The sequence below is a fragment of the Mercenaria mercenaria genome, chromosome 6 (assembly GCF_021730395.1).
Source record: "Mercenaria mercenaria strain notata chromosome 6, MADL_Memer_1, whole genome shotgun sequence".
Lineage (NCBI taxonomy): Eukaryota > Metazoa > Mollusca > Bivalvia > Venerida > Veneridae > Mercenaria > Mercenaria mercenaria.
The window spans coordinates 37887669-38031847 of NC_069366.1; the positions used below are offsets into that span (position 1 = coordinate 37887669).

General features: G+C 36.4%; 4 protein-coding genes across 6 annotated transcripts in view; 2 read left to right on the forward strand and 2 right to left on the reverse strand.

Moving 5' to 3' along the window:
- Nucleotides 1-2039: 2039 nt before the first annotated feature.
- LOC123549098 (polyadenylate-binding protein 2-B-like) lies at nt 2040-13972 on the forward strand. The gene is made up of 6 exons (XM_053545649.1): nt 2040-2365; nt 6279-6390; nt 6853-7024; nt 11773-11860; nt 12224-12345; nt 13815-13972. The coding sequence occupies exons 1-6, from the start codon at nt 2213-2215 to the stop codon at nt 13852-13854; spliced, it is 687 nt and encodes a 228-aa protein (XP_053401624.1). The 5' UTR covers nt 2040-2212; the 3' UTR covers nt 13855-13972.
- A 13234-nt stretch (nt 13973-27206) lies between these two features.
- LOC128558018 (meckelin-like) lies at nt 27207-60920 on the reverse strand. The gene is made up of 12 exons (XM_053546763.1): nt 60917-60920; nt 59029-59100; nt 55937-56091; nt 54889-55143; nt 54454-54657; nt 52832-53075; nt 52316-52524; nt 51588-51707; nt 50768-50890; nt 45459-45561; nt 42021-42163; nt 27207-27649 (listed from the first exon to the last, which is right to left on the reverse strand). The coding sequence occupies exons 1-12, from the start codon at nt 60918-60920 to the stop codon at nt 27569-27571; spliced, it is 1713 nt and encodes a 570-aa protein (XP_053402738.1). The 3' UTR covers nt 27207-27568.
- A 17328-nt stretch (nt 60921-78248) lies between these two features.
- LOC128557689 (polyadenylate-binding protein 2-B-like) lies at nt 78249-82303 on the forward strand. The gene is made up of 3 exons (XM_053545650.1): nt 78249-78404; nt 78756-78877; nt 80831-82303. Exons 1-3 carry the CDS (start codon nt 78303-78305, stop codon nt 80868-80870), a joined length of 264 nt encoding a protein of 87 aa, XP_053401625.1. The 5' UTR covers nt 78249-78302; the 3' UTR covers nt 80871-82303.
- A 1650-nt stretch (nt 82304-83953) lies between these two features.
- The window catches only part of LOC123550531 (meckelin-like), a 73163-nt gene continuing 12937 nt past the window's right edge, over nt 83954-144179 (reverse strand). The window contains exons 2-22 of one of the 3 annotated variants that reach the window (XM_053545646.1): nt 142282-142367; nt 140985-141075; nt 139189-139306; nt 135603-135678; nt 134197-134274; nt 130564-130760; nt 126489-126765; nt 122840-122903; nt 120127-120228; nt 111464-111535; nt 109856-110010; nt 108503-108757; nt 108069-108272; nt 107172-107415; nt 106324-106532; nt 105476-105595; nt 104658-104780; nt 98723-98825; nt 93267-93409; nt 87487-87589; nt 83954-86000 (exon numbers count right to left, since the gene is read on the reverse strand). In XM_053545646.1, coding sequence (XP_053401621.1) covers nt 87509-87589; nt 93267-93409; nt 98723-98825; nt 104658-104780; nt 105476-105595; nt 106324-106532; nt 107172-107415; nt 108069-108272; nt 108503-108757; nt 109856-110010; nt 111464-111535; nt 120127-120228; nt 122840-122903; nt 126489-126765; nt 130564-130760; nt 134197-134274; nt 135603-135678; nt 139189-139306; nt 140985-141075; nt 142282-142367 — 2798 coding nt within the window. In that variant the 3' untranslated portion in view covers nt 83954-86000; nt 87487-87508. Of the gene's footprint in view, nt 86001-87469; nt 87590-93266; nt 93410-98722; nt 98826-104657; nt 104781-105475; nt 105596-106323; nt 106533-107171; nt 107416-108068; nt 108273-108502; nt 108758-109855; nt 110011-111463; nt 111536-120126; nt 120229-122839; nt 122904-126488; nt 126766-130563; nt 130761-134196; nt 134275-135602; nt 135679-139188; nt 139307-140984; nt 141076-142281; nt 142368-144179 lie in introns of all 3 variants that reach the window. The other 2 variants (XM_053545647.1, XM_053545645.1) reach the window with 2 other exon arrangements.

Sequence of the window (144179 nt, forward strand, 5' to 3'; positions counted from 1 at the left end):
ATATCAACTACTTATGAAAGTTTGATAACATTGATAAAACATTTTCCATATTTCATAGACTTTGCGTTTACCGTTTTAATTTGTTGTTATTTTTGACAAAGACATAAAAGTCGGAACTAGTAAAGAGTGTGATGTCTTGGTAATTTTAAATCCTTTTGCTCTACTAAACAGATTTAGTAAATAAATATTGCGGTCATTTCATTGCTTATGTTTGAACACATCAATGCTGTGGTGAAAAAAAAAATACATAATATACATTACGTCTCTATATATTACTTTACATTTTCAGCCTATAATTACTCGGCAAATAATATTTATGATTTGATCCTAAAACTAGAAACAAGAAAATGTAAAACTAATTCAGTATATATTCAAGCATGTTATGAATTACAACTAAGGAATTTATAAAATTGTCTAACTACAAAGAAGTATCAACAGACACATTCTCATCCATCAGAGGTTCGTCAAAATCCCGAAACGGGGAACCACGGTAGACCTCTGGTATGCGAGAATGCAACAGACACGAAGAAGGGCTGTTTTAAGGCAATGAAAAGTTATTTATAAACAGCATTTTTTTGCGATTTTGTTAATTTCTTTAAAAGTCTTATTCAGGATCATTTTCTATATATTATAAAGTCATTAAATGCCTTTATATTTTCAAAGGATACCGCGGATCAAATTCTTAAAAACCATTATCATATTTGATTAAATCAAAATTATATCGCACTATCGAGGAATGTTTGTTAATAAAGCGCAGGAACGATAACGTGCTACTACAGTGTATATCACACATATCTTCTTTAATCAACTACCGTGTATGACACACGTGTCATATTTGATTGACAAAAATATGTCGGTTTAAAACAACATTGAAATTATTAAAAGACCTCACCAATTAGGATCTCAATTAACACGAAAGGTATTTTAAGTCAAAATTGTCCTATGTTCAAGAAAATGTTCAAATTATGACTTTCACATTAGTAATAGTGTAACTTTTAGGAATTTAAGTTGATATTAATATAATTTTAGTTGATCAAGTATAACCTTATATATATATTTTAAATATCTAATATCAATTTACCATAGATTTTTTTGTACTCCATAAAACTTTTCACTCAGCGAGTATTTTAGCCTTTGGTATAAAATTTATACATACATTACACCTCTACAAGCTTTACTGGTGATCATTACTTAGCTCCGAGAGCGATCTATATAATGTGTTTAGCCGCATATAAAATAATATTTCTCATTAATTTATGAATAATAATGGTTAATATTCCATGAAAGATGTCATTGTGCAAGTATTTTATCACTGGTTTTAAATTTACACCTACATTACGCTTCTACCAGTCTTACCGGGCATCATTACGCCGATCTGAGCTTTGAGTGCTATCTAGATAATGTATTTTACTATTTACAAAATAATATTTTTGATCATTTTATGAAAGATAGTGATTTATATTCCGTAAAAGATGTCACTATGCCAGTATTTTACCACTGTTATTAATTTTATACATACATTACGCTTCTACCAGTCTTACGGGGCATCATTACGCCGATCCGAGCTTTGAATGCTATATAAATAATATGTTTTACCATTTACAAAATAATATTTTTCATCATTTTATGAAAGATAATGATTTATATTCCATAAAAAGATGTCATTGTGCAAGAATTTTACCACTGGTATTAAATTTATATAATACATTACGCTTCTACCAGACTTACGGGGCATCATTACGCCGACCCGAGCTTTGAATACTATCTAAAAATGTGTTTTACAATTTATACATTTTTTTTCTCTCAGTTTATGATATAAAATGTTTTATATGCAATAAAACATGCCACTATTCAAGTATTTTAGCTCTGGTATTAAATTCATATATACATTACGCCCCATTTTGCACCATTACGCATCATTTTGCTACATTACTGTACATTACTGTATTAAGGCAGACCCTCTTTTGTGTATTCTCTTTTCGGTAATTATACTACTTTGCCGCAATTTATTTCTTCAAGTTTTATGGACGCTTATTCAGTTGCATGCAAGCGTTCAATTACAAAGCTGATGGACGCGTAGAAATAAGAAATAAATACGGCGTTAAATCCTACATTATCTGTGCAATCTGTCCATAATATTACAAGAATTTTTAAGATAAACCTCCCTGACATTTTATCTTTTTACCGTGGTCATATTTTAAACTGAAAGAAAATGGGTGATGTTGAAAATGGGCAAGAAATCGACCCGTTACAAGATGATCAAGATGATGGTGTTGGCGAATTTGACGCTGATGCGGAAGTTTCACTAGATGAAACGGGAGAAACTGAAGCTGCAGCTGGACAAGATGCAGGCATCGAAGATCCAGTATGTTCTATCGTTGCGATTTTTTTCCACTGGCACTAAACCAGGAAGGAAATTCAAGAATTCTTTCATAATGGGCTATGTGAAATTTTTAATATGGAAGTGTCTAGCCGTCCAGTAACTGGGTGACTAGCCTGTCCTTAAGGGGTTTCCTAGCCATCTGGTAATCAGATATTAATATTTACATATAATGAAATGATAGACTTGAGTTCAGACATTAATCAGGTCTAGGAAAGTGGAATATTTACAGATTATCTGTAAATTTACAGATAATCTATAAATTTACAGATTGTGTGTATGATAACTGATAAAATTACACCTATTCTCAAAACCGCAGCTTGAAATTAATTGGTTTATTTAAAGTATGCATAAATTAAGGTCATTTGTGAGTTTCAGCCATTTTTGTTGACTTGCAGTTTCTGGCATTTTCGGAAAAATCAAAGTCAACAAAATTGACTGTAAGTTACGAGTGACCCTTATATATGCATACCATAAGTAAATAAAGTGATTTCAAGCTGTGATTTTGAGTCTTAATATGATTTAAGCAGTTTTCAAACACTTGATCTGTAAATTTACAGATTGAAAAATCTGTAAAATTACAGTCTGTAAATTTACAGACAATCTGTAAATATACCACTTTTCTAGACCTGTTAACTGTGTAACTGGCGATGATCGATGAGTAAAAATGGAAGTGTGACAAACTTTATAATTGAGACATGAATTTATAAACGAAAAAATTAAATGCCTGTGTTAGTCCAACTCATTTTACTTGATCCTAGAAAATAGAGTTATATGTACTTCTTAAGAGGAATTTCTGACATTTCATAATTACTTCCTGTGTGGTTACTAGGAAAACATAAACAATGATTTAAATACACCAAAATATAAAAAAGGGCATGTTAAACCTATCATAACACATTCTGTATACATCTTCAAAATTTGAAATGTATAAACGTGTAACCAGTGAAATGCGCGGAATGTTTAACAGGGTTTAAAAATAAACCAATCAGTACACACAGAGCTTTACATTACTGAGCCTGAGGTAGAAATTTAACGGTGTAAGTGAGAAACACACTGATATACATGGAGTTTAAAAAGTGTTTTGCCTACAAAATGGAGATTTCTCATTAGTTAGGACATATAATGATTGTATTTGGAATGAGCTTTCCAGACATGTAATTTTTAGTGTGACATAATGGAAGCCTCCAAAGTTAGCGACGAAATTTGCGTCGCTGGTTATATACAATTTCCGCATTGTTTTTAATCATAAGTGGGTTGTACATGGAGGAGAGATATTGACCTGTGCCAAAATTATCACATCGCGAATACCTAAACGCACTATGAACTTCTTAGTGCATTTAGCTATTCGCGATGTGATAATTTTTCATAGTATGAAGTAACGTTCCGTACCCAAACACACTATGAATTAACGTTCAAGGGTTGATAATATAGGGTGAACGTAACAAATCTTGATTTCCTTGCAAAAGTTGATAACAAAATAATAAATATATGAATATAACTTTTAGATACCTATCTCAGCATGCCCAGTCACGCAGAATCCTGCGTTTTTCACGCAGAAAACACAATGTGCATGCAAATTTTTCGATGGCCGTGCGTGCAGGAACGCATATTTGTTGTGGCCGGCAAATAAACGAATTCGGCTCAAAAATTGGTGGTCGCTAACCTAAAACCCGGGAAACGCTTGCTTTTGAACAGAAAACCAATAAGCTTCCAGCGGCAAACATCTGCGCGATCTAGATTACTCCAAATACATCACTAACAAAAATGGCAGACGAGCATGAAAAACTTCATTCTGGGTGGAAATATTAAATTGACCTCAGTGCCATATGAAAGGCCGGGTTTTCACTACAAAATAGGCATCATACAGCATTAGTTCCTGCAGGCGTACTGTTGATAATGTGCAGAACAGAATGGTCATCGAGTACTACTGTAAGCAAATGCCTAAGCCAGAGAAAAAGCTGCTGAAGCATTTAGGCCTTAGACATTCGTAATAGTTAAATACTGTTCTTTATGCCTTAGCAGCATATAGTAAACAGGCTAGGCCTATATAAATACAGTATGACTGAGTTTACTGAATAAATACTGTAAACATTATCTAATATCTGTTGCTTTTAGTTTTCATACCAGTACATATGTTCATGTTTTGGGAAAATTCAGTGTACCCAGATTTTTTAAGCCTGTACCCACTTTTTCCAAAAGTAGTGGGTACAGGTACCCACTTTTTAAAAATCCTGTGGGCATGCTGTATCTTTTTACACCTGTATATTCATATTCAATCGTTAAACATTTTGATTCACAAAGTATTAAATTCAAAATTAAGGGGAAAAAATTCACAATTTTGAGAAATACGATGCTAATTTTCACAATTTTTCTGGTACTGGACCCACTCACAATTTTTAAAAAAAAAATCACTGCTCTATGAAACCTCGGATGAGTTTTTATCTTGGTTGTGTGGGGTCAAAAACTAGGTCACCAGATCAAATCAAAGAAAAAGCTTGTTTACACTCTAGGGGACACATTTTTGATTCAGTCTTCATAAGATTTGGTCAGGATGTTTGTTATTATGAAGTCTTGGATGATTTTGAATCTGGGTCACTTCAAAAACTAGGTCAAATCAAAGAAAATGCTTGTTGACACTTAAGAGACTACATTTTTGGTCCAATCTTAATGAAAATTAGTTAGAATATTTGTCTTCATGAAATCAGACAAGTCAAAAATTTGGTCAGGTCACATTGTAGGTAAAAAACTAGGTCACAATGCCAAATTGAAGAAAAATCTTGTTTTTACTTTAAAGGCAACATTTTTGCTCCAGTCTCTATGAAACTTGGTCAGAATGTTTATCTCCTTGCAAACTCGGACGAGTTTAAGACTTGGTCATGTGGTGTCAAAAACTGGGTCACTAGGTCAAACATGATTACACTGTTAAGGTGTGTTACTCAGGTGAACGATCTAGAGCTACATCTTTGCCATCTTGATTATTGATAATTTTTTCCGAATTGGCTAATTTTATGACTCAAAATTCACAATTTTCTTGGGGTAATTTTTCCCAAAATGGGCAGAAAAAGACCTGTTTGAAACTTTATCTTTCATTGTGCTTGTATCGTATTTGTGCCATCAGAATTTTTTGAGGCTCACTTAGGGTTTCCCTTGTCTGTACGTCGTCATCAAACCTCAAAGGGATGTTATTCTGCATGTGAAGTTGTGCACCTAGGGCTTTGGTTTACATTTCACCCTGCCAGACTTATGGTCCTTTAGTCAAAAATGTGCTTAAAATTGAGTTGTATGTGTCTCATTTAAAAAGTATCTTGCCTTGGGTCATGGAACATTTATAATAATGTTATACAGCATGTTAAGTTGTATCCTTGGGTTCTGGGAAGATCTGTGTATGAAAAGAATTAGAACCACTGCCTTACCCTTGCATGATCGTAAGAGGCGACTAATAGGGTCTTAACACTTGGTTTTGCAGTAACTCTGTGATTCCAGCAGGTACCGGTATGCAAATTTTGATTCCATACCTCATGTTTTTATTTCGATGTAAATGAGATGTGGAACCAAAATTTGTAGTCCTGTTTGGCGCCATATAACCTATACTGTGTTGGTGCGCCGTAAAACCCAAATAAATAAATAAAAGTATCCTTGGGATTTTCTTTGGGATTTCTCTTTGCCATACTAGTTCTGACTTGAGCCCCAGCCAAAGGTAATTAAAAATGTTTACTTAGTCCTGCATGTCAAGAGGTGACCTTATAAAAGTGATAGGAAGTGGGGGCACTGGTGAACACACATCTATCGAATTTGGAAAAAGTAATCATTATTTGTGATTGGATACAGGAAAGTTTATTGGTACCAGATGTATTTGTGGAAAAAATGTCTGAAAATTGTTGTAAATATATTTCAGGAACTTGAAGCTATTAAGGCACGGGTCAAAGAAATGGAAGAAGAAGCTGAGAAATTGAAAGAAATGCAAAATGCTGTTGATCTCAAAATGAACATGTCGTCACCAACATTATGTAAGTTAGTATACTTGGAAACAATTATTAAGAATATTTCAGTTTTGTTCAATTTATATCTTTAAGAATTTCTAAGGACTTGGGCTTACAGAAGTTATATCTATAAATTAACAGTTCTGAACATAGCTCTCACTGAACAGAAAGACAATTGCATTTAAGCTACTTAAGCTCTGATCATTTGTGTAATTTGAAAGATGATGAGGGGAACAGACTATGTTTTTCTTTGTTACTTCACCTGAGGTTTTTAAAGGTTCTTTCAACTTAAGGGTGGGAAGTCTGGGTGAAAGTTAAAGGGCCAAATATTGATGAAACTTAATAATAGTTTACACTTTCAGTGCATATAACGTTTATAATAAAGTCAGTTAGAATTGTCAAATTAAATTTACTGAATCTGGTTCTTTTATAATGGTTTTGAATACTATAATCTTAAAACATAGACCTTACCAATATGTTTCATGACAGCGTCAGCATTTCCGTCAATGGAAGAGAAGATTGAGACAGACACGCGGTCAATCTACGTTGGTAATGTGGACTATGGTGCAACAGCAGAGGAGCTAGAACAACATTTCCACGGTTGTGGCTCAATAAACAGAGTAACCATACAATGTGATAAATTTACAGGACATCCAAAGGGGTAAGGAAATTTGAACTGTTGTCGCCTGTTCTTGATCTTGATCAGTTCATTGTAGAAGGAGAGATGGTATATGTTTTACTCTGCATGCCTGTCTATCCATTTGTAGACCATTTGATTTGGTTTCCAATCCATGACATGTATTATTGAGCCTGCAACCCCACACAGGTGACCGCTATTATTCAATGTCTCAAGAATGATTACAGTTTCTTATTAGTAACTGTGGAATGCTTGTGTCAGTGGCCATCTGGATTAATGAGATGATCATTAGATGACCCCTATTGTTTTTTAGGGTCAGTAGGTCAAAGGTAAAGTTCACAGTAACCTGGAGACTGAAATGGTATCAGCTCAGACACAGTAGATTAGATCTACTACTGCCAGTCTTCTTAGGTTGATTGTCTTTGGTTAGTAGATGACCCATCAGTTTTGTGTGACTGAATAAAAGCCCTCTTGTTTGTTTTCATGCCTTCCAGGAAATGATGTTTTGTACATGTTAGACTACTGACAGCCATGATGACTAACTTCAGCTGATCCTGGGCATTTTGTTATTGCTGGTCATGACTATTTAGCTCTCCTACGCACAAAGTGCTGAAGTGGAGCTATTGTAATCGCCCTGTGTCTGTCGTCGTGTTTCATCATCAAAAAGTTTTCTGACAACAGTTAGAGGTCACAATTTCAGCCAACCTTCATGAAACTGGTCATAATGTTTTCCTCAGTAAAATCTTGGTATGTTTTGTAAATTGGTTATTCATGTCAAGTTTGCTAATGAAAGTTGTGTAACGAGGTTTATATTTAAAAAGGGTTAAATGGAAAGTCTGGTTCAGGAAATGATGTTTTATACATGTTAGACTACTGACATAACATGATTACAGACCTTACACTGATCTTGAATTAAATAGTCGGTTGTGATTGATCACACTCTAACCCTTCTTTCATTCTTCATATTATTTAATCACTGACATTATTTCTTAATAAGACATGCACTACAACTGGTTGTCGCTAAATTTTACTCATGAAGAAATGTGTGAATTACGCAACCTGGCAATTGATTTCTGGGAAAATACCCCTTCTTGTTGAAGAGATACATGCTAATTGTCAGAAACTCTCCCGTCATTGTAGAACCACTTTATGCTTTGCTTGCAGTGGACATGTTTCGTGGGATTATGATTTCCTAATTACTAGATGGCCCCTTTGAGTATGTTTTAGGGTGGAGAGGGGTAGACAATGCTAATAATTTTATTAGTCTAATGTATTTGTGCTCTTTTGTCAGTAAGATGTTAAAACTTTTTACGAGATAGATAATTACCTGAAACATGGAGGTAAGAGATAATTGAAACCACTCAAAACCAATGTATTTGTGTTCAAGAAATGATGTTGTTTACATGTTAGACTACTGAATGGTAATGATTACTTACTTGTGCTGATCTTGGGCAAACTATTCCATTACATTTTCAGTGATCATAGTATGGTTACATAGATCTTACTCAAGTTACTGTTAGTAACTATATATGGTATTTAATAATTTTGCAGGTTTGCCTATGTTGAGTTTGCAGATAAAGATTCCACGGCAGCAAGCTTAGCATTAAATGATCGCCTCCCGCCCCTTTTAGGTGCCGCTAGGGCTTGAAATAGAAGCACCATTAAATGACTTGATCTCATGAACCTCATGAAGTCTTGATAGATCTTTATCAAATTTGGTCTTAGCATCTTTTTAAGTTCCACCCTAAATTTTTGTTTAAATAGGGGTACTAAGCCCCTTTTTAAACCTTAAACAACTTCTCATGAATTGATTGATGGATCATCATGAATGTTATTGTAAGGCCCTCTCCAGAATAAAATAGAAGTACCTTTAACCAACTTCTTTTCATAAACTTTCTCTGATACTCATTAAACATTGTTTGCAGGATTATTATAAGGTCCTCTTCCATTTTGTTCAAATGGGGGTGTTTGACCTTCATTGGGGGCTACTAGAGCTAAAAGTAGAAATATCTTTAACCATCTCTTTTTATGAACTGCTTTATTGTAACTTCACTTTTTCAGTGTGTCATCAGTTTGATTTGAAAGTAACTTATTCTTTCCTTCAGAGTCGCACATCCTAAAAGTAACTTTGATTTCAGCTCACCTGGGCAGAAAGTGATCGGTTGAGCTATTGTGACTACTGTCCGTCCTTACTTTTCTTCAGATAACATCTCCTCTGAAACTACTGGTTAGAATTGTCCCAAACTTGGTCAAAAGCATCCTGACATGGTCCTCTGTCAAGATTTTTGAAGCGTTTAAGCTTGGCCCCTTTAAATAGGCTGCCACAGCTAAAACTCTAAAAACCTTTAAATTTATAGAAATATAAATACATTTAAATGACTTTATCTCATTAACTGCTTGATAGATCTTCATTGAACTTGGTCTGTAGCATCATTGTAAGTTCCACTCCAAAATTTATTAAGATGGGGCGCCAGATCCTTTTAGAGGCCACTAGTGCTAAAAAAAGAAATATCTTTAAATGACTTCTCATGAACAGCACGGTGTATCTTCACTAGACTGGGTCTGTAGCATCATTGTAAGGTCCCCTCCCAAACCTATTCAAATGGTGGCACTCATACTCTTTTTAGGGAACACTAGAGCTAAATATAGAAATACCTTTAAGCAATTTCTTCGCATGTATAGCTGGATATATCCTCATCAAACTTGGTCCGTCCCATCATTATAAGGTCATCTCCCAAAATGGAGGTACCTGTCCGTTTAAGGGGCAGCTAGAGGTAAAGATAGAATTACTACAGTCAACATTGTATTAAGAGACCGCCCAAGGGACTGCTAAAAAGTGGTCTCTTAATAGAATGGTCTCGTAATGAATTTCAATCTGGTGAAGAGAAAAGTTATTTTTAACTGTTAATGTAACTAAAATCTGTTTTAAGATCGTGAACACTTTTCCAAGTCCACAAACCATGAAAATTATAGCTGGATTGTTAGTCAGTTCGACTGTTACAAAGGTCAGTTGCATTCAATCGGGCGCTAAACATACTCGCTAATTTCACAGGGGAAGAAATGCCTGGCGGGAATTTGGTACCCAGTTATTTAATAGATACTTTTGTCGAATATTTTACCTGTCAGGACTACATCAATGTGGTCGCTAGTCGTTTAATGGAAAAGCCATTTAATTGATTGAATTTATATACTGAATATGTTTGGGAGGGATTTTGAGCGGTCGTTTAATAAAACAATCGCTTAATAGAGGTGGTCGCAAGTACAGTATTGACTGTATAGAGACCTTGCAGAATACCCCAAGCCTGCTCCAGTTGTCTATTTGTGTTTATTCCAACCAATTTTAAAGATAGTGTTTGAACTGTTTGTCATCTGCCTGTGGATGTTTCAACACCTAGAGCATGTTCTGGTCTTCTTCCAGAGTTGTTTAAACTCTAAAATCAGGTGTCAGCAATCAAGGGCCATCATGGCCCTTCCATTTATAAAATACTTTGGTAGGGGCAATATTTGTTGGTAGGTAGATAAAAAATTCATGTCACATGTGTTAATGAAAGTTGCATGAAGACATATATAATAAAAAGAGTTTAAATATGAAGTTTTAGTTCAGGAAATGATGTTTTATACATGTTAGACTACTGAGATAACATGATTACAGACCTTACACTGATCTTGAACTAAATAATTAGTCGTGATTGATCACACCTTGTGTCTTCTTTCATTCCTGTTTGATCGTCTTTAATTATACCATAGTTTCATATCATTAAATCAATGGCATTTTTTTTTTGATAAGACATGCACTTGAACTCAGTGGTTGTCGCAAAAAAATTTCTGGTAAAGAAATGTGTGAATTATGCAACCTGGAAAGTGGTATCTGAGAAATTATGCTCTCTTGTTGAAGATGCCTATTGTCAGGAACTCTCCAATCATTGTAGAACCATTTTATGCCCTGCTTTCTGTGGTCATATTTCATAGAATGATGATAGCCTAGTCACCAGATGACCCCTGTTGTGGGGTGTTGGTGGTGGAGGGGGTAACGAGTTAATTAGTCTATGTATTAGTGCTCTGTTTTCGGTAATAGATATTAAATGACCTGAAGCATGTCGATTATTGCAACTTTCCATATTACAACCACTGCAATTTCTGGGTTCAAAACTTTTTTCAAAGACAACTCGTCATGCAGGACTAGTGACTAACAGATGTCACACTTCCTGCAACAGATACTAATCCAGCAATTTCCAGATGTCCTATTTTTTTCAGATGACACACATTTTCATTGTATTGAATACTGCAATGAAGCATGATGAAACTGATGCGTAGTCTGTTTTATGTCATATGCATCATAGCAACACAGAGGTACATGCAGTTAACATCTCGCTTCCTGTTCTATTTTGGATGCTTCATTAATGTGGAATCTGTAATAAACAGTCAATAAACTGTGACATTACGGCAGTGTTGTACGATTATTTCAGCCAGGATGGTCTGCTTAACTTGTACATTTATTGCATTACTGTTTTCTACTGGAAAAAATGCTCTCATCCTGCAGGAAATATAACAGAAAATTCCACTTGTCCTCAGGCTGTTTCTGCTCACCAGTAGGTACAAGCAGACAAGTAGAAGTTGTGTTCAAGAAATGATGTTGTTTACATGTTAGACTACTGAATGGTAATGATTACTTACTTGTGCTGATCTTGGGCAAACTATTTCATTACATTTTCAGTGATCATAGTATGGTTACATAGATCTTACTGTTAGTAACTATATATGGTATTTTGCAGGTTTGCCTATGTAGAGTTTGCAGATAAAGATTCCGTGGCAACAAGCTTAGCATTAGATGATTCATTATTTAGAGGCAGACAAATTAAGGTAAAACACATGGCATAATATACATTAACACAAATAAGGGATCGAGGAATCTTTCAGAAAATCTCATCAGCATTAATTTCCCAGTAACACAAGGTACATTGTTCTTGATTTTTCCATCTATTGTCTAGAGGGTTTTGGGTGGAAGCAATTTAAATCTATTCTGAAAAAGGTAATATGCATGAAAGCACTGCTAAGCATTTCCGGTTTCTGAGAAGCACAAAATAACTTAAAAATTGGGAGTGTAATTCTATGAACTTTTTTTTTTTATCAGGAGCTCATAGATTTCAGGAATATTGTTGGTAGAAAACTGCTATAATAATATACTGCTCTTATTAACCAAATGATCGGGTAAAATTTTGACAGGTTTTTGCAAAACGTACAAATAGACCAGGTATAAGCTCAACAAATCGTGGTAGACCTAGAGGACGTGGTCGAAGTAGAGGTGGTTTCTATGGTGGATATGCTCCAAGACCAAGAGGGAGGGGGTAAGTTATACATGCTTACTTTTAATACAGCAAATAAAGTATTGCATTGGAATTTCAAATCAGTGTATCTGAGTGAAACTAACACAAGCTGTATAGCTACCAAGAGTTTCTAGAGTTGGAACTGTTCCTCATCCAAATTAGTCAAGAATATTTTAACAAAAGTTTGAGGTTTCCAGCATACCTTTAATGAGAATATTGTCTCATAGATGGGTGTAGGGTGCAGTATAATTTGATGAGAACATTGCATCAATGATAAGGTGTAGTGTGCAATATACATTGATGATAAAATTCTCTCTATGATGGGTGTAGTGTACAGTATATGATGAGAATATTATCTCTATGGTGGGTGTAGTGTGCAGTAAATGATGAGAATATTGTCTCCAAGATGGGTGTAGTGTGCATTGTATGGTGAGAATATGGTCTATGGTGGGTGTAGTGTGCAGTATATGAAAAGAATATTGTCTCTGTGGTGGGTGTAGTGTGCAGTATATGAGAATATTGTCTATGGAGGGTGTAGTGTACAATAAATGATGAGAATATTGTATGACGAGTGTAGTGTGCAGAATGTGGTGAGCATACTGTCTCTATGGTGGGTGTAGGGTGCAGTATATGGTGAGAATATTGTCTCTGTGGTGGGTGTAGTGTGCAGTACTGTGAAATCATTAATATTCGTGGGAGACTAATTTTCGTGGATTTCATGGTTCGGTCAATCCAAGAAATTTAATCCCAACGAAAAAGTAAAATTCCCATTCATTTTATGTTCAAAAATGGAAATCCACGAACTTATATCCCCACGAAATTGCCGTTTTGAACAAAACCACGAAATTTCATGCCCACGAAATTAAATGATTTTACAGTATATGAGAATATTTTCTCTACAGTGGGTGTAGTGTGCAGTTTATGAATAGACAATTGTGTCCTTCATGGGTGAAGTGTGGAGTATACATTGATGAGGGTGTTATCTCTGAGTGGAGGTAGTGTGCAGCATTACTCGATGAGAATATACTAGTCTCTATGATGGGTGCAGTGTGCTATATAATTTGATAGTAATTTTGTATAGTGATAGGTGGTGTGCAGTATAATTTGGTGAGAATACTGTGTCAATTATTGGTGTTGTATGCAATATACATTGATGACAATATTGTCTCTATGGTGGGTGTAGGTTGCAGTATAATTTGATGAGAATATTGTCATTATACATTAATGAGAATATTGTCTCTTTGGTGGGTGTATTGTGCAGTATACATTAATGAGAATAGTGTCTCTGGTGGGTGTAGTTTGTAGTATAAATTATTTGATGAGAATATTGTCTCTGATTTGTGTAGTGTGCAGTATACGTAATATTGGAGAGAATATTTATCTCTGTGGTGGGTGTAGTGTGCAGTTTAATTACTTTTCTGAGGTTGAAGTTATACTATAGTTATTCCTATATTGATATATAAAGTAGTAAACAATTTTTCTTGTTTCAGAAGATACAGACGAGCGTCACCTTACTACTCACCATACTGAAATAACCGACTGTGAATTCTTACCTCACTGATGCCAGCCTTGGTCCGCACACAATCTATTTATATATTTGCAAAATACTGTTCAGCTGTTGAATTACATAAAATGTAGCTCTGCAGTTCTTTAAAGGGCATTTGTAGGTCTGCAGACCCTGATTCTGTAATTAATGCAGTATTCATTTGGAGGAGTAGTATTTTGCAATGGATGACATGACTTGATGAGGGATATATGTGTATGTTTGTAAATAGTGTGTCTTCAAAATAAAGACAAATTTTAGCAGGTCATTTAACTTGACAATTTTATGAGAGATTTTACTTTTATCTGTAAAATGTCATGTTGAACATACTAGATGAGGGCTTGGGTCCTAGTGATCTGATCCCATTTGGTGATCAGGTGTCTCGTTATCAAGTGTCTGTGTTATGGCTTCCATGACTATTCGTCGAACGACATTTGGTCGAAAAGACATCAGACAGAAAGGACAATTAGTCTAGTGTACAGTTGGTCTCATAGGACTTTATGTCGAATAAATATTTAACAGAATTTTCTTCGTATTTGGTCGAATTTAGTCGAATTTAACTTACCCACTTTGCCGATATGTTTACAGTTTTCAACTCGATTAAAGTAGACTCAGCTTGATTCATCATGAAATATTTATTCATCATAACTTAATCTCAACTCTAATCGAACAGTACACAATATACTATTAAAAAATCACATGTTACATTACAATTGATGACAGCAGCACTTGAAATTCCATTTAAATAACATTGTCTAGATACACCATAAAGTGTGAAACATGGTCAACTTTAAGAATATACCAAGCAAATGCCATTTTTTAAACATTACTATTAGGGGTCCAATACCTTAAAGCTTATTCCCTTCAGAAAATCCAAGACCGGATTATGATTTCTCGTTTGTGAACATAATTCGTCTAATATTCTTTCTAATAAAAAGGACTTTAGGGAATCAACAACAAACAACACCTTTAGGCGTTTACTGATCGTTTAATTTGAGTAATTATCAATAATAATAATTTATTTTCGACCAAGTGTCGTGGCCTGTTAATTTTATCGACTAATTGTCGCATTCTGCATTATGCCCATTAGGCATAATGTCTTTTCGTCCATTTGTCTGTTCGACCAAACGTGTTTCGACGAAATGTCGTGCACCTGTGTTATGATCACCTTGTTGGGTATGTCATTCCTACTAATGCAACACTTTGATATGGAAATAAAATAGATCTCAACTAACTTCGAAATAAAAATAAAAGTCCCAGAAGAAAAAGCAGATTCCTGGAAATTTTTTACATCAAAATCATTTGATTTTTAGTTTTTTTTGTCAGCTTGATTGTATTCCAGTATGGATATGGATTTATTTTGAGGTAAGTATGTTTATTTCTTTAACTATTGTACAAAGAAAACTCTATATAAAAAAAAAAATAAATCAGATTTGGACATTACAACTGGAAAAGTGTGAGAACATTTCTTGTACACTGTCTAGTTGAATTTTGGCTTTTTTTTTCACTTGCACATTCTGTAAAGCATGCGTAGCTAAATTTGGATGCAAACTAGAATTTTCTAATCTTATCAAAACATCTAGAGACCATTTGCAATTTAAAGTGCATTAATACCAAAGGTGTGTCGGATACCATTTACGTTTATCATATGATAGACTTTGTTTAAGGTACGTACTTCTAACTGTGTAAGAAAAGCATGACAGTTCAGCTTGGTATGCTTTACAAAGGGTGTAAAGAAAGTTTGTTCCAGTTGGACAAGTAAGTCAACACAGCAAAACATGGAAAGTAAGACATGTATAGTTTTTCAATCATATTAAATGCTGATATGTTGATGTAATGCTGCTGCAGAGTTTTTAAATTTCAGATTTTCTAAATGTAGAAAATACAATTTATTGTACTAAGTTGAGAATTTTTGACAGTTTTTGTATTGGCACACACTTGTCTTTACACCCTTTTGAACATAGCTTTTAATAAAATGACTTGAAAGTTTACCATTTCAGGCAAAATAGAAAAATATTGACCGAACAAAAAAAAGAGAAAAACATTGTAGAAATAAAAAAAAAAAAAGAAATGAAATGTTGAAAGAAAGAAGATACTGTGAAGAATAAAAATATGTAAAAATGGAAATCAAAAGAAATTGTTAAGATGATTAAACAATAAAGTATACTAAAATAATTGAAATGTCTTTTTTCATTTATTCAACTGCTGGTCAGATAAAACCATGTATAAGCCAATAATGTGTTTATATATCTAGGCAATTAACTGTTCAGAGGAGTGTATATATTAATGAATGGCAAATCATAGCACAAGAAATATGTACTGTAATTATACAGTGCTTAAGGGTATATGGGATAGCTTATTAAAGTTTCCCTGATTTACATTTCAATGAAAATAAGTCTATGTTTTATAAAATATCAGAGTGAAAATATGTAGTCTACTCAAAACATTCAGATTTTATCAAAATTTCAAGTGATTTTTATGCTCCCCCAAAGGGTGAGCATAATATTATAGTTGCCGCTTTGTCCGTCCTTCAGTTTGTCTGTCACTTTTATCAGGAGTATAACTTGAAGAAAAGTATTAATGGCATTTGATTGAAACTTCGCATAATCATAGAGGTCATTGCGACAAAGTGCAGTGTCAAAGAATCCTAACCTACCTTACCTAATATTTGAATTATCAGATAAGGCTTGTCCGGAGCATTACTTGAAAAGTATTAATGATAGAGGCCATTGATGGGAAGTGCAGTGTCGAAGAATCATAACTCTACCTAGTTTTTAGCTCACCTGTCACGAAGTGACAAGGTGAGCTATTGTGACTGCTTGATGTGCGTCGTCCGTCAACAATTTGTAAAAAAATCTTCTTCTTGAAAACCACTGGGCAGAATTTCACCAAACTTCACAGGAATGATCCTTGGGTGGCCCCCTTTCAAAATTATTCAAAGAATTGAATTCCATGCAGAACTCTGGTTGCCATGGCAACCGAAAGGAAAAACTTTAAAAATCTTCTCCTTAAAAACCAGAAGCCCTAGAGCTTAGATATTTGGTGTGAAGCATTGCCTAGTGGACCTCTACCAAATTTGTTCAAATCATGACCCCGGGGTCAAAATTGACCCCTGGGGAGGGGGTCACTTGATTTTACATAGGAAAATCTTCAAAAAATTTCTAAAAATAAACCAGAAGGCCTAGAGCTTAGATATCTCACATGTAACATTGCCTAGTGGACCTCTACAAAATTTGTTCAAATCATGACCCCCGGGGTCAAAATTGACCCCGCCACAGGGGTCACTTGATTTTACATAGGAAAATCTTAAAAAATCTCAAAAACCAGAAGACCTAGAGCTTAGATATTTGACATGTAGCATTGCCTAGTGGACCTCTACTAAAGTTGTTCAAATCATGACCTGGGGGTCAAAATTGACCCCACCCCCACCCTAGGGGTCATTTTACATAGGAAAGTCTTCAAAAATTTTCTAAAATTAAACCAGTAGGCCTAGAGCTTAGATATTTCACATGTAGCATTGCCTAGTAGACCTCTACAATATTTGTTCAAATCATGACCCCCTGGTCAAAATTGACCTCTACAAAATTTGTTCAAACCTAGAGATGGTACCTAAAAAATTCAAATTCATCTTTATAGGTTTTTTTCAGAGTGAAATGATAGCTGAGTGCACCAATTTTCTAAATATATTTATGGTTGACATCTTCTCCATGTCAAAAATAGGAATATTTGATATCTAAAAAATGACTTTCTCAAAATATCTGAAGCAAAATGGACAACTCTTGTATTGACCGTTTTTCAAAGATTTTAGGACTTCCCCAATTATAGTCTATATCAAAAGCTCCCACAGCTAAATAAATTCAATAGAGTATAAGGTAAGTTTACTCTACTTTCAACATTTTAAAAGAGCCTATACTGAACTTCCTTTTGTCTTTTAATAAAGTCAAATTCCAAGACTAGCCAATAGTCTAAAATGCTTGAAAAAATTCTGAGTGAAAGAGAATGACATGCTCTTTATTATAAGCTTACCAAAACCATACCAAAAATGTACCTTAAAGAAGTTATTAAAGATTTTATATTGTAAACAAACCCCTACACCATTTTACTATCAACATTTTCCACTCATGAATGCACTCAAGTCAAGTGATAATTGTTGATATATTTGTAAATGAGAGGCCCCAACAAAAACCTTTTTTCAAGTTGTGTAAACAGTGTAAGTTTTAAATTAATGTTGATATCTGAAATTATCCGATTACTTTTTCAACAATAAATAAAACACCTTTTAGTTTGTTTAGGGTAGTTGACCTGTAACGAAAATCATCAAATAGAGTAATCTCCATATGCTTTTTCAGCATTTATTCGTTTTTCAAGGAAAGCAAATGATCGTGCTAGTTCCCGCCAGATAATGTTTAAATTAAGAATTGCTTAAAATACATTACATAGAGTCATTACCTGTCAGCTACCTTAACATGTAGAAATTACAACCACTACCTTAAAACATTGTAATTATATTTGTTGACAATGAATTTTTGTGTTACCAATTTAACTTTTTTTGTTATTTCTCATTGTTGAATATACATTTTACATTTTGATATATAAATGTTGCGTAAATCAATGTATCACCATTGAGAACAATAAATAAACAACTTTGGCTAAAAGATCAAAACTTAATAACGTTTCTTAATGTAGTTAATTTTCTTCAAAGTAATGTATGCATTATTCTATATAATCTTCATGCATTGCTAAACTTTCTATCAGGGCCTCACAATAACTTACGACATAACTGTCAGTGTAAGTCATGAGAAAAGCGTGCATATTGTATATTGAATACAAAGGGATTTAAACAAATGTAGGTCATATTTTGTCTGCCTGATCAGTTGTTGGAAAAAGGACATATCTGATTTTTCTTTCACTTTTGACCAGTGTTTAATGTTGGCTTCAGTTCACTGATCAGTTCAGAGTTGTCCCCCTTTCATTTATTTGGGTAGGTACCATCTCTATCAAATCATGTCCCCCGGAGTTAAAATTGACCCCGCCCCCAGGCGGTCACTTGATTTTACATAGGAAAATCTTAAAAAATGTTCTAAAAATAAACCAGAAGGCCTAGGTCTTAGATATTTGACATGTAGCATTGCCTAGTAGACTTCTACATAATTTGTCATAATTTGTTCAAATTATGACCCCGCCCCATGAGGTTACTTGATTGTACATAGAAAAATCATCAAAATTTTCTAAAAATAAACCAGAAGAACTTACAAAAATTTTTCAAATCTTGACCCCACAGGGTCAAATTGACCCAGCCCCAGGGGTTACTTTATTTTATGTTACTATAAATAGCTTATTTAGTAACTTCTTTATTATTGGCCGTAGGTAAAAACCTAGACCACTTTTCTGTGGTACAACATGGATGATACCTCTAATTTTTAGGTGTATTTTGACATATCTGTACCTTTAAGAAAATTTCAACTATATTTACTCACGATTCTTTTGATGGATCTTGATTACAATTTTTTGACCTCCTTGTCCTGAAGTGCAATGGTAACAGGTGAGCGATATAGGGCTATTATGGCCCTCTTGTTGAATTATCTCCCTTTATTCAATTTTTTTTGGTTTCTTAATTATTTCATTCCCAATATTGGGACAAGCACATGCATCGGGGAGCATCATTCGGTTTTACAGTTTCCTTGTTCTCTAGCCATTGTTTATTTGTGCCCTAATTTTGTCAGTATAAGATGACTTTGACCATTTTACGATTATTAACCATAAATACTGCAAATTAAACATGCATCCAAGAAAATTTTACTATAAATCAGGAGAATAAGGGATACTCTCTTCAATAAAGCCAGCTTACTAATTTCTGTCAAAAGTGTATAACTCACTGAACATTGCATTGCTGCTGTTAGGGGTAAGGTAGAGGAAGATGGTTGATATACTTTTTATAAGCCCGTTTGAAAAACTGGACGTATTATGGGAACGCCCCTGGCGGGCTGGTGGCGTCCACAGACTTTGTCCAGAGCATATCTTCTTCATGCATAGAGGGATTTTGATGAAACTTTGCACAATTGTTCACCATCATGAGACGGAATGTCGTGCGCAAGAACCAGGTCAAGGTCACAAAGGTCAAAGGATACAAGAATGAAAACTTTGTCCGGAGCATTTCTTCTTCATGCATGGAGGGATTTTGATATAACTTGGCACAAATGTTGACCACCACGAGACGGAGTGTCAGGCACAAGAACCAGGTCCCTAGGTCTAAGGTCAAGGTAACACTTAGAGGCCAAAGGTCAGATACAAGAATGACTGTCACTTTTCTGTAGTACAACATGCATGTTACATCCAATTTTGAGGTGTATTGTGACCTATCTCTACCTGGTAAGGATTTTTGTGTGGACTTAAGATTTTTTTTTTTAGATTAACTTCCCTTAGTTGTTACTATAAATAACTTAAATTGTAACTTTTTTATAATTGACCGTAGGGAAAAACCAAGACCACTTTCCTGTGGTACGACATAGATGTTACTTTCAAATTTTAGGTGTATTTTAAGGTATCTCTGCCTGCTAAGGAGTTCTTTCGTGGACTTAGAAAAACAAAAGAATTACAATAATTACTATACAACCACGGAATTAAAATTCCATTTGCAAATACCTGCAAATACAGGTGCTAGTGTTCCACTGGAAGGGGACTTGTAAAAATAAACAATTGCTGAAAACTACGTTCAACCTAGTGACGTGAAATTTCAGCACTGGGACATTATTGCAAATACATCGAAACAAAGATATATTTAACATTCTTTGAGAATGGTGTTTTAAAAAGCGCTGAACTGTCCGAAAGTGTGGCCCCTTTATGCAGCCCTTTTCTGGAATTCAATGTATATACCAGTAAGCTGACGGCTGTTGTGTAGAGTAATATAATATATGCTGTTCAATTTTCATGTGAAACATTTTCTTTCTATGATTTGGTGTTTGTTTTTTCTCAAAATGTAAGGCCAATTCATGTTTTAAGTCTAATAAAATAAATTAAGATCCACTATTTAAGCTGAAATTTAAACAATGTTATGTGCACCATATCACACCACATGTATAAAAACAAGAGGACCATGATGGTCCTGAATCGCTCACCTGTTCCCACATGACCCAGTTTCGAGTATGACGTTTTTTCTATTATTAGACATAGTGACCTAGTTTTTGAGCTCATGTGACCCAGTTTTGAACTTGACCTAGATATCATCAAGATAAAAATTCTGACAATTTTCATGAAGATCCATTGAAAAATATGGCCTCTAGAGAGGTCACAAGGTTTTTCTATTATTTGACCTATTGACCTAGTTTTCGAAGGTACATGACCCTGTTCTGAACTTGACCTAGATATCATCACAGTAAAAATTCTCACTAATTTTCATGAAGATCTATTGAAAAATATGTCACAAGGTTTTTCTAATTTTATACCTACTGGCCTAGTTCTTGAACGCACGTGACCCAGTTTAAAAACTGACCTAGATATCATCAAGATGAACATTCAGACCAATTTTCATGAAGATCCATTGAAAAATACGGCCTCTAGAGAGGTCAAAAGATTTTTCTAATTTTAGACCTACTGACCTAGTTTTTGACTGCAGTTGACCCAATTTCAAACTTGACCTAGATATCATCAAGATGAACATTCAGAACAAGTTTCATACAGATCCCATGAAAAAGTTTGGCCTCTATAGAGGTCAAAAGGTTTTTCTATTATTTGACCTACTGACCTAGTTTTTGACGGCACTTTGCCCAGTTTCAAACTTGACCTAGATATCATCAAGATGAACATTCTGACCAATTTTCATGAAGATCCATTCAAGGGTATGGCCTCTAGAGAGGTCACAAGGTTTTTCTATTTTAAGACCTACTGACCTAGTTTTTGATTGCAGTTGACCCAGTTTCAAATTTGACCTATATATCATCAAGATAAACATTCAGACCAATTTTCATGTAGATCCCATGAAAAATATGGCCTCTAGAGAGGTCACAAGGTTTTTTCATTATTTGACCTACTGACCTACTTTTTGACAGCATGTGACCCACTTTCTAACTTGACCTAGATATCATCAAGATGAACATTCTGACAAATTTTTATGAAGATCCATTCACAAGTATGGCCTCTAGAGAGGTCGCAAGGTTTTTCTATTTTTAGACCTACTGACCTAGTTTTTGACCGCACATGACCCAGTTTCGAACTTGACCTAGATATCATCAAGATGAACATTCAGACCAACTTTCATACAGATCCCATGAAAAGTATGGCCTAGATGAATACCTGGTGTGTCATCGTTTGTTATCTAGTTCTTTAGCTAAATTATGGCAAAAAGAAGATATATTTCACTATGCGGACACCATATTGTATGCATTTCTTAATCAGATACGGAATGTGAAGTCAGTTTGTATTATGGTGACAATTTTAAAGTGTAAACTAGCAAAAATTGTTCAATTATATCATGTTCTAAAGATTAAATATGATCCAGATGTTAAGGTTCTTGTTTGTCATACACAGAGCCATAAGACTGTCCATACAATATTTTAGTATGGACTAGACCTATCTACCAGACAAGATATAAAACAGGAAGTTACAATTCTTACATTCACTTTTATTATATCATTGTTATCATATGTACAAAAATATGTTTGAAAATAAATAGAATTATATTTACAGAAACATTTAAAAAAAAAAAAAAAAAAAAACTTTCGAGATTTTTTATTCTAGTTGTTATTTAACATATAAATACAAACTAGGAATATCATCACGCCTTGTTTATACAAAACTTCATCAAATAACGTACATGATTTAAACTGGACGGAATGAAGAACTGATATGTTCTATGATAAAATTAAAATACATGTAACAACAATATCTGTAAAACCCTTTGAGCTACTCATTCACAATAATTATTGTACTTAAAAAAACTGTGTAGATTTCACCAAGAACTCTTTGAAAAATATTCTGTCAGCTACAAGCTTTGTGGAGAATGAATAACAAGAGGACCATGATGGTCCTGAATCGCTCACCTCTTCCCACATGACCCAGTTTTGAGTATGACGTCGTTTTTTTCTATTATTTGACATAGTGACCTAGTTTTTGAGCTCATGTGACCCAGTTTTGAACATGACCTAGATATTATCAAGATAAAAATTCTGACCAATTTTCATGAAGATCCATTGAAAAATATGGTCTCTAGAGAGGTCACAAGGTTTTTCTATTATTTGACCTATTGACCTAGTTTTCGAAGGTACGTGACCCTGTTTTGAACTTTATCTAGATATCATCAAGGTGCACATTCTCACTAATTTTCATGAAGATCTCATGAAAAATATGGCCTCTAGAGAGGTCACAAGGTTTTTCTATTTTTATACCTACTGCCCTAGTTTTTGACCACACGTGACCCCAGTTTCGAAACTGACCTAGATATCATCAAGGTAAACATTCAGATCAATTTTCATGAAGATCCATTGAAAAATATGGCCTCTAGAGAGGTCACAAGATTTTAATAATTTTAGACCTACTGACCTAGTTTTTGACCGCAGTTGACCCAGTTTCAAACTTGACCTAGATATCATCAAGATGAACATTCAGACCAACTTTCATACAGATCCCATGAAAAGTATGGCCTCTAGAGATGTCACAAGGTTTTTATATTATTTGACCTACTGACCTAGTTTTTAATGGCATGTGACCAAGTTTCAAACTTGACCTAGATATCATCAAGGAGAACATTCTGACCAATTTTCATAAAGATCCATTCAAGGGTATGGCCTCTAGAGAGGTCACAAGGTTTTTCTCTTTCAAGACCTACTGACCTAGTTTTTGATTGCAGTTGACCCAGTTTCAAACTTGACCTATATATCATCAACATAAACATTCAGACCAACTTTCGTACAGATCCCATGAAAAATATAGCCTCTAGAGAGGTCACAACGTTTTTTCATTATTTGACCTACTGACCCACTTTTTGATGGCACGTGACCTACTTTCGAACTTGACCTAGATATCATCAAGATGAACATTCTGACCAATTTTTATGAAGATTCATTCACAAGTATGGCCTCTAAAGAGGTCACAAGGTTTTTCTATTTTTAGACCTACTGACCTAGTTTTTGACCGTACGTGACCCACTTTCGAACTTGACCTAGATATCATCAAGGTGAACATTCAGACCAACTTTCAGACAGATCCCATGAAAAATATGACCTCTAGAGAGGTCACAAGGTTTTTCTATTATTTGACCTACTGACCTAGTTTTTAATGTCACGTGACCCACTTTCGAACTTGACCTAGATATCATCAAGGTGAACATTCTGGCCAATTTTCATGAAGCTCTCATGAAACATATGGCCTCTAGAGAGGTCACAAGGTTTTTCTATTTTTAGACCTACTGACCTAGTTTTTGACCGCAGTTGACCCAGTTTCAAACTTGACCTAGATATCATCAAGATGAACATTCAGACCAACTTTCATACAGATCCCATGAAAAATATGGCCTTTAGAGAGGTCACAAGGTTTTTATATTATTTGACCTACTGACCTAGTTTTTGAAGGCACATGACCCAGTTTCGAACTTGACCTAGATATCATCAAGGTGAATGTTCTGACCAATTTTCATGAAGATCTTTTGAAATGTATTGCCTCTAGAGAGGTCACAAGGTTTTTCTATTTTTAGACCTACTGACCTAGTTTTTGACGGCACGTGACCCAGTTTCGAACTTGACCTAGATATCATCAAGATGAACATTCTGACCAACTTTCATAAAGATCCCACAAAAAATGTGACCTCTAGAGTGGTCACAAGCAAAAGTTTACGGACGCACGGACGGACGACGGACGCTGCGTGATCACAAAAGCTCACCTTGTCACTATGTGACAGGTGAGCTAAAAAACTAGAAATGTGTCCATGGGACACAGATGCCCCCACTACATGACAAAGGACACAAATTTTTTCCTAGGTCAGGGACCATAACTCCTACAATACTGAATGAATCAGGACGCGAAACCCCTGGTGCACAACCGCAAAGCTGACCAACATTCCTTTAAACTTTGGTGACTCTAGGTCAAATACTTTCGGAGCTATGTGCGACACAACATTAAATGACCAATTTTTAACTAAGTCTGGGGCCATAACTCCTACATGACTGAATGAATCCGGACGCGAAACCCCAGGTGCACAACTGCACATGCTGACCAACATTCCTGTAAACTTTGCTGACACTAGGTCAAAAACTTTTGGAGCTACGCGCAACACAACATTAAAATGATCAATTTTTAACTAAGTAAGGGGCCATAACTCCTACATGACTGAGTGAATCCAGACGCGAAACCCCAGGTGCACAACTGCACATGCTGACCAACATTCCTGTAAACTTTGGTGACTACGTCAAATACTTTTGGAGCTACGCGCGACACAGCATTAAAATGACCAATTTTTAACTAAGTCAGGGGCCATAACTACTACACAACTGAATGAATCCGGACGCAAAACCCCAGGTGCACAACTACACATGTTGACCAACATTTCTTTAAAGTTTTGCGACTCTAGGTCAAATACTTTTGGAGCTAGGCACGACACAACATTAAAATGACTTATTTTTACAAAGTCATGGGCCATAACTCCTACATGACTGAATGAATCCGGACGCGGAAACCCAGGTACACAACTGCACATGCTGACCAACATTCCTGTAAAGTTTTGTGACTCTAGGTCAAATACTTCTGGAGCTAGGCGCGACACAACATTAAAATGACCAATTTTTACAAAGTCAGGGGCCATAACTCCTACACGACTGAATGAATCCGGATGCGAAAACCCAGGTGCACAACTACACATGCTGACCAACATTCCTGTAAAGTTTTGTGACTAGGTCAAATACTTTTGGGGCTAGGCGCGACACAACATTAAAATGACCAATTTTTACAAAGTCAGAGGCCATAACTCCTACACGACTGAATGAATCCAGACGCGAAACCCCAGGTGCACAACTACACATGCTGACCAACATTCCTGAAAAGTTTTGTGACTACGTCAAATATTTTTGGAACTACGCGCGACACAACATTCTCGGAAGGATGGACGGACAAGGGCAAATCTATATGCCCCCCACAGAAGTGGGGGCATAAAAAGAATAAGTAAAATAGGAAGAAAATTTGAAAGGAAATACCGGTATTGTATTTTGTCACTTACCAATCCTCAGTATGCTCTTGCAGTGGTCTAAGTAGCAGTCTGTAACTGCATTATATCATATTTTATACAGAGTGCCACTTCTACTGTTGATAAAAGTTGTTAGGACGAAGATTTCAAGATTTTTGTAAAAAAGAAGTACTTTAAAAGTCCTTGAATTTTGTCTCAGATGTTCTGTATGAACCAGAAAACAACAGGGGTCACCAGGCATTCATCCAATGAAGATGGATAGCCATAGGCCCAAGCTCTCCCCAGTAAATGATCAGAAACTGTTTTCAATGACTGTGACCCAAACATGTGACTACAGGCAAACATCCCATGAAAACTTGAAGTCTGAAAGTCCAAAAGTGCCTCAGATACAGTTCAGAACCATTTTCAGTTTCAAGCTCACTTTAACCTTGACCTTGGACCTACTGAACCCAAAAGCATTAGGGGATCATCTATTGACTACAGGCAATAATTCACGAAGTTAAAAAAAGCATAAGGCACATTTTGTTCTTTAGTTAAGTGGAAATTATTTTCTGCCTAAAAGTTTCTGTGACCTTGACCACTGACCCCCAAAACAACACAATAAGGGTCATGTACTGACCATAAGCAATCATATCATATGAAGTTTAAACCATTGTGGGACTAAGCATTAACTAGTAATTGATCAGAAACCTAAAGTAATGGTCTATTGACCAACTGCCAAGAAATAAGCAAAACAATGCATGAAAAAGGAGAGCATAAAAAGAAAGTTGGTACTAAATAAACCCATCTAAAACATTACTTTTGTTCATCATTTCAATACAATAATAGCTTTCACAGCCAACTTGAGACTTTCCAAAAAAAGATTGTGAACAAGTGAGACACTTTAATATGCTCCAATAAAATAATATAAATAAACATAATAAAATTCATTTCACAAATCGCTTATTTTTTCGTTAATCATTCACAGGTACATTTAATTTACAGTCACTAGTCACTGAACAGTTACACAGTATAGTCAGAGTAATACTGACCGTTACAAAAAATTGTTCTGTTTGTTGAATTGAGTTTTCCCTCATTAAGGTGGATCAATCAAACAAAAAATGATTTCCTAGTACCTACATTTTTTTTTTTTGGTAAAGAAAAAAACAACACATAAACTGGCACTCTTGCAGGGTTAAACTGCGTATTGGTCAGAAATTTTTGTTAACTGACTCCTCACACTTATTTCAAACAACTATAAAGAAATGAGTTTCAACTTAGCTCAATCCACACGATACACTTTTCTTATAATAAACACTTTGGAAGTTCATATCCCACATATACTAAATTCCATTCGCTGTTAACTAAAGATAAGAGGTAACAAATCCACATAACAATATTAAAACTTTCTCAAGCATATGCCAGTAGTTTGAGTCCAGCTTAATTATTTCCATATTTCAAGGAACAGGGTCTTGGTCTTTTCCTAATAAAGATACAGTTCTGCACTGCACTTGTCAAGTCTGAAGCACTATGTATTTATACTATGCTATATATTTCTAAATAAGGAAACGTTCATCAACAAGTGTCTTCTTGGCTAAGTTTTTCTGGCCACCACCATCTCGAGCAGTACATACACACTGAAAATAGAAAATGATAAATTCTCTCTTACTTCCATTTAAATGACTACCCTACATAAAAGTAAGCAATTGTTTGTGTATTCTTACGTATGTATAATGCTGAAATGATTAATAACCTTATCCAACAGAATTTAACAAAAGTGACTGCCTTGGACAAAGTCTGCTAAATATCTTCATGATCCGATTGTTCAACAGAAACTTTAATTAAATCTAAGCCAGATGTACTGGTAAAATGAACAAGAGGACCATGATGGTCCTGAATCGCTCACCTCTTCCAACATGACCCAGTTTTGAGTATGACATCGTTTTTTCTATTATTTGACATAGTGACCTAGTTTTTGAGCTCATGTGACCCAGTTTTGAACTTGACCTAGATATTTTCAAGATAAAAATTCTGACCAATTTTCATGAAGATCCATTGAAAAATATGGTCTCTAGAGAGGTCACAAGGTTTTTCTATTATTTGACCTATTGACCTAGTTTTCGAAGGTACGTGACCCTGTTTTGAACTTTACCTAGATATCATCAAGGTGAACATTCTCACTAATTTTCATGAAGATCTCATGGAAAAAATGGCCTCTAGAGAGGTCACAAGGTTTTTCTATTTTTATACCTACTGGCCTAGTTTTTGACCGCACGTGACCCAGTTTCGAAAATGACCTAGACATCATCAAAATAAACATTCAGACCAACTTTCATACAGATCCCATGAAAAATATGGCCTTTAGAGAGGTCACAAGGTTTTCCTATAATTTGACCTACTGACCCAGTTTTTGATAGCACGTGACCCACGTTACCTACTGACCTAGTTTTTGACCGCATGTGACCCAGTTTCGAAAATGACCTAGATATCATCAAGGTGAACATTCAGATCAATTTTCATGAAGATCCATTGAAAAATATGGCCTCTAGAGATGTCAAAAGATTTTTCTAATTTTAGACCTACTGACCTAGTTTTTGACCACAGTTGACCCAGTTTCAAAATTGACCTAGATATCATCAAGATGAACATTCAGACCAATTTTCATACAGATCCCATGAAAAAGTATGGCCTCTAGAGAGGTCACAAGGTTTTTTTATTATTTGACCTACCGACCTAGTTTTTTAAGGCATGTGACCCAGTTTCAAACTTGACCTAGATATCATCAAGGTGAACATTCTGACCAATTTTCATGAAGATCCATTCAAGGGTATGGCCTCTAGAGAGGTCACAAGGTTTTTCTATTTCAAGACCTACTGACCTAGTTTTTGATCGCAGTTGACCCAGTTTCAAACTTGACCTATATATCATCAAGATAAACACTCAGACCAACGTTCATACAGATTCCATGAAAAACATGGCCTCTAGAGAGGTCACGTTTTTTCATTATTTGACCTACTGACCTAGTTTTTGATGGCACGTGCCCCACTTTCGAACTTGACCTAGATATCATCAAGATGAACATTCTGACTAATTTTTATGAAGATCCATTCACAAGTATGGCCTCTAGAGAGGTCACAAGGTTTTTCTATTTTTAGACCTACTGACCTGGTTTTTGACCGCACATGACCCTGTTTCGAACTTGACCTAGATATCATCAAGCTGAACATTCAGACCAATTTTCATACAGATCCCATGAAAAATATGGCCTTTAGAGAGGTCACAAGGTTTTCCTATTATTTGACCTACTGACCTAGTTTTTGATGGCACGTGACCCACTTTCGAACTTGACCTAGATATCATCAAGATGAACATTCAGAATAACTTTCATACAGATCCCATGAAAAATATGGCCTCTAGAGAGGTCACAAGGTTTTTCTATTATTTGACCTACTGCCCTAGTTTTTTTAGACATGTGACCCACTTTCGAACTTGACCTAGATATCATCAAGGTGAACATTCTGACCAATTTTCATGAAGATCTCATGAAATATATGGCCTCTAGAGAGGTCACAAGGTTTTTCTATTTTTAGACCTACTGACCTAGTTTTTGATGGCACTTGACCCAGTTTCGAACTTGACCTAGATATTAACAAGGTGAACATTCTGACCAATCTTCATGAAGATCTCATGAAATATATGGCCTCTAGAGAGGTCACAAGGTTTTTCTATTTTTAGACCTACTGACCTAGTTTTTGATGGCACGTGACCCAGTTTCGAACTTGACCTAGATATCATCAAGGTGAACATTCTTACCAACTTTCATAAACATTCCACGAAAAATGTGACCTCTAGAGTGGTCACAAGCAAAAGTTTACGGACGGACGGACGGACGGACTAACGCACGGACGGACGGACGACGGACGCTGCGTGATCACAAAAGCTCACCTTGTCACTATGTGACAGGTGAGCTAAAAAGTTTAAATGTATTTTTGTATAATTTCTGTGTAAAAAGTTGCCTAGCTTGAGGTGACTTTGCAGAAAGATTGACAGCAATATCATGTAATTTTGTACTGAAATATTTGTACATCTTTTAAGAGCTATTTTTGGAACAACCCTTATGGAAGCAAAAATTGAAAAATTTACAGATCAATTAGCAAAAATGTCCTTTGTATAAAGTATTTAGATATGTCGATAATCAAGTTAAACTTATTTTACAGGGCTATAAATATATGATATATATTACTTTTCACCATATAGAAATATATTGACTAGAGAGGTAATTCTTTAACACTTCAATGTGCATGTAACTGTAGTCTGATTTTCAGGTTATTGAATTCTAAATGATTAAACAAACCATTATGAACTGAAAAAAAAAAAGATTGAAAACAAACACATATTAATACAAACATAAAATAACACTGCAATCTGTTAATGCACACCAGGACAGTCTAGTCCAATGTGTTGGTATTTCCAGAGGGAATTATTTTAAAATGCTGACAAGAAACAGAATTTTATTTTAGTAATTTACAGTACAATTTTCATCTTATAATTTCCTTACTTTCATCAAAAGCTCTTGCTTTTTGTTTTTCTTTGCATAAATCTTCCAGTGTGTCAATGAACTTGGTCTTACTGACATGATTGTATTGCTGTTTTATCAGAAGATATATAATTGGAAGCTACAAATTTTGATAAAGATGTCAAAATAGTCCTACAATATACAAGGGTGCATAATTCTGTCATGTTGACTGACATTTAAAAAAATGTCATGCACATCTACACTTCACAGTGATTTCACATTTTATAAAGTTTCATTGAAACTGGAAGAAATATGCGCCACTTTCCGGCACCAATACTTCAGTAATTTGTCTATGTCCAATGATAATAAATGTTCAATACCTCAAAGTCGGACACATCTTTTTTATGGAGATTATGTGTATGAAGTTTGATTGGATTACAGCTGTTGAAATGTAGGCCTGTATTTTAAAACTCTGTTTCCCTTTTATCAATAAGTTAGTGAAAGAACTGCTATAACAGGGAACTTCTATTTTAACTAAAACAAAAATCACTTGTGAAGTCAACTTGCAGTAAAATCAAAACTAATATGTTTAGATCAGGAACCGCTCATCCACCAGGGTTTTTTTGCTAAGATTTTTGCGTCCACCTCCATCTCTGCCAATACACATCATCTGTTGATGTCAAACACAATTAATTCTTACATACAATATGCATTTAAACCATCCGGCATAAACAGCTGAATCACATCAACTCAAACACTGTCAAATCCAATAGATTTGAGTCTAAGTAACTCAAAAAACATTAAGATTTCAGTCATTCCAACTCCATGGTTCATATTGTTTGCATTGGGTTTAAGGCCATTTTTCAACAGTATTTCAGTTATTTAATGACTGGCAGTTAACCTAACCTTAAACCAGTATTCCTGGATTCTGTACCAGTACAAACCTGTTCTCCGCAGGTAAATGCCAACTTCCCCACATGAATCAGACTGGAGGATAATTGTTTTCAGACACAATGTCTTTTCTCAAATTGTCACGGAGAACATGCACCTCACCCAGAGATCCATAGATCTGCACTCTCCCTATTGAGCTAAGCATATTGTGTTCAAGTACTAAGTATCAAATGTATTTTAAAACATTTCACTCCTGAAAAATTTAATTACAATGTGTGTTAGGGGAGCCATGGGAATTACTGTCTATTTATGTTTGAAGACCCGCATAATTCAAAGAAATTGTTGTAACATTTACATGAAAGCTAATTAAAAGAGGGCCATAATGGCTCTAAAGACGCTAACCTTACTGTAACCTTTTGACCTTATATATGTCCAGATATAATGTATAACTAAATTCAACAATTTTGTTCAAGGTGTAAAACTATTTATCCTGAAATATGATAAACAGGACCCTGGACAGAAAGAGGAAGTAAAGCAGAACCGTTTGCACAAACTTGGTTACTTTTCACCAAGTTTAGCAAACATCCATCAAGCATTTGCAACTTCATGAGAAGTTGTTTTAAGGTTCTAACGGCTCCCTGGTGCAGTCAAGCACAACCACTTGAAGAAAGTCCATACAAGGATGCTACAGTGACACTAAGTTTGAAAATACAATAACTGCTTCAAGTCGTTTAATATTTTTATGCCCACCTTCAAAGAACGAGGGGTATATTGTTTTGCAGATGTCGGTCGGTCTGTAGGTCTGTCGGTCGGTTGGTCTGTATGTAGATCAATCCGTTTCCGGATGATAACTCAAGAACGCTTGGGCCTAGAATCACGGAAGTTGATAGGGAGGTTGGTCATCACCAGTAGATGACCCCTATTGATTTTGAGGTCAGTATGTCAAAGGTCAAGGTCACAGTGACCCTGAACAGTAAAACGGTTTCCGGATGATAACTCAAGAACTCTTGGGCTTAGGATCATGAGCATTGGTAGGGAGGTTGGTCATGACCAGCAGATGACCCCTATCAATTTTGAGGTCAGTATGTCAAAGGTCAAGGTCACAGTGACCAGTAACAGTAAAATGGTTTCCGGGCAATAACTCAAGAACACTTAGGCCTAGTGTCAAGAAAATTGATAGTGAGGTTGGTCATGACCGGTAGATGACCCCTATTGATTTTGAGATCATTAGGTCAAAGGTCAAGGTCACATTTGCCAGGAACAGTTAAATGGTTTCTGACCTTCTTGTCCAAAACCACAAGGCCTAGGGCTTTGATATTTGGTATGTAGCAAAATCTAGTGGTCCTCTACCAAGATTGTTCAGATTATTTCCCTGGGGTCAAATATGGCCCCACCCCAGGGGTCACATGGTTTATATAGACTTATATAGGAAAAAACTTTGAAAAACCTCTTGTCTAAAACCACAGGTCCTAGGGCTTTGATATTTTGTATACGACATCATTTAGTGGTCCTCTACTAAGATTGTCCAAATTATTCCTCAAGGGTCAAATATGGCCCCGCCCTTGACGTCACATGGTTTACATAGACTTATATAGGGAAAAACTTTGAAAATCTTCTTGTCTGAACCACAAAGACTGTGGCTTTGATATTTGTAATGTAGCATCATCTAGTGGTTCTCTACGAGTTTGTTCAAATTATCCCTCTAGAGTCAAATGTGGCCCCACCCCGGGGGTCACATGGTTCAAATAGACTTATACAGGGAAAAACTTAGAATCTTCATGTCTATAATCTACATCATTCAATTTGGACCACATGTATTGTTTTGAGTGACAAGATGAACCTTGACATGAGTTGACCTTGATCTTGACCTAGTGACCTACTTTCACGTTTCTGTAGCTACAGCCTTCAAATTTGGACCACATGCATAGGTTTGTGTACTGAAACAAACTTTGACCTTGTTACTGACCAAGTATTCTACTTTCACATTTTTGAAGGTACAGGCTTCAAATTTGGACCACATGCATAGTTTTGTGTTCTGAAATAAAATTTGACCTTGATTTTGACCTAGTGACCTACTTTCACATTTCTCAAGCTACAGCCTTCAAATCTGGACCAATGCATAGCTTTGTGTACCGAAATTAACTTTGATCTTGAGATTGATCTAGTGACCTACTTTCACATTTCTGAAGCTACAAGCTTCAAATTTGGACTGCTTGCATATTTTTGTGTTCTGAATTGAAATCTGATTGATTTTTACCTGGTACCTACTTTCACATTTCTCAAGCTACAGCTTCCAAATTTGAAGCACATGCATAGTTCTGTCTACCAAAATGAACTTTGACCTTGAAATTGATCTAGTGACCTACTTTCACACTTCTCAAGCCACAGCTTTCAAATTTGGACCACATGCACAGTGTTTTGTACCGAAATGAAATCTGACCTTGATTTTGATCTTGAGCTAGTCTTGAAATTTGGAACATTCAAAAATGGCTCAGTGATCGTTGCCTGGATCTCTTGTTAGGTTAATAGGTTAAAGGTCCAGGTCAGATTGGACCAGAACAGTAGAATATTTGTTTACAGTGAGCATATAATTTCTGTTCCTTGTGCAATTACTGAATGCATCAAGGGGGGGCATTTCGTGTTCGACGAGCTCTTGTTATCTTATTTTCAGCTCTGGCAGCCTCTACAAGGGGCCTGAATAAACCTGAAAGAGGTTCACATAACGATGCTACACATTGAGTTTGGTGAAGATTAATAAATTGTTCCACGAGAAGAAATCATTTTAAGCTTTCGTTTTCATATTTAGCACTTGCAGCCCCTAAAAGGGGCTAAAAGTAACCATTTGTACTAACTTTAGAGAGGTCCATCCAAGAATGTGCAGACAAAGTTTGGCGAAGTTCCACCAACTGTTCATTAGAAGAAATCATTTAAAGGTTTTTTCTATTTTTAGCCCTGGCAGTCAAGCAGGACAAAATACAGACAAGACCATACATACATGTAGACGCTACCAGCCAAGTTTTTTTGTTCTAATCTTAGCTCTGCCAGTTCTTGAAAGGGAAGAAGCAGACCCATTTGAACAACTTGGGAGAGGTCTATGCCGGGATGCTATCGTCCAAGTTTAGTGTAACTCTGACCAATACTTTCAGAGGACAAGATGTTGATACAGGATGACGGACAATGTATGACAGACCATCCATCTATACTGATAGCTCAGCTTGATCAAAGTTCATGTGAGCTAAAAGCACAACCAAAGTGTTTTAAGCATACAGAAGATCACAGCAAGATTTAGAGAACCAAACCCAAAACCAGCAAAACACAAAATCTGTTTGTGTAACACATATGTTCCCCTTGATGGCCTGTTGAAGGTTAACTTGGTAAGTTATTTTCAGTTTAGAGTAAATTGTGATATTTGCAGTACCATAGATCAGATAACTACTGACAACAGGATGTCTTCCTCTACAGTTCATGTACAAGCATTTTTCACTTTTCATTAGAAAACTGTTCTAAGCATTACTGCCATTGTGGCCTTGGCTAAATGATAAAAAAAAACAAACAAGAGGGCCATGATGGCCCTATATCGCTCACCTGTTATCATTGCACTTGAGGACAAGAAGGTCCTCAGAAAAATTATCTAAGTCCAAAGGACAGTAACAACAAAGGGAAGAAATTTAACCAAAAAGAAAAAAAAAATTCTTACAAGGTACAGATATGTCAAAATACACCTACAAATTGGAGGTACCATCCATGTTGTACCACAGAAAAGTGGTCTCGGTTTTTTCCTACGGCCAATAATAAAAAAGTTACTAAATATAAGCTATTTATAGTAATGTAAAAGGGAAGTAATTAAAAAAAAAAAATTATTGTAAGTGAAGAAAAGAAGGATCTGCCAAATAAATCTGTTGACATAAATGAAATTTCAGATCAGTATCTTCATTAGTTACGGAGATATACCCATTTTAATTTGAAATAAAGGGAGGTAATTTGACATAAAATCAGTTCATAGTTATCTACCCTGATTGTCTCAGTCCAACTAATAACAATAATAAAATTTCAAATAAGTCCTATAAGTACTTACCGATATAAATCCATTTTGATTACAATCAGGGGAGGTAATCAGATATAAAATAACTCTGAACCTATGCTTGGATCTGATTTGTCATGGAATCCAAGAATTATTGTTGTTGAAGTTATTTTGGAAGTTTGTATCAAATAAAACCATAAATGAAGTCTCTATATGGCTGCAAAAGCCAAAATAGCCAATTTTGGACCTTTAAGGGGCCATAACTCTGGAACCCATGAAGAAATCTGGCCAGTTCAAGAAAGGAATCAAGATCTTGTGGTGATACAAGTTGTGTGCAAGTTTGGTTAAAATCAAATCATAAATGAAGCTGCTATTGTGCAGACAAGGTCAAAATAGCTAATTTTGGCCCTTCCAGGGGCCATAACTCTGGAACCCATAATGGGATCTGGCCAGTTCAAGAAAGGAACCGAGATCTTATGGTGATACAAGTTGTGTGCCAGTTTGGTAAAAATCAAATCATAAATAAAGCTGCTACTGTGCAGACAAGGTCAAAATAGCTAATTTTGGCCCTTTCAGGGGCCATAACTCTGGAACCCATAATGGAATCTCGCCAGTTCAAGAAAGGAACCAAGATCTTATGGTGATACAAGTTGTATGCCAGTTTGGTTAAAATCAAATCATAAATGAAGCTGCTATTGTGCAGACAAGGTCAAAATAGCTAATTTTGGCCCTTTCAGGGGCCATAACTCTGGAACCCATAATGGAATCTCGCCAGTTCAAGAAAGGAACCAAGATCTTATGGTGATACAAGTTGTGTGCCAGTTTGGTAAAAATCAAATCATAAATAAAGCTGCTACTGTGCAGACAAGGTCAAAATAGCTAATTTTGGCCCTTTCAGGGGCCATAACTCTGGAACCCATAATGGAGTCTGGCCAGTTCAAGAAAGGAATCGAGATCTTATGGTGATACAAGTTGTGTGCAAGTTTGGTAAAAATCAAATCATAAATAAAGTTGCTATTGTGCAGACAAGGTCAAAATAGCTAATTTTGGCCCTTTCAGGGGCCATAACTCTGGAACCCATAATGGGATCTGGCCAGTTCAAGAAAGGAACCGAGATCTTATGGTGATACAAGTTGTGTGCAAGTTTGGTTAAAAACTCTGGAACCCATAATGGAATCTCGCCAGTTCAAGAAAGGAACCAAGATCTTATGGTGATACAAGTTGTATGCCAGTTTGGTTAAAATCAAATCATAAATGAAGCTGCTATTGTGCAGACAAGGTCAAAATAGCTAATTTTGGCCCTTTCAGGGGCCATAACTCTGGAACCCATAATGGAATCTCGCCAGTTCAAGAAAGGAACCAAGATCTTATGGTGATACAAGTTGTGTGCCAGTTTGGTAAAAATCAAATCATAAATAAAGCTGCTACTGTGCAGACAAGGTCAAAATAGCTAATTTTGGCCCTTTCAGGGGCCATAACTCTGGAACCCATAATGGAGTCTGGCCAGTTCAAGAAAGGAACCGAGATCTTATGGTGATACAAGTTGTGTGCAAGTTTGGTAAAAATCAAATCATAAATAAAGTTGCTATTGTGCAGACAAGGTCAAAATAGCTAATTTTGGCCCTTTCAGGGGCCATAACTCTGGAACCCATAATGGGATCTGGCCAGTTCAAGAAAGGAACTGAGATCTTATGGTGATACAAGTTGTGTGCAAGTTTGGTAAAAACAAGTGAATGAAGTATTGCCATGCAATACAAAGTCCCCTACTGGAAGGCGCCTAATTTTCTCTACTGCAGTATAACATAATGAACTGATATCTGTCAATGATGTATAAACAATATTGTACTATATATACAATATAATATAACAAAGCACTTGGATTAAAATTTGCATATATAAAAACGTACAGTTGTTTTCATTTTGGAATTTTTTTGGCCAATATATATAGTAACAACAAAGTGAAATTAATCCTAAAAAAAAAAAAAAAAGAAAATTTATAAAATGTAAGTCCACAAGAAAATCTTTACTAGGTAGAGATAGATCAAAATACACCTAAATATTGGATGTAACATGCATGTTGTACCACAGAAAAGTGGTCTCGATTTTTCCCTACGGCCAGTAATAAAAAAGTTACAATGTAATCTATTTATAGTAACAACAAAGGGACGTAATTCTAAAAAAGTGTGCCTCATGGTGGTGAACATTTGTGCCAAGTTACATCAAAATCTCTCCATGCATGAAGAAGAAATGCTCCGGACAAAGTCATTCTTGAATTTGACCTTTGACCTCTAAGTATGACCTTTACCTTAGACCTAGCGACCTGGTTCTGGCGCAAGACAATTTGTCTCATGGTGGTGAACACTTGTGCCAAGTTACATTAAAATCCTTCCATGCACAAAGAAGAAATGCTCCAGACAAAGTCATTCTTGAATTAGACCTTTGACCTCTAAGTATGACCTTGACCTTTGAGCAAGGGCTCCGGGATTTATGCATGACACGTTGTCTCATCATGGAGAACATCTGCGCCAAGTAATATTGAAATCCCTTAATGAATGACAGAGTTATATACCGGACACGAAACAGACCCTGTTCATGCCATGTTAACATTTGACTACTAAGTGTGACCTTGACCTTTGAGCTAGGGGTCTGAAAGTTGTGCATGACACATCGTCATATTATGACGTAAAATTTTACCACCTGATATTAAAATCCCTTCATGGATGAGAGAGTTATGGACCGGACAGGAAAAAAGCCCTGTTGACCTTTAACCTCCAATTGTGACCTTGACCTTTGAGTTAGGGGTGCGGGTTTTGCGCATGACACGTCGTCACATCATGGGGAACATTTGCATCAAGTAATATTAAAATCCCTTCATGGATGAAAGAGTTATGGACCGGACACGAAACAGACCCTGTTCATGCCATGTTAACATTTGACTACTAAGTGTGACCTTGACCTTTGAGCCAGGGGTCTGAAAGTTGTGCATGACACATCGTCTTATTATGAGGTACAACTGTGCCAAGTGATATTAAAATCCCTTCATGGATGGGAGAGTTATGGACCGGACAGGAAAAAAGCCCTGTTGACCTTTGACCTCCAATTGTGACCTTGACCTTTAAGGTAGGGGTCCGGGTTTTGCACATGACACGTCGTCTCATCATGGGGAACATTTGTGCCAAGTAATAATAAAATCCCTTCATGGATAAAAGAGTTATGGACCGGACACGAAATTGCGGACGGACGGAATGACGGAATGACAGAATGACGGAATGACGGAAAGACGGAATGACGGAAAGACGGAATGACGGAAAAGCGCATTCCTATAGTCCCCGAAACTGGTTTTCAACCAGTAGGGGACTAATAAAATCATAAATGAAACCTCTATCGTGCAGACAAGAAATTGTGGATGGACGACGGACGAAGGGCGATCACAAAAGCTCACCCTGTCACTATGTGACAGGTGAGCTAAAAACAGTAAGAATTTCAGAACCCAGTTATTCACTGGAAATTGTTACCAGTCTCAAGGTCACTGTGACCTTGACATTACTCATATTTGTACTAAAAACAATAGGCAGCATTTATTGATTTAATGAATAAAGATACAGAAATATTTGATTGGGGGTAAGTGGGGTGGCGGGGCACCAGTTTAGAACGAAGGCGTCACTGGCAAGGTGGTTTGCACCGAGTGGGGGTAGGTACGGAAAGGGACCTGCCGCTTGTGTTAAGTAAGTCGGGGGGTCTCCCCCCTGGAAATTTTTTAAACACAGAATGATATGAAATGGTGGGCTCAGATCCATTTTTTGGACAAAATTTAAAGAAACGGGAGGGAGTACTCCCCTCTTTTTAAGGGGGCACGTCAGGGTGTCTCCCCGTTGAACATTTTGAAATGTAGTTATGAAATCTGGTGCATTTTTGGGTCTAAATTTTAGGGAACTGGAGAGAGTAATCCCCTCTTTTTTTATGGGGTCAGAGGGGTCTCCCCCTTGAAAAGTTTGAAATATAGGTAGGAAATGGTGGGCGCTGGTTCTTTTTTGGGTACTGGCGTGAACACCCCTCTTTTTATGGAGGATCAAGGGTGTCTCCCCCTGGAAAATTTTGAAATACAGGCAGGAAATGGTGGCCTCTGGTGCATTTCCGGGTCTAAATTTTAAGAAATGGGAGAGCGTACTCTTTTTACAGGGCAGGGGTGTCTTTTTCTAGAAACTTTTTAAATAAAGGTATGGTACGGTGATCTCTGGTGACCTTCACCTTTATGAACTGATAAAAAAACAAGAGGGCCATGATGGCCCTATATCGCTCACCTGTTATCATTGCACTTGAGGACAAGAAGGTCCTCAGAAAAAATATCTAAGTCCAAAGGACAGGAACAACAAAGGAAAGAAATTTAACCAAAAAGAAAAAAAAATTCTTACAAGGTACAGATATGTCAAAATACACCTAAAAATTGGAGGTACCATCCATGTTGTACCACAGAAAAGTGGTCTCGGTTTTTCCCTACGGCCAATAATAAAAAAGTTACTAAAAATAAGCTATTTATATTAACGTAAAAGGGAAGTAATTAAAAAGAAAATTATTGTAAGTGAAGAAAAGAAGGACCTGCCAAATAAATCTGTTGACATAAATGAAATTTCAGATCAGTATCTTCATTAGTTACAGAAATATACCCATTTTAATTTGAAATAAAGGGAGGTAATTTGACATAAAATCAGTCCATAGTTATCTACCCTGATTGGCTCAGTCCAACTAATGACAATAATGAAATTTCAAATAAGTCCTACAAGTACTTACTGAAATAATCCATTTTGACTATAATCAGGGGAGGTAATCAGATATAAAATAACTCTGGAACCTACGATTGAATCTGATTTGTCATGGAATCCAAGATTTATTGTTGTTGAAGATATTTTGGAAGTTTGTATCAAATAAAACCTTAAATGAAGTCTCTATATGGCTGCAAAAGCCAAAATAGCCAATTTTGGACCTTTAAGGGGCCATTACTCTGGAATCTATGAAGGAATCTGGCCAGTTCAAGAAAGGAACCAAGATCTTGTGGTGATACAAGTTGTGTGCAAGTTTGGTTAAAATCAAATCATAAATGAAGTTGCTATTGTGCAGGCAAGGTCAAAATAGCTAATTCTGGCCCTTTCAGGGGCCACAACTCTGGAACCCATAAATGAATCTACCCAGTTCAAGAAAGGAACCAAGATCTTATAGTGATACAAGTTTTGTGCAAGTTTGATTAAATTCAAATCATAAATGAAGCTGCTATTGTGCAGACAAGGTCAAAATAGCTAATTCTGGCCCTTTCAGGGGCCATAACTCTGGAACCCATAACGGAATCTAGCCAGTTCAAGAAAGGAACCAAGATCTTATAGTGATACAAGTTGTGTGCAAGTTTGGTTAAAATCAAATCATAAATGAAGATGCTATTGTGCAGACAAGGTCAAAATAGCTAATTCTGGCCCTTTCAGGGGCCATAACTCTGGAACCCATAATGGGATCTTGCCAGTTCAAGAAAGGAACCAAGATCTTATGGTGATACAAGTTGTGTGCCAGTTTGGTAAAAATCAAATCATAAATAAAGCTGCTATTGTGCAGACAAGGTCAAAATAGCTGATTTTGACCCTTTCAGGGGCCATAACTCTGGAACCCATAATGGGATCTGGCCAGTTCAAGAAAGGAACCGAGATCTTATGGTGATACAAGTTGTGTGCAAATTTGGTTGAAATAAAATCATAAATGAAACCACTGTCGTGCAGACAAGAAATTGTTGACGGACGGACGCACGGACGGACGACGGACGAAGGGTGATCACAAAAGCTCACCTTGTCACTATGTGACAGGTGAGCTAAAAACTAACAGGGGTCATCTATTGACAGGAAAAAATCCTCTGAAGTTTGACAGCCTTAAGCCAATTTCTTCTCTAGATCAGAAAATTACATTTTCATAGTGATAAGCAAAACACTATTACCTCCCCTTCTTCTAGAGGGGATATAAAAATATGAATTCAATTGGTTAAAAATTTGTTTTCAATAACACCTTATCAGCAGGTAAGTGTTATCCTACAAATTACGAAAATTTTAATCTATATAATATAAGACATTAGTTTTTATCTTTCTGAATCTGCAAATGACACAAGCCCCTAGAGTTATGACATGACTTACCTCAGAGAGAAGGCATGTTATGACATGACTTACCTCAGAGAGAAGGCATGTTATGACATGACTTACCTCACAGAGAAGGTTCGTAATGACATGACAAAAGGCATGTTATGACATGACTTACCTCAGAAAGAAGGCATGTTATGACGACTTACCTCAGAGAGAAGGTATGTTATGACATGACTTACCTCAGAGAGAAGGTACGTTATGACAAGACTTACCTCAGAGAGAAGGCATGTTATGACATGACTTACCTCAGAGAGAAGGTACGTTATGACATGACTTACCTCAGAGAGAAGGTACGTTATGACATGACTTACCTCAAAGAGAAGGTACATTATGACATGACTTACCTCAGAGAGAAGGTACATTATGACATGACTTACCGCAGAGAGAAGGTACATTAGGACAGGACTTACCTCAGACAGAAGGTATGTTATGACACCAGCAATTACATAATTTGTGAAGATGAGATCACTGATACAGAATGTGAGAACATCAAACAGTAACAATGTCATCTCATGGCCATAGAACAACACGTTGTCAAATGAATGACCATCATCTGTAAAACACAGCAAAAATACCTTTTAAATCAGTCTAGCCTTGAGACTAACTGTAATGCATTCAATGAAAAACACAATAAGGAATAGCTGATTGCTGTAACTACCATTTATGAATATATCATTTCAAAGACAGGCATCAATTAGCATATGTTTCATAAATGGTGCAAAGTTAAAACTAAACTTGAGCTATCACTGAAGGTGACAAATGTACCCTCCCCCCACCCCCACCCCCACCCCCACACACACGCACTGACACAGTACACTGCAATCTGACGCACACAAGCTGCTGACAGCATATATAGACTCTATTTATATAGTATAGTAACAAAAAACAAAGTCCGTAACTCTGCAAATATTTTTCTGAAGAACCTAACATGCACCATGCACAAGTAAGGTTGGTACTGATCACTTGTGTGAAGTTTCATTAAATTGTGTCCAATGGTTCGGGATATTGGGCTTGCACAAGATTGCATATGCAGACTATGTATATAGCATAGTAACAAAAAACAAAGTCCCATAACTCTGCAGAATATTTATCTAAAAGAACGTAACATGCATCATGCACAACTAGGGTTGGTACTGATCACTTGTGTGAAGTTTCATTAAATTGTGTACAAGGGATCGGGAGTTTAGGCATGCACAAGACTGCATATGCAGACTGTATATATGTAGTATATCAACAAATAACAAAGTCCCACAACTCTGCAAATATTTTTTCTAAAAGAACCTAACATGCACCATGCACAACTAGGGTTACTACTGATCACTGTGAAGTTTCATTAAATTGTGTGCATGGGTTCAGGAGATTAGGCACGTACAAGACTGCACATGCAGATTCTATGTATATAGTATAGTAAGAGGAATAAGTTCTTAAATTCATCATTGTACCTTTGGAATAAGTCTTGAACACAACTGGTAGACACATGGAATGCCTTTGTGGAGATATACAAATTTAAATTTGCAACAGCTTTTTAAACTCATAGGACAAGTTCACATATCAAGTCCAATTACTGTTCTGACAAAATTTTATTCCTTCAAATCTTCAATAAACATGATGTAAAACCTTGGTAATCGGTCCATAATTAGCACAGGTCACTGCAGTGTTCACATAGTATGTTCCCTGATGCTAGCTAACTCTATGTTTCCAGTTGCTTTTTGGCTGGGACCAACTGCTTTTCAACTGGTTCATTAGCAGACTTTTGGGATATTAAATGGTTTAACAGCTTTGGACCTGGACCGATATAGTGATGCAACAACAATTTTGTATGAAAATTTGAAATGTCAGTAACAGGTGTATTTATCTGTATTAAACTTAATCTGTTAAAACTCACTTTCATTTCAAGTTAATAACAAGATAAAAAACAACAAGAAAATGGTTATTGCATTACAAGAGCTGTCGTAGGACAGCAATGCTCAACTATTCGACAGCCTTTGCACACATCAAAAGAGGAGCCTATAAAAATAATTGTGTAATTACTTGATTTTTCAAAACTTATTACATTTTTAGAACCCATATGATAAAAAAATTGTGCTTCTTTTTAATTAAAACAGCTTTGTTTACATCATATGCATGTTAAAATTGGCAAAATGTATTTGCTTACTGCAGCACAACACATAATAAATTAAACCCGAAGATCACTTTATACTCTGATATCAAACAATAAAATTTAGATTCATTAAATTCTCTGAGTTTTCTTTATTGAGTTTAACAAACATTTACATAATTATAGCTCATAATTATGGCAATTTTCCACCTTTTGATGGTGGAGGGAGACCTCAGTGCATTATTTCATGACTGGCTGGCACCTGTGCAGAACCACCAACCTTTTGTAAGCCAGCTGGATAGCTTCCTCACTTAAACAAGAGCTGTCCATAAGACAGCCAAGCTCGACTATTCGAAATATTGTCCCAGAAGCAGGAAAATATTACCAAAAAAGGTTAAATATCAAAAGAGTTTTAAGTTCAAAAGGGGGAATAATTTGACCAAAATGCATATCAGTTATGGGACTTGCTGCTATCAACTAGTTTTATAACCCCGAAGGCACATGTGAAGTTTCAATTCAATATCTGCATTAGTTTTGGAGATAGAAACTTGCATGTAAAACTTTAACCAGAATTTTCAAAGTCCAAAAGGGGGCATAATTTGCCCAAAATACACGCCAGAGTTATGGGACTTGATCCAGTGAGGTTAGTAATTGATCTAGAAAAAGAAAAAATAAGTTTCAAATCTATATGCCTTTTAGAAATAGCTGTATGTACTTGCACACAAAACTTTAACCAGAATTTGCTAAGTCCAAAAGGGGGCAGAATTTGGCCAAAATGAAGGTCAGAGTTACGGGACTTGCTGCTATCAACTAGTTTTATAACCCCGAAGACACATGTGAAGTTTCAAATCAATATCTGCATTAGTTTTGGAGATAATAACTTGCATGTAAAACTTAACCAAAATTTTCTAAGTCTAAAAGGGGGCATAATTTGCTCAAAAAACATGTCAGAGTTATGGGTCTTGACCCAGTGAGGTTGGTAATTGATCTAGAAAAAGAAAAAGTAAGTTTCAAATCTATATGCCTTTTAGAAATAGCTGTATGTACTTGCACGCAAAACTTTAACCAGAATTTTCTAAGTCCAAAAGGGGGCATAATTTGGCCAAAATGAAAGTCAGAGTTATGGGACTTGCTGCTATCAACTAGTTTTGTAACCCCGAAGACACATGTGAAGTTTCAAATCAATATCTGCATTAGTTTTGGAGATAGTAACTTGCATGTAAAACTTTAACCAAAATTTTCTAAGTCCAAAAGGGGTCATAATTTGCTCAAAATACATGTCAGAGTTATGGGACTTGACCCAGAGAGGTTGGTAATTGACCTGGAAAAAGAAAAAATAAGTTTCAAAGCTATATGCCTTTAATTGATGGCTGTATGTACTTGCATGCAAAAACTTAACCAAGGTGTGACGCCGACGCCGACACCGACGCCGATGCCAGGGTGAGTAGAATAGCTAGACTATTCTTCGAATAGTCGAGCTAAAAACTGAACGCCCCAAACTAGGCTCAAACCCACACTGGTGAGGGTCAAGGAGGTCCCACAAATTCTTTTTGAGACACTGTACGAAAGAACAATGCCTCTGCAATTTTGTCCTAGCTGGTATTTCACAGAAAAAAATAACAATGAGATATACCATAGACTGACCTTCATCAGTGAATGATTACTTACAGAGACACAAATAATGAACTAAACATGTCTAACAACAACTTAGCTCATAAAAATTTGATAAAAAATGTAAACATAAGATTACCATTATAGAAAACCCCCGTTTCTGATGTATCATCAAACTCTGTATCCATGATGCTCTCTAGGAATGTCTTGTCTTTAATCACATAGTCTATATCTCTCAATGACTGAAACACAATACAATGACTGAAACACGATATAACATGGTCTATAACTGCCTCGGTAGCCTAGTGGTAGAGCGTCCGCTTCGAGTGCGGGAGGTCATGGGTTCAATCCCCGGCCGCGTCCTTACCAAAGATGTAAAAAATGGTACTAGTAGCTTCCTCGCTTGGCGCTCAGCATTAAGAGGATAGTGCTAGGACTGGTCAGCCCGGTGTCAGTATGATGTGACTGGGTGGGGTATCATGCCATGTGTCTACGGCATGATATTCCAGTGAGGCAGCACTATAAAGTTGGGCATTGTGCTCATTGCTACAAGTAGACACCGTCGTTTATATGACTGAAAAATTGTTGAAAAAGACGTTAAACCCGAACGCACACACAACATGGTCTATATCTCTCAATGACTGAAACACGATATAACATGGTCTATATCTCTCAATGACTGAAACACGATATGACATAGTGTATATCTCTCAATGACTGTAACACAATATAACATAGTGTATATTTCTCAATGACTGAAACACTATATAACATAGTCTATATCTCTCAATGACCATGATATAACAGAGTCTATATCTCTCAATGACTGAAACACTATATAACATAGTGTATATCTCTCAATGACTGAAACACGATATAACAGAGTCTATATCTCTCAATGACTGAAACACTATATAACATAGTGTATATCTCTCAATGACTGTAACACTATATAACATAGTGTATATCTCTCAATGACTGAAACACTATATAACATAGTCTATATCTCTCAATGACTGTAACACAATATAACATAGTCTATATCTCTCAATGACTGAAACACTATATAACATAGTCTATATCTCTCAATGACTGTAACACAATATAACATAGTCTATATCTCTCAATGACTGAAACACGATATAACAGAGTCTATATCTCTCAATGACTGAAACACTATATAACATAGTGTATATCTCTCAATGACTGAAACACGATATAACAGAGTCTATATCTCTCAATGACTGAAACACTATATAACATAGTGTATATCTCTCAATGACTGTAACACTATATAACATAGTGTATATCTCTCAATGACTGAAACACTATATAACATAGTGTATATCTCTCAATGACTGAAACACTATATAACATAGTGTATATCTCTCAATGACCATTATATAACAGAGTCTATATCTCTCAATGACTGAAACAAAATATAACAGAGTCTATATCTCTCAATGACTGAAACACTATATAACATAGTCTATATCTCTCAATGACCATGATATAACAGAGTCTATATCTTTCAATGACTGTAACACAATAAAACATAGTGTATATCTCTCAATGACTGAAACACTATATAACATAGTGTATATCTCTCAATGACCATGATATAACAGTCTATATCTCTCAATGACTGAAACACGATATAACAGAGTCTATATCTCTCAATGACTGAAACACTATATAACATAATGTATATCTCTCAATGACTGTAACACTATATAACATAGTGTATATCTCTCAATGACTGAAACACTATATAACATAGTGTATATCTCTCAATGACTGAAACACTATATAACATAGTGTATATCTCTCAATGACCATTATATAACAGAGTCTATATCTCTCAATGACTGAAACACTATATAACAGAGTCTATATCTCTCAATGACTGTAACACAATATAACATAGTGTATATCTCTCAATGACTGAAACACAATATAACAGAATCTATATCTCTCAATGACTGAAACACTATATAACATAGTGTATATCTCTCAATGACTGAAACACTATATAACAGAGTCTATATCTCTCAATGACTGTAACACAATATAACATAGTGTATATCTCTCAATGACTGAAACACTATATAACAGAGTCTATATCTCTCAATGACTGAAACACTATATAACATAGTGTATATCTCTCAATGACTGAAACACAATATAACAGAATCTATATCTCTCAATGACTGAAACACAATATAACATAGTGTATATCTCTCAATGACTGAAACACAATATAACATAGTGTATATCTCTCAATGACTGTAACACAATATAACATAGTGTATATCTCTCAATGACTGAAACACAATATAACAGAATCTATATCTCTCAATGACTGAAACACAATATAACATAGTGTATATCTCTCAATGACTGAAACACAATATAACATAGTGTATATCTCTCAATGACTGAAACACTATATAACATAGTGTATATCTCTCAATGACCACGATATAACATAGTGTATATATCTCAATGACTGAAATACTATATAACATAGTGTATATCTCTCAATGACTGAAATACTATATAACATAGTCTATATCTCTCAATGACCATGATGTAACATAGTCTATATCTCTGAAACCCAGTATCTAAATCTGTATCTCAATGGCTGAAACCCAGTATCTAAATCTGTATCTCAATGGCTGAAACCCAGTATCTAAATCTGCATCTCAATGACTGAAACCCAGTATCTAAATCTGCATCTCAATGGCTGAAACCCAGTATCTAAATCTGCATCTCAATGGCTGAAACCCAGTATCTAAATCTGTATCTCAATGGCTGAAACCTAGTATCTAAATCTGTATCTCAATGGCTGAAACCCAGTATCTAAATCTGTATCTAAATGACTGAAACCCAGTATCTAAATCTGTATCTCAATGGCTGAAACCCAGTATCTAAATCTGCATCTCAATGGCTGAAACCCAATATCTAAATCTGTATCTCAATGACTGAAACCCAGTATCTAAATCTGTATCTCAAAACCCAGTATCTAAATCTGCATCTCAATGGCTGAAACCCAGTATCTAAATCTGTATCTCAATAACTGAAACCCAGTATCTAAATCTGTATCTCAATGGCTGAAACCCAGTATCTAAGTCTGTATCTCAATGGCTGAAACCCAGTATCTAAATCTGCATCTCAATGGCTGAAACCTAGTATCTAAATCTGTATCTCAATGGCTGAAACCCAGTATCTAAATCTGTATCTCAATGGCTGAAACCCAGTATCTAAGTCTGTATCTCAATGGCTGAAACGCAGTATCTAAGTCTGCATCTCAATGGCTGAAAACCAGTATCTAAGTCTGCATCTCAATGGCTGAAAACCAGTATCTAAGTCTGTATCTCAATGGCTGAAACCAAGTATCCAAGTTTGTATCTCAATAGCTGAAATCCAGTATCTAAATCTGTATCTCAATGGCTGAAACCAAGTATTTAAGTCTGTATCTCAACAACTGAAACACAATATCAGAAAGTCTGTATCTCACAATAACTGAAACATATTACAGTAAAACTCAGATATAGTGAACTTGTGTACAGCAAAACTCTTTAAATAAGGAACATGTTTTGGTCCAAAAGCAACTAGAAGGTGTTTTTGTCACAAAAACATATATCTCCCCCCTATGTATACCTTTACCTCTGGCAGCCATTTTGTACAGCGAAGTGGAACATGTCGAAGACATGCACAACTAGGCTTGGTACTGATCACACCTGTGAAGTTTTGCCGAAATCTGTCCAGCAGTTTGACCTGTGAAAGCCGGACAAGATTTTTCTATTTTTAGCTCTGGTGGCCATTTTGTGTAGCAAAGCGGAACATGCCAGTGATATCCACAACTAGGGTTGGTACTGATCACTCCTGTGAAGTTTCGTCGAAATTCAGCCAGCAGTTTGACCTGTGAAAGCTGGATAAGATTTTTCTATTTTTAGCTCTGACGGCCATTTTGTGCAGTGAAGCGGAACGTGTCGGCGACATGCACAACTAGGCTTGGTACTGATCACTCCTGTGATGTTTCGTCGAAATCCAGCCAGCAGTTTGACCTGTGAAAGCGGACAAGATTTTCTATTTTTAGCTCTGGCAGCCATTTTGTGCAGTGAAGCTGAACATGCCGATGATATACACAACTAGGGTTGGTACTGATCACTCCAGTGAAGTTTCGTTGAAATCCAGCCAACAGTTTGACCTGTCAAAGTTGGACAAGATTTTTCTATTTTTAGCTCTGGTGGCCATTTTGTGCAGCGAAGCGGAATGGCCAGCGATATGCACAACTAGGCTTGGTACTGATCACTCATGTGAAGTTTCGTCAAAATCTGGCCAGCAGTTTGACCTGTGAAAGCCGGAAAAGCTCAATGCGGACGGGGACAGACGGAGAAGGCAAAACCAATATGGGGGAGACATAATAATTCATGCTGAAAAGTAAATAAAGAATAAGAAGTTTCAGATGCGTTATTCTGATCATTGCACATGAATAATTATTTACATTTCGTACGCATTAATCAGTACTTCTTACGTAAATACATTAACAAAAAAATTTCCCAAAACTATGATTTTGTCAACATTTTCCCAAATTTGACATGTTTTTGACTTGAAAATTCCTAATTTTCACAGGTACTTTTTCCCAAAATAGACAATAGGTTTGTATCACTTTGGGAGGGTCCCTCTAAACCATTTACTAAGATGAATTGATTCTAATGATACAATCATACAAAGTACACATTACTATATTAAACAAGAGCTGTCCGTAAGACAGCGCGCTCCACTATTCGGCGATTTGACTATAAAATGAATTTATGTCTCGATAAGAGACCTCTACTTTAAAAGGAAGTTTGTCAAAACATTTAAGTATGAAAGGGGCACAATTTGATCAAAAATACAAACCAGAGTTATGTGGATTGTTACCACAAATGCAGATGATGATGATAAAGATACATTTTAAGTTTCAAGTCATTATCTTATACTGTACTAAAGTTATATCCAGAAAGCGAAGATTGCCAAAAAAATTTAAGTATGAAAGGGGCGTAATTCTGTCAAAAATACAATTAGAGTTATGGGAATTGTAACCACACATGCAGATGATGATTATAAAGAAATATTTTTAATTTCAAGTCATTATCTTTTTAAGTACCAAAGATATGTCTATAAACAAAGCTTTCGAAAAAATTTAACATGAAAATAATTCCAAGTATAACAACTTGGTGACCTTGACATTGGGTATAATGGGCCCAGCCCCTGCACATACTTTGTTTGTATGCTGGACAATGTTAATGTGAAGTTACAATAAGATATAAGCAATAGTAACAAAGAAAAACAAAGGTTGCCGAAAAACTTTAACCTAGAAAGCTCACGCCGATGCCGATGCCGGGGCGAGTAAAATAGCACCCCTATTCTCCAAATAGTGGAGCTAAAAACTGCACATACTCTGTCAATGAATGCTGCAAAGAATCTATTTATAGTAGCATATGCTTCCACTTGTTTTTCCATGGCTGACCCAGATAATCTTCCTCCTCGACCTGCTTCAGCTCTGGTTGCTGCTGCTGCACTCTGAAACAAAATTAAAAGTCCTATTCATATTCTATAATGACGAAATGTTGTGTCCTGTACCAGAACTGCTAATAATGGCTGAGTTTTAAGTTAAATTGACAGCTTAACTTATAAATTATGGCAATATCCTTTAAAAGGAGAAGCAACCAAACTTTTATCCTGGCATGACATAAAACAACAGTTAATAGGAGCAGGTGATGCTGTCATCCACTTTAAACATTCAGACTGTGAAGGGCAGTAGGTGATTCAGTCAGCCTGAACGCTATTCAGCCATTTCTGTACAGTAAGACCATAATCAAACTGTTTAATAAAACGCATCACTTTATACTGCATGACATAAATGTAATTAACTTCAAAATGTCCAGAACAAAATGAAGATACTCTCGAAAACTTTCACTCGGAAAAAAAATCTGAAACAATGTATAAACATACACAAAGTTGGCATTTCATATGTTATGCTTACATCCTGTGTCAAGTTTTAAAACAACAGCTGTCTGCAGACGGCAACACTGATCTTTTTCAAAGCATTGTTACAAAAATAGTTATAATTTAAGTAATGAAAATACAGATATATGGAACCTGTGCAATGTATGTCAGATGGTTGAGTGCAACAGTTCTACCTTTTCTTCAAATAATACAAGTATTAGAGCAAAATATCTTTTAAAGAATTATAACTTTTGTTATCAAATAAACATACCTCAAGTTGAGCAGGTAGGAGTACAGCCTCATATCTGAGCCTCAACCTTTTTGGTAATGCCATCACAAATGTCTGTTGTTCTGTGTTTGGTAACAGCCCTCTCTGACCACACATATCCTCCTGAAACCAGCATCAATGTCACATAATACATATATAATTATTTCAATGAAATAAATACTAACCTATGAGGAAAATGTTTCAAGGTCATATGTGAAAATGAGTTAGTACAATAAAATAGGCATGCTGAAATAATGCTTTCAAATTATGTTTACATAAATACTTTACTACAAATTATTTCAAACACTACAGACAAGTTCTCTTATACAAACCAGCAATTAAAACTTGTATATTTCCATTGGAACCACTACTAGCAATACATGTAAACTTAGGAAGATTTTTTTTAAACTTAGGAAGATTTTTTTTAATTTCCATTGGAACCACTACATGCAATACATGTAAACTTAAGAAGATTTTTTTTAATTTCCATTGGAACCACTACAATCAATACATGTAAACTTAGGAAGATTTTTTTATATTTCCTTTGGAACCACTAATATCAATACAAGTAAATTCAGTAAGAATTATTTTTCTATTTCCAATGGAACCACTAATATAAATACAAGTAAATTCCTGAAGATGTCTTTTTTATGACACTGAACACTTCCTTACAAATGAAGAAAATCTTGAATGTTTGATCATTACATATATGTATCTACAAAAACACAAACCTCCTCCTTTTTCATGAGTTCTGCCATCTCTTTCATGTTGGTATCAGCTTTTCCGTGCACAGATCTTCCATGTATATAGTGGCCATACTGAGCATGTGCCATCACAAATACACTGATGTTGCTCATAGAACAAAGGTCCACAAACTGACGCACCTTGTCCTCAAAGAATCTCTCGTAGATAAACGTGAAGAAGATCCACTGTAACACACCTATTTCAAATAAAGTTTTGCAAAAAGTCAGTAATGTAAAATACAAATTAAGGGATATGAAAAATAAACTTAAGGGGAGTTAACCACACCTTCACTTACAGCTTTAACTGAAACTGAACCATATTAAGTGCAAGACAAGAGAAAGTTTACGCAAATATTTTCTGGGAAAAGTTTTGAAACTAGATATATTTGAAGCTAAACTGTATAACAAATTATTAAAAGTATTTCATTTTTTACTGGATTTTCAATTACAGGTGAAATAATACCTTATGGTGTATCATACAAACTGTTTACATTTACTTCATACCTATAACTACATATACAAGCACTGCAACAGCATATCTGTATACACGGCTGTATTCTGCCTTGTACGCATTGCTATCTTTTGTTACACTCCCGTCTGGATCTTTTGTTGCTGTGTTCTCGAAACCAACAACAACAAGGAAGAATACAGCAGCCCAAACTTGAAATGTCTTATTGATCTTGCGAACAGCTTGGATTTCATTCCATTCATTGGCAACAAAATATGTCCTCCATATTGACACTGGTACCTGCAATATTATATGAATAAAATTTGCAAGATGGATTGTACAGCATAGCCATCAAAACTAACGAAATTGCCAATAATAACAGTGTAATATACATGTATTCATTCTGTTTTACTTCACATAATATCTTCATCTTTTACAAACTTGCAATTTATCACTTTTCTGGTCTTCAAGATCATGTTATAACATTAAATTAATTAAATCAATATTTTCCTTCAATTCTTATAATGACTCTAAAAATCCACTTCAATTTGTGGCCTTTAGAATAAAAATATACCAAGAGGGCCATGAAGTCCTAAAGACCATGCCCTTCTCATCTTAAATATGTCATGATACACTGTATCATTGAATGCAACAATTTTGTTAAGTAAAAAAAACATTCATCCCAAAATCAAGTGGACCCATTTGCACAAAGTATGCTTTTGACGAAGTTGGGCAAACATCCAGCTATCATTTAAACAAGAGTGGCAGACTGTCATAAAATACGCCCGTCATTGAACTTGGCCTAATTCAAGGGCCATAATCCAAGAGTGCCTGGGACGATTTGACTAGTTATTTAACTTGGCTGAGATATTTTGCCCTAAAACATTGTCAGCAAGTTTGGTAAAGATCGCATGAAAAGTGTTCAACTTAGAAAGCGGACAAGGCTAAATTAGCAGTTTTTCGAGTAAATCAAGGGCCATAATCCAAGAATGCCTGGGGTGATTTGACTGGTTATCAAACTTGGCTGAGATACTATGCCCAAAAACATTGTCTGCAAGTTTGGTGAAGATCGGATGAAAACTATTCGATTTAGAGAGCAGACAAGGCTAAATTCGCAGTTTTTCGAGTAATTCAAGGGCCATAATCCAAGAGTGCCTGGGGCGATTTGGCTGGTTATTGAACTTGGCCAAGATATTATGCCCACAAACATTGTCACCAAGTTTGGTGAAGATCAGATGAAAACTGTTTGACTTAGAGGGTGGACAATGCTAAATTTGCAATTTCGAGTAATTCAAGGGCCATAACCCAAGTGCCTGGGGCAATTTGGCTGGTTATCGAACTTAGCTGAGATATTATGCCCACATTGTTAGCAAGTTTGGTGAAGATCTGATGAAAACTGTTTGACTTAGAGAGCTGACATGCTTTTGGACGCCGACAGCCCGCCCGCCACGGGTGTTCACATAATACGCCCTGCTCTAGACGGGCGTATAAAAAGAATTCAAAGGTTGTTGTTTTTTTTTTTTCTATTTTTAACTCTAGTGGCTCCTAAAAGGCCCAAACCCTGGTGGCCACATTTTTTGACAACTCAAGTAGTTTTTAGCTATTTCAGTACATGGTCATTTCAAGATGATTTCTGTGAAACTGTTTCAATTTTGTTACCTGGCTTAAGTCAGCATACCTCTTTTGTTTTTGTAGTTTCAGCTGAGTTACTGACTACACCTCGAGATCTCTCCCAGTCAATAAAAAACACATCTATGCTACACTGCATGAATATCATATGAGCCACCTCAAGGAACTTTAGGGCAAATGCCGCCCCAAACAGACCCAACCAGTCTCGTAACTGTTTGTCTGTTGGATGTACCAGGTAAACAACACTCTGTCTCTACAAAAACAGAAATTCAAGTAGGTTTACAATATCATAAAATAGAAGATCAATTCTGAACCTATCTGTCTACTGAATATTTCCTTAGTAACTGTTCTAAAAGAAGTTGTGCATGTAGTTTGGGTAAAAAGTTGTACATGTAGTTTGTTAGGGTAAAAAGTTGTACATGTAGTTTGTTTTGGGTAAAAAGTTGTATCTCTCATTTAATCAGATCTCTTTATAAGATCTTACCTTGAAGAAAATGAACCAATAGAAAGCCATTCCAAATGTAATGACAAAGAAAACATTGGCCAAGGTACCAGCACAAAAGAAGAAGAAGTTGGCAATGGTTGGAAAGTCAATACTTGGTCGTCCAGATCGCTTTGACCACACCCAGGTACGGTATCCAGCATAAATCACTCCTAAAGTACTGAGGGTTCCAACAGCAATCTGAAAATCTCTGCGGTAGCTAGTGTCTGAGTATGTGTAATCTACCGTAAATGAAACCTGGAAGAAAACAAACATTCACTGCTTGCAAATTATTGTTGTGTAACATCAGTGAGTGCCCATCGACAGATCTAGAGGCATGCAAACACAGCACATATTCAAGAATTAAATATTTTTTGTGTGTTTATATGGGTATAAACCACATTGGGACTTGCTGAAAATCCATGAATCGCGCTAGCCATTCTTGATATTATTGCACCAATGTTGTTTATACAAAAATAAACACTTTGAATGTAAATATCCGCTTCTAACAGATTATTGGCAAACATTTTATGTGACCTTAAAATGAAGATCTAATAGTATGTCAATCTGGAAGAATGTTCAGCTGGCATTTCCTTAAGTGGTTATTATTTCTACAAGATTTCATTCCTAACCATGTCTTACAGGAGGGATGGAAAGACGGATGGTTGGACAATGCCAAAGTCCAAAACGAGGTCAAGTTCAAGGTCAAGGTCAAAATGAGGTCAGGTGATGTCTGAAGATGAGGAATGGTCACAGGTTACATCTGCATTAGTATCAAGTCATTCTAGTTAGGGGTATTGATGCTAGATGGAACGGTCCCATTTGGTTAACCTCGTATGGACGAACGAACGAACAAACGAACGAATGGACAGTACAATCACTATATGCCTCCCGCATCAGTAGATGCCGGGGGGGATAAAAAAATTGTTAAAAAATGGGTGTTGCAGAATCATATTATCTGGGTATAAAGTTTAAGACGGAGGATAACTGACAGATACACTGCAAGCAAGATTATCTTTGGCTCATGCCAGGTAAAACAATATGTACATACGTCAACTTCTCCTCCAGCTTGAGCATCTGCCAGTGACACAGTGCCATACTCTATCTGTAGAGCCGGAGGGTAGATTATACCCTGTGTAGTATCTGTCTGAAGCTGTACATCTATACGTATACTCTTCGCATATCTCACCATCTGTGCTTGATCACCTGAACAATGTACATATTAATGTACATTTAAGAGATTTTATTACCTTTTTTTTTTCTTTAAACAGAGGGGGCAAAATCTGATTCTGACTTTGAGCTATTTTCCACCTGTCTGTATAGTGGTTATGTAGTAAAATATGGTGAAATTCTACATGTCAGTATAGGCTCTGTGACAAACTGAGCAAGTCGGACAACTGATTTTGCCACCCCTATTTAAACCAATGAAAACATTTTACCAGCATTTCATGTTAACAAAAGTTATTAAAATGACAGCATGATAAATTAAAGTGTTTTAAATGTAAAACAAAAATTGAGAATTTGCCCTACGACACAATGGGTATAATGGCGATTAGGTAGAAGTTTAAGATGTATGAGAGATAAGAAAGTATAATTGCACTGAGAAGCTTGTTATATAATGCAAATTCAGTGAATTGATATCCCCTGCCAAATGGACTGAAGTAGCATTCTATGCCAATAAAAAGCGCCTAAATGCAATTGAAGTTCAGTCTCTTTGAAAGCTACTCATTCCTTACTAAGTTACTTACTAAGTTTTTGATCCAAAACTATTTTTCTATATTTAATAACGACGACCTTGAACCAAGCTATCTATATTGATATACAAACATTCTCCATCAAAGTTACCTATTTACCAGGTTTGGTCTGTTTACCTCATTTCTAACTAAAACTGTTTTTTTTCTTGAATTTGCAGCATGATCCTGACCTTGACCCAAGAAACCACTATGTTTAATTAAAATCCTTCAAAAAACCATTTTAGAGATATGACTCTGGACATACAGAAAATGGAATAATAACAAGAGTGCCAGAATGTCAAAATATATGCCCGTCACAGCAAATTTCTTTACTCTAGCTGCTGTATTGCAGATGAATTTTAATTTTGTGGTTGTTTAGTAATCTGAATCATTGTAAGACTTTTGTTTTCCTAAGTCCACAAAAAAAATTCCTTACCAGGTAGAGAGACCTTAAAATACACCTAAAATTTGAAAGTAACATCTATATTGTACCACAGAAAAGTGGTCTTGGTTTTTCCCTATGGTCAATTATAAAAAAGTTGCAATATAAGTTATTTATAGTATCAACTAAGGGAAGTTAATCTTTAAAAAAAATCCAAAAAAAAAAAAAATAAATAAAATAAAAAAAAATTAAGTCCACACAAAAATCTTAACCAGGTAGAGATTGGTCAAAATACACCTCAAAATTGGATGTAGAATGCATGTTGTACTACAGAAAAGTGGTCTCGATTTTTCCCTACGACTAGTAATGAAGAAGTTACAATATAAGCTATTTATAGTAACAACAAAGGGAAGTCATTCTAAAGAAAGGAACTGTGCATGACACTTCCTCTCATGATGGTGTATAATTGTGCCAAGTTACATCAAAATCCCTCTATGCATGAAGAAGAAATGCTTCGGACAAAGTCATTATTGTATCTGACCTCTAAGTGTGACCTTGACCTTAGACCTAGGGACCTGGTTCTTGCGCATGACACTTCGTCTCGTGGTAGTGAACATTTGTGCCAAGTTATATCAAAATCCCTCTATGCATGAAGAAGAAATGCTCCGGACAAGGTTTTCATTCTTGTATCCTTTGACCTCTAAGTGTGACCTTGACCTTAGACCTAGGGACCTGGTTCTTGCGCATGACACTCCGCCTCATGATGGTGAACATTTGTGACAAGTTATATCAAAATCCCTCTATGCATGAAGAGAGAATGCTCCGGACAAAGTTTTCATTCTCATATCCTTTGACCTCTAAGTGTGACCTTGACCTTAGACCCAGGGACCTGGTTCTTGCGCATGACACTCCGCCTCATGGTGGTGAACACATCCCTCTATGCATGAAGAAGAAATGCTCCGGACAAAGTTTTCATTCTTGTATCCTTTGACCTCTAAGTGTGACCTTGACCTTAGACCTAGGGACCTGGTTCTTGCGAAAGACATTCAGTCTCATGATGGTGAACAACTGTGTCAAGTTTCATCAAAATCCCTCTATGCATGTAGAAGATATGCTCCGGACAAAGTAATTCTTGAATTTGACCTTTAACCTCTAAGTGTGACCTTGACCTTAGACCTAGGGACCTGGTTCTTGCGCAGGACACTCCGTCGCATGATGGTGAACAACTGTGCCAAGTTTCATCAAAATCCCTCCATGCATGTAGAAGATATGCTCTGGACAAAGTCTGTGGACGCCGCCTGCCCGCCCACCAGGGGCTTTCCCATAATACGTCCCGTTTTTCAAACGGGCTTATAAAAACACTATCTAAGTACAAAGGACACAGCAATCTGTCTGAAACTGAAACTTGCAGGACCTCATTTCACTACATCAGTTAACATTTCTATTAAGTGTTATTGAAATCAAATGAACTATGTCTGAGATATAACTCCGGACAGACAAAAAATAAAACTATTTATATATTATAACTATATATAAGTGCAATGGGCTATTAATCTTGTCTTCCTCAAGCAATCAAACTAAAACTTGCAGGGCTGAATTTCTATAGTGTGGTTAAAATTTCTACAATGTTTTATTGAAATCATACAAGCCAATTCGGCGATATGACTCTGGACGTATGAAAAATCAAATAAAAACATAATGATGTAGACTAGCTTTACAGCTCTTTACAACTATGTTAACATATCTACCATGCTTTACTGAAATCCCCACAACCAGGTCTGAGATATGACTTCCGATGGACAGAAAATGCTCAATATACATTATATATACATATACAAAGGGTCATTAATCTGGTCTTACTCTGGCATTCTGACAGAACCATGTAGTTTGAATACCTCTTTCTGTCACTTACTTCAGATACAATACCCAAAAAGGTAACTCGTTATCATTAAAGTATTCTCTCATGCACAACCTTTTGAGGACATCGTTTTCAGACAAATGTTTAAATAGAGATTATCTAAATATTACCTGCAGCAGAAATCGTTCCAATATTATCCACAAGAAAAAACCTTGTAAACAACTCCATGTCTTCTTGCTCTCCTGAAATTATAAGACTACAGATAATAATTTGGTTGTACAGATATACTAGTGTTATTTCTAGAGCTCAACAAGAGTACAAGAATGTCACAATATACGCCCGTCACAGCAAATTTCTTTACTCTAGCACCTGTATTTGCAAATGGAATTTTAATTTTGTGGTTGTTTAGTAATCACTGTAAGTCTTTTGTTTTTCTAAGTCCACAAAAAAACTCCTTACCAGGTAGAGATACCTTAAAATACACCAAAAATTGGAAAGTAACATCTATGTTGTACCACAGAAAAGTGGTCTTTGTTTCTCCTTACGGTCAATTATAAAAAAAGTTACAATATAAGTTATTTATAGTAACAACTAAGGGAAGTTAATCTTAAAAAAAAAAAAATCCAAAAAAAAAAAATTGCAAGTCCACACAAAAATCTTTACCAGGTAGAGATTGGTCAAAATACACCTCAAAATTGGATGTAGCATGCATGTTGTACTACAGAAAAGTGGTCTCGATTTTTCCCTCGACTAGTAATGAAAAAGTTACAATATAAGCTATTTATAGTAACAACAAAGGGAAGTAATTCTAAAGAAGGGAACTGCGCATGACACTTTGTCTCATGATGGTGTATAATTGTGCCAAGTTACATCAAAATCCCTCCATACATGAAGAAGAAATGCTTCGGACAAAGTCATTCTTGTATCTGACCTTTGGCCTTTAAGTGTGACCTTGACCTTAGACCTAGGGACCTGTTTTTTGCGTATGACACTCTGTCTTGTAGTGGTGAACATTTGTGCCAAGTTATATCAAAATCCCTCTATGCATGAAGAAGAAATGCTCCGGACAAGGTTTTCATTCTTGTATCCTTTGACCTCTAAGTGTGACCTTGACCTTAGACCTAGGGACCTGGTTCTCGCACAAGACACTCCACCTCATGATGGTGAAAATTTGTGCCAAGTTATATCAAAATCCCTCTATGCATGAAGAAGAAATGCTCCGGACAAGGTTTTCACTCTTGTATCCTTTGACCTCTAAGTGTGACCTTGACCTTAGACCTAGGGACCTGGTTCTTGCGCAGACACTCCAACTCGTGATGGTGAACATTTGTGCCAAGTTATATCAATATCCCTCCATACATGAAGAAGATATGCTCTGGACAAAGTTTTCATTCTTGTATCCTTTGACCTCTAAGTGTGACCTTGACCTTAGACCTAGGGACCTGGTTCTTGCGCAAGACACTCCGTCTCATGATGATGTACAACTGTGCCAACTTTCATCAAAATCCCTCCATGCATGAAGAAGATATGCTCTGGACAAAGCCATTCTTGAATTTGACCTTTGACCTCTAAGTGTGACCTTGACCTTAGAGCTAGGGACCTGGTTCTTGCGCATGACACTCCGTCTCATGATGGTGAACAATTGTGCCAAGTTTCATCAAAATCCCTCCATGCATGTAGAAGATATGCTCCGGACAAAGTCTGTGGATGCCGCCTGCCCGCACATCCGCCCGCCAGGGGCGTTCCCATAAAACGTCCCATTTTTCAATCGGGCGTATAAAAAGGGCAGGGTGCTGTCAAAAAGGGGCAGGGTGCTGTCAAAAAGAAGCAGGGTGCTGTTTTCAACAGGAAAGTTACCGTAGTTGCGTTTCCAGATGTTTATAGTTATGTATTCATATTATTTATGATTATTTCACACTTACCAAAGAATAAAGTGGTTTAATGATATCTTCCCAAAACCAGTAACAGAGTTTACAGATCGGTTTCACATTACTTTGTACTTCTGGTCATAACACTGAAGCCTTTTTCTTAAAAATGTCACCAAGGATGTCAACTTACTCATGTGAATATGAAATAGTGGAGGCCTTTATATGTATATAAGCTTGAAACCATGCAACATGTTACAACATAATGAAAAGATCTATTTCAGGTCACATTGTAAAGTAATATTTATCAAAATTCATTTTATACCGATTAGGTCTTTTGTCAATATTTCATTAACAGAAAAGTGCTATAAAACTCTGTAAAAAAAATATATCCAAAATGAACTTTCCGGATTCTGGTACACTTTCGGAATGTCGTCGAAAAGTGTTTTTTTCTTGGTTTACTTGATGCATCATAGTTCCTTAAATTTTGATGTTACTTATCGTAAAAAATACGTTGACTGTCAGCTTTTTTGAAGGAATTATGGAAAAATTGTTGAGTTGAGCTCACAGCCTAAAACTGGGCCGATTGATCGCTTCATCGGTATCATCTACATCCGGTAGAATATCTCTGGTAAAAACACTCTGGTAAGTTTTGAATCATGTTAATATATCTGTTGGATTCTGGTTACATGAAAAAATTTCTCGGACCACGGGACCCAAAACGCTTGATGGCTTCAATGTAATCATTCAGTTTGTGGTTGAGCGTACATACGACATCGGGTGTAATTAGAATCACAAGAAACGCGGCAATGCCACGAAACCAGGTTTTCAACACTTTTCATAAGAATAAACAAGAGTGCCAGAATGTCACAATATACGCCCGTCACATTTCTTTACTCTAGCACCTGTATTTGCAGATGTAATTTTAATTTTGTGGTTGTTTAGTAATCATTGTAATTCTTTTGTTTTTCTAAGTCCACAAAAAAACTCCTTACCAGGTAGAGATACCTTAAATACACCTAAAATTAGAAAGTAACAACTATGTTGTACCACAGAAAAGTGGTCTTGGTTTTTCCCTACGGTCAGTTATAAAAAGTTACAATATAAGTTATTTATAGTAACAACTAAGGGAAGTTAATCTTAAAAAAAAAAAAAAAAAAAAAAAAAAAATTGTAAGTCCACACAGAAATCCTTACCAGGTAGAGATTGGTCAAAATACACCTCAAAATTGGATGTAACATGCATGTTGTACTACTGAAAAGTGGTCTTGATTTTTCCCTACGTCTAGTAATGAAAAAGTTACAATATAAGCTATTTATAGTAACAACAAAGGGAAGTAATTCTAAAGAAGGGAACTGCGCAAGACACTTCGTCTCATGATAGTGTATAATTGTGCCAAGTTACATCAAAATCCCTCTATGCATGAAGAAGATATGCTCCGGACAAAGTTTTCATTCTTGTATCCTTTGACCTCTAAGTGTGACCTTGACCTTAGACCTAGGGACCTGATTCTTGCGCATGACACTCCGTCTCATGATGGTGAACAATTGTGCCAACTTTCATCAAAATCCCTCCATGCATGTAGAAGATATGCTAACCCTAACCCTAACCTAACCCTAACCCTATTTTTAGTAACAATGACCTTGACCTTGATCCAGAAACCCAAAATCAATCCCAAGCTACAACTTTATATAAGTTTTCTATACACCAAGTTTCATCATGATAGCTCATTCCTAAGTTATTGACCGGAAACCCTTTTTCTATTTTAAGTAACAGTGACCTTGACCTTGACCCCAGAAACCCCAAAATCAATCCCAGCCTTTGTCTTGATATAAGCTACATACATACCAAGTTTTATTCAAATATATTTACCGAAACAAAAGTTATTGACCGGAAACTCTTTTTCTATTTTAAGTAACAGTGACCTTGACCTTGACCCCAGAAACCCCAAAATCAATCCCAGCCTTTGTCTTGATATAAGCTACATACATACCAAGTTTTATTCAAATATCTTTACCGAAACAAAAGTTATTGACCGGAAACACCAGTTTGACACCGCCCCCGCCCGCCGCCCGCCCGACATCTACCCCAATCTAACAACTCAGGTTTTTGTTTAATGAGTGGACATTCTAAACTTATTTTTGCTTTTGAAGTTCATTAAATTTGTGCATTTTCCAGTTGAAATTACGGTAGGATCAGACTGCATTGATATACACTTACTATTATATACAACAATGGTCTTATTTAAGGCTTGCATGGGCGCTTTTCACGTGCTCGGTAATCAGCTGGCTGCTTATGGACAATTCATTAATTGGCAGTACAAAGGATCAGTACTCTTTATCGATTAATTTTAACACTTCATTGATTCTCATCAACTGTGTGCACTCGCTGTGATAAAAAAATCGGCGAGGCATGTCTACAGGATAAAGGGCGGGATTTAGCAGAAGATCAAAGGCATGAGGGCGCATTTTAAGGGCAGTGTGGCGGCAGTTAAAAAGGGCAGGACGGGGCGCCCCAATGCCTCACTCTAGAAAAAACACTATATACAATGATAATTTGCTAGTTTCAAAGGACAATAGTTATAGTTTTTTTTCTATCTTTAGTTTTAAAAGGGTCTAAGCACAACTATTAGAATAAATTTAAGAGAGGTCCATACAAGGATGCTACAAGACCAAACAAAGTTGAAGACGGTCTATCATATAGTTCATGAGAAGTTGTTTAATAGTTTCTCTATCTTTAGCTCTTGCAAGTGAAACAATTTCACTAACTTGAGAGTGGACTATCCAGGACTATACAACTATATGCTTCAAACCAAGTCTAGTGAAAATCCATCGTCTGGTTCTTTCTATTTTTAGATCTGGTGGTCATAAAAGGGCAGTACTAGACACGACCTTACATGGATGTTACAGACAAGTTCAGTGAAGTTCCATCAAGTGAACCGTTTGATTCCATCTTTTAAACAATCTTGCTTGTGACAAAGTATTTAACTGGAAATTTGTCCATGGGGCACAGATGCCCCCACTACATGACAAAGGACATACGCGCGACAAATCCATAACTCCTACATGACTGAATGAATCCGGACGCGAAACCCCAGGTGCACAACTGCACATGCTGACCAACATTCCTGTTAACTTTGGTGACTCTAGGTCAAATACTTTTGGAGCTACGTGCGACACAACATTAAAATGACCAATTTTTAACTAAGTCAGGGGCCATAACTCCTACATGACTGAATGAATCCAGACGCGAAACCCCAGGTGCACAACTGCACATGCTGACCAACATTCCTGTAAACTCTGGTGACTCTAGGTCAAAGACTTTTTGAGCAACATGACACAACATTAAAATGACCAATTTTTCACTAAGTCAGGGGCCATAACTCCTACACGACTGAATGAATCTGGACGCGAAACCCCAGGTGCACAACTACACATGCTGACCAACATTCCTTTTAAGTTTTGTGACTCTATGTCAAATACTTTTGGAGCTAGGCGTGACACAACACTAAAATGACCAATTTTTACAAAGTCAGGGGCCATAACTCATACATGACTGAATGAATCCGGACGCGAAACCCCAGGTGCACAACTACACATGCTGACCAACATTCCTGTAAAGTTTTGTGACTCTACGTCAAATAATTTTGGAGCTAGGCGCGACACAACATTCTCGGAAGGATGGACAAGGGCAAATCTATAAGAATTAAAAACTAGAATGTGTCTGTAGGACACAGGGTGTGCCCCCCCACTGGTACATTTGTCACAAATAAGGGGCAATAATTCAAATGTTTACGGTCTTAAATCTACATCAAATACTTTTTGAGCTAGGCATGTCACAAGGTGAAAATGTGCGTTTTTGACTATTTCAGGGGCCATAACTCTAGAAATAGAGGGCGGAGTCAGAGGAAAAATAGGAGGTGCGCAAGTTCATATCATGATAAAGACTCATGCAAGGTTTCATCAATTTATATCAAATACTTTTTTTTAGCTAGGCGCCGCACGAACTTCGAACATACGGACGGACAGATGCACGGACAAGACCAAATCTATATTTGGTAGTGTGGGGGGGGGGGGGGGGGCAGAGCACAATTTTTTTTAAAAAAAAAGACTTAAAGGTATTTCTTCAGCTCTAGCCGCCCCTAAAAGGGCCATGTGTCCCCATTTGAAAAAAAACTTGGGAGAAGACCATATAATTATGCTATATACCAAGTCTGATGAAGATCCATCAAGCGGTTCATGATAAGAAGTTGTTTAAAAGGTATTTCTATTTTTAGCTCTAGCAGCCCCTAAAAGAGGCCAAGTGCCCCCATTTGAAAAAAATTGGGAGAGGACCATATAATGATGCCACAGACCAAGTTTAATGAAGAGTCATCAAGCGGTGCATGGTAAGAAGTCGTTCAGAGGTATTTCTATTTTTAGCTCTAGTGGCCCCTAAAAGCGGCCAAGTGCCCCCATTTGAACAAAATTGGGAGAGGACCATATAATTATGCTACAGACCAAGTCTGATAAAGATTCATCAAGCAGTTCATGAGAAGAAGTTGTTTAAAGGTATTTCTATTTTTAGCTCAAGCGGCCCATAAAAGGGGCCAAGTGCCCCCATTAGAATAAACTTGGGAGAGTACCATATAATGTTGCTTCAGACCAAGTTTGATGAAGATCCATCAAGCAGTTCATGAGAAGAAGTTGTTTAAAGGTATCTCTATTAGGGCTGTCATTGATTGGGTCTTAGGCATATCGACGATACTGATAAATCGGAAGACAAATATCGACGATACATTGATATATCGATTATAAAGTTAGATTAACAACCTGTTTGTTCATGTGCATGCTATATACCTTTTTGTTATAAGTTAATGTTATCTTTTGTTTCATTGCCTACTTTTCATATTACTGTTTGATTGTGTTGTATTTGTATTTATGAAATAAATAAAAATTAATAAAGACTGCTACGGTACAAGATCACACATGACCTTTTTAGACAACTTCTGTTACTTAGGCCACATCTTTGCAGGCAGAAAAGTTATTTTAGAGTGTTTATCTGGACTGATTTTTATTCCTGTAAAATATCGATTTTTAAAAATGGGAATCGATAATCGATCGACCAAAAAATATCGTTGATATATCGATATCGTTTCTATCAATGACAGCCCTAATCTCTATTTTTAGCTCTAGCAGCCCCTAAAAGAAGCCAATTGCCCCCATTTGAACAAACTTGGGAGAAACAATATAATGATGCTACAGACCAAGTTTGATGAAGATCCATCAAGAGGTTCATGAGAAGAAGTTGTTTAAAGGAATTTCTATGTTTAGCTCTAGCAGCCCCTAAAAGGAGCCAAGTGCCCCCATTTGAACAAACTTTGGAGAGGACCATAGAATGATGCTACAGACCAAGTTTGATGAAGATCAATTAAGTGGTTCTTGATAAGAAGTCATTTAAAGGTATTTCTATTTTTAGCTCAAGAGCCCCAATTTGAAAAATTTTGGAGAGGACCTTATAATGATTCAACATACCAAGTTTAATGGAGATCCATCAAGCAGTTCATGAGAAGAAGTCATTTAAAGGTATTTCTATTTTTAGCTCTAGTGACCTCTAAAAGGGGCCAAGTGCCCCCATTTGAACAAACAAACTTGATAGAGGACCTCACCAGGATGATACAGACCAAATTTTGTGTTATTCTGACCAGTAGTTTCAGAGTAGATGTTAAAAATGTGGACGAAGGACACCGGACGACGGATCATCCACCCTATACTAATAGCTCAAAAATCAATTTTCTATCTTCAGGCCACCTCAAAAGTCAATCGCAGCTAAAAATTCAATTTTTTGGAAAATCTGAATTTCAATCATAGTGCTGGCTTAAGTTCAAAGCTAGCAAAAAATTCAAGATGTTTATTGTTGAATTTCAATCTTTGAGCTGACTGAAACTTCAAAGCTAGCTCGAAATTGAAGTTTGATTTTTAATGTTAGTGCCAACTTCTTGACACTGATTTAATATCAAGATATTTTCATGACCAGCTAATAACAACTTTCAACAGATAATTTTATCCTTTCACTAAAGTGAACAACAGGAAGTAGAAAAATAGTATACTGTACCTCTGTTAATTTCACTTGAACTTTGATCAAGGCTTCGGTAATTAAGAATGTTCACTGGTGTCGGATACAACTGTTTAACATCATTCTGATCAATTTCTAAATCTGATCAAATGTTAAGGATCTTGACTACTGACTTAATGGTATCTAATCTTACTTTTAATGAAGACAACTAAAACAAGAGGGTCATCATGACCCTGAATCGCTCACCTGGGTAATATGAGCCCCAAGTTTAAAATGGCAAACTGATGCTAAAATATTAGAAAGTAGGTCAGTAGGTCAAATTCATGGTCAATGAAAGTCAGTTTTAAGATCGGTGTGCAAAACTGTACATGTCATCCAAATTTCAAGGCTGTATTTTAAAAAACAAGAAAGTAGGTCAGAAGGTCAAGGTCATAGTCAAGTGACCCCTAATCCCTTGGGGTCATCAGGTAATTATAATTAAACTGCCTAGGAAATATGATCGTTTTGATAGATCTTATTGAACTTGGTCTGTAGCATCATTGTAAGTTCCATCCAAAATTTATTAAGATGGGGCGCCAGATCCTTTTAGAGGCCACTAGTGCTAAAAAAAGAAATATCTTTAAATGACTTCTAATGAACAGCACGCAGTGTTCGAAATTCACGGTAGTCCGACAGCCCGTGGCTACCAAATTTCAGCTCGGGCTACCGATTTTCCACAGGTACAAGACCGACTGGGCTACCGAATTTTCCTCATTTGTTTAAAAAAAACATGCTAATTAAACGAGTACTGCATCGTGATTTTCCAGACTGAGAAACGCTTATGGAATTATTGGTTTTTGCACTCTTACTTGTTGACAATCAAACATAGTGCCAAAAACGTAACCGCAGCTGTAATTGGCTGAATACAATCACCTCTAGCGTAACGGATAATTTGATTAGCTTTCACACTTCTCACGAAAATCTCACAAGTAGCTGCAGTAGGTGGAGCTTAAATTATGCTATCAGCGTGTGTGTAATGTGTATTCAGCACTCGGTATTACATCTTACAAATTGTCAACAGTCGGAGTTGCAGTAATTGGCGAGTGCGGATCCTAAAAAATCGGGCATAACAGTTTAGATTTCGTTTTGGCAAGGAGTGTCATGTCCGATGCTTTTGGACTCTGATGATGCTGATCTGGACTGGAGTATTTCGAGTTAAAATTTTTCAAAAACATGGCAAACATGTACTGTATGTCTTTTTAGCTCACCTGAGCAATGCTCAGGTGAGTTTTTCTGATCGCTCGATGTCCGTCGTCCGTCGTCTGTCAACATTTAGTTTGTGTTTGCGATAGAGGCTGTATTTTTCAATTAATCTTCATGAATATTGGTCAGAATGATGACCTTGATGAAATCTAGGCCGAGTTCGAAAATGGGTCATCTCGGGTCAAAAACTAGGTCACTAGGTCAAATCAAAGAAAAACCTTGTGTATGCGATAGAGGCTGTATTTTTAGCTAGACTATTCGAAGAATAGTCTAGCTATTCTACTCACCCTGGCGTCGGCGTCGGCGTCGGCGTCACACCTTGGTTAAGTTTTTGCATGCAAGTACATACAGCTATCATTTAAAGGCATATAGCTTTGAAACTTATTTATTCTTTTTCTAGGTCAATTACCAACCTCACTGGGTCAAGTTCCATAACTCTAACATGTATTTTGAGCAAATTATGCCCCCTTTTGGACTTAGAAAATTCTGGTTAAAGTTTTACATGCAAGTTACTATCTCCAAAACTAATGCAGATATTGAATTGAAACTTCACATGTGTCTTCGGGGTTATAAAACTAGTTGATAGCACCAAGTCCCATAACTCTGACCTTCATTTTGGCCAAATTATGCCCCCTTTTGTACTTAGAAAATTTTGGTTAAAGTTTTGCGTGCAAGTACATACAGCTATTACTAAAAGGCATATAGATTTGAAACTTATTTTTAGCACACCTGTCACAAAGTGACAAGGTGAGCTTTTGTGATCGCGCGGTGTCCGTCGTCCGTCCGTGCGTCCGTCCGTCCGTCCGTAAACTTTTGCTTGTGACCACTCTAGAGGTCACATTTTTCATGGGATCTTTATGAAAGTTGGTCAGAATGTTCACCTTGATGATATCTAGGTCAAGTTCGAAACTGGGTCACGTGCCTTCAAAAACTAGGTCAGTAGGTCTAAAAATAGAAAAACTTGTGACCTCTTAGAGGCCATATATTTCACAAGATCTTCATGAAAATTGGTCAGAATGTTCACCTTGATGATATCTAGGTCAAGTTCGAAACTGGGTCACGTGCCATCAAAAACTAGGTCAGTAGGTCTAAAAATAGAAAAACCTTGTGACCTCTCTAGAGGCCATATATTTCACAAGATCTTCATGAAAATTGGTCAGATTGTTCACCTTGATGTATCTAGGTCAAGTTTGAAACTGGGTCACTTGCCTCAAAAACTAGGTCAGTAGGTCTAAAATAGAAAAACCTTGTGACTCTCTAGAGGCCATATATTCACAAGATCTTCATGAAAATTGGTCAGAACGTTCACCTTGATGATATCAAGGTCAAGTTCGAAACTGGGTCACGTGTTGTCAAAAACTAGGTCAGTAGGTCAAATAATAGAAAAACCTTGTGACCTCTCTAAAGGCCATATTTTTCATGGGATCTGTATGAAAGTTGGTCTGATGTTCATCTTGATGATATCTAGGTCAGGTTCGAAACTGGGTCACGTGCAGTCAAAAACTAGGTCAGTAGGTCTAAAAATAGAAAAACCCTGTGACATCACTAGAGGCCATATATTTCATGAGATCTTCATGAAAATTGGTCAGAATGTTCATCTTGATGATATCTAGGTCAGGTTCGAAAGTGGGTCACGTGCCTACAAAAACTAGGTCAGTAGGTCAAATAATAGAAAAACCTTGTGACCTCTCTAGAGGCCATATTTTTCATGGGATCTGTATGAAAGTTGGTCTGAATGTTCATCTTGAAGATATCTAGGTCAAGTTCAAAAGTGGGTCACGTGCCTTCAAAAACTAGGTCAGTAGGTCAAATAATAGAAAAACCTTGTGACCTCTCTAAAGACCATATTTTTCATGGGATCTGTATGAAAATTGGTCTGAATGTTCATCTTGATGATATCTAGGTCAAGTTCGAAACAGGGTCATGTGCGGTCAAAAACTAGGTCAGTAGGTCTAAAAATTGAAAAAACCTTGTGACCTCTCTAGAGGTCATACTTTTGAATGGATCTCCATAAAAAATTGGTCAGAATGTTAACCTTGGTGATATCTAGGTCAAGTTTGGAACTGGGTCATGTGCCTTCAAAAACTAGGTCAGTAGGTCAAATAATAAAAAAACCTTGTGACCTCTCTAGAGGCCATACTTTTCATGGGATCTGTATGAAAGTTGGTCTGAATGTTCATCTTGATGATATCTAGGTTAAATTTGAAACTGGGTCAACTGCAGTCAAAAACTAGGTCAGTAGGTCTAAAATTATTAAAATCTTTTGACCTCTCTAGAGGCCATATTTTTCAATGGCTCTTCATGAAAATTGATCTGAATGTTCACCTCGATGATATCTAGGTCAGTTTCGAAACTGGGTCACGTGCGGTCAAAAACTAGGCAAGTAGGTATAAAAATAGAAAAACCTTGTGACCTCTCTAGAGGCCATATTTTTCATGAGATCTTCATGAAAATTAGTGAGAATGTTCACCTTGATGATATCTAGATAAAGTTCAAAAGAGGGTCACGTACCTTCGAAAATTAGGTCAATAGGTCAAATAATAGAAAAAAACTTGTGACCTCTCTAGAGACCATATTTTTCAATGGATTTCATGAAAATTGGTCAGAATTTTTATTTTGATAATATCTAGGTCAAGTTCAAAACTGGGTCACATGAGCTCAAAAACTAGGTCACTATGTCAAATAATAGAAAAAACGACGTCATACTCAAAACTGGGTCATGTGGGAAGAGGTGAGCGATTCAGGACCATCATGGTCCTCTTGTTTCTTTTTCTAGATCAATTACCTACCTCACTGGGTCAAGTCTCATAACTCTGACATGTATTTTGGCCAAATTATGCCCCTTTTGGACTTAGAAAATCTGGTTAAAGTTTTGCGTGCAAGTACATACAGCTATTACTAAAGGCATATTGATTTGAAACTTATTTTTTCTTTTTCTAGATCAATTACCTACCTCACTGGGCCAAGTCCCATAACTCTGACATGTATTTTGAGCAAATTATGCCCCTTTTGGACTTAGAAAATCCTGGTTAAAGTTTTACATGCAAGTTACTCTCTCCAAAAACTAATGCAGATATTAAATTGAAACTTCACATGTGTCTTCGGGGTTATAAAACTAGTTGATAGAATCAAGTCCCATAACTCTGACATGTATTTTGGGCAATTATGCCCCCTTTGGACTTAGAAATCCTGGTTAAAGTTTTGCGTGCAAGTACATACAGCTATTACAAAAGGCATATAGCTTTGAAACTTATTTATTCTTTTTCTAGGTCAGTTACCAACCTCACTGGGTCAAGTTCCATAACTCTTAACATGTATTTTGAGCAAATTATGCTCCCTTTTGGACTTAGAAAATTCTGGTTAAAGTTTTACATGCAAGTTACTATCTCCAAAACTAATGCAGATATGGAATTGAAACTTAACATGTTTCTTCGGGGTTATTAAACTAGTTGATAGCATCAAGTCCCATAACTCTGATGTGCATTTTGGTCAAATTATATCCCGTTTCGAACTTAAAACTCTTTTGATATTTAACATTTTGGGTAATAATTTCCTGCTTCTGTGACAATATTTCGAATAGTCGAGCTTGGCTGTCTTACGGACAGCTCTTGTTCATTTAATCTTCATGAATATTGGTCAGAATGATAACTTTGATGAAATCTAGGCCGAGTTCGAAAATGGGTCATCTCGGGTCAAAAACTAGGTCACTAGGTCAAATCAAAGAAAAACCTTGTGTATGCGATAGAGGCGGTATTTTTCAATTAATCTTCATGAATATTGGTCAGAATGATAACCTTGATGAATTCTAAGCCGAGTTCGAAAATGGGTCATCTAGGGTCAAAAACTAGGTCACTAGGTCAAATCAAAGAAAAACCTTGTGTATGCCATAGAGGCTGTATTTTTCAATTGATCTTCATGAATTTTGGTTAGAATGATTGCCTTGATGAAATCTAGGCGAGTTCGAAAATGGGTCATCTCGGGTCAAAAACTAGGTCACTAGGTCAAATCGAAGAAAAACATTGTGTATGCGATAGAGGCGGTATTTTTCAATTGATCTTCATGAATTTTGGTCAGAATGATTACCTTGATAAAATCTAGGCCGTGTTCGAAAATGGGTCATCTGGGGTCAAAAACTAGGTCACTAGGTAATTTCACGTAAAAACCTTGTGTATGCGATAGAGGCTGTATTTTTCAGCCGATCTTCATGAAATTTAGCCAGAATGATTACCTTGATAAAATCTAGGCTGAGTTCGAAAATGGGTCATCTGGGGTCAAAAACTAGGTCACTAGGTCAAATCAAAGAAAAACCTTGTGTATGCAATAGAGGCGGTATTTTTCAACTGATCTTCATGAAATTTAGCCAGAATGATTACCTTGATAAAATCTAGGCCGAGTTCGAAAATGGGTCATCTGGGTTCAAAAACTAGGTCACTAGGTCAAATCGAAGAAAAACATAGTGTATGCAATAGAGGATGTATTTTTCAATTGATCTTCATGAAATTTGGTCAGAGTGATTGCCTTGATGAAATCTAGGTCGATTTTGAATATGGGTTATCTGAGGTCAAAAACTAGGTCACTAGGTCAAATTAAAGAAAAATCTTGTGTATGCGATAGAGAGTGTTTTTTTCAATTGATTTTTATCAGGGCCTCCTCTGGGTTTTTCATACTTGTCGCCAACCTTTTCGCCAATTTGAAAAAGTTGGAGCCACTTTAGAGCCATTTTTGAGCCAAAGTTCTGAGCCACTTTTATTTCCCTTAGTTGGCTGTCATAGTGTGCATAGAGAAATAAAATATTGTAAATAATTTCATTAGGAATAATAACAAGTTTTGAAGGTGCATTAGTTTATTGTAGAAGTAATTTTTATTTTTATAGCTCTTTGGTCAGAATTACCAATTTTTCAGGACTCATTTATTTTCGGAAAGGAAAATTCGGATTTTTTTCTATTCTAAAAGGTCGAGTTGAACACTTGTCTAATGATTTTTAAGAAGCCATGGTAGCAAGTGATATCTTCCAGCTTCTGAACATTGCAAAGAAATCAACCAGGTCCAGGATACAAATTGAGGTCGATGTGTTTTTGTTTTCGGATCCATCGTTAAAATCTTTTATGAAAACTGAGGAATTACAAAATTATCTTGCAAAAACTAACAAATTAAATGTATCTTTCGTACTTATTTAAAATTTGTCAGTCATACAACTGCATGCCACAAACATGTCGATCTTTTTTTTTTTTTTGTAAAAAATCGCAACACATAAAGTACACCGTAATCGGCGTTAATTTTGGTGAATTCTCGGCAGAGGTTAAACATACAAGCTGGCAGATGTTTTGATTACTGGTTAATCATCAATTCACACATTATTACGCAATTATCTTCTCAAAGTGTCAACCAACTTCAGTAGTCCAATTGTCAACACCGCCTAGACTGGTTATCGATTTTATTCACTACCAGCGTCTAGGTAAACACGTGTATCGGGAACCAATTATTGGGCCGCTTATATTACTACGGAAAAAACAAATGCCGAGGAAAAAAACTATGCGCCACTTATTTTCGCCAGTTCGCAAAATTTAGCGCCAAATTCTTAAAATTATCGCAAATGGCGACATTGGCGATCGACAGCGGAGGCCCTGTTTATGAAATTTGGTCAGGTTGATTGCCTTAATGAAATCTAGGTCGAATTTGTATATGGGTCATCTGAGGTCAAAAACTAGGTCACTTGGTCAAATCAAAGAAAAACCTTCTGTATGTGATAGAGGCTGTATTTTTCAGTTGATCTTCATGAATTTTGGTCAGAATGATTGCCTTGATAAAATGTAGGTCGAGTTTGAACATGGGTCATCTAGGGTCAAAAACTAGGTCATATCTAAGAAAATGCTTGTTTTATGGCAAGAGACCAATTTTTTGGTCCAATCTTAATGGATATTGGTCAGAATATTTGTTTCCATGAAATCACTAGGTCAAATATGTTTTACACTGTTATGGAGTGTTTCTTAGGTGAGTGACCTAGGGCCATCTTGGCCCTCTTGTTTATTATGCCCCCGAAGGGAGGCATATAGTTTTTGAACCGTCTGTCAGTCTGTCCGCAATTTTCGTGTCTGGTCCATATCTTTGTCACCGATGGATGGATTTTCAAATAACTTGGCATGAATGTGTACCACAGTAAGACGACGTGTCGCGCGCAAGGCCCAGGTCCGTAGCTCAAAGGTCAAGGTCACACTTAGACATTAAAGGATAGTGCATTGATGGGCGTGTCCGGTCCATATCTTTGTCATCGATGGATGGATTTTCAAATAACTTGGCATGAATGTGTACCATAGTAAGACGACGTGTCGCGCACAAGACCCAGGTCCGTAGCTCAAAGGTCAAGGTCACACTTAGACATTAAAGGATAGTGCATTGATGGGCGTGTCCGGTCCATATCTTTGTCATCGATGGATGGATATTCAAATAACTTGGCATGAATGTGTACCACAGTAAGACGACGTGTCGTGCGCAAGACCCAGGTCCGTAGCTCAAAGGTCAAGGTCACACTTTGACTTTAAAGGATAGTGCATTGATGGGCGTGTCCGGTCCATATCTTTGTCATCCATGGATGGATTTTCAAATAACTTGGCATGAATGTGTACCACAGTAAGACGACGTGTCGCGCGCAAGACCCAGGTCCTGGCTCAAAGGTCAAGGTCACACTTAGACGTTAAAGGTCATTTTTCATGATAGTGCATTGATGGTCGTGTCCGGTCCATATCTTTGTCATTCATGCATGGATTTTAAAATAACTACGCATGATTGTGTGACACAATAAGACGACGTGTCGCGCGCAAGACCCAGCTCTGTAGGTCAAAGGTCCTAAACTCTAACATCGGCCATAACTATTCATTCAAAGTGCCATCGGGGGCATGTGTCACCCTATGGAGACAGCTCTTGTTACTTCAAACATGCATAGAGATGTCTGTAAAACAAAATGTTATATGGTGCAAAAATTATGTATTTTAAGGTGTTAAAGTTCGGGCTAGTGAAATTGATGTCGGGCTTGGAAAATTTTTAATCTGGTAGCCCGAACGGGCTATTGGATTCAAATCTGAATTTTGTACACTGCAGCACGGTGTATCTTCACTAGACTGGGTCTGTAGCATCATTGTAAGGTCCCCTCCCAAACCTGTTCAAATGGTGGCACTCATACTCTTTTTAGGGAACACTAGAGCTAAATATAGAACTACCTTTAAACAATTTCTTCTCATGTATAGCTGGATATATCTTCATCAAACTTGGTTTGTCCCATCATTATAAGGTCATCTCCCAAAATGGGGGTACTGGTCCATTTAAGGGGCAGCTAGAGGTAAAGATAGAATTATGTCTCCCTCCCTCAGGGGGAGACATATTGTTTTTACCCTGTCCGTCCGTACGTCACACTTCATTTCCGATCAATAACTGGAGAACCATTTGATCTAGAACCTTCAAACTTCATAGGGTTGAAGGGCTGCTGGAGTAGATGACCCCTATTGTTTTTGGGGTCACTCCATCCAAGGTCAAGGTCGCAGGGGCCTGAACATTGATAACCATTTCCGATCAATAACTTGAGAACCTCTTGATCAAGAATGTTGAAACTTCATAGGATGATTGAACATGCAGAGTAGATGACCCATATCGATTTTGGGGTCACTCTGTTAAAAGTCAAGGTCACGGGAGCCTGAACAGTGACTTGAGAACCATTAGGCCAAGAGTGTTAAAACTTAGCGGGATGACTGGACATGCCAAGTAGATGATCCCTATTGCAGCCAACCATCAGTGTCTCTTTGACTTTCGCTCCTGACCCCTATTGACTTCTTGCCTATACAGTTGACATTATATTAAGAGACCGCCCAAGGGACTGCTAAAAAGTGGTCTCTTAATAAAATGGTTGTGTAATGAATTTCAGTCTAGGGAAGAGAAAAGTTATTTTTAACTGTTAATGTAACTAAAATCTGTTTTAAGATCGTGAACACTTTTCCAAGTTCACAAACCGTGAAAATTATAGCTGGATTGTGCGTCAGTTCGACTGTTACAAAGGTCAGTTGCATTCAGTCGGGCGCTAAACATACTCGCTTATTTCACAGGGGAAGAAATGCCCGGCGGGAATTTGGTACCCAGTTATTTAATAGATACTTTCGTCCAATATTTTACCTGTCGGGACTACATTAATGTGGTCGCAAGTTGTTTAATAAAAAAGCCATTTAATGGATTGAATTTATATACTGAATACGTTTGGGAGAGATTTTGACCGGTCGTTTAATAAAACAATCACTTAATAGCGGTGGCCGCAAGTACAGTATTGACTGTATAAAGAGACCTTGCAGAATACCCCCAGCCTGCTCCAGTTGTCTATTTGTGTTTATTCCAACCAATTTTAAAGATAGTGTTTGAACTGTTTGTCATCTACCTGTGGAAGTTTCAACACCTGGAGCATGTTATGGTCTTCTTCCAAAGTTGCACACACTAGCATGTTTAAACTCTAAAATCAGGTGTCAGCAATCAAGGGCCATCATGGCCCTTTTGTTTATAAAATACTTCGGTAGGGGCAATATGTGTGGGTAGGTAGATAAAAAATTCATGTCACATGTGTTAATGAAAGTTGCATGAAGACATATGTAATAAAAAGAGTTTAAATAGGAAGTTTTAGTTCAGGAAATGATGTTTTATACATGTTAGACTACTGACATAACATGATTACAGACCTTACACTGATCTTGAACTAAATAATTAGTCGTAATTGATCCCACTCTGTGTCTTGTTTCATTCCTATTTGATCGTCTTTAACTATACCATAGTTTCATATCATTTAATCACCAGCATTTTTCTTGATAAGACATGCACATCAACTCAGTGGTTCTCGCAAAATTTTTCTGGTATAAGAAATGTGTGAATATGCAACCTGGCAAGTGGTATCTGAGAAATTATTCTGTCTTGTTGAAGAGAAACATGCCATGTCAGGAACTCTCCAATCATTGTAGAACCATTTTATGCCCTGCTTGCTGTGGTCATATTTCATGGAATGATGATAGCCTAGTCACTAGATGACCCCTGTTGTGGGGTGTTGGTGGTGGAGGGGGTAACAAGTTCATTAGTCTATGTATTAGTGCTCTGTTTTCGGTAATAGGTATTAAATGACCTGAAGCATGTTGATAAGGTATTATTGAAACTATCCATATTACAACCACTGCAGTTTTTGGGGTCAAAACTTTTTTCAAAGACAACTCGTCATGCAGGACTAGTGACTTACAGATGTCACACTTCCTGCAACAGATACTAATCCAGCAATTTCCAGATGTCCTATTTTTTTCAGATGACACACATTTTCATTGTATTGAATACTGCAATTAAACATGATGAAACTGATGCGTAGTCTGTTTTATGTCATATGCATCATAGCAACACACAGGTACATGCAGTTAACATCTCGCTTCCTGTTCTATTTTGGATGCTTCATTAATGTGGAATCTGTAATAAACAGTCAATAAACTGTGACATTACGGCAGTGTTGTACGATTATTTCAGTCAGGATGGTCTGCTTAACTTGAACATTTATTAGCTCGACTATTCGAAGAATAGGGGAGCTATCCTCCTCGCCCCGGCATCAGCGCGAGCGTGAGCGTCACACAAATGTTGAAGTTTGCGTACCACCCCAAATATTTTCAAAGTCCATTGAGATATTGCTTTCATATTTTGCATACTTGTTTACCATCATGACCCCAGTCTGTCAGAAAGGAGGAGGCAACTCTATCAAGCATTTTGACTGAACTATAGCCCCTTTTTGACTTAGAATAAATGTTAAAGTTTGCGTACCACCCCAAATATTTTCAAAGTCCATTGAGATATTGCTTTCATATTTTGCATACTTGTTTACCATCATGGCCCCAGTCTGTAAAAAGGAGGAGGCAACTCTATCAAGCATTTTGACTGAATTATGGCCCCTTTTCGACTTAGAATATACTTATATTGATTATCAAGCACTGAAAATAGTCGAGCGCGCTGTCCACTGACAGCTCTTGTTGCATTACTGTTTTCTACTGGAAAAAATGCTCTCATCCTGCAGGACAACATAACAGAAAATTCCACTTGTCCTCAGGCTGTTTCTGCTCATCAGTAGGTACAAGTAGACAAGTATAAGTTGTGTTCAAGAAATGATTGTTTACATGTTAGACTACTGAATGATAATGATTACTTACTTGTGCTGATCTTGGGCAAACTATTTCATTATTTTTTCAGTGATCATAGTATGGTTACATAGATCTTAGTGTTAGTAACTATATATGGTATTTTGCAGGTTTGCCTATGTAGAGTTTGCAGATAAAGATTCCGTGGCAACAAGCTTAGCATTAGATGATTCATTATTTAGAGGCAGACAAATTAAGGTAAAACACATGGCATAATATACATTAACACAAATAAGGGATTGAGGAATCTTTCAGAAAATCTCATCAGCATTAATTTCCCAGTAACACAAGGTACATTGTACTTGATTTTTCCATCTGTTGTCTAGAGGGCTTTGGATGGAAGCAGTTTAAATCTATTCTGAAAAAGGAAATATGCATGAACATTTCCTGTTTCTGAGAAGCACAAAATAATTTAAAAATTAGGAGAGTAATTCTATGAACTTTTTTTTATCAGGAGCTCCTAGATTTCAGGAATATTGTTGATAGAAAACTGCTATAATAATATACTGCTCTTCTTATTAACCAAATGATTGGGTAAAATTTTGACAGGTTTTTGCAAAACGTACAAATAGACCTGGTATAAGCTCAACAAATCGTGGTAGATCTAGAGGACGTGGTCGAAGTAGAGGTGGTTTCTATGGTGGATATGCTCCAAGACCAAGAGGGAGGGGGTAAGTTATACATGCTTACTTTTAATACAGCAAATAAAGTATTGCAGTGGAATTTCAAATCAATGTATCTGAGTGAAACTAACACAAGCTATAATATAGCTACCAAGAGTTTCTAGAGTTTGAACTGTTCCTCATCCAGATGAGTCAAGAATATTTTAACAAAAGTTTGAGGTTTCCAGCATACCTTTAATGAGAATATTGTCTCATAGATGGGTGTAGGGTGCAGTATAATTTGGTGGGAATATTGTGTTTATGATTGGTGTTGGGTGCAGTATAATTTGGTAAGAACATTGCGTCAATGATAAGGTGTAGTGTGCAATATACATTTGATGATAAAATTCTCTCTATGATGGGTGTAGTGTACAGTATATGATGAGAATATTATCTCTATGGTGGGTGTAGTGTGCAGTAAATGATGAGAACATTGTCTCCAAGATGGGTGTAGTGTGCATTGTATGGTGAGTGTAGTGTGCAGTATATATAAAGAATATTGTCTCTGTGGTGGGTGTAGTGTGCAGTATATGAGAATATTGTCTATGGAGGGTGTAGTGTACAGTAAATGATGAGAATATTGCATGGCGAGTGTAGTGTGCAGAGTGTGGTGGGCATACTGTCTCTGTGGTGGGTGTAGGATGCAGTATATGGTGAGAATATTGTCTCTACGGTGGGTGTAGTGTGCAGTACTGTGAAATCATTAATATTCGTGGGAGACTAATTTTCGTGGATTTCGTGGTTGAGTCAATCCACGAAATTTAATCCCAATGAATAAGTAAAATTCCCATTCATTTTATGTTCAAAAGTGGAAATCCCTGAACTCATATCCTCACGAAATTGCCGTTTTGAACAAAACTACGAAATTTCATGCCCTCGAAATTAAATGATTTTACAGTATATGAGAATATTGTCTCTACAGTGGGTGTAGTGTGCAGTATATGAATAGACATTTGTGTTCTTCATGGGTGTAGTGTGGAGTATACATTGATACGGGTGTTATCTCTATGGTGGAGGTAGTGTGCAGCATAATTCGATGAGAATATAGTCTCTATGATGGGTGCAGTCTGCTATATAATTTGATATTAATTTTGTCTCAGTGATAGGTGAAGTGTGAATACTGTGTCAATGATTGGTGTTGTATGCAATATACATTGATGAGAATATTCTCTCTATGATTGGTGTACATCAAACTATGGTAAACAATTATAAAACACAAAATTAAAATGTCAATATCATTTTTTCTATGGTGCCTCAAATAAACGGATTTAATGAGACAGAATTAATACTTCAACACTGAAAAAATAAGGTCGAATCCTGTGTTTCTGTTTTGAATTTTGCTTACTTCATTTAAAAATAACCTTAGGGCAGATGTAAAACCTACCTAAATTTCTTCCACAATATATAATCTAGAGTAAAAGCAAAATAGAGAACTTTCACCGCATGTAACTCAGTATTTTTAAAGATGTGTAACTCTATCCCTTCTGTTTAAGAAGTAAATTCACTTTCAACACCAAGAAATCGCTTATCAAATTCATCTTTTTCCATTTTTGTACAAGAAATCAATAATAAGTCTTGAAAGAAGTAAAAAGTTTCTAGAAAAAAAGGAAAATAAGGGAAAAAAATGTGTTCCCAGTAGGGCTTGAACCTATACCCCACTAAGAATTGCAGTAAAAGTAGGTTTATGATAGGAATTGAATACTCTTCAAAAAGGAGGTTCTCTATTAGTGATTTAATACCTTAATGAGAATATTGTCTCTGGTGGGTGTAGTTTGTAGTATAAATTATTTGATGAGAATATTGTCTCTGATTTGTGTAGTGTGCAGTATACATAACATTGGAGAGAATATTATCTCTATGGTGGGTGTAGTGTGCAGTATAATTACTTTTCTGAGGTTGAAGTTATATTATAGTTATTCCTATATTGATATATAAAGTAGTAAACAATTTTTCTTGTTTCAGAAGATACAGACGGGCGTCACCTTACTACTCACCATACTGAAATAACCGACTGTGAATTCTTACCTCACTGATGCCAGTCTTGGTCCACACACAATCTATTTATATATTTGCAAAATACTGTTCAGCTGTTGAATTACATAAAATGTAGCTCTGCAGTTCTTTAAAGGGCATGTAGGTCTGCAGACCCTGATTCTGTAATTAATGCAGTATTCATTTGCTTGAGGAGTAGTATTTTGCAATGGATGACATGAGTTGATGAGGGATATATGTGTATGTTTGTAAATAGTGTGTCTTCAAAATAAAGACAAATTTTAGCAGGTCATTTAAATTGACAATTTTATGAGAGATTTTACTTTTATCTGTAAAATGTCATGTTGAACATACTAGATGAGGGCTTGGGTCCTAGTGATCTGATCCCATTTGGTGATCAGGTGTCTCTTTATCAAGTATCTGTGTTATGATCACCTTGTTGGGTATGTCTTTCCTACTAATGCAATTCTTTGATATGGAAATAAGATAGATCTCAACTAACTTCAGAATAAAAATAAAAGTCCCAGAAAGAAAAGCAGATTCCTGGAAATGTTTTACATCAAAATCATTTGATTTTTAGTGGGTTTTTTTGTGAGCTTGATTGTATTCCAGTATGGATATGGATTTATTTTGAGGTAAGTATGTTTATTTCTTTAACTATTATACAAAGAAAACTCTATATAGAAAAAGAAATAAATTAAATTTGGACATTACAACTGGAAAAGTGAGAACATTTCTTGTACACTGTCTAGTTGAATTTTGGCTTTTTTTTTCGCTTGCACATTCTGTAAAGCATGCATAGCTAAATTTGGATGCAAACTAGAATTTTCTAATCTTATCAAAACATGTAGAGACCATTTGCAATTTAAAGTGTATTAATTTAATACCAAAGATGTGTCAGAGACCATTTACGTTTATCATATGATAGACTTTGTTTAAGGTACGTTCTTCTAACTGCGTAAGAAAAGCACGACAGTTCAGCTTGGTATGCTTTACAAAGGGTGTAAAGAAAGTTTGTTCCAGTTGGACAAGTAAGTCAACACAGCAAAACATGGAAAGTAACATAGTTTTTCAATCATATTAATTATTATTTGTTGATGTAATGCTGCTGCAGAATTTTTAAATTTCAGATTTTCTAAACAGAGAAAATACAATTTATTATACTAAGTTGAGAATTTTTGACTGTTTTTGTATTGGTACACACTTGTCTTTACACCCTTTTGAACATAGCTTTTAATAAAATGACTTGAAAGTTTACCATTTCAGGCAAAATAGAAAAATATTGACTGAACAAAAAAAAAGAAAAAAATTGTAGAAATAAAAAAAAAAGAAATGAAATGTTGAAAGAAAGAAGATACTGTGAAGAATAACAATATGTAAAAATGGAAATCAAAAGAAATTGTTAAGATGATTAAAAAATAAAGTATACTGAAATAATTGAAATGTTGTCTTTTTTCATTTATTCAACTGCTGGTCAGATAAAACCATGTATAAGCCAATAATGTGCTTATATATCTAGGCAATTAACTGTTCAGAGGAGTGTATATATTAAAGAATGGCAAATCATAGCACAAGAAATATGCCCTGTAATTATACAGTGCTTAAGGGTATACGGGATAGCTTATAATTTCCCCGATTTCCGATTCAATGAAAATAAGTATGTTTTATAAAATATCAGTGAAAATATGTAGTCTACTCAAAACATTCAGATTTTATCAAAATTTCAAGTGATATTTATGCTCCCCCCTAGAAGGGTGAGCATATAGTTGCCGCTTTGTCCGTCCTTCCGTTTGTCTGTCACTTTTGTCCGGAGTATAACTTGAAAAGTATTAATGGCATTTGATTGAAACTTTGCATAATCCTAGAGGCCATTGGAACAAAGCGCATTGTCAGAGAATCATAACTCTACCTTACCTAATATTCGAATTATCTCCCTTTATCAAATAAGGCTTGTCTGGAGCATTACTTGAAAAGTATTAACGATAGAGGCCATTGATGGGAAGTGCAGTGTCGAAGAACCATAACTCTACCGAGTTCTTGAATTATCTCCCTTTATTCAATTTTATTATCTCCATTTTTTTGATGTCTTAATTCTCATTCCCCATATTGGGACAAGCACATGCATCGGGGAGCATCATTCGGTTTTACAGTTTCCTTGTTCTCCTCTAGCCATTGTTTATTTGCGCCCTGATTTAGTCAGTATAAGATGACTTTGGCCATTTTACGATTATTAGCCATAAAAGCTGCAATTTAAACATGCATCCAAGAAAATTTTACATTAAATCAGAAGAATAAGGGATACTCTCTTCAATAAAGCCAGCTTACTAATTTCTGTCAAAAGTGTATAACTCACTGTACATTGCATTGCTGCTGTTAGGGGTATGGTAGAGGAAGATGGTTGATGTACTTTTTATAAGCCCGTTTGAAAAACGGGATGTATTATGGGAACGCCCCTGGCGGGCGGGTGGCGTCCACAGACTGTCTGGAACATATCTTCTTCATGCATGGAGAGATTTTGATGAAACTTGGCACAATTGTTCACCATCACGAGACTGAGTGGCATGCGCAAGAACCAGGTCTAAGGTCAAAGGATACAAGAATGAACACTTTGTCCGGAGCATTTCTTCATGCATGGAGGGATTTTGATATAACTTGGCACAAATGTTCACCACTGTGAGACAGAGTATCAGGCACAAGAACTAGGTCTAAGGTCAAGGTCACTTGGAGGCCAAAGGTCAGATATAAGAATGACTGTCACTTTTCTGTAGTACAACATGCCTGGTGTGTCATCGTTTGTTATCTAGTTCTATAGCTAAATTATGGCAAAAAGAAGATACATTTCACTATGTCGACACCATATTGTATGCATTTCTTAATCAGATACAGAATTTGAAGTCAGTTTGTATTATGGTGACAATTTTAAAGTGTGAACTAGCAAAAATTGTTCTATTATATAATGTTCTAAAGATATTTAATGATCCAGATGTGTTAAGGTTCTTGTTTATCATACACAGAGCCATAAGACTGTCCATACAATATTTTAGTTTGGATTAGACCTACCTACCAGACAAGATATAAAACAGGAAGTTAAAATTCTTACATTCACTTTTATTATATCATTGTTATCATACGTACAAAAATATGTTTGAAAATAAATAGAATTATATTTACAGAAACATTTCAAAAAAAAAACAAAACTTTCGAGATTTTTTTATTCTAGTTGTTATTTAACATATAAATACAAACTAGGAATATCATCACGCTTTGTTTATACAAACCTTCATCAAATAACGTACATGATTCAAACTGGACGGAATGAAGAACTGATATGTTCTATGATAAAATTAAAATACATGTAACAACAATATCTGTAAAACCCTTTGAGCTACTCATTCACAATAATTATTGTACTTGGAAAAACTGTGCAAATTTCACCCAGTACTCTTTGAAAAATATTCTGTCAGCTACAAGCTTTGTGGAGAATGAATAATAAAAAAAAAATTAAGTAAAATAGGAAGAAAATTTGAAAGGAAATACCGGTATTGTATTTTGTCACTTACCAATCCTCGGTATGCACTTGCAGTGGTCTAAGTAGCAGTCTATAACTGCATTTTGTCATATTTTATACAGAGTGCCACATCTACTGTTGATAAAAGTTGTTAGGACGAAGATTTCAAGATTTTGTAAAAAAAGTACTTGAAAAGTCCTTGAATTTTGTCTCAGATGTTCTGTATGAACCAGAAAACAACAGGGGTCACCAGGCATTCATCCGATGAAGATGGATAGCCATAGGCCCAAGCTCTCCCCAGTAAATGATCAGAAACTGTTTTCAATGACTGTGACCCTTGAGGTACTGACCCAAACGTGACTACAGGCAAATATCCCATGAAAACTCTGTCTGAAAGTCCAAAACTGCCTCAGATACAGTTCAGAACCATTTTCAGTTTCAAGCTCACTTTAACCTTGGACCTACTGAACCCAAAAGCAAAAGGGGATCATCTATTGACTACAGGCAAGAATTCTACGAAGTTAAAAAGCATAAGGCACATTTGTTATTTAGTTAAGTGGAAATTATTTTCAGCCTAAAAGTTTCTGTGATGTTGACAACTGACCCCCAAAACAACACAATAAGGGTCATGTACTGACCACAAGCAATCATATCATGAAGTTTAAACCATTGTGGGACTAAGCATTAACTAGTAATTGATCAGAAACCTAAAGTAACAGTCTATTGACCAACTGCCAAGCAATGAGCAAAACAGTGCATGAAAAAGGAGAGCATAAAAAGAAAGTTGGTACTTAATAAACCCATCTAAAACATTACTTTTGTTCATCACTTCAATACAATAATAGCTTTCACAACTGACTTGAGACTTTCCAAAAAAAAGATTGTGAATAAGTGAGACACTTTTAATATGCGCCAATAAAATAATATAAATAAACATAATAAAATTCATTTCACAAATCGCTTATTTTTTCGTTAATCGTTCACAGGTACATTTAATTTACGGTCACTAGTCATTGAACAGTTACACAGTATAGTCAGAGCAATACTGACTGTTACAAAAAATTGTTCTGTTTGTTGAATAGAGTTTTCCCTCATTAAGGTGAATCAATCAAACAAACAATGATTTCCTAGTACTTACATTTTTTTTTTGGTAAAGAAAAAACACACACATAAATTGGCACTCTGCAGGGTTAAACTGCGTATTGATCAGAAATTTTTGTTAACAGATTCCTCACACTTATTTCAAACAACTATAAAGAAATGAGTTTCAACTTAGCTCAATCCACACCATACACTTTTCTTATAATAAACACTTTGGAAGTTCATATCCCACAGATACTAAATTCCATTCGCTGTTAACTAAAGATAAGAGGTATCAAATCCACATAACAATATTAAAACTTTCTCAAGCATATGCCAGTAGTTCGATTCCAGCTTAATTATTTTCATATTTTAAGGAACAGGGTCTTGGTCTTTTCCTAATAAAGATACAGGTCTGCACTGCACTTGTCAAGTCTGAAGCGCTACGTATTTATACTATGCTATATATTTCTAAATAAGGAAACGTTCATCAACAAGTGTCTTCTTGGCTAAGTTTTTCTGGCCACCACCGTCTCGAGCAGTACATACACACTGAAAATAGAAAATGATAAATTCTCTCTTACGTCCATTTAAATGACTACCCTACATAAAAAGTAAGCAATTGTTTGTGTATTCTTACGTATGTATAATGCTGAAATGATTAATAACCTTATCCAATAGAATTTAACAAAAGCGACTGCCTTGGACAAAGTCTGCTAAATATCTTCATGATCCGATTGTTCAACGGAAACTTTAATTAAATCTAAGCGAGATGTACAGGCAAAATGAAAAAGTTTAAAAGTATTTTTGTATCATTTCTGTGTAAAAAGTTGCCTAGCTTGAGGTGACTTTGCAGAAAGATTGACAGCAATATCATGTAATTTTGTACTGAAATATTTGTCGATAATCAAGTTAAACTTATTTTACAGGGCTATAAATACATGATATATATTACTTTTCACCATATAGAAATATATTGACTAGAGAGGTAATTCTTTAACACTTCAATGTGCATGTAACTGTAGTCTGATTTTCAGGTTATTGAATTGTAAATGATTAAACAAACCATTATGAACTGAAAAAAAAAAGATTGGAAACAAACACAGATTAATACAAACATAAAATAACACTGTAATCTGTTAATGCACACCAGGACATTCTAGTCCAATGTGTTGGTATTTCCAGAGGGAATTATTTTAAAATGCTGACAAGAAACAGAATTTTATTTTAGTAATTTTACAGTACAATTTTCATCTTATAATTTCCTTACTTTCATCAAAAGCTCTTGCTTTTTGTTTTTTCTTTGCAGAAATCTTCCAGTGTGTCAATGAACTTGGTCTTACTGACATGATTGTATTGCTGTTTTATCAGAAGATATATAATTGGAAGCTACAAATTTTGATAAAGATGTCAAAATAGTCTTCTACAATAAAACCTGAATTCCTTCAAAATACTTTTATGTTCATTAAGGAATGAGACTAAAGTACAAGGATGCATAATTCTGTTATGTTGGCTGATCTTTAAAAAATGTCATGTACATCTACACTTCACAGTGATTTCACATTTATAAAATCTGTAAAAAGATCCTTTGGAAGCAAAGAATGCAACCAAGAAGAATAATAGCAGACTCAGTTTGATCGAGTCTGTTCATGAGAGGTAATGAAATGTGCAACACCTCTCACGCCCCCTAGCATCGGCTTAAGCGGAACTCTATTACACATATGTTGAATGGACTCCGTGATCTCAAGTTTCATTGAAACTGGAAGAAATATGTGCCACTTTCAGGCACCAATACTGCAGTAATTTATCTATGTCCAATGATAATACTTGTTTAATACCTCAAATCAGACACATCTTTTTTATGGAGATTATGTGTATGAAGTTTGATTGGATTACAACTGTTGAAAGTTGAGGCTTGAAATGTAGGCCTATATCTTAAAACTCTGTTTCCCTTTCATCAACAAGTTAGTGAAAGAACTGCTATAACAGGGAACTTCTATTTCAACTAAAACAAAAATCACTTGTGAAGTAAACTTGCAGTAAAATCAAAACTAATATGTTTAGATCAGGAACCGCTCATCCACCAGAGTTTTTTTGCTAAGATTTTTGCGTCCACCTCCATCTCTGCCAATACACATCATCTGTTGATGTCAAACACAATTAATTCTTACATACAATATGCATTTAAACCATCAGGCATAAACAGTTGAATCTCATCAACTCAAACACTGTCAAATCCTATAGATTTGAGTCTAAGTAACTCAAAAAACATTAATATTTCAGTCATTCCAACTCCATGGTTCATTATGTTTGCATTGGGTTTAAGGCCATTTTTCAACAGTATTTCAGTTATTTAATGGCGGGCAGTTAACCTAACCTTAAACCAGTATTCCTGGATTCTGTACCAGTACAAACCTGTTCTCTGCAAGTATATGCCAACTTCCCCACATGAATCAGAGTGGAGGATAATTGTTTTCAGACACATTGTCTTTTCTCAAATTGTCACGGAGAACATGCACCTCACCTGGGGATTTAACTCGCGACCCAGAGATCCATAGATCTGCACTCTCCCTACTGAGCTAAGCATATTGTGTTCAAGTACTAAATATCAAATGTATTTTAAAACATTTCACTCCTGAAAAATTCAATTACAAAGAGTGTTAGGGGAGCCATGGAAATTACTGTCTATTTATGTTTGAAGACCCACATATTTCAAAGAAATTGTTGTAACAGTTACATGAAAGCTAATTAAAAGAGGGCCATAATGGCTCTAAAGACGCTAACCTTACTGTAACCTTTTGACCTTATGTATGTCCAGATATAATGTATAACTAAATTCAACAATTTTGTTCAAGGTGTAAAACTATTTATCCTGAAATATGATAAACAGGACCCTGGACAGAAAGAGGAAGTAAAGTAGAACCGTTTGCACAAACTTGGTTACTTTTCACCAAGTTTAGCAAACATCCATCAAGCATTTGCAACTTCATGAGAAGTTGTTTTAAGGTTCTAATGGCTCCCTGGTGCAGTCAAGCAGAACCACTTGAAGAAAGTCCATACAAGGATGCTACAGTGACAATTTTGTAAATACAATAACTGCTTCAAGTCATTTAATATTTTTATCTTATTCTTAGCTCTGGCAGCCTCTACAAGGGGCCTGAATAAACTTGAAAGAGGTTCACATAACGATGCTACACACTGAGTTTGGTGAAGATTAATAAATTGTTCCATGAGAAGAAATCATTTTCAGCTTTCGTTTACATATTTAGCACTTGCAGCCCCTAAAAGGGGCGAAGGGTAACCATTTGTACAAACTTTAGAGAGGTCCATCCAAGAATGTGCAGACAAAGTTTGGCGGAGTTCCACCAACTGTTCATTAGAAGAAATCATTTAAAGGTTTTTTCTATTTTTAGCCCTGGCAGTCAAGCAGGACAAAATACAGACAAGACCATACATACATGTAGACGCTAACAGCCAAGTTTTTTTGTTCTAATCTTAGCTCTGCCAGTCCTTGAAAGGGAACAAGCAGACCCATTTGAACAACTTGGGAGAGGTCTATGCCAGGATGCTACCATCCAAGTTTAGTCTAACTTTGACCAATACTTTCAGAGGACAAGATTTGATACAGGATGACGGACAATGTATGACAGACCATCCATCTATACTGATAGCTCACCTTGATCAAAGTTCAGGTGAGCTAAAAGCACAACCAAAGTGTTTTAAGCATACAGAAGATCACAGCAAGATTTAGAGAACCAAACCCAAAACCAGCAAAACACAAAATAACAAAAGCTGTTTGTGTAACACATATGTTCCCCTTGATGGCCTGTCGAAGGAAACTTGGTAAGTTATTTTCAGTCTAGAGTAAACTGTGATATTTGCAGTACCATAGATCAGATAACTACTGACAACAGGATGTCTTCCTCTACAGTTCATGTACAAGCATTTTTCACTTTTCATTAGAAAACTGTTCTCAGCATTACCGCCATTGTGGCCTTGGCTAAATGATAAAAAAAAAAACAGTAAGAATTTCAGAACCCAGTTATTCACTGGAAATTGTTACCAGTCTCAAGGTCATTGTGACCTTGACCTTACTCATATTTGTACTAAAAACAATAGGCAGCATTTAATGATTTAATGAATAAAGATACAGAAATATCTGATTGGATTTGGGGGGTGTGTGTGTGTAGGGGGAGGGGGGGGGCACCAGTTTAGAACGAAAGCGTCACTGGCAAGGTGGTTCGCACCGAGTGGGGATAGGTACGAAAAGGGACCTGCCGCTCGTGTTAAGTAAGTCGGGGGATCTCCCCCCTGGAAATTTTTTAAACATGGAATAATATGAAATGGTGGGCTCTGATCCATTTTTTGGACAAAATTTTAAGAAACGGGTGGGAGTACTCCCCTCTTTTTAAGGGGGCATGTCAGGGTGTCTCCCCATAGAACATTTTGAAATGTAGGTATGAAATGGTGGATATCTGGTGCATTTTTGGGTCTAAATTTTAGGGAACTGGAATGAGTAATCCCCTCTTTTTTTATGGGGTCAGAGGGGTCTCCCCCTTGAAAAGTTTGAAATATAGGTAGGAAATGGTGGGAGCTGGTTCTTTTTTGGGTACTGGTGTGAACACCTCTCTTTTTATGGAGGATCAAGGGGGTCTCCCCCTGGAAAATTTTGAAATACAGGCAGGAAATGGTGGCCTCTGGTGCATTTTCGGGTCTAAATTTTAAGGAACGGGAGAGCGTACTCCCGTCTTTTTACAGGGCGTCTTTTTCTAGAAATTTTTAAAATAAAGGTATGGTACGGTGGTCTCTGGTGACCTTCACCTTTATGAACTGATAATAAACAAGAGGACCATGATGGTCCTGAATCGCTCACCTCTTCCCAAATGATCCAGTTTTGAGTATGACGTCGTTTTTTCTATTATTGGACATAGTGACCTAGTTTTTGAGCTCATGTGACCCAGTTTTGAACTTGACCTAGATATTATAAAGATAAAAATTCTGACCAATTTTCATGAAGATCCATTGAAAAATATGGTCTCTAGAGAGGTCACAAGGTTTTTCTATTATTTGACCTATTGACCTAGTTTTTTAAGGCACGTGACCCAGTTTCAAACTTGACCTAAATATCATCAAGGTGAACATTCTGACCAATTTTCATGAAGATCCATTCAAGGGTATGGCCTCTAGAGAGGTCACAAGGTTTTTCTATTATCTGACCTACTGACCTAGTTTTTGATCGCAGTTGACCCAGTTTCAAACTTGACCTAGATATCATCAAGATAAACATTCAGACCAACTTTCATACAGATCCCATGAAAAATATGGCCTTTAGAGAGGTCACAACGTTTTTTCATTATCTGACCTACTGACCTACTTTTTGAAGGCACGTGACCCACTTTCGAACTTGACTTAGATATCATCAAGGTGAACATTCTGACCAATTTTTATGAATATCCATTCACAAGTATGGCCTCTAGAGAGGTCACAAGGTTTTTCTATTTTTAGACCTACTGACCTAGTTTTTGACCGCACATGACCCTGTTTCGAATTTGACCTAGATATCATCAAGATGAACATTCAGACCAACTTTCATGAAGATCCATTGAAAAATATGGCCTTTAGAGAGGTCACAAGGTTTTTCTATTATTTGACCTACTGACCTAGTTTTTGACGGCACGTGACCCACTTTCAAATTTGACCTAGATATCATCAAGATAAACATTCAGACCAACTTTCATACAGATCCCATGGAAAATATGGCCTCTAGTTAGGTCACAAGGTTTCTCTATTATTTGACCTACTGACCTAGTTTTTGATGGCACGTGACCCACTTTCGAACTTGACTTAGATATCATCAAGGTGAACATTCTGACAAATTTTCATGAAGATTTCATGAAATATATGGCCTCTAGAGAGGTCACAAGGTTTTTCTATTTTTAAACCTACTGACCTAGTTTTTGACCGCACGTGACCCAGTTTCGAACTTGACCTAGATATCATCAAGATGACCATTCAGACCAACTTTCACACAGATCCCATGGAAAATATGGCCTTTAGAGAGGTCACAAAGTTTTTCTATTATTTGACCTACTGACCTAGTTTTTGATGGCATGTGACCCAGTTTCGAACTTGACCTAGATATCATCAAGGTGAACGTTCTGACCAATTTTCATGAAGATCTTGTGAAATATATGGCCTCTAGAAAGGTCACAAGGTTTTTCTATTTTTAGACCTACTGACCTAGTTTTTGATGGCACGTGACCCAGTTTCGAACTTGACCTAGAAATCATCAAGATGAACATTCAGACCAACTTTCATACAGATCCCATGAAAAATATGGCCTTTAGAGAGGTCACAAGGTTTATCTATTATTTGACCTACTGACCTAGTTTTTGAAGGCACGTGACCCAGTTTCGAACTTGACCTAGATATCATCAAGGTGAACATTCTGACCAACTTTCATGAAGATCTTGTGAAATATATGGCCTCTAGAGAGGTCACAAGGTTTTTCTATTTTTAGACCTACTGACCTAGTTTTTGACCGCACGTGACCCAGTTTCGAAGTTGACCTAGATATCATCAAGATGAACGTTCTGACCAATTTTCATGAAGATCCATTGAAAATTATGGCCTCTAGAGAGGTCACAAGGTTTTTCTATTTTTAGACCTACTGACCTAGTTTTTGATGGCACGTGACCCAGTTTCGAACTTGACCTAGATATCATCAAGATATACATTCTGACCAACTTTCATAAAGATCCCATGAAAAATGTGACCTCTAGAGTGGTCACAAGCAAAAGTTTACGGACGGACGGACGCACGGACGGACGACGGACACCGCGCGATCACAAAAGCTCACCTTGTCACTTTGTGACAGGTGAGCTAAAAAATAACAGGGGTCATCTATTGACAGGAAAGTTACATTTTCATAGTGATAAACTGAGAGACAAGCCAATATAAGCAAAACACTATTACCTCCCCTTCTTCTAGAGGGGATATAAAAATATGAATTCAATTGGTTAAAAATTTGTTTTCAATAACACCTTATCAGCAGATAAGTGTTATCCTACAAATTATGAAAATTTTAATCTATATAATACAAGACATTAGTTTTTATCTTTCTGAATCTGCAAATGACACAAGCCCCTAGAGCATGAATACTTACCTCAGAGAGAAAGTATGTTATGACATGACTTACCTCAGAGAGAAGGCATGTTATGACATGACTTACCTACCTCAGAGAGAAGGCATGTTATGACATGACTTACCTCAGAGAGAAGGCATGTTATGACATGACTAACCTCAGAGAGAAGATACGGTATGACATGACTTACCTCAGAGAGAAGGTACGTTATGACATGACTTAGCTCAGAGAGAAGGCATGTTATAACATGACTTACCTCAGAGAGAAAGTACGTTATGACATGACTTACCTCAGAGAGAAGGTACGTTATGACATGACTTACCTCAGAGAGAAGGTACATTAGGACATGACTTACCTCAGACAGAAGGTACGGTATGACATGACTTACCTCAGAGAGAAGGTTCGTAATGACATGACAAAAGGCATGTTATGACGTGACTTACCTCAGAGAGAAGGCATGTTATGACATGACTTACCTCAGAGAGAAGGTACATTATGACATGACTTACCTCAGAGAGAAGGCATGTTATGACATGACTTAGCTCAGAGAGAAGGCATGTTATAACATGACTTACCTCAGAGAGAAAGTACGTTATGACATGACTTACCTCAGAGAGAAGGTACGTTATGACATGACTTACCTCAGAGAGAAGGTACATTAGGACATGACTTACCTCAGACAGAAGGTATGTTATGACACCAGCAATTACATAATTTGTGAAGATGAGATCACTGATACAGAATGTGAGAACATCAAACAGTAACAACGTCATCTCATGGCCATAGAACAACACTTTGTCAAACGAATGACCATCATCTGTAAAACACAGCAAAAATACCTTTTAAATCAGTCTAGCCTTGAGACTAACTGTAATGCATTCAATGAAAAACACCATTAGGAATAGCTGTTTGCTGTAACTACCATTTATGAATATATCATTTCTAAGACAGGCATCAATTAGCATATGTTTCATAAATGGTGCAAAGTTATAACTAAACTAGAGCTATCACTGAAGGTGATGAATGTATCTCCCCCCGCACGCACTGACACAGTACATTGCAATTTGACGCACACAAGCTGCTGACAGCATATATAGACTCTATGTATATAGTATAGTAACAAAAAACAAAGTCCATAACTCTGCAAATATTTTTCTGAAAGAACCTAACATGCACCATGCACGAATAAGGTTGGTACTGATCACTTGTGTGAAGTTTCATTAAATTGTGTGCAATGGTTCGGGAGATTAGGCGTGCCAAGATTGCATATGCAGACTATGTATATAGCATAGTAACAAAAAACAAAGTCCCATAACTCTGCAGAATATTTATCTAAAAGAATGTAACATGCACCATGCACAACTAGGGTTGGTACTGATCACTTGTGTGAAGTTTCATTAAATTGTGTGCAAGGGTTCGGGAGTTTAGGCACGCACAAGACTGCATATGCAGTATATTAACAAAAAACAAAGTCACACAACTCTGTAAATATTTTTTCTGAAAGAACCTAACCTGCACCATGCACAACTAGGGTTACTACTGATCACCTCTGTCAAGTTTCATTAAATTGTGTGCATGGGTTCAGGAGATTAGGCGTGCACAAGAATGCATATGCAGATTCTATGTATATAGTATAGTAAGAGGAATAAGTTCTTAAATTCATCATTGTCCCTTTGGAATAAGTCTTGAACACAACTGGTAGACACATGGAATGCCTTTGTGGAGATATACAAATCAGTTATGGATAGCACACTTTGGGATATTCATACCCCCACCAAACTTCATTTGGAATCCATACATGACAAATATTTTTAAACTTGCAACAGCTTTTTAAACTCATAGGACAAGTTCACATATCAAGTCCCATAACTGTTTTGACAAAATTTTATTCCTTCAAATCTTCAATAAACATGATGTAAAACCTTGGTAATCGGTCCATAATTAGCATAGGTCACTGCAGTGTTCACATAGTATGTTCCCTGATGTTAGCTAACTCAATGTTTCCAGTTGCTTTTTGGCTGGGACCAACTGCTTTTCAACTGGTTCATTTGCAGACTTTTGGGCTAATAAATGGTTTAACTGCTTTGGACCTGAACCAATATAGTGATGCAACAACAATTTTGTATGAATATTTGAAAATTTGAAATGTCAGTAACAGGAGTATTTATCTGTATAAAACTTAATCTGTTAAAACTTACTTTCATTTCAAGTTTATAACAAGATAAAAAACAACAAGAAAATGGTTATTGCATTACAACAGCTGTCGTAGGACAGCCAACGCTCAACTATTCGACAGCCTTTGCACACATCAAAAGAGGAGCATATAAAAACACTTGTGTAATTACTTGATTTTTCAAAACATTTTTTTTTAGAACCCTATGATAAAAAAATTGTGCTTCTTTTTAATTAAAACAGCTTTGTTTACATCATATGCGTGTTAAAATTGGCAAAATGTATTTGCTTACTGCAGCACAACACATTATAAATTAAACCCGAAGATCACTTTATACTCTGATATCAAACAATAAAATTTAGATTCATTAAATTCTTTGTGTTTTTTTTATTGATTTTAACATACATTTACATAATTATAGCTCATAATTATGGCAATTTTCCAGCTTTTGATGGTGGAGGGAGACCTCAGTGCATTATTTCATGACTGGCTGGCACCTAGGTAGAACCACCAACCTTTTGTAAGCCAGTTGGATAGCTTCCTCACTTAAACAAGAGCCGTCGGATGACAGCGCGCTCGACTATTCGAAGAACTGATTGAAGAATGGAGTCAAAATATTACCACAGATATTCAGACAAAAGAAAACAAGAGGACCATGATGGTCCTGAATCGCTCACCTCTTCCCACATGACCCAGTTTTGAGTATGACGTCGTTTTTTCTATTATCTGACATAGTGACCTAGTTTTTGAGCTCATGTGACCCAGTTTTGAACTTGACCTAGATATTATCAAGATAAAAATTCTGACCAATTTTCATGAAGATCCATTGAAAAATATGGTCTCTAGAGAGGTCACAAGGTTTTTCTATTATTTGACCTATTGACCTAGTTTTCGAAGGTACGTGACCCTGTTTTAAACTTTACATAGATATCATCAAGGTGAACATTCTCACTAATTTTCATGAAGATCTCATGAAAAATATGGCCTCTAGAGAGGTCACAAGGTTTTTCTACTTTTATACCTACTGGCCTAGTTTTTGACCGCACGTGACCCAGTTTCGAAACTGACCTAGATATCATCAAGGTGAATATTCAGATCAATTTTCATGAAGATCCAATGAAAAATATGGCCTCTAGAGAGGTCAAAAGATTTTAATAATTTTAGACCTACTGACCTAGTTTTTGACAGCAGTTGACCCAGTTTCAAACTTGACCTAGATATCATCAAGATGAACATTCAGACCAACTTTCATACAGATCCCATGAAAAGTATGGCCTCTAGAGAGGTCACAAGGTTTTTTTTATTATTTGACCTACTGACCTAGTTTTTTAAGGCACATGACCCAGTTTCAAACTTGACCTAGATATCATCAAGGTGAACATTCTGACCAATTTTTATGGAGATCCATTCACAAGTATGGCCTCTAGAGAGGTCACAAGGTTTTTCTATTTTTAGACCTACTGACCTAGTTTTTGATGCACATGACCCTGTTTCGAACTTGACCTAGATATCATCAAGATGAACATTCAGACCAATTTTCATACAGATCCCATGAAAACTATGGCCTTTAGAGAGGTCACAAGGTTTTTCTATTTTTGGCCCTACTGACCTAGTTTTTGATGGCACGTGACCCACTTTCAAACTTGACCTAGATATCATCAAGATGAACATTCTGACCAACTTTCATACAGATCCCATGAAAAATATGGCCTCTAGAGAGGTCACAAGGTTTTTCTATTATTTGACCTACTGGCCTAGTTTTTGAAGGCACGTGACCCACTTTCGAACTTGACCTAGATATTATCAAGATGAACATTCTGACCAATTTTCATGAAGATCTCATGTAATATATGGCCTCTAGAGAGGTCACAAGGTTTTTCTATTTTTAGCCCTACTGACCTAGTTTTTGACCGCACGTGACCCAGTTTCGAACTTGACCTAGATATCATCAAGATGAACATTCAGACCAACTTTCATACAGATCCCATGAAAAATATGGCCTTTAGAGAGGTCACAAGGTTTTTCTATTATTTGACCTACTGACCTAGTTTTTGATGGCACGTGACCCAGTTTCGAACTTGACCTAGATATCATCAAGGTGAACATTCTGACCAATTTTCATTAAGATCTTGTGAAATATATAGCCTCTAGAGAGGTCACAAGGTTTTTCTATTTTTAGACCTACTGACCTAGTTTTTGATGGAACGTGACCCAGTTTCGAACTTGACCTAGATATCATCAAGGTGAACATTCTGACCAATTTTCATGAAGATCTTGTGAAATAAATGGCCTCTAGAGAGGTCACAAGGTTTTTCTATTTTTAGACCTACTGACCTAGTTTTTGACGGCACGTGACCCAGTTTCGAACTTGACCTAGATATCATCAAGATGAACATTCTGACCAACTTTCATAAAGATCCCATGAAAAATGTGACCTCTAGAGTGGTCACAAGCAAAAGTTTACGGACTGACGCACGGACGGACGCACGGACGACGGACGACAGACACCGCACGATCACAAAAGCTCACCTTGTCACTTTGTGACAGGTGAGCTAAAAATAGATTAGACAAACAATGTTCCTGTATTTGTGGATTTCGATAAGTTTTGCACTAAATGGCAATGTGTGAACCAATTTCAAAGTCCAAAAAGGGCCATAATTCAGCCAAAATAGTTGTGAAAGTTATGTACTCTTGCCTACAGATTGAAATAATGATGATAAACAAGTGTTCAAAGTTTAAAAGCAATATGTCAAATAGTTTTGACAAAACGTGGACTTGTATGAAAACAGAAAAAATTTCCAAGTCCAAAAAGGGCCATAATTCAGCCAAAATAGATGACAGAGTTATGTACTCTTTCCTACAGATAGAGACTATTATACTGAACATGTGATAAAAGTTTCAAAGCCATATGTCAAACACTTTACACAAAATATTAACTGGTACGAAAAACTTAACCCAGATTTCTAAGTCAAAAGGGGCCATAATTCAGCCAAAATCCTTGATGGAGTTATGTACTTTTGCCTATAACTGGACATGGTGATGGTAAACAGGTGTTGAAAGTTTCAAAGCTTTATCTAAAAAGACTTTGTCAAAATATGAACTGGTACGAAAAACTTAACCCAGATTTCTAAATCAAAAGGGGCCATAATTCAGCCAAAATCCTTGATGGAGTTATGTACTCTTGCCTATAACTGGACATGGTGATGGTAAACAGATGTTGAAAGTTTCAAAGCTTTATCTCAAAAGACTTTGTCAAAATATGAACTGGTACGAAAAACTTAACCCAGATTTCTAAGTCAAAAAGGGTCATAATTTAGCCAAAATCCTTGATGGAGTAATGTTCTCTTGCCTATAACTGGGCATGGTGATGGTAAACAAGTGTTGAAAGTTTCAAAGTTTTATCTAAAAAGACTTTGTCAAAATATGAACAGGCACGAAAAACTTAACCGAGATTTCTAAGACAAAAGGGGCCATAATTTAGCTAAAATCCTTGATGGAGTTATGTGCTCTTGATTATAAATGGTCATGGTGATGGTAAACAAGTGTTGAAAGTTTCGAAGCTTTATCTCAAAAGACTTTGTCAAAATGTGGACTGGTACGAAAAACTTAACCAAGGTGTGACGCCAACGCCGACACCGACGCCGTGGTGAGTAGGATAGCTCTACTTACTCTTCGAATAGTCGAGCTAAAAATTGAACGCCCCAAACTAGGCTCAAACCCACATTGGTGAGGGTCAAGGAGGCCCCACAAATTCTTTTTGAGACATTGTACAAAAGAAAAATGCCTCTGCAATTTTGTCCTAGCCGGTATTTCTCAGAAAAAAATAACAATGAGATATACCATAGACTGACCTTCATCAGTGAATGATTACTCACGGAGACACAAATAATGAACTAAACATGTCTAACAACAACTTAGCCCATAAAAATTTGATAAAAAATGTAAACATAAGATTACCATTATAGAAAACCCCCGTTTCTGATGTATCATCAAACTCTGTATCCATGATGCTCTCTAGGAATGTCTTGTCTTTAATCACATAGTCTATATCTCTCAATGACTGAAACACAATACAATGACTGAAACACGATATAACATGGTATAACCGCCTCAGTAGCCTAGTGGTAGAAAAGAAAAGACGTAAAAAATGGTACTAGTAGCTTCCTCGCTTGGTGCTCAGCATTAAGAGGATAGTGCTAGGACTGGTCAGCCTGGTGTCAGTATAATATGACTGGGTGGGGTATCATGCCATGTGTCTACGGCATGATATTCCAGTGAGGCAGCACTATAAAGTTGGGCATTGTGCTCACTGCTACAAGTAGACACCGTCGTTTATATGACGGAAAAATTGTTGAAAAAGACGTTAAACCCAAACGCACACACAACATGGTCTATATCTCTCAATGACTGAAACACGATATAACATAGTGTATATCTCTCAATGATTGAAACACGATATAACACAGTGTATATCTCTCAATGACTGAAACACTATATAACAGTGTATATCTCTCAATGACTGAAACACGATATTACGGAGTCTATATCTCTCAATGACTGAAACACGATATGACGGAGTCTATATCTCTCAATGACTGTAACACGATATGACGGAGTCTTTATCTCTCAATGACTGTAACACGATATGACGGAGTCTATATCTCTCAATGACTGAAACACGATATGACGGAGTCTATATCTCTCAATGACTGAAACACGATATGACGGAGTCTATATCTCTCAATGACTGAAACACGATATGACGGAGTCTATATCTCTCAATGACTGAAACACGATATGACGGAGTCTATTTCTCTCAATGACTGTAACACGATATGACGGAGTGTATATCTCTCAATGACTGAAACACGATATAACGGAGTGTATATCTCTCAATGACTGAAACAGGATATAACGGAGTGTATATCTCTCAATGAATGAAACACGATATAACAGAGTCTATATCTCTCAATGACTGAAACATGATATAACATAGTGTATATCTCTCAATGACCACGATATAACATAGTCTATATCTCTGAAACCCAGTATCTAAATCTGTATCTCATTGGCTGAAACCCAGGATCTAAATCTGTATCTCAATGGCTGAAACCCAGTATCTCAATGGCTGAAACCCAGTATCTAAATCTGTATCTCAATGGCTGAAACCCAGTATCTAAATCTGTATCTCAATGGCTGAAACCCAGTATCTAAATCTGTATCTCAATGGCTGAAAACCAGTATCTAAATCTGTATCTCAATGGCTGAAACCCAGTATCTGAATCTGCATCTCAATGGCTGAAAACCAGTATCTAAATCTGTATCTCAATGGCTGAAACCCAGTATCTAAATCTGAATCTCAATGGCTGAAAACCAGTATCTAAATCTGCATCTCAATAACTGAAACCCAGTATCTAAATCTGTATCTCAATGGCTGAAACCCAGTATCTAAATTTTTATCTGAATTTCAATGGCTGAAAACCAGTATCTAAATCTGCATCTCAATAACTGAAACCCAGTATCTAAATCTGCATCTCAATGGCTGAAACACAGTATCTAAATCTGCATCTCAATAACTGAAACCCAGTATCTAAATCTGTATCTCAATGGCTGAAACCCAGTATCTAAATCTGTATCTCAATGGCTGAAACACAGTATCTAAATCTGCATCTCAATAACTGAAACCCAGTATCTAAATCTGTATCTCAATGGCTGAAACCCATTATCTAAATCTGTATCTCAATGGCTGAAACACAGTATCTAAATCTGTATCTCAATGGCTGAAACCCAGTATCTAAATCTGTATCTCAATGGCTGAAAACCAGTATCTAAATCTGTATCTCAATGGCTGAAACCCAGTATCTCAATGGCTGAAACCCAGTATCTAAATCTGTATCTCAATGGCTGAAACCCACTATCAAAGTCTGTATCTCAATGACTGAAACCCAGGATCTAAATCTGTATCTCAATGGCTGAAACCCAGTATCTCAATGACTGAAACCCAGTATCTAAATCTGAATCTTAATGGCTGAAACCCATTATCTAAGTCTGTATCTCAATGGCTGAAACACAGTATCTAAGTCTGTATCTCAATGGCTGAAAACCAGTATCTAAGTCTGTATCTCAATGGCTGAAACCAAGTATCCAAGTTTGTATCTCAATGGCTGAAACCCAGTATCTAAATCTGTATCTCAATGGCTGAAACAAAGTATTTAAGTCTGTATCTCAACAACTGAAACACAATATCAGAAAATCTGTATCTCACAATAACTGAAACATATTACAGTAAAACTCAGATATAGTGAACTTGTGTACAGCAAAACTCTTTAAATAAGGAACACATGTTTTGGTCCAAAAGCAACTAGAAGGTGTTTTTGTCACAAAAACATATATCTCCCCCCTATGTATACCTTTAGCTCTGGCAGCCATTTTGTGCAGCGAAGCGGAACATGTCGACAATATGCACAACTAGGCTTGGTACTGATCACACCTGTGAAGTTTTGCCGAAATCTGTCCAGCAGTTTGACCTGTGAAAGCCGGACAAGATTTTTCTATTTTTAGCTCTGGTGGCCATTTTGTGTAGCGAAGCGGAACATGCCAGCAATATGCACAACTAGGGTTGGTACTGATCACTCCTGTGAAGTTTCGTCGAAATTCAGCCAACAGTTTGACCTGTGAAAGCTGGATAAGGTTTTTCTATTTTTAGCTCTGACGGCCATTTTGTGCAGCGAAGCGGAAAGTGTCAGCGATATGCACAACTAGGCTTGGTACTGATCACTCCTGTGATGTTTCGTCGAAATCCAGCCAGCAGTTTGACCTGTGAAAGCGGACAAGATTTTCTATTTTTAGCTCTGGCAGCCATTTTGTGCAGTGAAGCGGAACATGCCGACGATATGCACAACAAGGGTTGGTACTGATCACTCCAGTGAAGATTCATTGAAATCCAGCCAACAGTTTGACCTGTGAAAGTTGGACAAGATTTTTCTATTTTTAGCTCTGGTGATCATTTTGTGCAGCAAAGCGGAACGTGCCAGCGACATGCACAACTAGGCTTGGTACTGATCACTCATGTGAAGTTTTGTCAGAATTCGGCCAGCAGTTTGACCTGTGAAAGCCGGAAAAGCTCAATGCGGACGGACGGACGGAGAAGGCAAAAACAATATGGGGGAGACATAATAATTCATGCTGAAAAGTAAATAAAGAATAACAAGAGCCATGTCAGACATGGCTAATCCCCCCACCGGGCATATCATAATTGAAGGATGTGGTCCGCATCAGGGGTTTTAAGATGTGGAAGAAAAAATAAGTCAGTAGTGAGGTGGTTTACTGCTAAATTTTATTAATTTTCATGAAGAGTATAACTATGATGTTTTTCTATATGGCTACTGTAAAAAGAAGGAATGGAAAGCTAACAGGGAACAAGAGTGCCAGAATGTCACAATATATGCCCGTCAAAGCAAATTTCTTTACTCTAGCAGCTGTATTTGCAAATGGAATGTTAATTTTATGGTTGTTTAGTAATCATTGTAAGTCTTTTGTTTTTTAAAGTCCACAAAAAAACTCCTTACTAGGTAGAGATACCTTATATATAATAAAATTAATAAAATACACCTAAAACTGGAGAGTAACATCTATGCTGTACCACAGAAAAGTGGTCTTGTTTTTTCCCTAGGGTCAATTATAAAAATGTTACAATATAAGTTATTTATAGTAACAACTAAGGGAAGTTAATCTTTATAAAAAAAAAAAAAAAAAAAAAAAAAAAAAAAATTGCAAGTCCACACAAAAATCTTTATCAGGAAGAGACTGGTAAAAATACACCTCAAAATTGGATTTAGCATGTTTGTTGTACTACAGAAAAGTGGTCTCGATTTTTCCCTATGACTAGTAATGAAAAAGTTACAATAAAAGCTATTTAAAGTAACAACAAAGGGAAGTAATTCTAAAGAAGGGAACTGCGCATGACACTTCGTCTCATGATGGTGTATAATTGTGCCGAGTTACATCAAAATCCCTCCATGCATGAAGAAGAAATGCTTCGGACAAAGTCATTCTTGTATCTGACCTTTGGCCTCTAAGTGTGACCTTGACCTTAGGCCTAGTGACCTGGATCTTGCGCATGACACTCCGTCTCGTGGTGGTAAACATTTGTGCCAAGTTATATCAAAATACCTCAATGCATGAAGAAGAAATGCTCCGGACAAGGTTTTTATTCTTGTATCCTTTGACCTCTAAGTGTGACCTTGACCTTAGACCTAGGGACCTAGTTCTTGCGTATGACACTCCGCATCGTGGTGGTAAACATTTGTGCCAAGATATAGCAAAATCCCTCCATGCATAAAGAAGATATGCTCCGGACAAAGTTCTTTAAGAAAATATGATAAAGGGAAATAACTCAAAAAATAGGCAAGGTAGAGTTATTGTTCTTGCACACTGCACTTCCTCCCAATGTGTTCTATCAGTGTATGAAGTTTGAAGAAAATCCCTCCAGTACTTCTGGGGTTATGCTCCGGACAAAATGTTTTAAGAAAATATGATAAAGGGGAATAACTCAAAAAAAATAGGCAAGGTAGAGTTATTATTCTTGCACACTGCACTTCCTCCCAATGTGTTCTATCAGTGTATGAAGTTTGAAGAAAATCCCTCCAGTACTTTTGGAGTTATGCTCCGGACAAATTTTTTTAAGAAAATAAGATAAAGGGGAATAACTCAAAAAATAGGCAAGGTAGAGTTATTGTTCTTGCACACTGCACTTCCTCCCAATGTGTTCTATCAGTGTATGAAGTTTGAAGAAAATCCCTCAAGTACTTTTGGAGTTATGCTCCGGACAAATATCGTTGCGGACGCACGGACGGACGGACGGACGGACAGACGGACGGAGAGCATTTCTAATATCCCCTTCATCTTTGGTGGGGGGATAATAAAAAAGTTTCAGATGCGTCATACTGATCATTGCACATGAATAATTCTTTACATTTCGTACGCATTAATCAGTACTTCTTACGTAAATACATTAACAAAAACATTTCCCAAAACTATGATTTTGTCAACATTTTCCCAAATTTGACATGTTTTCGACTTGAAAATTTCTATTTTTCACAGGTACTTTTTCCCAAAATAGACAATAGGTTTGTATCACTTTGGGCGGGTCCCTCTAAACCATTTACTAAGATGAATTGATTCTAATGATACAATCATACAAAGTACACATTACTATATTAAACAAGAGCTGTCCGTAAGACAGCGCGCTCCACTATTCGGCGATTTGACTATAAAATGAATTTATGTCTCGATAAGAGACCTCTACTTTAAAATTCAAAACATTTAAGTATGAAAGGGGCACAATTTGATCAAAAATACAAACCAGAGTTATGTGGATTATTACCACACATGCAGATGATGATGATACATTTTAAGTTTCAAGTCATTATCTTATATTGTACTAAAGTTATATCCAGAAAGCGAAGATTGCCAAAAAAATTTAAGTATGAAAGGGGCGTAATTCTGTCAAAAATACAATTAGAGTTATGGGAATTGTAACCACACATGCAGATGATGATTATAAAGAAATATTTTTAATTTCAAGTCATTATCTTTTAAAGTACCAAAGATATGTCTATAAACAAAGCCTTCGAAAAAATTTAACATGAAAATAATTCCAAATATAACAACTTGGTGACCTTGACCTTGGGTATAATGGGCCCAGCCCCTGCACATACTTTGTTTGTATGCTGGACAATGTTAATGTGAAGTTACAGTAAGATATAAGCAATAGAAACAAAGAAAAACAAAGGTTGCCGAAAAACTTTAACCTAGAAAGCTCACGCCGATGCCGGGGCGAGTAGAATAGCACCCCTATTATCCAAATAGTGGAGCTAAAAACTGCACATACTCTGTCAATGAATGCTGAAAAGAATCTATTTATAGTAGCATATGCTTCCACTTGTTTTTCCATGGCTGACCCAGATAATCTTCCTCCTCGACCTGCTTCAGCTCTGGTTGCTGCTGCTGCACTCTGAAACAAAATTAAAAGTCCTATTTATATTCTATAATGACGAAATGTTGTGTCCTGTACAGAACCGCTAATAATGGCTGAGTTTTAAGTTAAATTGACAGCTTAACTTATAAATTATGGCAATATCCTTTAAAAGGAGAAGCAACCAAACTTTTACCCTGGCATGACATAAAACAACAGTTAATAGGAGCAGGTGATGCTGTCATCCACTTTAAACATTCAGACTGTGAAGGGCAGTAGGTGATTCAGTCAGCCTGAACGCTATTCAGCCATTTCTGTACAGTAAGACCTTAATCAAACTGTTTAATAAAACGCAACACTTTAAACTGCATGACATAAATGTAATTAACTTCAAAATGTCCAGAACAAAATGAAGATACTCTCGAAAACTTTCACTCGGAAAAAAATCTGAAACAATGTATAAACATACACAAAGTTGGCATTTCATATGTTATGCTTACATCCTGCGTCAAGTTTTAAAACAAAAGCTGTCTGCAGACGGCAACACTGATCTTTTTCAAAGCATTGTTACAAAAATAGTTATAATTTAAGTAATGAAAATACAGATATATGGAACCTGTGCAATGTATGTCAGATGGTTGAGTGCAACAGTTCTACCTCTTCTTCAAATAATACAAGTATTAGAGCAAAATATCTTTTAAAGAATTATAACTTTTGTTATCAAATATACAAACCTCAAGTTGAGCAGGTAGGAGTACAGCCTCATATCTGAGCCTCAACCTTTTTGGTAATGCCATCACAAATGTCTGTTGTTCTGTGTTTGGTAACAGCCCTCTCTGACCACACATATCCTCCTGAAACCAGCATCAATGTCACATAATACAAATATAATTACTTCAATGAATTAATTACTAACCTACGAGGAAAATGTTTCAAGGTCATATGTGAAAATGAGTTAGTACAATAAAATAGGCATGCTGAAATAATTCTTTCAAATTATGTTTACATAAATACTTTACTACAAATTATTTCAAACACTACAGACAAGTTCTCTTTTACAAACCAGCAATTAAAACTTGTATATTTCCATTGGAACCACTACTAGCAATATATGTAAACTCAGGAAGATTTTTTTAAACTTAGAAAGATTTTTTTTATATTTCCATTGGAACCACTACACGCAATATATGTAAACTTAGGAAGATTTTTTTTTAAACTTAGGAAGATTTTTTTTTAACTTAGGAAGATTTTTTTTAATTTCCATTGGAACCACTACACGCAATACATGTAAACTTAGGAAGATTTTTTTTTAACTTAGGAAGATTTTTTTTTCATTTCCATTGGAACCACTACAATCAATACATGTAAACTTCGGAAGATTTTTTTATATTTCCTTTGGAACCACTAATATCAATACAAGTAAATTCAGGAAGAATTATTTTTCTATTTCCAATGGAACCACTAATATAAATACAAGTAAATTCCTGAAGATGTCTTTTTTATGACACTGAACACTTCCTTACAAATGAAGAAAATCTTGAATGTTTGATCATTACATATATGTATCTACAAAAACACAAACCTCTTCCTTTTTCATGAGTTCTGCCATCTCTTTCATGTTGGTATCAGCTTTCCCATGCACAGATCTTCCATGTATATAGTGACCATACTGAGCATGTGCCATCACAAATACACTGATGTTGCTCATAGAACAAAGGTCCACAAACTGACGCACCTTATCCTCAAAGAATCTCTCGTAGATAAACGTGAAGAAGATCCACTGTAACACACCTATTTCAAATAGTTTTGCAAAAAGTCAGTAAGGCGTAAAAAAAAAATTGTTTGTTTCTGGTATCCCGACCTACCCTAAATTTTTGGCCCGACCCTAAATGTTTTTATGGTCTTAACAAAAAGATGCAAAACTGCACTTTTTATGCTTTAAACATGGCCAGTGATGTTAGAAATCAACTTACTGATGCTCTAAAGGCATAACCCCCTTATTTATAATCATTTTTTGACAAAAAAATAATTTCCGAAAAGTCTCCCTTGATAAAAAATTTCCAAAAAAAAAAAAATTTCCAACCTACCTACCCTATTTTTTTTTAGCATGTTACAAACATGTTACATGAAACAAAGATTTTTTTTTTAGGCCTAATGTAAAATACAAATTAAGGGATATGAAAAAAAAAAAGCTAAGGGGAGTTAACCACACCTTCACTTACAGCTTTAACTGAAACTGAACCATATTAAGTGCAAGACAAGAGAAAGTTTACGTGAATATTTTCTGGGAAAAGTTTTGAAACTAGATATATTTGAAGCTAAACTGTATAACAAATTATTAAAGGTATTTCATTTTTTACTGGATTTTCAATTACAGGTGAAATAATACATTATGGTGTATCATACAAACTGTTTACATTTACTTCATACCTATAACTACATATACAAGCACTGCAACAGCATATCTGTATACACGGCTGTATTCTGCCTTGTACGCATTACTATCTTTTGTTACACTCCCATCTGGATCTTTTGTTGCTGTGTTCTCGAAACCAACAACAACAAGGAAGAATACAGCAGCCCAAACTTGAAATGTCTTATTGATCTTGCGAACAGCTTGGATTTCATTCCATTCATTGGCAACAAAATATGTCCTCCATATTGACACTGGTACCTGCAATATTATATGAATAAAATTTGCAAGATGGATTGTACAGCATAGCCATCAAAACTAACGAAATTGCCAATAATAACAGTGTAATATACATGTATTTATTCTGTTTTACTTCACATAATATCTTCATATTTTACAAACTTGTAATTTATCACTTTTCTGATGTTCAAGATCATGTTATAACATTTAATTAATTGAATTAATATTTTCCTTCAATTCTTGTAATGACTCCCAAAATCCACTTCAATTTGTGATCTTTAGAATAAAAATATATCAAGAGGGTCATGAAGCTCTACAGACACTTGCCTGACCATGACCTTCTCACCATAAATATGTCATGATACATTGTATCATTGAATGCAACAATTTTGTTAAGTAAGAAAAACATTCATCCCAAAATCAAGTGCAACCATTTGCACAAAGTATGCTTTTGATGAAGTTTGGCAAACATCCAGCAATCATTTAATAAAGAAGTTGTTTAAAGGTGTTTTTTTTCTTCTATTTTTAACTCTAGTGGCTCCTAAAAGGCCCAAACTCTGGTGGCCATGTTTTTTGACAACTCAAGTAGTTTTTAGCTATTTCAGTACATGGTCATTTCAAGATGATTTCTGTGAAACTGTTTCAATTTTGTTACCTGGCTTAAGTCAGCATACCTCTTTTGTTTTTGTAGTTTCAGCTGAGTTACTGACTACACCTCGAGATCTCTCCCAGTCAATAAAAAACACATCTATGCTACACTGCATGAATATCATATGAGCCACCTCAAGGAACTTTAGGGCAAATGCCGCCCCAAACAGACCCAACCAGTCTCGTAACTGTTTGTCTGTTGGATGTACCAGGTAAACAACACTCTGTCTCTATAAAAACAGAAATTCAAGTAGGTTTACAATATCATAAAATAGAAGATCAATTCTGAACCTATCTGTCTACTGAATATTTCCTTAGTAATTGTTCTAAAAGAAATTGTACATGTAGTTTGGGTAAAAAGTTGCACATGTAGTTTCTTTGGGTAAAAAGTTGTACATGTAGTTTGTTTGGGTAAAAAGTTGTATCTCTCATTTAATCAGATCTCTTTAGAAGATCTTACCTTGAAGAAAATGAACCAATAGAAAGCCATTCCAAATGTAATGACAAAGAAAACATTGGCCAAGGTACCAGCACAGAAGAAGAAGAAGTTGGCAATGGTTGGAAAGTCAATACTTGGTCGTCCAGATCGCTTTGACCACACCCAGGAACGGTATCCAGCATAAATCACTCCTAAAGTACTGAGGGTTCCAACAGCAATCTGAAAATCTCTGCGGTAGCTAGTGTCTGAGTACGAGTAATCTACCGTAAATGAAACCTGAAAGAAAACAAACATTCCCTGCTTACAAATTATTGTTGTGTAACATCAGTGAGTGCCCATCGACAGATCTAGAGGCATGCAAACACAGCACATATTCAAGAATTAAATATTTTTTGTGTGTTTATATGGGTGTAAACCACATTGGGACTTGCTGAAAATCCATGAATCACGCTAGCCATTCTTGATATTATTGCACCAATGTTGTTTATACAAAAATAAACACTTTGAATGTAAATAGTCCGCTTTTAACTGATTATTGGCAAACATTTTATGTGACCTTAAAATGAAGATCTAATAGTATATCAATCTGGAAGAATGTTCAGCTGGCATTTCCTTAAGTGGTTATTATTTCTACCAGATTTCATTAAAATATTCCTAACCATGTCTTACAGGATGGATGGAAAGACGGATGGTTGGACAATGCCAAAATTATATCTATCCAGCATTATTCCTCCTGGGGTGGGAGATAATTAAAGATAAAAGTTTGTTCTGGCTTTGGCAAGAAATGCAACATCTAAGACTTCAGTTACTGTATTTAATCTCCTTGTCAACGTTTATGTTCTTAAAATCCACTTGATGGATGACTCAGAGGTGTTACTGACAGTATTATGATTAGAGTTATATTCTAAGAGCCCTTTTTCTCTCTCAGCTACAAGTATGACCTTGACACTGAGCTAGGGACTCACCTACAAGTATGACCTTGATACTGAGCTAGGGACTCACCTACAAGTATGACCTTGACACTGAGCTGAGACTAAGGTTTTTAACAAAAAATATTATCACGATATTGTGAACATTTGTGCAAAGTTGAAAAACCTCCAAGTGAATGATAGACAGATAGATAGGTAATGACATAAAACTAGTTTGCGAAACCTTTGGCATCTGTGTTCTTTGACCACTGAGGTAGGTTTCTTAAACTTTTCTTTCTGGAGATGACTTTAAATTTCAAAATGTTTCAAAAAAAAAAATTGTGAAAAACTGGGTGTTGCAGAATCATATTATTTGAGTATAAAGTTTAAGACGGAGGATAACTGATAGATACACTGCAAGCAAGATTATCTTTGGCTCATGCCAGGTAAAACAATATGTACATACGTCAACTTCTCCTCCAGCTTGAGCATCTGCCAGTGACACAGTGCCATACTCTATCTGTAGAGCCGGAGGGTAGATTATACCCTGTGTAGTATCTGTCTGAAGCTGTACATCTATACGTATACTCTTCGCATATCTCACCATCTGTGCTTGATCACCTGAACAATGTACATATTAATGTACATTTAAGAGATTTTATTACCTTTGTTTTTCTTTAAACAGAGGGGGCGAAATCCGATTCTGACTGAGCTATTTTCCACCTGTCAGTATAGTGGTTATGTAGTAAAATATGGTGAAATTCTACATGTCAGTATAGGCTCTGTGACAAACTGAGCAAGTCGGACAACTGATTCTGCCACCCCTATTTAAACCAATGAAAAAATTTTACCAGTATTTCATGTTAACAAGAGTTATTAAAATGACAGCATGCTAAATTAAAGTGTTTAAAATGTAAAACAAAAATTGAGAATTTGCTCTACGACACAATGGGTATAATGGGGATTAGGTAGAAGTTTAAGAGGTATGAGAGATAAGAAAGTATAACTGTACTGAGAAGCTTGTTATATAATGCAAATTCAGTGAATTGATATCCCCTGCCAAATGGATTGAAGTAGCATTCTATGCCAATAAAAAGCGCCTAAATGCAATTGAAGTTCAGTCTCTTTGAAAGCTACTCATTCCTTACTAAGTTATTTACTAAGTTTTTGATCCAAAACTATTTTTCTATATTTAGTAATGACGACCTTGAACCAAGCTATCTAAATTGATATAAAAACATTCTCCATCAAAATTACCTATTTACCAGGTTTGGTCTGCTTACCTCATTTCTAACTAAAACCATTTTTTTCTTGAATTTGCAGTATGATCCTGACCTTCACCCAAGAAACCACTATGTTTAATTAAAATCCTTCAAAAAACCATCTTAAAGATATGACTCTGGACATACAGAAAATGGAATAATAAAAACAAAAAGGACCCAGCAATCTGTCTGAAACTTGCAGGACCTCATTTCACTACAGCAGTTAACATTTCTACCAAGTGTTATTGAAATCAAATGAACTATGTCTGAGATATAACTCCGGACAGACAGAAAATAAAACTGTTTATATATTATAACTATATATAAGTGCAATGGGCTATTAATCTTGTCTTCCTCAAGCAATCAAACTAAAACTTACAGGGCTGAATTTTTATAGTGTGGTTAAAATTTCTACGTTTTATTGAAATCCTACAAACCAATTCGGCGATATGACTCTGGACGTACGAAAAATCAAATAAAAACATAATGATGTAGACTAGCTTTACAGCTCTTTACAACTATGTTAACATATCTACCATGTTTTACTGAAATCCCCACAACCAGGTCTGAGATATGACTTCGGATGAGCAGAAAATGCTCAATATACATTATATATACATATACAAAGGGTCATTAATCTTGTCTGACTCTGGCATTCTGACAGAACCCTGTAGTTTGAATACCTCTTCCTGTCACTTATTTCAGATACCATACCCAAGAAGGAAACTCGGTATCATTAAAGTATTCTCTCATGCACAACCTTTTGAGGACATCGTTGTAAGATAAATGTTTAGAGATTATCTAAATATTACCTGCAGCAGAAATCGTTCCAATATTATCTACAAGAAAAAACCTTCTAAACAACTCCATGTCTTTTTGCTCTCCTGAAATTATAAGACTACAGATAATAATTTGGTTGTACAGATATACTAGTGTTATTTCTAGAGCTCAAAAAGGGCAGGGTGCTGTCAAAAAGGGGCAGGGGGCTGCCAAAAAGGAGCAGGGTGCTGTTTTTAACAGGAAAGTTACCGTAGTTGCGTTTCCAGATGTTTATAGTTATGTATTCATGTTATTTATGATTATTTCACACTTATCAATGAATAAAATGGTTTAATAATATCTTCCTAAAACCAGTAACAGAGTTTACAGATGGGTTTTACATTACTTTGTACTTCTGGTCATAACATTGAAGCATTTTTCTTAAAAATGTCACCAAGGATGTCAACTTACTCATGTGAATATGAAATAGTGGAAGCCTTTATATGTATATAAGCTTGAAACCATGCAACATGTTACAACATAATGAAAAGATCTATTTCAAGTCACACTGTAAACTAATATTTATCAAAATTAATTTTATATTGATTTGGTCTTTTGTCAATATTACATTAACAGAAAAGTGCTATAAAACTGTAAAAAGATATATCCAAAATGAACTATCCGGATACTGGTACACTTTCGGAATGTCGTCGAAAAGTGTTTTTTTCTTAGTTTACTTGATGCATCATAGTTCCTTAAATTTTGATGTTACTTATCATAAAAAATACATTGATTGTCAGCTTTTTTGAAGGAATTATGGAAAAATTGTTGAGTTGAGCTCACAGCCTAAAACTGGGCCGATTGATCGCTTCATCCGTATCGTCTACATCCGGTAGAATATCTCTGGTAAAAACACTCTGGTAAGTTTTGAATCATGTTAACATATCTGTTGGATTCTGGTTACATGAGAAAATTTCTCGGACCACGGACCCAAAACGCTTGATGGCTTCAATGTAATCATTCAGTTTGTGGTTGAGCATGCATACGACATCGGGTGTAATTAGAATTATAAGTGGACATTCTAAACTTATTTTTGCTTTTGAAGTTCATTAAATTTGTGCATTTTCCAGTTGAAATTACGGTAGGATCAGACAGCATTGATATACACTTACTATTATATAAAACAATGGTCTTATTAAAGGCTTGCATGGGCGCTTTTCACGTGCTCGGTAATCAGCTGGCTGCTTATGGACAATTCATTAATTGGCGCCATTTTGACAGTACAAAGGATCAGTACTCTTTATCGATTAATTTTAACACTTCACTGATTCTCATCAACTGTGTGCACTCGCCGTGATAAAAAAATCGGCGAGGCATGTCTACAGGATAAAGGGCATGATTTAGCAGAAGATCAAAGGCATGAGGGCGCATTTTAAGGCCAGTGTGGCCGCAGTTAAAAAGGGCAGGACGGGGCGCCCCAATGCCTCACTCTAGAAAAAACACTATATAAAATGATAATTTGCTAGTTTCAAAGGACAATAGTTATAGTTTTTTTTCTATCTTTAGTTTTAAAAGGGTCTAAGCACAACTATTAGAATAAATTTAAGAGAGGTCCATACAAGGATGCTACAAGACCAAACAAAGTTGAAGACGGTCTATTATATAGTTCTCCAGAAGTTGTTTAATAGTTTCTCTATCTTTAGCTCTTGCAAGTGAAACAATTTCACTAACTTGAGAGTGGACTATCCAAGACTATACAACTATATGCTTCAAACCAAGTCTAGTGAAAATCTATCATCTGGTTCTTTCTATTTTTAGATCTGGTAGTCATAAAAGGGCAATACTAGACACGACCTTACATGGATGTTACAGACAAGTTCAGTGAAGTTCCATCAAGTGAACCATTTGATTCCATCTTTTAAACAATCTTGCTTGTGACGAAGTATTTAACTAGAAATGTGTCCATGAGGCACAGATGCCCCCACTACATGACAAAGGACATACGTGTGACAAAACATTAAAATGACAATTCTTTCCTACTCCTACAATACTGAATGAATCCGGACATGAAACCCCAGGTGCACAACTGCACATGCCGACCAACATTCCTGTAAACTTTGGTGACTCTAGGTCAAACAATTCTGGAGCTACACGCGACACAATATTAAAATGACCAATTTTTAACTAAGTCAGGGGCCATAACTCGTACATGACTGAATGAATCCAGACGCGAAACCCCAGGTGCACAACTGCACATGCTGACCAACATTCCTGTAAACTTTGGTGACTCTAGGTCAAATACTTTTGGAGCTACGCACGGCACAACATTAAAATGACCAACTTTTAACTAAGTCAGGGGCCATAACTCCTACATGACTGAATAAATCCAGACGCGAAAACCCAGGTGCACAACTGCACATGCTGACCAACATTCCTGTAAACTTTGGTGACTCTAGGTCAAATACTTCTGGAGCTACGTGCGACACAACATTAAAATGACCAATTTTTTACTAAGTCAGGGGCCATAACTCCTACACGACTGAATTAATCCGGACGCGAAACTCCAGGTGCACAACTACACATGCTGACCATTATTCCTGCAAAGTTTTGTGACTCTACATCAAATATTCTGGAGCTAGGCGCGACACAACACTAAAATGACCAATTTTTACAAAGGTAGGGGCCTGACTCCTACGCAACTGAAAGAATCCGAACGCGAAACCCCAGGTGCACAACTACACATGCTGACCAACATTCCTGTAAAGTTTTGTGACTCTACGTCAAATACTTTTGGAGCTAGGCGCGACACAACATTCTCGGAAAAATGGACGGACAGACGGACAAGGGCAAATCTATATGTTCCCCCAAAAGTGGGGGCATAAAAAAGAATTAAAATTAGAATGTGTCTGTAGGACACAGGGTGTGCCCCCCACTGGTACATTTGTCATAAATAAGAGGCAATAATTCAAATGTTTACAGTCTTAAGGGGGTAATAGAGCCTAAACTAACATTTTATGAAAAGGATTCAGTATTCTAGGCCATATACTTTTTGAGCTATGAGCATCACAAAACAAAAAATCCACTATTTTGGCTATTTCAAGGGCCGTAATAAGCAATAAAATTCTCAAGAAGAATGCCAAATGTGCAAGGTCACATCAAGATAAAGACTCGAGCAAGATTTCATGAACTTACATCAAATATTTTTTGATCTAGGCACATGATTAGGTGAAAATGTGCATTTTTGACTATTTCAGGGGCCATAACTTTAAAAATAGGGGGTGGAGCCTGCCAAAAAATAAGAGGTGCACAGGTTTATATCATGATAAAGACTCATGCAATTTTTCATCCATTTATATCATATACTTTTTGAGCTAGATGCATCACAAGGTGAAAATGTGCATTTTGGACTATTTCAAGGGCAATAACTCTGGGAAAAAGGGGGCGGAGGCAGACAAAAAATAGGAGGTGCGCAAGTTCATATCATGATAAAGACTCATCCATTATATGAAATACTTTTTAACTATTTCAGGGGCCATAACTCTAGAAATAGGGGGCGGACCCACATGAAAAATTGGAGGTGCGCAAGTTCATATCATGAAAAAACAAGAGCTGTCACTAATGGTGACAAATGCCCCCGCAGCACCTTGACCTTTGACCTGGTGACCCCAAAGTCAGTAGGGGTGGTGTACTCAATAAGTACTATCAGCATGTGAAGTCTGAAGGTCCTGAATGAAGTGGTTTGCATGTAAAGTGCCTTCATCCAAAAAATTAACGTTGGCCCCTGTGACCTTGACCTTTGACCTGGTGACCCCAAAGTCAGTAGGGTTGGTGTACTCATAAAGTACTATCAGCATGTAAAGTTTGAAGGTCCTGGGTGAAGTGGTTCGCAAGAAAAGTGCCTTCATGCAAAAAATTAATGTTGGCCCCTGTGACCTTGACCTTTGATCTGGTGACCCCAAAGTCAGTAGTGGTGGTGTACTCAATAAGTACTATCAGCATGTGAAGTTTGAAGGTCCTGGGTGCAGTGGTTCGTGAGTAAAAAGCCTTCATGCAACAAGAGATCACAGAGTGATCTTGGCGCCCACCAATGTGCCATTTTTGAGTGTTCCAAATTTCAAGACTTATTGACTAGCTCAAGGTCAAATTTCATTTCCTTACACAACACAAATCTATGCATGTAGTCCAAATTTGAAGCCTGTACCTTCAAAAATGTAGAAGTAGGTCACTAGGTCAATGTCAAGGTCAAAGTTTATTTCGGTACACAAAACTATGCATGTGGTCCTAAATTTGAAGCCTGTAGCTACAGAAATGTGAAAGTAGGTCACTAGATCAATCTTAAGGTCAAAGTTCATTTCGGTACACAAAACTATGGAAGTGGTCCAAATTTGAAGGCTGTAGCTTGAGAAATGTAAAAGTAGGTCCCTAGGTCAAAATCCAGGTCAAATTTTACTTTGGAATACAAAACTATGCATGTAGTTCAAATTTGAAGCCTGTACCTTCAAAAATGTGAAAGTAGGTCACTAGGTCAATGTAAAAGTCAAAGTTTGTTTCAGTACATAAAACTATGCATGTGGTCCAAATTTGAAGGCTGTAGCTTGAGAAATGTAAAAGTAGGTCACTAGGTCAAAATCAAGGTCAAATTTTATTTCGGAATACAAAACTATGCATGTGGTCCAAATTTGAAGCCTGTACCTTAAAAATGTGAAAGTAGGTCACTAGGTCAATGTAAAGGTCAAAGGTCATTTCAGTACACAAAACTATGCAAGTGGTCCAAATTTGAAGGCTGTAGCTTGAGAAATGTAAATGTAGGTCACTAGGTCAAAATCAAGGTCAAATTTTATTTCAGAATACAAAACTATGCATGTGGTCCAAATTTGAAGCCTGTACCTTCAAAAATGTGAAAGTAGGTCACTAGGTCAATGTCAAGGTCAAAGTTTTTTTTGGTACACAAAACTATGCATGTAGTCCAAATTTGAAGGCTGTAGCTTGAGAAATGTGAAAGTAGGTCACTAGGTCAAAATCAATGTCAAATTTCATTTTGAAACACGAAACTACCCATATGGTCCAAATTTGATGCCTGTACCTTAAAAAATGTGAAAGTAGGTCAAAATAAAGGTCAAAGTTTTTTCCAGTGCACAAAATTATGCATGTGGTCCAAATTTGAAGGCTGTAGCTACAGAAATGTGAAAGTAGGTCACTAGGTCAAAATCAAGGTCAACTCATGTCAAGGTTCATCTTGCCACTCAAAAATATACATGTGGTCCAAGTTTGAATGTTGTAGTTACTGACAAGAACATTTTAAAAGCTTTTCCCTATATAAGTCTTTATGAACCATGTGACCCCCGGGGCGGGGCCATATTTAACCCTAGGAGGATAATTTGAACAAAATTGGTAGAGAACCACTAGATGATGCTACATTACAAGTATCAAAGCCCTAGGCTTTGTGGTTTGGACAAGAAGATTTTCAAAGTTTTTCCCTATATAAGTCTATGTAAACCATATGACCCCAGGGCTGGGCCATATTTGACCCTAGGGGTATAATTTGAACAAACTTAGTTGAAGACCACTAGATGATGTCACATACAAAATATCAAAGCCCTAGGCCCTGTGGTTTTGGACAAGAGGTTATCAAAGTTTTTCCCTATATAAGTCTATATAAACCATGTGACCCCCAGGGCGGGGCCATATTTGACCCCAGAGAAATAATTTGAATCATCTTGGTAGAGGACCACTAGATGATGCTTCATACCAAATATCAAAGCCCTAGGCTCTGTGGTTTTGGACAAGAAGGTTTTCAAAGTTTTTCACTATATAAATCTATATAAATTATAGAAATAAACAAAGGGCCATAACTCACTCATAAATTGTTGAACCAGTCTGATTTTCAGGGGGACACAACTAGGGTACCAATACATCAAAAACACTAAAAAGTTAACATTGTGACTAACGAACGAACGAACGAACGAACGAACTAACGGACGGACAGTTGAAAACTAATATGCCTCCCTGTGGGGGCATAAAAAAAAATTAAAGAAGACTTTTAAATGCATTTCTATTTTCAGCTCTAGCCGCCCCTTAAGGGCCATGTGTCCCCATTTGAAAAAAAACTTGGGAGAAGACCATATAATTATGCTATATACCAAATTTGATGAAGATCCATCAAGCGGTTCATGATGAGAAGTTGTTTAAAAGGTATTTCTATTTTTAGCTCTAGTGGCCCCTAAAAGAGGCCAAGTGCCCCCATTTGAACAAACTTGGGAGAGAACCATATAATGATGCCACAGACCAAGTTTAACGAAGAGTCATTAAGCGGTGCATGGTAAGAAGTCGTTCAGAGGTTTTTCTATTTTTAGCTCTAGCGGCCCCTAAAAGCGGCCAAGTGCCCCCCATTTGAACAAAATTGGGAGAGGACCATATAATGATGCTACAGACCAAGTTTGATAAAGATCCATCAAGCTGTTCATGAGAAGTTGTTTAAAGGTATTTCTATTTTTAGCTCAAGCGGCCCCTAAAAGCGGCCAAGTGCCCCCATTAGAATAAACTTGGGAGAGAACCATATAATGATGCGTCAGACCAAGTTTGATGAAGATCCTCAAGCGGTTCATGAGAAGAAGTCGTTTAAAGGTATTTCTATTTTTAGCTCTAGCAGCCCCTAAAAGGAGCCAAGTGCCCCCATTTGAACAAACTTAGGAGAAACAATATAATGATGCTACAGACCAAGTTTGATGAAGATCTATCAAGCGGTTCATGAGAAAAAGTTGTTTAAAGGAATTTCTATGTTAAGCTCTAGCAGCCCCTACAAGGAGCCAAGTACCCCCATTTGAACGAATTTTGGAGAGGACCATAGAATGATGCTACAGACCAAGTTTGATGAAGATCAATTAAGTGGTTCTTGATAAGAAGTCATTTAAAGGTATTTCTGTTTTTAGCTCTAGCGGCCCCTAAAATGGGCCAAGTGCCCCAATTTGAAAAATTCTGGAGAGGACCTTATAATGATTCTACATACCAAGTTTGATGAAGATCCATCAAGCAGTTCATGAGAAGAAGTTGTTCAAAGGTATTTCTATTTTTAGCTCTAGTGACCCCTAAAAGGGGCCAAGTGCCCCCATTTGAACAAACAAACTTGATAGAGGACCTCACCAGGATGATACAGACCAAATTTTGTGTTATTCTGACCAGTAGTTTCAGAGTAGAAGATGTTTAATTAAAAATGTGGATGACAGATCATCCACCCTATACTCTTAGCTCAAAAATCAATTTTCTATCTTCAAGCCACCTCAAAAACCAATCGTAGCTAAAAATTCAATATTTTGAAAATCTGAATTTCAATCTTAGTGCTGGCTTAAGTTCAAAGCTAGCAAAAAATTCAAGATGTTTGTTGTTGAATTTCAATCTTTGAGCTGATTGAAACTTCAAATCTAGCTCGAAATTGAAGTTTGATTTTTAATGTTAGTCAGGGCCCACGCTGTCGTTCGCCACTCGAGCCATTTGGCGAATCTGCGATGAAAGTGGCGAAGAAAAATCGCGAGTGGCGAAAATGAAAAAAATGTTCGTAATTTGGACCGCCATTTTGTTTCAGACGTTCTAAATCGTAACCTCCGAGAAATTATGTTAAAAAACAGTTGATTGGTTCCGATAATTTTACCTTATAAAATTAACTTATTTCGGGATAGTACTACCAAGTCTGTGTTTACTTTACATATAACAATGTGTAATAAACATCTTGACACGCGAGAAGATGCAATCTGCAATCAATTAGCAACCGATTATCGGGTTAAAATAATCTTTTTGTTTTGTTGTCATTACGGCAGATTAAATGATTGATGCCTTTAATTTCCATGGATCAAATAATTAGTAAATAAATCGGCAAAATAATGAATGGTTTGATGATTTTTTTAACGTTGTCGCCACCGTCAGACAGTATCTTAGTCACATGCACGGGTCCAGTGTATTTTTTGTTTAATATAAAAATCCTTTTTTTTTCACACAAATATACTAAAAAAATGATGACAAAAAATCCGGTCACAATATCATACACGACACTGTGACCGGATTTTTGTCATCATTTTTTTTTTCATTTGACTAACATATGTAGAAAGCATATTTGTGTGAAAAAAAGGTTGTTTTTTTATATTAATAAAAAAAAAAAATACACTGGACCGTGTCTGTGTAAGTAATTAGTAAAGGTGTTTGCCAAGTTTTTTGAATGTCTTTAAAAGTTAGGAATGGATTTGAAATGTAATCCTGTATCAGGGTAGATTTCTCGGATGCACAGAGCACCAAAAACACAGCCCCCGGGCCATGCATTTACATAGTAGGCCCACAACAAAAAGAAGCTGTAATGGAAAAATATTTCAGACAGGCTGCTTCAAACATCCAACAACATTTTAAAATACAAAACTTGCTTTAGAGGTATACCCACTTTCATTCAAAAGTCCCCCTTTATAGCTAGAATATCACCTTTGCTTATGGGAAGTAACAAAAATTTTCAACGCGCCGCGGGAAGGGAAACCTCTCCAGCACCATCCCTACCGTTCCCGAGAAAAAAGGTGGCTCCAACTTTTTTCAGCCCAGTGTGGGCCCTGGTTAGTGCCAACTTCTTGACACTGATTTAATATCAAGATATTTTCATGACCAGCTAATAACAACTTACAACAGATAATTTTATCCTTTCACTTAAGTGAACAACAGGAAGTAGAAAATTATTATACTGTACCTCTGTTAATTTCACTCGAACTTTGATCAAGGCTTCGGTAATTAAGAATGTTCACTGGTGTCGGATACAACTGTTTAACATCATTCTGATTAATTTCTAAATCTGACCAAATGTTAAGGATCTTGATTACTGACTTAATGGTATCTAATCTTACTTTTAATGAAGACAACTAAAACAAGAGGGTATGATGACCCTAAATTGCTCACCGGAGTAATATGAGCCACAAGTTCAAAATGGCAAACTGATGCTAAAATATTAGAAAGTAGGTCAGTAGGTCAAATTCACGGTCAATGAAAGTCAGTTTTAAGATCGGTGTGCAAAACTGTACATGTCATCCAAATTTCAAGGCTGTATCTTAAAAAACAAGAAAGTAGGTCAGTAGGTCAAGGCCATAGTCAAGTGACCCCTAATCACTTGGGGTCATCAGGTAATTATAATTAAACTGCCTAGGAAATATGATCTGATAATTTTTTAAGTATTTATTCCTATATAACTCGTATAACAAGTGACCCCCAGGGCGCCTCTTTTCACCCCAGGGGCATTATTTGAACAATCTTGTTAGAAGTCCACTAGGCAATGCTACATACCAAATATCAAAGGCCTAGGCCTTGAACTTTCAGACAGGAAGATTTTTATTCTTTCCCCTATATAAGTCTATGTTAAATTTGGGACCCTGGGACGGGCCTTTTTCACCCAAGGCGCATAATTTTGAACAATTTTGGTAGAGGACACAAGGCAATGCAACATACCAAATTTTACCAAAAGCTTAGGCCTTGCAGTTTCAGGCAAGATTTTTTTTTTTCCTATACAAGTCTATGTAAAATTTCAGACCCCCTGGGGCAGGGCCTCTTTTCACCCCAGGGTTATAATTTGAACAATTTTGGTAGAGGACCACAATGCAATGCTAAACACCAAATATCAAAGGCTAGGTCTTGTGGTTTTAGACAAGAAGATTTTTAAAGTTTTTTCCTATACAAGTCTTTGTAAAACTTGTGACCCCGCGGCGGGGCCTCTTTTCACCCCAGGGGCACAATTTGAACATTATTCATAGAGGACCATTAAATGATGTCACATGTCAAATATCAAAGCTCTACGCCTTGCGGTTTTGGACAAGAAGATTTTTAAAGTTTTTCCTTTCGGTTGCCATGGCAACCAGAATTCTGCATGGAATTAAATTCTTTGAACAATTTTGAAAGGGGGCCACCCAAGGATGATTCCTGTGAAGTTTGGTGTAATTCTGCCCAATGGTTTTCTAGGAGATTTTTTTAGAAATTGTTGACGGACACACGACGGACATTAAGCGGTCACAAAAGATCACCATGAGCCTTTGGCTCAGGTGAGCTAAAAACAAAAAAGTAGGTCAGTAGGTCAAGATCAAAGTCAAGTGGCCCCAAATCGCTTGTGGTCATCAGGTAATTATACTGAAACAGTCTAGGAAATATGATCTGATAATTTTTAAAGTATTTATTCCTATTTAACTCATATAACAAGTGACCCCCCAGGGCACGTCTTTTTACCCCAGGGGCATAATTTGAACAATCCTGTTAGAAATCCACTAGGCAATGCTATATCAAATATCAAAGGCCTAGGCCTTGAACTTTCAGACAAGAAGACTTTTTTTCTCCCTATATAAGTCTATGTTAAATTTGGGACCCCTGGAGCAGGGCCTCTTTTCACCCCAGGGGCATAATTTGAACCTTTTGGCAAAGGACCTTAAGGCAATGCAACATACCAAATACCGAAAGCCTAGGCCTTGCAGTTTAAGGAAAGAAGATTTTTAAAGGTTTTTCTTATATATGTCTATGTAAAACTTGAGACCCATCCCCCAACCCCAGGGCTGGGCCTCTTTTCACCCCAGGGTTATAATTTGAACAATTTTGGTAGAGGACCACAAGGCAATGCTACATACCAAATATCAAGGCCTAGGTTTTGTGGTTTTAGACAAGAAGATTTTTAAAGTTTTTTCCTATATAAGTCTATGTAAAACTTGTGACCCTGGGACGGGGCCTCTTTTCAACCCAGAGGCACAATTTGAACAATCTTCATAGAGGACCATTAGATAATGTCACATGCCAAATATCAAGGCTCTATGCCTTGCAGTTTTGGACAAGAAGATTTTTAAAGTTTTTCCTTTTGGTTGCCATGGCAACCAGAGTTCTGCATGGAATTCAATTCTTTGAATAATTTTGAAAGGGGGTCACCCAAGGATCATTCCTGTGAAGTTTGGTGTAATTCTGCGCAGCGGTTTTCAAGAAGAAGTATTTTTTTAGAAACTGTTGACGGACGCACGACCCACGAATGACGACAGACACTGAGTGGTCACAAAAGCTCACCATGAGCCTTTGGCTCAGGTGAGCTAAAAAGTAAGTACTTTAAAGGCATATCTGGTACTTTCTTACTTCTAATAATTTTCATGAGTACTAAATACTGCTTGTAATGGTCAGATATAAAAATTTAAACTAGAGCTGCTTTCGAGAAAGGCACATCTCTCCCACAACTGCCTAATCATCTAAATAGTAAGTCAGTCTTTATATATTGTTTACTCACTACAATATACCATTGAAGAGTAAAAAGGCTGGTTTTGGGTAATTCAAGGGCCATAATTCTGAAGTGCCTTTGGCGATTTGGCTATTATATCCCTGTCATTTCAAAAGAAAACTGAAAATTGTCTTGTACTGTTCCCCTTTCATGTCTTCATAACAGTAAAGGATACATAAATCATAGAACTCTGCTGGGTACATGCTCTGATCCCATAGATTAATTGCAGCTATTTTACACTGAAAAAGAAGACATAATCCAATCTGAAAATTCTACTTAAATGCAATACATGATCATGACTCAGAATGAGCATATTAGAACTTTCCTAGAACTATACAATGACAGCCAAATAACTACAAAAAGGACAGTGACAACTAGAGCTATCAATTAGCCCCATTCATATCCCCATAACAGGGCTTGTATCTGTATAAGGCTTAACATCACTTTAACCCCATTACAAGACCTGTGTCTGTACAAGGCTTAACATCACTTTAACCCCATTACAAGAATTGTGTCTGTACAAGGCTTAATATCACTTTACCCCCATATCAAGGCTGGTGTCTGTGCAAAGCATTACATCATTTATTACAAATAAACAAGAGTTCCAGACTGTCACAAAATACACCCGTCATCGAACTTGGCCTAATTCAAGGGCTATAATAAAGAGTGCCTGGGGCCCGTTATTGAACTTGGCCGAGATATTATGCCCACAAACATTGTCACCAAGTTTGTTGAAGACTGGATGAAAACTGTTTGACTTAGAGGGCGGACAAGGCTAAACTCGCGAAGTTTGAGTAATTCAAGGGCCATAATAAAGAGTGCCTGGGGCCCGTTATTGAACTTGGCCATTTATGCCCACAAACATTGTCACCAAGTTTGTTGAAGACTGGATGAAAACTGTTTGACTTAGAGGGCGGACAAGGCTAAACTCGCGGAGTTTGAGTAATTCAAGGGTGATAATCCAAGAGTGCCTGTGGTGATTTGGCTAGTTATCAAACTTGGCCAAGATATAATGCCCGCAAACATTGTCACCAAGTTTGGTGAAGATCGGATGAAAACTGTTCGACTCAGAGAGCGGACATGCTTTTGGACGCCGACCGCCCATCCTCCCGCCATGAGTGTTCACATAATACGCCCCGCTCTTTCAGAGACGGGCATATAAAAAGTTGCTTCTGTAAAAGGTGTAAGATTGCTTTCCCCGGCTACAAGACTCGTGTCTGTACCAAGTATAACATCACTTTACCCTAACTACAATGATCCAGTCTGTAGAAAGTAAAACATCTATTTTCCCCCAACTACAAGGCTTATGTCTGTACAAGGTACAACATCACTTTTGTCCCCACTACAAGACTCATGTCAGTACAAGATATAAAATCAATTTACCCTAACTAAAAGGATTCAGTCTTAACAAGGCTTAACATCACCCCCACCCCCACAACACACACACATACATACTATAAAGCTTATGTCTGAACTACATATAACATCACTTTACTCCCACGACACTTGTGTCTGTACACGTTATAACATCACTTTACTCCCACTACAATTCTGGTGTCTGTACAAGTTATAACATCACTTTACTCCCACTACAAGACTAGTGTCTGTACAAGGTATAACATCACTTTACTCCCATGACACTGGTGTCTGTACAAGGTATAACAGCACTTTACTCACACTACAAGACTGGTGTCTGTACAAGGTATAACACCACTTTACTCCCACTACAAGACTGGTGTCTGTACAAGGTATAACATCACTTTACTCACACTACAAGACTGGTGTCTGTACAAGTTATAACATCACTTTACTCCCTCCCATGACAAGACTGGTGTCTGTTCAAGGTATAACATCACTTTACTACCACTACAAGACTGGTGTCATAACATCACTTTACTCCCACTACAAGACTGATGTCTGTACAAGGTATAACATCACTTTACTCCCACTACAAGACTGGTGTCTGTACAAGTTATAACATCACTTTACTCACACTACAAGACTGGTGTCTGTACAAGTTATAACATCACTTTACTCCGACGACAAGACTGGTGTCTGTTCAAGGTATAACATCACTTTACTCCCACTACAAGACTGGTGTCATAACATCACTTTACTCCCACTACAAGACTGATGTCTGTACAAGGTACATGTATAACATCACTTTACTCCCACTACAAGACTGGTGTCTTTACAAGGTATAACACCACTTTACTCCCACTAAAAGACTGATGTCTGTATAAGGTATAACATCACTTTACTACCACTACAAGACTGGTGTCTTTACAAGGTATAACATCACTTTACTCCCACTACAAGACTGGTGTCTGTACAAGTTATAACATCACTTTACTCCCACTACAAGACTGATGTCTGTACAAGGTACATGTATAACATCACTTTACTCCCACTACAAGACTGGTGTCTTTACAAGGTATAACACCATTTACTCCCACTAAAAGACTGATGTCTGTATAAGGTATAACACCTCTTTACTCCCACTACAAGACTGGTGTCTGTACAAGGTACATGTATAACATCACTTTACTCCCACTACAAGACTGGTGTCTGTACAAGGTATAACACCACTTTCCTTCCACTACAAGACTGATGTCTGTATAAGGTATAACACCACTTTACTCCCACTACAAGACTGGTGTCTGTACAAGGTATAACATCACTTCATCCCACTACAAGAGTATGATATCAAACAATGTCAACAACAATACTCCAGTCGTTATTCTTACAGATGCACTCTCTGTATTACAGGCACTCAGTAATTACCAGCTATCAAGTGTGGAGCAAGCAATATCCAACATCAACAGCTCCACAACAGTGCTACAGTGGATACCATCGCATTGTGGCATCTACGGCAATGAACAAGCCGATCTGTTAGCAAAACAAGGCGCAGAACAACAACAGGAAGAAAATCCAGTCTGCCTAGATGAGATGAAAACTATCATTAAATCTCTTTTCCACAAACAACAACAACCTGACAGTTACCATCAGCTCTCACGATCTCAGCAAACCACCATATTCAGACTGAGAACAGGACACAACAAACTCAACAAACACCTCAACAGAGTAATGAAAGCTGTACCTTCAGCCATGTGTCCATGTGGTGAAGCAGAACAAGACACCGAACACATTCTGCAGACATGTAAGCGCCACCAAACCATGAGAAATCTTATATGGCCAATACAGCCTACTATACAGGAGAAACTGTACGGAACTCTGGAGTCCTTACAAAAGACAACCAGATTCGTAGAGGTCGAAGACATACAAGTGTATTATGGCGAACGAGAAGAAGAAGAAGAGACTGGTGTCTGTACAAGGTATAACATCACTTTACTCCCACTACAAGACTGGTGTCTGTACAAGGTATAACATCACTTTACTCCCAGTACAAGACTGGTGTCTGTATAAGGTATAACACCACTTTACTATAGTGTATAGTGTAGTATACTACAAGACTGATGTCTGTTCAAGGTATAACATCACTTTACTCCCAGTACAAGACTGGTGTCTGTATAAGGTATAACACCACTTTACTCCCACTACAAGACTGATGTCTGTATAAGGTATAACACCACTTTACTCCTACTACAAGACTGGTGTCTGTACAAGGTACATGTATAACATCACTTTACTCCAACCACAAGACTCTTGTCTGTGCAAGGTGCTTCATCACTTTACCCCCACTACGATACTCAAGTCTGTACAAAGTATAATATCACTTTACTCCAGTTACAAGACTGCTGTCTTTCAAAGTATAACATCACTTTGCCAAAACATAAATAAGTGTAAGTGTAAATGATACTCACAGACTGGGAATACGTTGTACCAAACACAAAAGCTGCATTCTGTTTATCAGTAGTGTCAGCACACAGTTGTATACGCCCGTTCTGAACTGTGCTCAGTCCAAGATATTCACCATGTATGTTGTACCTGACCAACCTGTACTCGAGTCTGGACACTGGACTGAATGTATACTGTGTCTGGAGAAAATCGTTCTGAAGAACATCATCTCCTTGCATTGGGAGAAGCCCAATCACACTAATCTGGGCATAATACAGTGTAGGAACATACTTCAATGAACCTCTGAATACAAAAACATATAAAACAGATATCATAAATGTAATGAAATGTCAATGTACATTTGACAATGCGAACGTATGCATGTAGATTGGTTAATAAATGTGATCGTATGCATGTAGGCTGGTTTAGAGATGCAATCGTATGCATGAATATTGGTTTAGAAATGTGATCGTATGCATGTAGATTAATTTAGAAATGCGACCGTATGCATGTACATTGATTTAGAAATGCGATCGTTTGCATGTAGACCGATTTAGAAATGCGATCATATGCATGCAGACTGATTTAGAAATGTATGAATTAGTTACTAATTTTGCAAGAACTTGAGATATATTTCTTTTCCTCTGCACTTCCTTTTAATCGTATTTTATGACAACTGCAAGTTGAAATGAAGTCACATGTGATGCGGGTGATCGTAAGAAACTATTATATAACAAGAGCACTGCCTTGCGGGTGCTGACGCTCATCTGATTTTTTTTGTATAATAGAAATATTGTCCTACCCATGATTTTCTAAGTCTAAAAAGGGCCATCACTCTTGCAAAAAGCAGGACAGAGTTATGTTTCTTGATGTACAGTATCCACTTATGATGGTGAAAAACTGTTGCAAGTTTTAAAGCAATAGCTTTGATAGTTTATGAGAAAAGTTGACTTAAACATAAAATTCAACCAAGAAAATGATTTTTCTAAGTCCAAAAAGGGCAATAATTATTGCAAAAAGCAGGATGGAGTTATGTTGCTTGCTGTACAGGGTCAGCTTATGATGGTGAACAAGAGTTGCAAGTTTTAAAGCAATAGCTTTGATAGTTTAAGAGAAAAAGTTGACCTAAACATAAAACTTAACCAAGAAATCTGATATTTTCTAGGTCCAAAAGGGGCCATAAATCTTGCAAAAAGCAGGAAGGAGTTATGTTTCTTGCTGTACAGGGTCAGCTTATGATGGTAAACAAGTGTTGCAAGTTTTAAAGGAATAGTTTTGACAGTTTAGGATAAAAGCTGACCTAAACATAAAACTTAACCAAGAAAACTGATTTTCTAAGTCCAAAAGGGGCAATAATTCTTGCAAAAAGCAAGATGGAGTTATGTTTCTTGATGTACAGGGTCTGCTTATGATGGTGAACAAGTATTCCAAGTTTCAAAGCAATAGCTTTGATAGTTTAGGAGAAAAGTTGACCTAAACATAAAACTTAACCAAGAAATCTGATATTTTCTAAGTACAAAAGGGGCCATAAATCTTGCAAAAAGCAAGATGGAGTTATGTTTCTTGCTATACAGGGTCAGCTTATGATGGTGAACAAGTATTCCAAGTTTCAAAGCAATAGCTTTGATAGTTTAGGAGAAAAGCTGACCTAAACATAAAACTTAACCAGGCAACGCCGACGCCGACAACCGCTCAAGTGATGACAATAACTCATCATTTTTTTTTCAAAAAATCAGATGAGCTAAAAAGGGGCATACTTTTGTAACTGCAAAGTAGAGTTATTGAACCTTTGCACTGCATGTCATATCATGACAGTGAACAAGTGTGTTAAGTTTCAATCCTTTCCCATTAGTGGATACTGAGATACCAGCTTACATACAAAAACTTAACCAAAAACTGCTATGTTGAAAAAGGGGCATAATTTTGAAAAAATGCAAAGTAGAGTTATGGGACCTACACAGTGCATGTCAGATCATGACAGTGAACAAGTGTGTGAAGTTTCAATCCATTCTCATTAGTGGATACCGAGACACCAGCTTACATACAAAAACTTAACCAAAAACTGCTAAGTGGAAAAAGGGGCATAATTTTGAAAAAAAAAATAAAGTAGAGTTATGGGACCTGCTTAGTGCATGTCAGATCATGACAGTGAACAAGTGTGTGAAGTTTCAATCCATTCCCATGCGTGAGTACTGAGATACCAGCTTACATACAAAACCTTAACCAAATTTTTTTAAGTCGAAAAAGGGGCATAATTTTGTAAAAAAGCAAAAAAGAGTTATGGAACCTGTGCAATGTAAATCAGTTTATCACAGTGAATAAGTGTGTGAAGTTTCAATTCATTCCCACAAGTGGTTACTGAGATACCAGCTTACATACAACAAGAGGGTCATGATGACCCTGAATCACTCACCTGAGTAATATGAGCTACATGTTTCAAACGTCAAACTGATGATAAAATATTAAGAAAGTCAGTAGGTCACATTCATGGTCAATGAAATTCAGTTTTACGATTTGTGTGCAAAACTGTGTAAGTTATCAATATTTCAAGGCTGTATCTTAAAAAACAAGAAAGTAGGTCAGTAGGTCAAGGTAACAATCAAGTGACACCATATTACTTGGGGTCATCAGGTAATTATAATTAAATAGTCTTAGAAATAGAATCAGATGATTTTTTAGGTATTTTTTCTATATAACTCACATAATAACTAAGTGACCCCAGGGCGGGGCCTCTTTTAACCCCAGGGGCATAATTTGAATAATTTTGGTAGAGGACTACTAGACAATGCATCATACAAAATATCAAAAGTCTAGGTCGTATGGTTTCTGACAAGAAGATTTTTAAAGCTTTTTCCTATAGTCTATATAAAACTTGGGACCCCCAGGGCAGGGCCTCTTTTCACCCCAGGGGTACAATTTGAACAATTTTGGTTGAGGACCATAAGACAATGCTACAAACAGAATTTCAAAGGTCTAAGAGTTGTGGTTTCAGATAAGAAGATTTTTAAACTTTTTTTCCTATATAAGTCTATGTAAAACTTGCGACCCCCGGGGCGGGGCCATATTTGACCCTAGGGGGATAATTTGAACAATCTTGGTAGAGGACCACTAGATGATGCTACATACCAAATATCAAAGCCCTAGGCCATGTGGTTTTGTACAAGAAGATTTTCAAAGTTTTCCCTATATAACACTATATAAACCATGTGACCCCCGGGGCAGGCCATATTTGACCCTAGGGGGATAATTTGAACAATCTTGGTAGAGGACCACTAGATGATGCTACATACCAAATATCAAAGCCCTAGGCCATGTGGTTTTGTACAAGAAGATTTTCAAAGTTTTCCCTGTATAACTCTATATAAACCATGTGACCCCCGGGGCAGGGCCATATTTGACCCTAGGGGAATAATTTGAACAATCTTGGTTGAGGATCACTAGATGATGCCACATACCAAATATCAAAGCCCTAGGCCATGTGGTTTTGTACAAGAAGATTTTCAAAGTTTTCCTATATAAATCTATATAAACCATGTGACCCCCGGGGCGGGGCCATATTTGACCCTAGGGGGATAATTTGAACAATTTTGGTAGAGGACCACTAGATGATGCTACACACCAGATATCAAAGCCCTAGGCCCTTTGGTTTTGGACATGAAGATTTTTAAAGTTTTTCCTTTCCGTTGCCATGGCAACCAGAGTTCTGCATGGAATTCAATTCTTTGAAAAATTTTGAAAGCGGGCCATCCAAGGATCATTCCTGTGAATTTGGTGTAATGCTGAACAGTGGTTTTCAAGAACTTAACCAGGCAACGCCGACGCCGACAACTGCTCAAGTGATGACAATAACTCATCATTTTTTTTCCAAAAATCAGATGAGCTAAAAAGGAAGAAAATTAACTGTGTACATTCAATGACAGTAAAAAAAAGAGAAGAAATTTCATAACAACACTAACTTTTTATAGTAATGTTAAAACTGAACACTTGCTGGAAAAAAAATAGCAGAGGCCAGTGAGCATTCATGCCAAACAAACCGGCAACAACATCGAGTCATACACTTCTATTAAATTTGTATACAAAGCTTTTGCAAAAACAACTTACGCTTGAACCCAAGCACTTAAATATACTTCACAAGCATTATTGAGGTCACTGCTTTGGAAGTCTTTGTTTCTATATTCATACAGAGTGAGAACACACATGTTTGCTAGAACGTTACAAGCTGTTTGGTTCCTGTTAACGTTACACAAAGCATATGATGCCTTCAAGTTGTAGCGTAGAAACTCTGATACTTGGTCCACCTGAAAGTTTAAATGAAACAGATTTTTAAATAAACATCTAGTACTGCAGTATGTTTATTGGATTATATTTGTTAAAATTTTCAAAGTTCATTCTCAATAAAACATACAGTCCAGGGGTGGCGAAATCTGATTTTGACTTGCTTGTCCGGTTTTGTCAACTGCTATTTTGTACTTGTCCGTATGATAGTTATATAGTAAATTCTGGTCAAATTTCACTTGTACGTACAAGCTTTGGGACAACCTGGGCAATATGGACAATTGAATTTGCCGCCCCTGAATTATACAGTAAGGCCATCTGTAAATGCTCCTGATAATTATCAGTCCATTAGATGCTTAAAGAAGAAGGTTAATAAGTGAATGAAGTATTGCCATACAATACAAAGTCCCCTACTGGAAAGCATTAATTTTCTCTACTGCAGTATAACTTAATGAACTGATATCTGTCAATGATGTATAAACAATATTGTTCTATATATACAATATGTTATAACACAACACTTGCATTAAAATCTACATCTACAAAAATCTACAGTTGTTGACTGTTTTATAACACCTCTAAATATAACAAAGTATCTAACTTCAATTTTGATAACATTTTATTTTGAAATTGGTGGGAAACTCAGTGAAAAAGCATCCGACTGAAACATGAAGATAACAATTATGTGCATATTCTGTTGGTATTACAGATTCCTATGAAGTTTCACTGAATTCCACTCAGTGGTTGCTGAAAAATACTCTGGACAAGAAATGGTACTAAAGTATAGTGATGTTGAATAATCAAAGGACAATAACAGTGAAAAATCATCTGACCGGAACAAGAAGACATATGCATATCTCCTCTTCGGAGTAAAGCTTCCTATAAAGTTTCACTCAATTCCAGTCAGTAGATGCTGAGAAATACTCTGGACAAGAATGCAGATGGACAGATGAACGAGCGGGGACATAAATGCTTTCCCTTTCCAGCGCGTAATAAACGTACAATGCCATTTTTCACAGCTTTCTTTAACAAAAGGTCTCTGAATTCAGAGTTCACTAGACCTCTGACCAGCACTAAAAGTCCCCTACCAGAAGGGGCACTTGTCATATTTGCTACCAAAGGTAACATTTTTTTTTTATATTAAATATTAATTAAACAAGAGGGCCATGATGGCCCTATATCGCTCACCTGTTATCATTGCACTTGAGGACAAGAAGGTCCTCAGAAAAAATATCTAAGTCTAAAGGACAGGAACAGCAAAGGGAAGAAATTTAACCAAAAAGAAAAAAAAATCTTACAAGGTACAGATATGTCAAAATGCACCTAAAAGTTGGAGGTACCGTCCATGTTGTACCACAGGAAAGTGGTCTCGGTTTTTCCCTACAGCCAATAATAAAAAAGTTACTAAAAATAAGCTATTTATAGTAACGTAAAAGGGAAGTAATTAAAAAAAAATTATTGTAAGTGAACAAAAGAAGGATCGGCCAAATAAATCTGTTGACATAAATGAAATTTCAGATCAGTATCTTCATTAGTTACGGAGATAATAATCATTTTAATTTAAAACAAAGGGAGGTAATTTGACATAAAATCAGTCCATAGTTATCTACCCTGATTGTCTCAGTCCAACTAATGACAATTATGGAATTTCAAATTAGTCCTAGGACTTACTGATATAAATCCATTTTGATTACAATCAGGGGAGGCAATCAGATATAAAATAACTCTGGAACCTACGATTATATCTGATTTGTCATGGAATCCAAGATTTATTGTTGTTGAAGATATTTTGGAAGTTTGTATCAAATCAAACCATAAATGAAGTCTCTATATGGCTGCAAAAGCCAAAATAGCCAATTCTGGACCTTTAAGGGGCCATAACTCTGGAACCCATGATGGAATTTGGCCAGTTTAAGAAAGGAACCAAGATCTTATGGTGATACAAGTTGTGTGCAAGTTTGGTTAAAATAAAATCATAAATGAAGCTGCTATTGTGCAGACAAGGTCAAAATAGCTAATTTTGGCCCTTTCAGGGGCCATAACTCTGGAACCCATAATAGAATCTGGCCAGTTCAAGAAAGGAACCAAGATCTTATGGTGATACAAGGTGTGTGCCAGTTTGGTAAAAATCAAATCATAAATAAAGCTGCTATTGTGCAGACAAGGTCAAAATAGCTGATTTTGGCCCTTTCAGGGGCCATAACTCTTGAACCCATAACGGGATCTGGCCAGTTAAAGAAAGGAACCAAGATCTTATGGTGATACAAGTTGTGTGCAAGTTTGGTTAAAATAAAATCATAAATGAAACCACTATCGTGCAGACAAGAAATTGTTAACGCACGCATGCACGGACGCACGCACGCACGCACAGACGACGGACGAAGGGTGATCACAAAAGCTCACTTTGTCACTATGTGACAGGTGAGCTAAAAACAGACTTACTGTTCTTGGTATCTTATACAGAACAGACTTACTGTTCTTGGTATCTTATACAGAACAGACTTACAGTTCTTGGTATCTTATACTGAACATACTTACTGTTCTTGGTATGTTATACAGAACAGACTTACAGTTCTTGGTATCTTATACAGAACAGACCTACTGTTCTTGGTATGTTACACAAAACAGACTTACTGTTCTTGGTATCTTACACAGAACAGACTTACAGTTCTGGTATGTTACACAGAACAGACTTACTGTTCTTGGTATCTTACACAGAACAGACTTACTGTTCTTGGTATGTTACACAGAACAGACTTACAGTCCTTGGTATCTTACACAGAACGGACTTACAGTTCTTGGTATCTTACACAGAACAGACTTACAGTTCTTGGTATCTTACACAGGACAGTCTTACAGTTCTTGGTATCTATCTTATACAGAACAGACTTACTGTTCTTGGTATCTTACACAGAACAGACTTGCAGTTCTTGGTATCTATCTTTTACAGAACAGACTTACTGTTCTTGGTATCTTACACAGAACAGACTTACAGTTCTTGGTATCTTACACAGTACAGACTTACAGTTCTTTGTATCTTACACAGAACAGACTTACAGTTCTTGGTATCTTACACAGAACAGACATACAGTTCTTGGTATCTTACACAGAACAGACTTACAGTTCTTGATATCTTATACAGAACAGACTTACAGTTCTTGGTATCTTATACAGAACAGACTTACTGTTCTTGGTATCTTACACAGAACAGACATACAGTTCTTGGTATCTTACACAGAACAGACTTACAGTTCTTGGTATCCTATACAGGACAGACTTACAGTTCTTGGTATCTTATACAGAACAGACTTACAGTTCTTGGTATCTTACACAGAACAGACTTACAGTTCTTGGTATCTTATTCAGTACAGACTTGTAAGTTCTTTGTATCTTACACAATAAAGACTGACTTCTTGATATCTATTACAGTTCTTAGAATCTTATTCAGTATAGACTTACAGTTCTTGGTATCTGATACAAACTGTCACTTTCAGCAATATTTCCCAAATATGATTTAGGTATACAAAATCCTCCAGTCTGAAAAGTAAAAAATTACATAAAGTGATCTAACCACTTCATCCTTCTACTGACAAAAGCGACAATCACTGAAACCAAAGTGGCGGTTTCTCAGAGAAACACACTGTGTGAGTACTGTGTATTATGAACTATACAAACATAGCAAATTAATATGTAAACATAAGTAGATAAAGATAGACTTGTTACAGACCCATTTTCCTCTAGGATTTGATCCAATAACATGTTGTTTCTTTGTACAGACTGTAGTAAAAATTATTTAATACTGGAGATTATTTTAGACATACTCTAGTGTAGTACAGATCACAGATTACGATACTTGCCTTGAATATTAGAAATAAGTAACCTTGCAACAAGACAAATTCATGGCAATAACAAACAGCTAAATACAAAATGGAGCTTAATTTCATCAAAACAAAAGCATGTGTTATGGGACATGTGCCATTCAGCTGGTATTACCATGGCAAAGAAGTACACTTATTCTTTCCTAACAAGTATTTTCATAGTTGTTTTTTTTTTTGTCATTTTAGGATGTATTTTTCAAAAAAAAATGTCTTGGCATGTGACTCTTTCCATTTTGCCATTCTCCAGTCTAGTTATTTTTTCCATACTGTGTGCATTTTACACTTCTTAACTGACAAGTTTATCTATACAAAGTGGCAACTGTTATGTGAAGTTTGATGGCAACCAGATAGAGGCAGCAGTTCAGAAGACAGAATGAAACTGAGAGTCATGCTATAACAAGAGCTGTCCATAAGACAGTGCGCTCGACTTTTCTAAGTGCTTGACTCTGAATTAGAGCTTTGCCAGTAAAAACTTTATACAACTTTAACAAAAAATTCTAAGTTAAAAAGGGATATAACTCTGTCAAAGATTATTAAGTTATGGGTATTGTTTCTCCTGGTGTAGACTTTGATAGTTAATACTTATTTTAAGTTTCAAGTTAAAAGCTTTGATGATAACAGAGATATTTGACTTTATCAAAAACTTTAACTAAAAGTTCTAAGTTAAAAAGGGGCATAATTCTGTCAAAAGTCAAACCAGAGTTATGGGATTGTTTCTCCTGGTGTAGACTTTGATAGTAAACAAGTATTTTAAGTTTCAAGTCAATAGCTTTGACAGTAACAGAGATATCTGACTTTATCAAAAACTTTAATCAACGGCGCTGGCGACGCGGACACCGACGCGAGTGCAATAGCTCTACTTTTTCTTCAAAAAATCGAACTAAAAATGCAACCTGAAAACAATAATAAGGCCAACATTGATGCCAGGTACATTAGCCCTTCTTACTCCATAAACAGTCAAGCTAAAATTTTGATACTGGTACTCACAAATTCATTTGTGCTTGTTGGACAATTGCAGCTATTATCTCCAGACACTGGTAAAACATTTGTACATTTTTCACATCTGTAATGTTAAAAAAACATTTATAAAGGGTTGTACAAAATATAAAGAGCATCAGATGTGCAGAAATGTGAAAACTGATTTTCAACAAACTATTAAAAATACAAAATGCTCTCCACAACGTAAATGACCTTACTGTCTAGTGAAATAAATCAATCGTAAAACTAACAAGAGCTGTCACTAACGGTGACAAATGCCCCCGCAGCACCTTGACCTTTGACCTGGTGACCTTGGACCCAAAAGTCAATAGGGGTCGTGTACCCAATAAGTACTATTAGCATGTGAAGTTTGAAGGTCCTGGGTGCAGTGGTTTGCGAGTAAAAAGCCTTCATGCAAGAAGTTACCATTGACCCCTGTGACCTTGACCTTTGAAGTGGTGACCCCAAAGTCAGTAGGGTCGTGTACTCAATAAGTACTATCAGCATGTAAAGTTTGAAGGTCCTGGATGCAGTGGTTCACGAGTAAAGACTCATGGTTCAAACACATTCTTTCATACAAAATTCCCTGACATTTCCCTGACTTTTCCCTGACATGAAAGCATTTTTCCCTGACTTTTTGGTTCGGTACAATACAAACCAAGTGACCTAGTATGACTTTTGTTATCTTAAAATGTGCACATTTAGTGGTTCAATTTTAAATGAGAAGGGGATCGAATCATTAGATATAGCCATCACCAGATTTGCTCAGGAGGTAAGGGGTGCAAATCCCTTTCAGTTTCTTCTATATGGAATTTGAAAAATATGTAGAATATAGATATATGCATATAATTTAAAACTAGAAAATGCTTTTGTAAAAAAGCGCATGTCTTCCCCAATGCAAAGTCCTATAGGCAAGAAGTCAATAGGGGTCAGGAGCGAAAGTCAAAGAGACACTGATGGTTGGCTGCAATAGGGATCATCTACTTGGCATGTCCAGTCATCCCGCTAAATTTCAAGGCCTAGTGGTTCTCAAGTCACTGTTCAGGCTCCTGTGACCCTGACCTTTGATCAAGTGACTTCAAAATAAATAGGGGTCATGTACTCTGCATGTCCAATTATCCTATTAAGTTTCAACATTGTAGGTCAAGTGGTTGTCAAGTTATTTCCAAAAAATGATTTTACATGAACAGGCCACTGTGACCTTGACCTTTAATAGACTGACCCCAAAATCAATAGGGGTCATCTACTCTGCATGTTCAATCATCCTATGAAGTTTCAACATTCTGGGTCAAGTGGTTCTCAAGTTATTGATCGGAACTGGTTATCAATGTTCTGGCCCCTGTGACCTTGACCTTTAACGGAGTGACCCCAAAAACAAAAAGGGTCATTTACTCTGCATGAACAATCATCCTATGAAGTTTCAACATTCTGGGTCGAGAGGTTCTCAAGTTATTGATCGGAAATGGTTTTCCATGTTCAGGCCCCTGTGGCCTTGACCTTTAACAGAGTGACCCTAAAATCGTTAAGGTTCATCTACTCTGCATGACCAATCATCCTACAAAGTTTCATTATTCTGGGTCAAGTGGTTCTCAAGTTACTGACCGGAAATGGTTTTCAATGTGCAGGCCCCTGTGACCTTGACCTTTCACAGAGTGACCCCAAAATCGTTAGGGGTCATCTACTCTTTACGACCAATCATCCTATTAAGTTTCAACATTCTGGGTCAAGTGGTTCTCAAGTTACTGACCGGAAATGGTTTTCAATGTTCAGGCCCCTGTGACCTTGACCTTTAATGGAGTGACCCCAAAATTGATAGGTGTCATCTACTTTGCATGTACAATCATCCTATGAAGTTTCAACATTCTGGGTCAGGTGGTTCTCTAGTTATTGATTGGAAATGGTTTTCAATGTTCAGGCCCCTGTGACCTTGACCTTTGATGGAGTGACCCCAAAATCAATAGGGGTCATCTACTCTTCATGATCAATCATCCTATGAAGTTTCAACATTCTGGGTCAAGTGGTTCTCTAGTTATTGATCGGAAATGGTTTTCAATGTTCAGGCCCCTGTGACCTTGACCTTTGACGGAGTGACCCCAAAATCAATAGGGGTCGTCTACTCCAGCTGCCCTACAACCCTATGAAGTTGGAAGGTTCTAGGTCAAATGGTTCTCCAGTTATTGCTCGGAAATGAAGTGTGACGTACGGACGGGCGGACAGGGCAAAAACAATATGTCTCCTGGGGGAGACATAATTATGCTTTAGTTGTTGTAAGCGTGATAGCTTTCATGAAAAAGGAAATATTTGAAGAAACTGCCTTAACCTTTACAAATTGTTGCCTAACCAGATCAGAAAATTCCCTGACATTTTCCTGACATTTTCCAAATTTCCCTGACATTCTGTGAAATTCCCTGACCTTGAAAAAAAAAATTTTTCCCTGACTTTTCCCTGGCGCGTATGAACCCTGAAAGTGCCTTCATGCAAAAAGTTAACATTGGCCCCGGTGACCTTGACCTTTGACGTGGTGAACCCAAAGTCAGTAGGAGTCGTGTACTCAATAAGTACTACTAGCATGTGAAGTTTGAAGATCCTGGGTGCAGTGGTTCGCGAGTAAAGTGCCTTCATGCAAAAAGTTAACGTTGTGACGAACGAACTAACGAACTAAAGGACAGTTGAAAACTAATATGCCTCCCTTCGGGGGCATAAAAAGTATTGATAATTCTGTTATTTAAAGACCGGAAGTATTTTCAATGATGTGCCAAACAATACTTTGTCAAAATTGCCCCAATACAGTGCTGCAACAGCAAGAATATTGAGGCAAAATGGTTTCCCTGCAGTGTTGCAGCATTAAGAATACAAAGGCAAAATAGTTCCCCTAGGGTAATGCTGCAGCAAGATTACTGAGCAAAAATGGCCCCCTTACATCACATCTGCAGTGAGAAAACCAAGTACTGTAAAATAATTTAATTTCATGGGCATGAAATTTCGTGGTTTTGGTCAACACGGCAATTTCGTGGGGATATGAATATGTGGATTTCAACTTTTGAACATAAATTGAATGGGAATTTTACTTGTTTGTCAGGATTAAATTTCATGGATTTACTTAACCACGAAATCCACGAAAATCAGTCCCCCACGAATGTTAATGATTTCACAGTATATTAAACAGTCCCCCTACAGCACAAGTCTTCGAAACTGAAAACATCAGGGAATAAGATTTGTGCTCATACAAATCACCTCACCTTGAACACTAAAGCAATCACGACAGAACATAGTTATTTTAGGTGTTTTTATGGATTGACAGTTCTGACATCATTTTTATGTCTACATATTGAAATAAGCCCTTTTTGAGAGTCAAAATGAGCACAAACATTTCCTCTGTATCTTTATAAAAGTACTCCCTTAAAAGACATTTAAAATTCCTGAAAAGGAAATTTCAAAAGGTTAGCAAGTTCTTTTAGAAGCCAGGTATTTACTTTTAAAATGTTAGCAATTTTAGCTGGAAAAGCATGTGTAGAGCTTCACAACCCCTGGTTTCAATGTCAAGTGTCTTTCCACTAGGTCTGCTTGTATGAACAATATAATGGACAAACTGTACCTTGTTTTATCAGCACTTGGCTGGGTCCCATCTGAACATTGCTGACAGCTGATTGTGTTGACCTGGGTACCTTGTTCTGTATACCATTGTCCCAGTAGCTGACGTTCAGGGCTTATCTCTGTAAAACACGTAACTTAAAAACCTGATATAACCCATTCGGAAACAATGGCCCTGCCTTCTGCTGTATGTCAAATTAGGAAACTGTTCATACTATACAGGATTCTGCTGTATGTCAAATTAGGAAACTGGTCATACTATACAGGATTCTGCTGTATGTCAAATTAGGAAACTGGTCATACTATACAGGAGTCTGCTGTATGTCAAATTAGGAAACTTGTTCATACTATACAGGATTCTGCTGTATGTCAAATTAGGAAACTTGTTCATACTATACAGGATTCTGCTGTATGTCAAATTAGGAAACTTGTTCATACTATACAGGATTCTGCTGTATGTCAAATTAGGAAACTTATTCATACTATACAGGATTCTGCTGTGTGTCAAATTAGGAAACTGTTCATACTATACAGGATTCTGCTGTGTGTCAAATTAGGAAACTTGTTCATACTATACAGGATTCTGCTGTATGTCAAATTAGGAAACTTGTTCATACTATACATGATTCTGCTGTATGTCAAATTAGGAAACTTGTTCATACTATACATGATTCTGCTGTATGTCAAATTAGGAAACTGGTCATACTATACAGGATTTTTTAACCATATAGAGATGATAGAATGTAAAATTGAGTACATCTGTAACTATGCAAAACACCCTGTCAGTTCTAAATGTTTATTCTTAATTTCGTAACATTGAAATAAACCTTGTAATCAAGTATAACTAACACAAACAACACTTTTTCAGTAAGACATAGCAACTTTAAAAACAACTACTTTTTACTGTGATTTTAATGTGTTTAGTATACCAGGAGTGAAATAATGCCACGTCATAGTTTTTGCATAACATCTGATAATGACATCATTTCATGCATAGAACACATCGGTAGAACTGACTTTGTTTATGATAACTGAAGAAAGATAAAATGCCATGTTTGAGCAGAAAAAGCTAACATGTGAAAGAAAGAATCTTACATTTGTGTCTTTCCACATTAAATTTACTGAACTTGCTGATTAAAAATGATAAAATGCTAGACATTTTACTATTTTATTTAAATCATTTAATAACTTCAGTAGGTAAAGACATTTGTGTAAGAGCCTATTTTTATTTCATTTTAAACTATTTCATGGGTAGTCAAACAACTAATTTTTAAACAAGTTACCCTAAACTTTTCTGGATTTAATCTTAAACTATTTTTAAAGATAGTCACAATGTACTGTGGACCAAACAGTCATCCCAGTCTGGTACATGTATGAAAGTTATATCACAGAACTCCACTGTCTAGTGTACTATTTCACAAATAATCAAGGCCTTCGAGTGGTTTATCGTCTAATTTACCACGGTTCACTTCAGAGTTCAGATGCACAGGAATTGAACCACGAGGGCGTTACCATGGTAAATTAGACGATAAATCACAAGAAGGCCTTGACTGTTTTCATTCCGACATGCACATTTACATATTTTAATAAATATTATGCTTTACTTCATTTACCCGAGAAGTAATGTATCGGACGTCATGCGGCAATTTGACGTCATAATGCTCTCTTACCAGCCCACGCGTCAAATGTTGTTTATCGCATAATATACAGAGCTTGATTTCCTTCTTTGTTAAACTGGAACTCAAATTGAGCCAAGTTAGAATTCTTAAACGAAAAAAAAATGTTACAAATGGTACGTACCTAACGTTCCATTACAAGAAGCACATGTATTAGTTGTTGTGTCCACTCCTGCTGGACATTTCAGACAATTGTAGCCAGTAGATGAAGCAACCTGTAATAACCAAGAAAATTATCACATGTATATTTTTTTTTTATAAAAGCACTGTCTGACAAGAGGTACTATTTCAGTAATAAAGCATAAATTATGATATTTTAAGGACATTACTGATTTACTTTTAAGATGAAGCAATATGCAAGCACTTAATTTGTTACAGGTGTAGCATCCAATTAGAAAGCACTGCATCTACTTACCACTGTGACATTTTTGTTTGTTTGTAGCCCATTTTAGATTATGATGCTAAAGATTTTGCTGTGCAAAAACCTTTCCTCAGATATAAGTCAAGTATGACAATATTGATCACTCTTTTAGATAATCTACAATGAACACATGAACAAAATACATCTGGCAAATTATCAATGCAAGAAGAAAGCAAGTGACCGAGAATTGCAGTAGCAATACAGAAGTCCCCTACCAGTATAACTCAATGCACACAGAAGTTATGGAGCTGAAACAATTTTACTTGACCTTCAGTAGTGACCTTGATCTTTGACTGACAACCATGGGTCATGTGCACGATACATAGTGTAATCATAGGGAACATTTCTGTGTAGTAATAAAATATTCCTTCAAAGCAATTAAAAGTTATGTGGCATAAACAAATCTTACTTGAAACTTAAACAATGACCTTGACCTTTTACTGACAAGCATAGATCATGTGTTGACACTGTCTCATCATGGGGAACGTTTGTGCCTACCATTAAGGTAATCCATCAATGCATATAAAAGTTACAGAGCAGATACAATTTTTACTGTGTTTTTTACTGTGTAGTAATAAAAAAAATTATTCAAAGCCATTAAAAAATATGGGGCTTAAACAAATTTAACTTGACCTTAAACAGTAACCTTGACCTTTAACTGACAAGCATAGATCATGTGTTGACACATTGTCTCACCATGGGAATGTTTGTGTGTACCATTAAGATAATCAATCAATGCATATAAAAGTTACAGAGCAGATACAATTTTTACTTAGACCTTTGAGCTACAGGCATAGGTCATATATGTGCATAATCTACATATTGCCCTCTATAAATATACCAAGTTTTATGAACCTAGCTTGAATACTTTTCGAGTAACTGCAGGATCCAGATTTGCAGACAGACAGACTGATGGAGGGCATTCCTATAGTCCCCTCCAGTGTTCCACCTGTAGGGGACTTATAATGGTAAACCTGAATGTTTGAGAGTTATGCCTTACCTGACCTGCTGGGCAAGCTTCACATGTGACATTTCCACCAAAACTTTGCTTGTATTTGAAGCCAAGTTTACAAATACAGGAAAAGCCTGAAATCCATGTAAACATAATTATACAAAATAATATATTATTTATGCTTATAACTTATATCCATAATTGTCTGTGGATGAAAAGAGAAGAATCTAATGGCACTCAGTCGTTAGTGAAAATGGGTGTTAACAAAATTACGCTGTATCAGCTGTAATGGCAGCCATTTTAAGTCAAAGCAGTAAAATTTGATAAAACAAGTATTGCCATGCAATCATAGTCCCCTAATGAACTGATATCTGTCAATGATGTATAAACAATATTGTACTATATATACAGTATGTTACAAACAAATAACTTGGATTAAAATTTGTATATGTCGTAGTCCAAACTGGAATCTAGGCAGATCCGGAATCTGCCTAGACCAAACTAGAATTCTAGTTTGGCCTAGACCAAACTAGAATTACAGTTTGGCCTAGACCAAACTAGAATTACAGTTTGTTTAAGATCGATTCCAGATCTGCCTAGACCAAACTAGAATTCCAGTTTGGCTAGACCGATTCAGGATCTGCCTAGGCCAAACTGGAATCTTCTTGTTTAAGAATTAACATGTTAATAGATGCTTGTTTTCACCTCACAGGGACACCATAATTTGTGGTGAATTATGGTGATGTATAGTTTGTATGTTTTGTTTCTTTTGGGCAAGTTATATAACTTATTCTTTCCTAATGAATGGAAAACAGACCATATTATTCAGTTTTATAATTTGAGAAAACAAAGAAATATGGTTATGACATTTTTTTGATAAAATACATACTTTAACCAAACTTTCACTTGAGCAATAAATACAGATAAGCAACATAATGAAGCACTAATGAAATACATACAGTGTATATGAGTTGTCTCAATACAGTCTATAATATATTTTCATCATTTCGGTGCTTTTTCAAATACCCTGCATAACATGTTGATTTTATTTACTTTTATCTTTTGTTCCTGTGAAAAACTGATTCTTCAGTTGTGCAAACTTGGAGATGAAAGGCCTAATTACTACTACTAAATTAGATAATCTTCAAAAGGAATTGGTAACAGTTTTTTTTAGGGGGAAATATTTGGTTTTATTATATAATTTTGGGACATGTTTTAAAAATACAATTAAGTATCCCTTGTTAACAGTTTTTTTCCTAACTGGTATTCTTCAATGCTTTAATGCAAAAAATATAAACCAGAATATCGGTTTTCATCTAAATTACAAATATTTTTTTTAAGTTCATAACAAATATTCCAGTTTGGCCTAGGCAGATCCGGAATCGGTCTAGACCAAACTGGAATTCTAGTTTGGCCTAGACCAAACTAGAATTCTAGTTTGGTCTAGGCAGATTCTGGATCTGCCTAGATTCCAGTTTGGACTACAACATATATATAAAACCCTACAGTTGATTTAATTTAGCATTTTTGGCCGATTATCAAAAAGGTAAAGTTATTCATAGTAAAGAAAAAACAAGAGCTCGTCAAACACGAAATGCCCCCCTTGATGCATTCAGTAATTGCACAAGGAATAGAAATTATATGCTCACTGTAAACAAATATTCTACCATTCTGGTTTAATCTGACCTTGGCCTTTAACCTATTAACCTTACAAGAGATTACAGAGTGATCTTGGCGCAATCCACTGAGCCATTTTTGAATGTTCCAAATTTCAAGACTAGCTCAAGGTCAAAATCAAGGTCAAATTTCATTTCGGTACAAAACAATGTGTATGTGGTCCAAATTTGAAAGCTGTGGCTTAAGAAATGTAAAAGTAGGTCACTAGATCAATTTCAAAGTCAAAGTTCATTTCAGTAGACAGAACTATGCAAGTGCTTCAAATTTGG

What these genes read in the sequence shown, in the direction of transcription:
- LOC123549098 (XM_053545649.1), top strand. Translation starts at nt 2,213, where the DNA reads ATGGGTGATGTTGAAAATGGGCAAGAAATCGACCCGTTACAAGATGAT. An exon ending in ATGCAGGCATCGAAGATCCA is followed by an intron (nt 2,366 to 6,278) that starts GTATGTTCTATC and finishes AATATATTTCAG; the next exon opens with GAACTTGAAGCTATTAAGGC. An exon ending in TTTACAGGACATCCAAAGGG is followed by an intron (nt 7,025 to 11,772) that starts GTAAGGAAATTT and finishes GGTATTTTGCAG; the next exon opens with GTTTGCCTATGTAGAGTTTG.
- LOC128558018 (XM_053546763.1), bottom strand. An exon ending in GCTTGTATATGTAGTTATAG is followed by an intron (nt 52,525 to 52,831) that starts GTATGAAGTAAA and finishes TATTTGAAATAG; the next exon opens with GTGTGTTACAGTGGATCTTC. An exon ending in TAACATACCTTCTGTCTGAG is followed by an intron (nt 27,650 to 42,020) that starts GTAAGTCCTGTC and finishes TTCTATTTTCAG; the next exon opens with TGTGTATGTACTGCTCGAGA.
- LOC128557689 (XM_053545650.1), top strand. Translation starts at nt 78,303, where the DNA reads ATGGTATTTTGCAGGTTTGCCTATGTAGAGTTTGCAGATAAAGATTCC. An exon ending in TTAGAGGCAGACAAATTAAG is followed by an intron (nt 78,405 to 78,755) that starts GTAAAACACATG and finishes AAATTTTGACAG; the next exon opens with GTTTTTGCAAAACGTACAAA. An exon ending in CCAAGACCAAGAGGGAGGGG is followed by an intron (nt 78,878 to 80,830) that starts GTAAGTTATACA and finishes TTCTTGTTTCAG; the next exon opens with AAGATACAGACGGGCGTCAC.